General features: G+C 42.3%; 10 protein-coding genes across 13 annotated transcripts; 6 read left to right on the top strand and 4 right to left on the bottom strand.

Annotated features, from left to right (window-relative positions):
- Nucleotides 1-1,856: 1,856 nt before the first annotated feature.
- Nucleotides 1,857-12,771, bottom strand: LOC311001738 (phospholipid scramblase 2-like). Its single transcript, XM_083992860.1, has 8 exons — nt 12,592-12,771; nt 11,922-11,999; nt 7,347-7,627; nt 6,566-6,608; nt 6,199-6,419; nt 4,361-4,522; nt 2,095-2,256; nt 1,857-2,001 (listed from the first exon to the last, which is right to left on the bottom strand). Exons 2-8 carry the CDS (start codon nt 11,932-11,934, stop codon nt 1,942-1,944), a joined length of 942 nt encoding a protein of 313 aa, XP_083848986.1. The 5' UTR covers nt 11,935-11,999; nt 12,592-12,771; the 3' UTR covers nt 1,857-1,941.
- A 7,402-nt stretch (nt 12,772-20,173) lies between these two features.
- phf23b (PHD finger protein 23b) lies at nt 20,174-24,997 on the bottom strand. The gene is made up of 5 exons (XM_083993306.1): nt 24,384-24,997; nt 23,086-23,117; nt 22,874-22,966; nt 22,142-22,763; nt 20,174-21,962 (listed from the first exon to the last, which is right to left on the bottom strand). Exons 1-5 carry the CDS (start codon nt 24,409-24,411, stop codon nt 21,769-21,771), a joined length of 969 nt encoding a protein of 322 aa, XP_083849432.1. The 5' UTR covers nt 24,412-24,997; the 3' UTR covers nt 20,174-21,768.
- Nucleotides 24,998-25,163: 166 nt separating this feature from the next.
- Nucleotides 25,164-27,482, top strand: elp5 (elongator acetyltransferase complex subunit 5). The gene is made up of 8 exons (XM_083992348.1): nt 25,164-25,471; nt 25,563-25,623; nt 25,716-25,796; nt 26,128-26,339; nt 26,471-26,646; nt 26,728-26,820; nt 26,909-27,009; nt 27,130-27,482. The coding sequence occupies exons 1-8, from the start codon at nt 25,417-25,419 to the stop codon at nt 27,236-27,238; spliced, it is 888 nt and encodes a 295-aa protein (XP_083848474.1). The 5' UTR covers nt 25,164-25,416; the 3' UTR covers nt 27,239-27,482.
- A 1,457-nt stretch (nt 27,483-28,939) lies between these two features.
- LOC311001550 (CTD nuclear envelope phosphatase 1A) lies at nt 28,940-39,322 on the top strand. Its single transcript, XM_083992634.1, has 8 exons — nt 28,940-29,743; nt 32,716-32,782; nt 35,165-35,283; nt 35,379-35,450; nt 35,733-35,849; nt 36,066-36,177; nt 37,082-37,166; nt 38,035-39,322. Exons 1-8 carry the CDS (start codon nt 29,639-29,641, stop codon nt 38,093-38,095), a joined length of 738 nt encoding a protein of 245 aa, XP_083848760.1. The 5' UTR covers nt 28,940-29,638; the 3' UTR covers nt 38,096-39,322.
- Nucleotides 39,323-41,683: 2,361 nt separating this feature from the next.
- On the top strand, nt 41,684-44,768 carry gabarapb (GABA(A) receptor-associated protein b). The gene is made up of 4 exons (XM_083993213.1): nt 41,684-41,928; nt 43,280-43,358; nt 43,454-43,572; nt 43,741-44,768. Exons 1-4 carry the CDS (start codon nt 41,839-41,841, stop codon nt 43,819-43,821), a joined length of 369 nt encoding a protein of 122 aa, XP_083849339.1. The 5' UTR covers nt 41,684-41,838; the 3' UTR covers nt 43,822-44,768.
- Nucleotides 44,769-45,561: 793 nt separating this feature from the next.
- Nucleotides 45,562-50,119, top strand: gps2 (G protein pathway suppressor 2). Its single transcript, XM_083993283.1, has 11 exons — nt 45,562-45,712; nt 46,118-46,235; nt 46,515-46,624; nt 46,741-46,853; nt 46,948-47,027; nt 47,122-47,201; nt 47,311-47,482; nt 47,692-47,775; nt 48,564-48,640; nt 48,882-48,977; nt 49,294-50,119. The coding sequence occupies exons 2-11, from the start codon at nt 46,142-46,144 to the stop codon at nt 49,384-49,386; spliced, it is 999 nt and encodes a 332-aa protein (XP_083849409.1). The 5' UTR covers nt 45,562-45,712; nt 46,118-46,141; the 3' UTR covers nt 49,387-50,119.
- A 137-nt stretch (nt 50,120-50,256) lies between these two features.
- On the bottom strand, nt 50,257-59,331 carry LOC311001996 (eukaryotic translation initiation factor 5A-1). Of its 4 annotated transcripts, XM_083993185.1 has the most exons (6): nt 58,943-59,331; nt 56,067-56,239; nt 55,492-55,596; nt 53,989-54,120; nt 52,319-52,391; nt 50,257-51,214 (listed from the first exon to the last, which is right to left on the bottom strand). In XM_083993185.1, the coding sequence occupies exons 2-5, from the start codon at nt 56,232-56,234 to the stop codon at nt 52,329-52,331; spliced, it is 468 nt and encodes a 155-aa protein (XP_083849311.1). In that variant the 5' UTR covers nt 56,235-56,239; nt 58,943-59,331; the 3' UTR covers nt 50,257-51,214; nt 52,319-52,328. The 4 variants fall into 4 exon arrangements, with proteins under 4 accessions (XP_083849311.1, XP_083849313.1, XP_083849312.1 ...); XM_083993187.1 differs by lacking the exons at nt 50,257-51,214; nt 58,943-59,331 and adding an exon at nt 58,252-58,887 and having other exon boundaries at nt 51,237-52,391; nt 56,067-56,236; XM_083993186.1 differs by lacking the exon at nt 50,257-51,214 and having other exon boundaries at nt 51,238-52,391; nt 56,067-56,236.
- A 2,905-nt stretch (nt 59,332-62,236) lies between these two features.
- Nucleotides 62,237-67,409, top strand: LOC311002021 (Y-box-binding protein 2-A-like). The gene is made up of 10 exons (XM_083993219.1): nt 62,237-62,403; nt 63,450-63,513; nt 63,624-63,657; nt 63,735-63,824; nt 63,915-64,151; nt 65,168-65,256; nt 65,351-65,597; nt 66,078-66,209; nt 66,321-66,399; nt 66,776-67,409. Exons 1-9 carry the CDS (start codon nt 62,325-62,327, stop codon nt 66,357-66,359), a joined length of 1,011 nt encoding a protein of 336 aa, XP_083849345.1. The 5' UTR covers nt 62,237-62,324; the 3' UTR covers nt 66,360-66,399; nt 66,776-67,409.
- A 993-nt stretch (nt 67,410-68,402) lies between these two features.
- Nucleotides 68,403-78,333, bottom strand: LOC311001756 (solute carrier family 2, facilitated glucose transporter member 4-like). Its single transcript, XM_083992888.1, has 11 exons — nt 78,036-78,333; nt 76,025-76,120; nt 73,520-73,680; nt 71,817-71,941; nt 71,593-71,708; nt 71,275-71,437; nt 70,819-71,006; nt 70,162-70,266; nt 69,594-69,695; nt 69,296-69,499; nt 68,403-69,189 (listed from the first exon to the last, which is right to left on the bottom strand). The coding sequence occupies exons 1-11, from the start codon at nt 78,066-78,068 to the stop codon at nt 68,965-68,967; spliced, it is 1,518 nt and encodes a 505-aa protein (XP_083849014.1). The 5' UTR covers nt 78,069-78,333; the 3' UTR covers nt 68,403-68,964.
- Nucleotides 78,334-82,898: 4,565 nt separating this feature from the next.
- Nucleotides 82,899-89,403, top strand: LOC311001302 (cellular tumor antigen p53-like). Its single transcript, XM_083992345.1, has 11 exons — nt 82,899-83,059; nt 84,045-84,162; nt 84,252-84,333; nt 84,484-84,666; nt 86,103-86,277; nt 86,390-86,502; nt 86,809-86,918; nt 87,015-87,133; nt 87,221-87,312; nt 87,404-87,474; nt 88,144-89,403. The coding sequence occupies exons 2-11, from the start codon at nt 84,077-84,079 to the stop codon at nt 88,238-88,240; spliced, it is 1,128 nt and encodes a 375-aa protein (XP_083848471.1). The 5' UTR covers nt 82,899-83,059; nt 84,045-84,076; the 3' UTR covers nt 88,241-89,403.
- Nucleotides 89,404-105,373: the final 15,970 nt, after the last annotated feature.

Below are 105,373 nucleotides of genomic sequence, written 5' to 3'. Positions count from 1 at the left end.
CACTGACGACGGTTTGATATAACATTTGTTTTATTTTTCAGACTACAAGGTATGTTGTTGTTTTTTTTCTGTAAAAAAATTATTTAACAAACACAAGACACCGGAAGTTGTATGAAAATGATATAAAATGGTTTTGATAGAAACACAAGAAACAGATGTGCTGCCAGCTTAAAAAAGTTAGTAATTAAATGTATTTTACGTCCTATGGCCTCTTTCTTTTTTCTTCATGAGAGGTCAGACTGCACACATGCAGAGAGAATAACACATTCACTTACAGGCAGCGTCAACAGAGAGTGGATATGAGAGCACTAGTGGCAACGAAGCCTCATTGGAGGCACACCCATGTTGTTTCCCAAGCATGATTTAAAAAAAACGAAAAATGATATTCAAGAAGCTGCATCAAACAGCCACATATGCAAACATGAACCTGCAAAATGAGCTAAAAACGCTTCACATTCACATTCACATGCCCCCGGACACGCCACCGGTTTGGTTTTCCAGAGCAGATCAACACTCACTGACCTCAACTTTTCCTTTTTTTGTTTTGTTTTTAATTTCCACTGTTTCCTCAAAATGTCATTCAACTTAACCCTTAACCCACATTGTCTCCCTCTCTCTCTCTCCTTCCTGTCTTTGAACTGGCTCTGGTCCAACACAGTGGTGTCTGGAGAAACTGGAGGGCGAGGTTGGACCATGGCATCAGTCCCCATGGCTACAACTAAAAACACAAGAGAGGTTTTACCCTGCAGACCTTACTACAGATTTGTTAGCATATGTACAAAAGGGTTGAAGACACACAGGGTGCTTCTGGGGAGAGAAAGGCAGTATAGAGGTAGAGAAAGAGCACTTTGGTAAATACTGTTAGCACCTATGATTAACAGGCTTCAATAACTCTCCCATTAATTATCACAATAGCTGGTTAAATGTGGCTAATAATTAGGTTTCCTAGTGTTTTTTATATCCTTATTTTAGTTCGAATTACATGTGTTCCTATATTATGTTAATGAGAACATTAAAACTACAGTATGTGGCTGTACAGAGCTTTAAGCTAAATGTGTTAAAGTGAATGCTAATATGCTGTATGTTAACCAGGTGTAATATTCAAAACGTTAACCCTGTTTATTTAGCTTGCTTACATGCTAACATATCGCTTCACAAGGAGATACAGCTGAGGATAATGAGGTTTGTAATAAAGTTTGCATGCATTTGGTCACAAACGCAGGGAGAGAGCAAATCAAACTAAAGATGGTGCTAAATAAAAAGTGAAAGGATGAATGAAGTCATTAGGAGTGGTGGTTTTAAAGGGAACAGGACTGGATGGCACAACATTTCATAGACGGGGAGGGAAACCAACAGACACACACGGCTGGCCGCTAGCTTGGCTATATGTACAGCACTACGCACGTCAGCAGTCTTACACTTATATATATATATATACTTCATATACCATATTAATAATCGTTAAAATACAACATTGATATGAAATGTTAATGCCAGTGTAGTATAAAGCATATTCAAACAAGTGATATGGTGAAGTCCATCCATTCATTTCTGTGTAGGCACTGAAAAAGACTAGTAGATTGAGGGTGTAAGGTTGATTTTCTTTGGCAGAGGTCAACTTTCAGCCGGGAGTGCACATTTTAAAATAGACGACATGTCTACGGATTGGATGGAGTGTGAAGAGACCTGGCAACATGGCTGCCACTGTCAGGCACTGAATTAGATGTTTGTTTTTTTTAAAACTCCTTGACAGTCGTCTGGTTTCAAGAGTTCATTAGTGCAATATTGTTTTGAGTGCATATATAAAATGATCCTGGATTTGGCACCATATTGGCTGATTTCTGGTGATGGAGGGATTGTTTAAAGAAAAAAGAAAAGAAATGGAAAGTTCTTGCTCTCATGCTGTTGTTTTCCCATCGTTTTTTTTTTTTTTTTTTCCTGTTATGAAAACACAGTGCTGCGCTGGTTGGCCTCCCCGACCTTCTCGAAGAACATGAAATCCTGCAATGTGAGGACAAACAAGGAAAAGGGTCATTCAACAGGGTCCCACACATTAAAATCAGCAATCTCTCTATTATAAGATGAAGAACTCACAATGAGGAAGCAGGCTCCCATGAGCACAGCTTTCATCTTCACGTCCATGTCCAACGGGAACTGGATGCCAAAGTTGTCCGTGTCAGTGAAGACCTCTTTCAGGAGGCCGCTCCACTGCTTGCTGATGCGGCCGATGGACTGACCACCATCTTTCCCCTTCAGCTGCGGGGAGAAAACCAGTGCATGTTGTTGATACACTTCATGTCATGTCAAGTTAGCACAACATTGGTTTTCTACAGGAAAAAGCTGGAGACCCAGAATGAAGCGTTCCCAAAATATGCCAAACTTGGATTCATTTGGAAGTTGGATCTTTCATTTATAGAAACAGTTTGATATTGTAATACAATATAGTGAGGCGATAAGACTGAGAGTGACCCCCCCCTCCCATACCAATAGGATAAATATGAAGCTACAGATAGCAGGCAACTAGCTCAGCATTAAGATTAGATACCTGGCTCTGTGTTAAGGTCATGAATTCCACCTAAACACACCCATAAAGTTAACCTCCTAACATGTCAAGTCTTGTTTATGTAATCCGGTGGCGGTACACTGAGGCTGTCAGACAACTCGAGAATTAACCCTCCACATGAGCTCTCCACAAACTGTTGTTCCTACACTTTTCATTTTGCATAGATTAAAGGGATAGTTCAACATTTTGGCAAATTGGCCCATTGCCATAATCCCTATAGTTTTAAGAGTAGGTTTGTTACCTTTATTTGTCGGTGCAAGCTTTTTTTTAGAACGGCGGAGCAGAGCTGCTCAGAGCTACGCTACGGAGGCTCATGGGATTTCTTGGTTTCCCTCATCAAACTCATCAAATACACAATCCAACAACTCCAAAACGCTCTCGTGCACAAGTTATGACCTGCACATTCACCACACTATGAGATAATAACGGAACAAGACAGAGTCGTTTTAGAGGTAAATTCATGCAAAACAGCTGATGCGCATTCCCGTCGGGAGCAGTTTTCCGGCAAGCAGTCTCTGCATTTACCTCTAAAACAACTCTGTCTTGTTCCGTTATTATCTCATAGCGTGGTGAATGTGTGTAGCCGATGTCATATCTGGCCCTCTGCGTTGTGTTTCTCACGGCCTGCCCTAGGTGGAGTTCGATCCCACGACCTCCCGCACCGGAGGCGACGATGCTAACCTCTTCACCAAGAGGTTGACAACCACTTGGCGGGTTGGTTAGCACGTCTTTTATGGGTGGAGTGAGTGCACATCCGTTACATGTGCAGGTCACAACTTGTCCACCAGAGCATTTTGGAGTTGTTGGATTGTGTATTTGATGAGTTTGATGAGGGAAACCAAAAAATCCCATTAGCCTCCATAGCATAGCTCTGAGCAGCTTGCGGCTCTGCTCCGCCGTTCTAAAAATAGCTTGCACCGACAACTAAAGGTAACGAACCTACTCCTAAAACCATAGGGATTATGGCAATGGACCAATTTACCAAAATGTTGAACTATCCCTTTAATTTTAACCATGAAACAGATACAACAACCCATAAAAACATACACAAAGCAAAATACACATATCACATGTCTCAACCATGTGGATATATCAAGCTCTTACCTTACAATCAGATAAAATAAATTAACTAGACACAGAAATGAGCTCTCAGCTCATCACTGTTACACAGAAAGGGGAAGCCATGATCTGTGTCATGGTATTTCTTGGTTTCCCTCATCAAAAACACAATCCAACAACTCCAAAACGCTCTCGTGGACAAGTTGTGACCTGCACATTCACCACGCTATGAGCTAATAACACAACGTTACAAGACGGAGTCGTTCTCGAGGCAAATTCATGCAAAACCGCTGATGCACGTTCCCGTCGGGCACAGTTTTTTGACAAGCAGTCTCTGCATTTGCCGTTCTAAAAATAGCTTGCACTGACAAATCAAGGTAACGAACCTACTGCTATGACTATAGGGATTATGGCAATGGGCCAATTTGACAAAATGTTGAATTATCCCTTTAAGCAAAGAGGATGTGAGGTGTTAATTTATGAGCTAATGAGATACTGCAGACATGCACTCCACAAATGTAACACTGGTGTTTCAATCTGATGCAAGTTAAGTGTACCTTCCTGAATATCAAATCATTCCCTTGTGCCGGTTAAGATAATGCGTCCAATAATTGCTTCCATTCATGGTCAAAGAGCTGCAGTGTTTAGTGGATAATCTTTGTAACAGGACATTCTGGGACCAAAACCACGTGGCGGTTACCAAACCAAAGCTCAATTTCAAGCTGTCCCGGCTCCCACCTCAAAGTTGACGTCGCCACAGCAGTTGCAGGCGAAGCAGGGACCTTCCAGCTTCATCACCGTTTCCTTGTTCGCCCCCTGGATGGAAAAGCGCGGCACGAAAGGATGCCAGTCCTGTTTGATGTAGCCTACGGTGGTGCCGGGCGGTGCCTGGACCTCCATCTGTGGGTCACACACACACACACACACACACACACACACACACACACACACACACGGTTAGACACACAAGCTGACAGGACGCAAAATTAGAAAGCGATTCCTCACAGTTTTGAAAATCTGCCCTTCCTCTTGACCACGACAGTTCTAAATAAAACATCACAGGGCGACACGCGTGACAGCAGGAATGACAACTGGCACCACGTAACAAAAGTAACACATATCACATGGCTCCTGTCTGGTCGGCAAACAGAGCGCCGCAGTATGTCTGAATAGGAGCTTGGATCCCGGCCAATGGGAACGCTGCATGGCCGGTCGATGCCAATGATGTGATTAGAGAGGGAGAGAGCGAGGTCTCAGAGGTGCACGGATGGAGGGAGTCAAGGAGATAGTTTGAACAAAAGGGCCATTCATCGCCATAACAAACCCCGGCCTGAGCAGACTGGTGCACAAAGACAGTGATAGGCCATTCAGCAACTGACAGCAACACAAGGAAAAACAGGAGAGACAGACGACTCCAAACCTGAGCCGGTGAGAGCCGTGAGGCTGGACTGGTTTTAATACTAAGAGCCAATATTTCTCATTTCTAATAGTCTAAATGAAAGTGGGGTAATTCAACATACAATACCTAATAATATCACTTCCTTTTAGTGGTATCTAGTTAAAACTAACCCCAACCAGTAACTAGGACATGGTTCTTTCTGGTAACTTGATACAGAGGTAGTATTTGTAAGTAGAATCAATTAACTGTAGTATTTTATGACGATTAAACAAATGTAGAACATGGCGAAACATTATCACCTCCATCAAGAATATTATGCTTTTATTATGTTTGTCCAACTGTCAGTATTATGCAAAAAGTTCAAACCGATTTGCATCAAACTTGATGGATGGGCGAGACACAGGCAGCCCAGGATTTTTTTTTTTTTTTTAAATCCTAACCCTTATTTTCACCTCTTTTTCTAACCTATTTAATCATTTCCGTCCATTTTGAGGGAGATAATATTAAGGATTAGGATAAAATCTAAAGAAATAATATGAATCTTGATGTAAAAATGTCTTTAAATGGTGCAGTTCCAGGAAATAACCCAGATGTGGCGATAGAAAATGCTGAACTCCCTTTCCACAGAGTTATTAGCCGTATTAATAACAGTGCATATGACATCAGCAGCATCTAATAATGCTTACATGAGCGCTGCCATCAGTATGAAACTAATACAGTTACACAGCAGCAACAGGCATTGCAACACTGCAACGAGAACTGTGTGAACCATTGAATACAAAGACTGTTAACACCCGTATATTGTTGCAAAAGACAGTCAACTTCCATCTTAGACCACGAGACATGTGGAGTTGTTTGTTTGACCTTAGTGGAGTTCAGAGCTATTCTACTTATACTCATAAGCTGAATTTCCTTTTACAATCAAAGCATAACTTTGAATGCACCACTTCAACAAGTTGAATGGTTTATCCTCCTCAGACAATCGATTTGGTTAAATATTAACATCAATAATGCTAATATTTACCTTGACACACATTAAGCAAATGTCACAGCACTGATATGAGTGAGTAATCTGAATCGACTGTTGAACTGTTCACATACAGTGCAGTAAATCAATGTGAAATGAGTCTTAACCCCTAACGCGGTGACACACCCACACCCACGGACGCCGACCCACCTCTTGCAGGCAACAGGGACACCAGCAGGACACGCAGCGGAAAGGCCGTATGAGTCGGATGACCTCTCTGTCCATGTTGTCCTTGATCTTCATGTCGAAGCTGCGCAGCGAGCCGCAGCAGTTCCTGGTGCAGCAGTCGTTCTTCTCTTTGGCTTTGTAGATCTTTTGGCCCAGGCTGTTCTTTATCTCGTACTGGTTGTTGGTCTCGAACCCGATGAACGCTGGAGAGAAAGACAAGAGGGCAAAGGTCGGAAGTGGTACAACAGGACGGAGCTCATTTCATCGATATGAGCTGGTGGGCGCATCACCTGTTTATCACTGAGTGGCAACAGTAAATGTGACAGTGTGAATATGAGACGCGCCTCACCTTCTAGGAGCTCCACTTTCTGGTGAATCAGGATCTGGTCGATCTGAAACACACACACACACACAGCGGGAGGCAAAATGAAGAAGGACAATGGAAAATAACATTATGTTGGAGGAAATTCACTGTTCCTCTAAAAACAAGAGTAAAGCCGCAAACATGTAGGGAAAGCGCCCTCGCCTGCGATGCAAAGTATCTGAATTTTCATAACAAAAACTAAATAACCTGAATGTAGTTTCTGTGAAAAGTCAACAAGTGAAAGTTGAGAGGGTTTGAGTCTAGAGTTTCCTTTTATGCCTTACTCTCTGTTGTCTGATATTTGCACAGAGCTGAACATACTGACTGTGCACATCACTCCAGGTTATTTTGCTGTACAACAGCTCACGGCGTGTTACACTTCCTGAAACAGACACCTGTAGGCTACTTCGTAATGAATTTGACTTTATCTGTGCTGAAGTGCAATAAACACATAATGTAACCCAATTACAGCAGCAAAATAAAACACAGTTGTATGTGCACTTTTAAAATCTCACTTCAAACTAAGTTTCATGTGACACTGAGTCAATTGTGCTTTTGGCTTTTACACACCACTCCCTCTACTGTGGCTGAATCTCTGTCAAAGGCCGATGGTTTGGCTCATTATCACTGAGATCAATGGTCAGAAACAGAGTGGGAACAAATTCCTGAAACAAGGAGTGGAGCTCAGATAATCCGCCTTTAGCGTGACATCACTCATCTTGGGGCGTTTCTCAAACAAAGCTTGTTTTATTTCCACGGCCCGTACCTGTGTGAGGTACTCCAGCCCTGGCGGCACCCCGACAGCAACGCCGGCTGGAGCCCCGACCGGAGCGGGGGAGATCCCCCCCGGTGGGCCGCCGTACTCGGGCCCCGGCGCCGGGCCTGGCTGATACATGACCGGCGGAGGCTGGCTGTGGTCGTAGCCCATGTTGAAGCCCGCTGGAGGAGCGTGGGGGTCTCCATAGCCACCTTGGGGGACGGGATAAGGGGCCACAGATTGACCGCCATACTGAGGCATGGGGTAGGGCGCCTTGTTGTCTGGGTAACCTAGGAAACAAAGAGTTAGTCAGTACAAACATCCTCAACAGGTGAATTCAGTCAACTTTTATCCAACACTGTTTGAATCATTTGAAAAAGTCTTTGTCTTCTATTTGAGTCTCAAACTCAATGCACAACATCTTAAAGGGATAGTTCAACATTTTGGCAAATTGGCCCATTGTCATAATCCCCATAGTTTTAGCAGTAGGTTTGTTACCTTTAATTGTCAGTGCAAGCTTTTTTTAGAACGGCGGAGCAGAGCTGCTCAGAGCTACGGTAGGGAGGCTAATGGGATTTCTTGGTTTCCCTCATCAAACTCATCAAATACACAATCCCACAACTCCAAAATGCTCTGGTGGACAAGTTGTGACCTGCACATTCACCACGCTATGAGATAACAACGGAACAAGACAGAGTTGTTTTAGAGGTAAATTCATGCAAAACAGCTGATGCGCATTCCCGTCGGAAGCAGTTTTCCGACAAGCAGTCTCTGCATTTTCCTCGAAAACAACTCTGTCTTGTAACGTTCCGTTATTATTTCATAGCGTGGTGAATGTGCAGGTCACAACTTGTCCACCAGAGCATTTTGGAGTTGTTGGATTGTGTATTTGATGAGTTTGATGAGGGAAACCAAGAAATCCCATTAGCCTCCATAACGTAGCTCTGAGCAGCTCGCGGCTCTGCTCCGCCGTTCTAAAAATAGCTTGCACCAACAATTAAAGGTAACGAACCTACTCCTAAAACCATAGGGATTATGGCAATGGACCAATTTACCAAAATGTTGAACTATCCCTTTAATTTTAACCATGAAACAGATATAACAACCCATAAAAACATACACAAAGCAAAATACATATCACATGTCTCACGTGGATATATCAAGCTCTTACCTTACAATCAGATAAAATAAATTACGGTAACTAGAAACAGAAATGAGCTCTTAACTCATCGCTGTTACACAGAAAGGGGAAGCCATGATCTGTGCATGTTCCCATGATCTGCTCTGACTGTGCTCGTAATACATGTGTGTTTACTGTGGATGATCTGTATTTTGTCCCCGCTGGGACAGTAAAGCCAATTAGCTGCTTATCAGCAGAGCTGCAGTGGAGGCTGAACACACAGAGGAGAAGCAAGTAAACAGCTAATACCAGAGACGGACTTTGCTAATACTGGAAATACTGGACTGTGCCACTGAAGTAACTCTGCTACAGGGTCTCGGTGGGGGGCGGAGCCAATCTCAGCTAACACATGAGGCTACAGTACACCAAGGACACACACACACAAGCTCACACACTCAACACCTATGCGCACATCACAGTTGCCATTGACACTGGCACAGGGAGAACATGCAGACTCCACCCATACACTGTTATCTGTGTGAGACAAACTACAGCAGCCATTAAAGTTTTTAAGTGACAGTTTACAGCAGAGCTACTGATTAGGATTAATTAAAGACTTCAGTTTCAGTGGAAGCCGGGATCCTTTACACTGTCTCATTAAAAAAATAAACTGATAAACATCCTTGAAAAAAAGGCCACATTCTATCCAGATAATAAATAAATATATTATGAGAAAACACTAAAGTAACCACTGAGTGTTCACATATACTGGTAATGTAGAAAAGATCTCAGATGTCAGGCTGCAGGAAGTGGCTGTGATGGAGAGGTGCCTGTATGACGACGTCTGGGTTTAACGAGGAGGAATGCTGAATGTCATGTGGTCACTCGCAAACGGATGATGCAGAGTCACCACCACCACATTTCTCATAAAGAGGGCGCTGAGGACATTTCCTGGAGTTTCATACCAACGATCAGTCCTCTCTCTCTCTCCTGCATACAGCTGGTTTCCTGGCTTATCATTCAATACTTCCCGCTTTTTTATTTTATTTTAGCTGAGTGCAACAAAACACCTACAATTCTTTTGTTTCACAAAAAACGTATCCAGAGACAAGGAAGCTCAATATTTCATTTCATTTCATTTTCAAAAACAAACACATTTCATTGCCGTTTGCAGAGACATAACTACTGCAGAATGATAAGGACACTTGTCACAAATCTAATCCTGCTTTATAAATAATGTTGTACAGAAACAATTGGTTGATTAATTGACAGGTAAATAAGGGAAAGAAAACAATACATTATTTGTCAATCAGATCGCTAGGAAATATTCAAATATTCTCTGGTCCAGCCTTTCAAATGTGAACATATGATTGTAAATCTAATATTGAAGGGGTTTATGAACTAAAATCAAACAATTTCAAGATGTTAATCGGTCTCGGAGAAATTCATTCTACACATCAGCTCATCAAACCAACAGGCAACAGATTCAGACAGTAAATTTCACTTTTTACACAGATTACTTCACTTTTCACCACAGCTTTATCTCAACAACCTGTAACTCCATTATCATATCACTAGTTCCCAATAAAACTGAACTTGACCCTACATGTGATCGTTGCAGACAAGCTCCTGCTACACTACTGCACATGTTTTGGTCATGCCCTATGTTATACAGTTTTTGGCATTCTATCTTTGAGGCATTCTCCAGAATATGTGGGAAAACAGTGCACCCATCTCCTTTGATTTCACTATTTGGTGTGGCTCCGGTGGGTGCCGCTTTTTCTGGGAACCACCTAGGTATGATGGCCTTCTGCTCTTTGTTGGCCAGGAGACTTATCCTGTTTAAATGGAAAGATGCTCCCCCCCCAACGTATGGCCAATGGATAAGGGAAGTTATGAGTTATGTTCATTTAGAAAAAAATAGATATACTGTAAGAGGGACCACTAGAAAATTCTATGTCATTTGGCAGCCATTTATCTCCTTTGTGGAAGGCACGGCAGCTATTAACATATCTATGTAACCCAAATGTATGTTGTTGTTTGTTGTTTTTTCTTCTTCTTCATTTTCACTTCATTATAGTCTTCTTTTTTATTCACCTAGTCTGTGTATGTGTCAATCTGGATGTATTGAAATTTTCTTGGGTTCCAGTACAAGTGGGTGGGGGGCATGGGAAATTTGTTTGTTTGTTTGGACAGGAACTAATCTTGTTTGTTCCATGTGTGAATTGTATTTCTTGTATTTGTTATATTTGAAAAATAAAAAAGACCTTGATCAAAAAAAAAAACTGAACTTGTGTCTTTAAAGCACATGATGTGACCCTGTAACAACCTCATGTGTCGATTTGGTAACTGTGCTGATAATAAGATCCAGATCAGTGGAGCATGCTGGGATCAGATCTCTCACGGCTGAGTCATCTTTCTATACGTGCAGCTGTACGCCTGTGGTTGTCTTTAGGGTGGATGTAGGTACTTTCTGTGGGTGGTGGTGCTCATGTCATGGCTCGCGTCCTTCCATTTAACATCACTTGTTGCACATGTATACCAGTAAGTTCACCGCGTCCTTTATTCGTACAGTGTATTAGTGCTGAGTCACACCTTACAGAACTGGTTTTGGATCAGTTTGGCAGGACAGTCCAACAACACCACGAAACACATCACATGACACGTTAAAGGTCATTCAACTACCGGTATTTCATAGCGAAAGAGGCTTCCTGATTTAAATTCAGAGCAGACCTGGGTTCAGTTTCAAGGCCGAGTTAATGTAATAAAGTCGCAGGGATTACGGTTCGAAAGCAGCCAAACCCAGCTGCCACTTCTGCTTTTCATATGCGTTTAACAAAGAAAAAAAAAAAGGAGTAACACAAGTTTGCAGCTTGTCCTTGCTCCACCTCTTCACTGCATTCCTTTCTCTGACTTGTCAGGAAACAGAACAGAAACACAGACATCAACTCGCGTGTTTGCAAGGCAGACCACCGTCATGTGCAAACACTGTCGTGCGCACAAACACAACGACACCTTTCACCCCCTAAACCTGTTCCTTTCCATGCCGAGGGAGGAGGAGGCGGAGGAGGAGGAGGTCAGCGTGAGCTTGATCAGAATCAGAGACGGGGTTTTTTTGGAGCAAAATATTCCAGTAATTCCTTTCATTTCACCACCTCAGGGAGGATAAAATTTCAGGCCAGTGCAGGAATGTGGGGGCAGGACAAGGAGGTCATTCATTTACACAGTGACGTTAAGTGGACAATTTGTGATAGGAAAATCTGATGGGAAGTTTAGATGCAAGAGCCTGATCTTTTTTTTTTTCTTTCTTTTTTTTACAAAAGCTGGAAGAGCTCAGTTTTAGATCTGACATATGAAACCGCAGCTGCTAATTATTGTCACTTTTCTGTGTAAATAATAATAAAAACAAAAAAAAAGCATGAGTTTTTCAAAGCTTCTCAGTTGTGGAAAGGTTCGGTACTTACCGGGAGCTGACATGGTGAGGAGCTGGCCCGGAGTCTCTGAGTAAAACACAAACACACTTCCTGGTCCACTCCCAGGGTCTCCATGGGAAACAGGAGGAATAAAAGGGGAGAGGGTGGGGGAAAGGGTGGGGGAAAGGGTGGGAGGGAGGAGGAGGAGGCAGAAAGTGGCATTAACAAAGAGTCAAAGAGCAACAAACGCTTAACCTCATTCAGTCACACAATCATAGCTGACTGATCTCTGTCACCCTATAAACATGTAATGTTTGACCGGCTCTGAACAACAAGAGGGAGACTAAATATGGCTGTGGGAACAACATGTCTCTGCAGGGGTGGGATGTGTGTAGCCTATGTGTGTGTGTATGTGTGTGTGGAGTTGGTCATTAATTTTTCCACTGGCTCCCCCCACCCTCAGTGCCTCCTTGTGCTGGTCTCCACATTTACTTTCACTATACAGTTAGTAGAGAACTCTTGATTTCCGGTTTGGACCATATAAATGTATCCAAATCCACCTATAAAATAATCATATGTGGTACATTTAGACCCAGACTATAGCCCCCCCCCCCCCCCGTCCAGCTTTATCTCCGCCACTGCGTCTGCTCAAACCCTGATAAAACACACACGCTCCTCTGATCGTCTGAGAAACAGTGTGAAAGTGTGTCAGAGATCTCACCTCCTCAGAAGCTGCTGTCCTCTCTGTCCCGACCAGAAAGTGAAAGTATTAAAAAAGAAAAAAGAAAAACCCACAGTGGAAGGAAACTGAGACCACACGAGAGCCAAGGAGACGCTTTTCACTCGTCGTCCTCCCTTAACCTGTTCCTCTCCTCTCTTTCTGTGCTGTTGCTGCTGCTGCTGCCACTCCTCCCTCCCATCAGTTTCACTCTCTCCACCCCCTTTCCTCTCCACGCGCCACGCTCTAACCGTGACCACATCTGAACATCAGGACAATATCACCGTGTATCTGACGGACACAGGGAAATATTTTTGTTAAGGTTCATTGTTGCATGATGATAGCAGCTGCACACAGGAGGACTGACGATATGTAAATTATCATCGGTGCATGTGTCAGATTAGCACAAGTCTAATAAATCCAATATTTAAAAGAACCACTAGAGGGCGCCAGTATCTCAGTAACAGACATATTATATTATATTATATTATATTATATTATATTATATTATATTACATTACATTACATTACATTATATTATATTATATTAAGGTCGGTGATCAATATTTACATAATAAATAATAGACACTTAATAATAGACAAGCAATGAGTAAAAGTAGCTTGGAATCACATTATGGTGATTGGTGATGGTCATTTTTTTGTAAAACTCAATATTAGAACGTCTCTGGTAAAAAAAAGAAAAAAAAAAAAAAAAGAAGTGAGTTGGTGATGAGTCTTTTGTGATCAAATCAAATAAATCTTTATTTATAAAGCACTTTTCATACAAATTTGCAGCACAAAGTGCTATGACCTATGGCTGAGCATGGAGGAACCAGGTGAGGAGACACTATCACCCCGGGAGCTGATCCCCGCCCATGGCCACCAGGACGCTGCCATGGAGTCCATCCAGGCAGTTAGAGGAGCCCACACTGAGGCCATTAGGCCAGGGTGCAGACCCCCAACCCAACAGAGCTGCAGCAACCCACGAGGCAGTGCCAGTGTAGCCAGGGCCAATCACAGCCCCCAGTGCAGAAGGCCCCCACTGAGGAGATCTAAGAATGGCATTAAAACATTATTAGTATGGCATTAGGACCTAACGATAAAACATAAGTAGTCGAAGAAATGTTAGTTTAAAAAAAAGAGTATATTTTACACACACACACACACACACACACACACACACACACACACACACACACACACACACACACACACACACACACACACACACACACACACACACACACACACTCACTCCATTGTATTTTCTGTATACCAGTAACTTTGAACATCTCGTTCACTGAGCACCAGTTGTAACTCAACTCTGTATGCTAGAAGAGCAATAAATCAACATGTTATATTATGTTATGCTGATAGATTACTGATTAGGCCCAATACCAGTTATGTTGACTTGAATTGTTGATTTGAAATTCCATACTTTTTCCAGACTTCTCTGTAAAAACATTCAAATAATTTGTTACATTTGAGTATTTAGATGTTTATCATGTAAATAAATTATGCAATTAATCGTTTGTTTTCATTATTCTGAATTTGTGTGCCATTATGTAACCAAATATTTTCCAGGAGATTGTAGCTCGGTACAATAGCGCATACAAAATAATTAACCCAAATAACTTCAGATAAGACCAAACCCAGATAAGTATTAAGATAAATATATTTCCATACAATAGTTTCAATTTTCCATACTTTTCCAGACCTGGAAATGTGTAAAGTCCATGCTCCATTCCATACTCCATCAATTCCATACTTTTCCATACATTATACATACAACCCTGTGAGTCAAACATATTTATATATATAAAATATACTTCATATGTCACTACTTTAATCTGTTAGTGATCTGCTAATAAGAAAAATGTTGATACTGTAAATGTTAAAAATAAAAAAACAATCCAAGAGACTCAAGGTTGGGACATTATGTTTTTAAATCTACTGACCATAAAGCAGGCAGCTGGGTCTGAGTTTCACAGGATCTCAGATTAAAACTGAGGTGTGCACAGGGGAAAATTGGGCCTACATATCTGGCTGATAATTAGGAGATCACTACATTACCCCTGTTATATGAAACACAACAGTCACCGTTAATGTCATTAGTGACAACTGGTTTTCCTGTGATAACAAAAAAAAAAGTCAAAAGTCTACTACTGCTTTTTATCAACACTGACAATGTTCCCCTTTGTTCAGTCCATGTGTTGGTCAGTTCTAACAAAAAGTGCAAATGGATCAGTTCAATCTGACAAATATTTTCCTTGTTTATTGTTTATGTGTATTTTTTCCTGTTAATGTTTTCTGAGTGTGTTTGCAGGGAGCAGCTCTTCTGAGTCCAGGCTATATTTGGCACCTGATACTTATAGGGGACTGGACTGGGGCGGGGTATGGGGGAAGTCACTCAGCACACACACACGCACACACACACACACACACACACACACACACACACACACACACACACACACACACACACACACACACACACACGCACGACACATTAAGTTTAACAAACATGCATCTTAATTATAAGGCTAGTTACCATCATGTTTGAAAATGCATGTTTAATCTTTTTTGTAATATGCGACTAATATGAGGCTATGAAGTTTTAAATATAAAGTGTATTGCAAATAAAATGCATTATTAATTTAAAACTTCTTTTAAGTGTCCTTTTTTTAACCTGCTAATATTATAGGCCTACTTAGTCCAATGTGTACTCTTTTATGGGAAACATTTTACCGCATATTTATGTGCAACTTCACTTTCCAAGAAAAAAAAAAACCCAAATATCAATGTTTAAGCCTATATGATATAGATACAGAAAAAACTTGATACGTTTGATTATGCAATTATTTAATGGTGATGAAAAAAAGTGTGGTCAAGTGCAGAAAGACAAACACTTTGACATTATTGTTTTCTAGCAAAGACCTAGATGAAAAGATCAATAGCCTACAGTTTGGGCTAGAGATAGCAGTTGGTTAGCTTTACTTAGCACAAAGAAAACCAGTGCACCTTGCCAAAACAATTGTCCAGCACTTAATCTCACATAAACTCACAACTGTATTCTTTGGGATTAAACAAACTAGATATGAAAATGCTAATTGGTGATCTTTAGAGGTGGGCGTCGTCAGTAACCTTTGGAGAGAGCTAAGCTAGTTTTCCGGATTCGCTGTGAGATAAGATAGCTGGTGAATGGCTGTGGCTAGCTACATGTTATTTTTGATATGATAATAATATGATTTTCGCATTTAATTTGCAAAAGAAGGGGAAAAAAGGCATATTTCCTATTTTACATATATTTTTAAATGTATCACTATATTTTTAATGACACCTGAAAATGTGATATCAGTACGCTTTAAAGTAGCTACAGTGCCATTGAATTGACTTGCTGATGCTGATAATAACCCTAAACAAAAGCCCAAACCATAAACTAACCAGAACTAAACTAACTGATTTTGTCCAGTTTACGTCTTCAGGAGGACATTAGGTCCTGTATTGTCATGAGGGACAGAGCCACACACCCAGGCCGAGGCCCCTAATGATGCCTGTCCCTGATAAAGGAGGTAATCAGCGCAGCCTATCTGGCCTCTGCCCCTGCTGACATGCTGCCAGCCTTGCCTCGGTTTATTTATACATGCCTGATCTATCAGCGCTGGCTCTATGTTTGGTAGGCCTCAGTGTCCCAAAATAGAAATAATTAGGACAGGGCGGGAAAAGAGGAAAAGTGAAAACGTGTCTGAACGAGCATATGCTGAGTGGACCACCCCCAGCCCCCGGCCCCATCCTCTGCCACAATCTCTCCATCCATCCCTGCTACGCTGTCTCCTCTCTGTTTTGTTTTCTGAGGGGTGGAGAGAGTTGTGTGTGTGTGGTCTGAATTGGGTGGCTATCCGCCGGTGAAGTCAGGCGAAGCAAAGTGATCAAGTCCTCCAGTTTGCTGCACACACTGGGGACCTGATACTATCTCTAATCTCTGTGTGCTTTCCTTTGTGTCTTTTAAACCCAAACACACTGAAACGGCAGCACACATGAATACGTGAGTCATTGATTAATTGATTGTTTCTGGTTGTCAATTACATAACACACATACATGTGTTTATTAGATTACTAGTTTGGACGTTGTAACAGGACTAAGTTGATTTCTAATATGTTTGCCCCTCAAGTCTTGTTTCAAAACACATCTGCACATCTGATCCAAAATTATTATCATTACTATTAGTATTATTTATGATACAAATATGACTTGTTGTGATTGATATTGCTCTGCTGTATATTATGTTTTTCATGTTTTAATGTTGTTGATATTTAATTATTTATTGACCCTTGGTGCACCTTCTGTTTTTAACTTTTTTAATTGTTTTGCTGTTACAGGAGACTGCCAAATGAGATTCTGATGTATATGCTCTTATGCAATGACCATAAACAAATTAAACTAAAACTAAACTAAACTAGAAAATATGTGTATTGTGTAGCTATACTATATTATGTATAAACTTTCAATGTGTGTTTCAACAATTTTGTAGAAATGTCAGTATCTTATTTGGAGACAAAGTATCTCACTGCACAGAATAATGACAAATAACACGAGAAGCTGAATCATCAAATGGCATTTTCACTCATTAATACTCAATTAATAGACAACATTTTCTAAATATTATGACAATTTGTTGTTGAGTTACAAAATGTGACTAAAATAAAAGAAATCAACAAATATGCAAAACATCCCTGTCAACGTTACCGAGTATTATTTGAGATTCAGTTTTTATGCAAAAGATGAACCAAATTCTTTAAAATTAAAGTAGATTATGCATTTTATATGTAATTTTGCTGACGCTTACGTCTTTACATTTATCAGCATTAGTATCATTGTCATCATAATGTTGATTTCTGTCCTATCACTCACAGACCAGCTTCAATAACTCCTACGTGGGGACATAAAAGACATGTTTATGGTTACGTACTCTAGCTGCAGTCAGCCTGGGGGTGTAATGTGTTGCCCCGGGGCAAGTCAACATCCTCGACAAAGGCCTTATCCTGCTCCAATCTCTCCTCGTTGGACTGCGAGGAAAGTGGAGGAGGGCGTTGTTGTTGGGACGGTGTGTATGTGCATATGTATGTTCGTGTGTCAAGGCATGTTGTCAGCACTCCAGATCTCCTCAGAGCGGCTTCAGAGGTTGGAAAGTCATGATGACAGCGAGGCGGCAGATGTAATTGGCATTGCTGGACTCACACAAACACACACACACACACACACACACACACACACACACACACACACACACACACACACACACACACACACACACACACACACACACACACACACACAGTAGCCTAAACAGCCCCCCCTTGGTGCCAGTCCCACGATATAAACCCACCCTAGATGCATGGCTACAAATACCCTGCAGACTGGCCAAGCAGCTCAGAAGACGCAGCGCTGAAACCAAGAGCCCTGAGGTCCAGAACTGCACCGAGAAACCAGAAGATTCAAGGTGAGAAGACGTCGCTGTTGTTATGTTTGTGTTGTTTCTTCATTGTGAGTCAGAGATGTATGTGACTTTGTCTGTTTTATCCTGCTCAGATGCTTTGCTCCAGATGTTTGCTACCCATCTTGGCTCTGTACCTGCTGCTGGAGGAGCTATCTGCTGCTGTGCTGCCAAGCAGGTTCAGAAACAAAAGGGTGAGCTTTTGTCTCATTTTTGATTAATCCTCATCAAATTACTTCATCAAATAATCCTGTGAAGTTTATTTCTCTTTTATTAATGATGATGATGATTTATCGTCCTGCAGGAACTCAGCTGGTTGGACCAGGAGCTGTTCTCCCGTCTGCCTGAGCGCTCAGAGCGAGGGGACCTGTCCGTGGGCGATGCAGGAGACGTGGACGGTCGTCGTCCTCACTCTGAGACCTTCCTCACTGCAACTGACCAACACCTGTCTCTGCAGCGCCAGCGCCAGAACCAGAACCAGTACCAGTACCAACGCAAGGCCAATGAGAAGAGGTGAGGACAATCAACAATCTCACTTTGGGAGGAAGTTTTGTAGTCACATGTCATGAAATGAACACAGAAATAAAGCTTCTCTTAATTAAATACAACTTTTAAATACTTTGTAATTGCTTCAAATAAACCATCATTGAAATAAATGTAAATTAAAACTCTATAGTGACAAATCCTGTAATGCAAATATCAATTTTTTTGATTTTGCTGATAGTTACACCTATGATGATGATCTGAAGATGCTTAGGTTGTTGTTACACTGCAAAAACTCAAAATCTTACCAAGAATATTTTTCTTATTTCTAGTCAAAACAAATCTCAATATACTTAAAATAAGACTCACCACATAAAAAAGTAGCTTGTTTTTAAGACACTTTTTACTTCTTTCAAGCATATTTTCACTTGGAATAAGTAGGAAAATCTGATAGTGGATCAAGTTTTTCTTTCTTATTACAAGCACAAAAACTTGCTTTCACTGGCAGATTTTTCTACTTATTTCAAGTGAAAATACGTTTGAAACAAATGAAAATGATCTAAAAACAAGTTCATTTTTAGGTGATGAGTCTTATTTTAAGTGAAAAGAGTTTAGTTTTGACTAGAAATTAGACATTTTGACAAGAAATACGACAAATATTCCTTGAAAGATTTGGGGTTTTTGCAGTGTAATTGGTATATTTTTCTTATTTTAAATGTTCATGTACTTAAAAGTGTGTATCTGGAATATGTAGCCAATGTATTTTCAGAATTCAGAATTAAGAAATTAATTCAGAGTTTTGGACTGAGCCTCTGTTTTCTCTTTGTCGTGTCTACAGGAGGAAGGTCGCTCCCCTCGACCCCATCGGCGGCTTTCAAATGTCAAGTTTCCGAACCCGAAAGGTGAGTATCAAGAGAAAAAAAAAAAGAAGCCTCTACACATTGAGACAAATTGTAGCCCATACATGTCATTTAACAGTCCTACTCTGTACCTTATTATTGGAACAATTGACACTTATGTCACTTGTTTCCTAAACAAATCAGCCATGTAAATGCTACAATCTGTACCCAACCCACGCTCACTCTATTTCCCTCTCTCAATTCTTAGATGACATCCAATTTCACATAATTTGCATAAACAATTTCCAACTTGCACAGCTTGTCCAGGTTTCCCATGACACTTGGAGCCATTTCTAGAGTCACTCATATAAACTACAACAATGGTTTATCATTAATTATTCACAGAGACCTTGTTCTTGTGTAATAGTGAATGAAGAGCTGATGGTGTTGATGTTCTGTTACAGGACGAGCCCGACATCGACTGGGAAGGATTCACAAACTGAGGAGAAAGTCCCAGCAGCTGAGCTTGTTCTCACATTTTCTCAAAAGCCAATTCATGTGTGATCTTTGTTATTTGTGCCGTATTTATTCGTTAATTAACTCCTATTTAACTTGCTGCCATACTAACAAGTGAGATGCCTGTTGACCATCTCCCTCTACTGGTAGAAGACACAAACATGACAAACACTTTGCTGTGTGCTCATACCTTAATAAAATGTGATGAAATAACAGTTCTCAATAAAAAAAAATATTTTAAGAAAATATCACTTGTATGTTCCCAAAGACTTTTATTTTTCAAGCTACAATTAAAGAAAACAATATCAGACTGCAGAAAATATAGATTTTGCTTGGGTATTTTCTCTCTTCACTTTCACATATGTACAGTTGTCAAAGAACAGGATATGTACACAGAATAGATGTTGTAGAGAGAGTGCAACTGCTACTGGAGACTTACCAAGACTCTCCCACCAACGAAAGAAAAGCACATGGTAAAACCAAACAACATAAACAAATGCCACAAACCTACGCGGCGTCAACTTATTTTCTGTACAACTACAACTTTGTTCTCGATGTGAGACAATCTTATGTCCATTCTCTGACGCGGGTGCATCTCTAAACCCGCTTCTCAGAAAGCTAAGAAATAAACAATTATGTGAAATAGAAAAAAAAAAACAAATATTTTACAACCATTCATAAACAAGCCTCGGAGCCACTTTTTGACGTCGTGAAGCGCTGGCTGCCAAACCATTCCGTCGTACAGCAACGTAACCCCGCCCCCTCCCCGGCCCTCAGACGATGAGTTTTTTTTCCATTAAAACAAGAGAAAAACAATAACCACACATGAAACAAAAACATCAAAATTGAACAGCTTTCAATGTAAATGTTGTTCATGGTACATGGCTATCAATGATTGATTAACAGCCAGACAGGGAGAAACATTAAGCGCTCGGTCATGAATGTACACAGCTACATGCCAACTACAGATTTATTCAGCTGTAGCTCATCATGTTCCCACAGTATCATCCACATACGTAGTGGAAATGATAGTGGGGTTTATATTTTTTTAAAAAGTGCACTGCTGAAAGAATTGTCTGTGTGCAATTTGAAATTTAGCAATTTAGACACAATTGCAGTTGCTAAATAATACGTTTGGCTGATTCTATAAATTCAAAGATCACTTATTCTAAAAAGGAGTGAGATCTCTACAATTTGTCGTTCAGTGGTCGCCACTGAAGAAAAGAAGAAAAAAAAAAAAGCAAACTGAAGAGTAAACTGCCAAAATACGATGGAAAATAAAATGAGCTGCCCACCTAGCATTGACATACTTCCAAACGAATATTAGGAGTGACATTTTCCATTTCTTAAGGTATACATTTTTGTCAATGTGTAAAACTTTCATTGATTTAGAGCCAAGATTAAAAAAAGGCTTTCCCAACTGAAAATGATACTCCTTGAGACACAAAAGGAAATTCACTGATTTGTCGGTATCCTCAAGAAATAACTTACAAGTCAAAAATGCACCTTCAGTGAATATTCGAACAAATGTAAAAATGTGCAGATCGCCAGCACAGTGTATAAGAATAAAGCCAATTAATGAAGGAATTAATTAGTAACAAAGAAATGATTCTCCGCTGTCCTTTTGTCCAGTTCTTCACAATAGCCAAAGGGAAGGAAAAAAAAAATGGTGAGGGATAAATAAGAATGGTTGTGATTGTCAAAAGAAATCCTACAAACTGACAATACAGTTGCCATCCAGGTGATAATTTAGGCTGTTTTGGCTGTAGGCATCAAAGAAAAGAAGTGTCAGAGAGGACAGCAAACAGAGGGAGGGTGCTCCTCGTCCCCCTCCGCCCTCGTCGTGTCTAGGGGTCTTTTTTGTGTCCCGACCGCCGCAAGTCCCTGCACTTGTGGCAGTAAAAGATGTCGGGAACGTTGGACTTCTTGATCTTCGCACACGACAAGTGCACCCATATGCCGCACTGGTTGCACTCGATCATCGGCCGTCCCGCGAATGGCTTCCCACAGTAACAGGTGATCAAGTCCCACGAATCGTCCCCTGTGATGATGAAACACGGAGAACTCAGTTAATAAGCCATAGCTGGGGTGGGGCTAATACACACAAACACGATTGATTCACAAGAAATTACGTTAAAAGGGGTTTGGGGTTATGTTTCATTATTATAATTAATACTATTAAAAATGAAAGGCATATCATAAGAAGTCACATTTACATACCTGACTCGACCATGATGTCTTCATCTGCGATCCAGGTCTCACCCTCACTGGAGCTCATCTCTGCTTCCCTGAGGGACTCGTCCGGCTGCATCTTCCCCAGGCCCTGCAGGCTCGTGTTGGAGCCCCCGTGCACCGTCAGCTCCTCTCTGACCGGTCGTACCTCTGGATGTGTGTGCCGCGCCTCTGAGTCTGTCTCGCTTTGAGCGGTCGAACTCTTGAGCTTCTTCGCTTTCGGCTGTTTGGTGGAGTTTTTGCTGCGCTTGATGCGGGCTCTTTTCTCGCCCTCGCTGCTGCCGCTGTCCACTGCCGTCATGGCAGAGCCCAGCGATAGCTTTTTCAGTTTTTTGTCCTTTTTGCGCTCTGCCTTAGTGCTGGCCTGGCTCTCGTACAGGGAGTCTTTAAGGCGCATCTTGTCCAGCAGAGTGCTATCAGAGTGCATGCGGCGAATATTTTTGCCCTTATTTGCCCGAGCTTTGCGGACAAACGTGTGGATGGTGTGGATGTCGGAGCTCCCGTCCGCCCAGGTGTTGCCCATGGAGCTGCTGCTGCCTCCACCACCTCCGTCTGCTGACAACCCTGAACTGTGTGCAGAGCTGGATGATGTTGGGGACCATGAGCTCTCCTACAAGACAAAGGAAAACATCCTTTAAGTATTTTCTCAAAACTTTAGCATCATAGGAAGAAAAAAACAACTGCCTTTTCATTTCCACAATGGTTTTCAAATCTGCTTACCTCTTTTGAGCTTGGGATGTAACCAGCGTACGCCAGGACAAAACTGCAGAACTTGTTGAAGTCCTCAACAGTCCTCTTTTTCCTCTCTGGGGGCTGCAGATAACAGACTATTGTTAAAAAGGCGAATCTAATCTTGACAAAGCACCAATAATAGCAGAAAGCTACTGATGTAACTCCTCACAGTGTTTTAAAGAAACATGACTGTAACTCACCAGAGGTTCCGTTTTGCACGTCAACAGCGAATCTGATGAAGGGAAAGAAAAAAAAAGTTGCTGTAAGTTACAACGTGAATCCGTCTTTATTCAACAGCCAAAACACACAGGAGGCACCTATAGGGTATATACAGTATACAGGACACACAGAGCATAGAGGTACCATTACACACGAGTGGGCTAATGTTAGCATTAGGGTGCTAACAGGACCGAGTAACCAAACAAAGATAGTTGGTGACACAATGTTGGGCTCATTTAAAATCAGTGTTTGTTTAGATAACCATCAGACTTTACCAGTATCAGTTTGGAGGGGAAACTAGAAAAGCTGTCATCTGGTGTTTCTGCCAATAAAACCGCAACCGGTGTCATTCGATCACTGTGTGAACTTTACACACATAAAGTCTGAATATTTCGGCATCGAGCCATAAATAATTGTTAACCGATTCCATGCGAGGCTTGTTTTTAAAAAGAAGAAAGAAAAAAAACAATTGATTCACTAAAATAGATCCTGAAGTGGTCAGATAATGTCGGCTGCCAAGCTTTTTTAACTTGAGATGTAGTTGGAGCTGCTGGCTGGATGCTACATGCTAACGTTAGCTGACAACACGTTATTCCATCGCAGCGACGGTGGCAAATACGGTTTGAGCTGGTTTTAACGATTGTAATGTCCAAGAAACAAGTGAAATAACAACTGTACACTGCATACATGTGCCTATTTCCAATTATTGTGAGAGTTATCCGATGCTAGCGGTGCTGGCTTTTCTTGAAACTGAAGTGGGAGGCTCGGTGGCTATGCTAGTTTGTTAGCAAGTGTGTAACGTTCAATCGGCCGTGTTTAAGGTTCAACTACTGTTCAAAATGTTTATTTTCTTGCCTGACAAAAGCACTGTTTGAAGTTTAAACGGTGTTTCAGCGAAGTGGTTTGGTAAAATTAGCAATTCAGCTATTAGCGTTGAGCTAGGTGGATCGGCGCCTTAACTAACTAAACCATCAGGCTAATTTCTCAACTGTGCAGTCCAGATTAACAACTACCACCGACCTAAACGTGACAATAAAGAATCAATATTGACTTTAACGTAACTTCCATGACATTATAACGACAAAACACAAGTTTGTCAAGAGCAAAAGCGTGTTATTAATACAGCATACGCAACCAGACGTAACGTTAACGTTAGCCATAACTTGCATTAGGTAATCAGATTTAATGTCAGTAAAAAAAATGCGACAACCCGATTTTAACAGTGAAACAAACCACAACACCACAAGGAGACGTTTAACGTTTAACTGCTGAAACATACCTTGGTGCTCAGACATTATGTCAAGCATTGTCGCCTCACCGACAAGGCCTCGATCCAGCACACTGGAGCAGCAGCAGGCGAGCTAGCCGGAGAAGAGCGGCCGTCGCGCTGTGCTTTCCCCCCCGGCGTGGCTGCACCTTACCGCCGGCCAACTTTAGCAGCGGTAACCCAAGGGCGCGCAACACTGAAGAAGACCTCCTTAGCAAAAAAAAAAAGAAAAAAGCCCGTCCTCGGTGGGGTCCAAGTTGTGGTATCCCCCCTTTGCTTTGCTGGGGGGGTCCGCTAACGTTAACGCACCAGAAGCAGACCGCCTCCGGCCACACTAACGTTATTAGCCCGACAAAATACTAATACCTCTGTCGTTTAACGCGCTGCACTTAAAGCTCCGTTTTCTTCGCCACTGCATTTATATAACAATCGGTATTGAAAAATGGCAGAACTGTGAGGTTTCCCTGGAGAGAAAAAAAAACATGGGTGGTAGTTAATGTAGGTCCATAGTGGGAAGTTTTCCGTTTCTTCGCTGTCCGCCGCATACAAAACGACTGGAGTTTTGACTTTATTCCGCACGGTCTTCTTCTCCTCCGTGCGCGGCAGAAGAAGCCTCTTGATGCTGGCAGCGCAGTGGTTCTCCCGGGGCATGCTGGGTAACGTAGTTTATCGTTCGAGCCGTTCGCCTCGACGCAAGCACGGGATCTCCCAACCGCCGCACTGCATTTCCCACATCTCACACGTCACAACGTCCACGGGAATTCTGGGATATGAAGTTTTTAGACGTTTCTACTGGAAACATGCTACCCAGCTAAAAAAAAAAAAAATGCCGGACTCGTGAAAGCTTTTTTCCCTCTTAAATACAACTTGCCGCGACTTTTAGCGTTTGTCATCCAATATTTTAAGATATGACGTTTTTCTGACGTTTGACCACACAGTTTTCTGATTTTTCCTCATGTCTTTCGCGTTTCAATAGGCGGCGAATCAACAGCATGCTAACTAGCTAAAGCTACCTGTACTTCATATAGTATATTTATATAGTGCCATGTTGCCTGAATTACTGCAGGGCTCTGATGGTGGAGGGGTTCTCATAATACAAGGTAAGTGCCTTTGTATGCCTTATATTATCGTGAACATTAACTGAGTCGAAGGAATAATAGCATAAAGTCCTGTCATTTATATTTATGATAGATTCTGCGAGTTGTTCTGGTCGAGACCTCCTGAAGAGCTTCATTAATGCTGCACTGCTCAGGTATTTACAAGTGGTTATGCTGACAGATCAGTTATGTCTGTACTGCTGTCAGTGTGACATAGTAAACTAATGGAGTTGATCTGTGTATTCAGGGAGGAATCTGTCCATGTCCTCGGCTTTGAGGTCAGTGAGGAGGAGCTGAGAGATGGACTGAAAGGATCTACCACTCAGAGGTAACTCACATCACCAATTGATCAATTGCCAACTACTCTGATATTGGTGAATTGGTGCAAAATACAAAGGATTCACAGGCTCAACTTTCCCAATGTGTTCTTCTGTTTTATACTGTGTCTTTGAGAGCTAACTTGCTTTGGATTTTCGACTGTTCTTCAATCCAAACAAGCAAGATTTTCAAACGCAACATGTTGAATTGTTTAAATATGTGTGACATTTTGCTTATTCCATTGATCAGTAATAATAGTTTGCATCACCCCCTTTTTATAGCACGGTCTATTTAACCTTTAATCAAACTGACAATTAATAAACTATGTCTGTTTCTTTCAGGCTACACTTTCACGATGCCTTCACTGACCCTCTCGGCTGGACCGATCACCCAGCTTTCACAGTTCAACAGTTCAAGTTTGAGGAACTTGCACATCTGGTCAAGCAAACGTCACAGCCCAAACCAGCTACTCTGATCATTGACTCCCTCTCCTGGATTTTGAGACATGTCAGTCCTGCTGCTGTTTGTAAAACTCTTCAGCAACTTAAAAAAGGTGATACATTATCAAACTGCAACATCTTATTGTTGAATTATCATAGTTGATTGATTTTTTGAATTAAGTGAAACTGTAAGAATACGAGGTAACTGCACTGTTGACGTTTTTATTTCCTGTGTTTTCATTAGGGGGAGCTGTGAGAGCTATTATTGGTCTGCTCCATGCAGATATGCATCAGAGAGGTACTGTGGGAAGTATTTGTCATTTGGCTTCTTCAGTCATCACTGTGGCACCTGGATTGAAGGGGGATGAAGCAGTGGCAAAAATAACCAAGCGCTCAAAATCTGGGAAAGTCACCCAAGATGTAAGTTATGTTTCCCTTGTGATGACTATTTTATTCCTACAGTGCTAAAAATGATTGATAGCTTTATTTTTTTGTGCTTAGGAGGAGATTTTTAACATCAAAGAGGATTTCACAGTCATAATACAAAGTAAGACCGGCTATGGGGGCCCCAAACAGTCGGACTCAGAACAGGAGGTGAAATATAGCACATTTCTTGTTTCCAATCAAAAGAATATTGAAAGAGCGCAGACTAAATTTTGTTTTGATTTGTATGTTTCTGTAGATGGATCCAACAGCTAACTTGACCTTCAACCTGCGCTTGTCCAACACGGAGCGTGAAGCCAAGGAGAAACTTGCACTTCCCTTTGTCTTCAGCAAAGAGAAGTGAGAAACTTTTCCACAGTTGTTATATATTGTTTTATATACGTATATACATACACATACTTTTTTCACATTTTCTTTTTCCAAATAATAAAAAAAATACTGTCGTCTTTACATCTGCAGGAAAACGGCTCTGCTCCACTCAGGCCCAGGTTCCGGACGAATTTTGTACGAGCCCGATGCCAACGATGACTACGACCAGGAGGATCCAGATGACGATCTGGACGTGTAGGGTGAGGGGATGAAACCCAGCCACGGCCTCGAAGATCCACATTTCATGTCCTCTTTGTTACTGAGGGCACTTGTTTTCTGCAGTGCAGCTTCACAGCCTTACGACCACCTCCTCAAACTCTGAAGATATAATATAATACTTAAGATTTCTGTGTGAAATCTGTATTATGTTTATTAAAAAAAGCTTTTTTTCCCCTATTCTTATTGATCATGTTTAATTTCAAATGTTTTTTTTATTATATGAATAAAATTATATTATTGAAATATAAGTTTGCGTTAGTTGTGCTTTTTATAAAAATGATTGCTGTGCATGTAATGGATAATTTGTGAGTGAGTGACTTAACACAATCTTGTTTATTGCAGGAGATGCCAGTTTGTGGGTTGTGAGGGGCTACAACATGGTTAAGGGGAAAAGAAAGAAAAACATACATCTCTGTTACACAAAATCATGTGTGTTTCATACTCATCTGTGGAGCTCTTTCTCCTTTTTCAGAGCCTCTAATAATTTTACAGTACAAGCGACACATTCTGAGATGGAAGAAATATGGCTCACAGCTGTTCATACCAAGGCCATAAAATGGCCATGAGGGTCACAAGTAGCTTGACTCTTTGCCAAACATTATCACTACAGTAAATTCAGACCTCTTTTCACTTGTGTTATTAATATAAATTCAGTTTTTTAATTTTGTTTAACATTTATGATTCCTTAAAGGTTGTTTTAACAGAGCCTGATTAACGCCCCAGGTCTATTTGTACCAGCTTGTTCGTGTTATTTGCATGTGAGTGTCAGAGGAGATTGTTCATTAGTTTGAAGTTATTATTTAGGTGTGGTAAACTTTTCCTGTGACCGGGACTGCTGGCAAGTCCATGAGTCTACTGACAGTAAAACACTGTCCCTGCCAAATTTTGTAATACACAATGTGAAATGTGTTTACCCACGCCTAGTGATTTTTTTCCCCATGTTTTATTGTTTTACAAGTTTCAATCTGAGGGATAATGAGGTTTATTGACTCCAATTAAGCCACTGTGAAATGAGAGCAAAACCTCATGTACACACATACATGTCATATTAGAAATAAAGAGAGTGGCTCTTGTGCAGTTCAAAAAAGTTTTTTTTTTTTTTTTTAAACTTAATATATTTGTCCCCCCCCCCCCCCCCCCTTATTAAACACAGATCAATACATGAATAATGACATACTTGATTATATCCATTACCTTACCGTACCTTACTTTGAAAGAAAAGTCACACCTTTGTCAACTCAAGTAGGCTACCAGAAGATTATTTTTGATGGATTATAAAACACAGCCATATCAGTCATATAAGAGCTATTATGATAAAACAAGAACAAATAAATAAATAATTAAATAAATCAAATCAAATCAATACAATCGGTTTAGGATAGGTTAAAAGCTGCTATAAATTCGTGGAGTTTATTTGCATGGGGATTATTTATTTGTTTCAGACATTGTTGTAACAAGGAGAGTTCATTTTTAAGAGAGAGAGGGGGGGTTATTGACATTGTAGATGTAATATTTCATAATTATGATGAGATTATTTACTAAAAAAAAATTCAAAAAATTGTAAAATAGCTGTTTATTGGTGCAGACTGCCACCTTCGCGCGTCCACGTCTGTTTGTTTTCTTTCCACGTGGGCGTGCATGCGCGCCACCTTCAGGGGTTTCTCTCCTCTTCTCTCTCCCGGAAGTGACGGCAGGGCGGCGATGGCGGCTCGCAGTTTCATTCCGGATTTCCACTGGACTACAAACTGATTTTTAACCGGTCCGCTCGCGTTAGACTTTGGAGAACTTTTAACGAGGCCGTCTCCCATCGGACGCCACACGGTCGAGAAGCAGCGAGGAAGCGGTGCTCGACAGCGGGGCGGCCCCACAGCTTTTTCGGGGGGTAATTTTTAGTCCAAAGGTTCAAGGTGGTTTTACCCTGTCGAGCTAGCGGCAGCTCGGCGGCTAACACGGCTAGCTCGGCAACTAGCTGCGTGCTAAAGGTCCACACAGCAGCAGCAGCAGCAGCAGCTTCTTCTCTTTTTGACCACGTCCACGTTTTTTTCTCTCTCTCTGTGTGTGTGTGTCTTTCACAGTGACGATGCCAGTGCAGCCTATTTAATGCTAATTGAGCCACAAGTGTGCAGAGCGAGGTACTCACACACGTTTGCTTTTGGCCTCTCGTTCATTTCATTTGAATCGCTAGTTGTGTGTGTTTGGCTATAAAAGACGGATTTTGACCCACTAGCAAGAAGAAGCAGGTTGTGTCAGTAAGTAGTCACCCCCCCCTACAAACAACCACAACAAGTCGGGGATAGAGAGAGAGAGAGAGAAAGAGTGGGGGAAAAAAGGTTGAAGTTGAGTTGCTGCTGTGTGTGTGGGTCTTTGCGTGCTCGTCAACATGCTGAAGACCCGGCAGTGTTTACTTGGCATCCGCACTTTTCTCGGCGTGACGTCCAGAATATGGGGCTTCATCATGTACATCCTCAGGAAGCACCTACGGACGGTGAGAAGGGTTTTTTTTTTTTTTTGTTAAAGGTGTTTGGGAGTTTGTTGTGTGAGCAAAGTCACGGTTTTTGTTGCCTTTCACTTCCTTACAGGTACATTATTATCCATGGGGATGCTCAGCTGCAGCTCCAGGTTTCCTGTCTTAATTTTGTTGCAACCCATCATGAGGATTTTTTTTATTTTGCCAAATAATCCGTGGATTACGCGCCTGTCTGAGTGGTTCAAACCTCTCCCTTTAGCTCAACAACACCAGTGCTAAATTTATGGCTGTAACTTCTGTCAAAAAATATGACCAGAGGCAAAATCATATTGAGCAAGTCACACACACACCCTGCTTGTACAGAAAGTGCAACTGCAACTAATGATAGCTTTACTTTTTTATTATGTGTTGAGTTCTTTCTTTTTAATTAGTAAACCAACATCTATTCCAGAAAATGGGTCAGTCACAGTTTTCTTTGAGATCAATGAGCAATCTTTAAATCGTACATTTTCTCATAACAACAACCCAAACTAATATATATTCAGTTCAGCAAATCCCCACTTTTCTAACCTGTGTCAAACTGAATAACTTCAAAGTTGTTGCAGATCAATTTCTTGGTGAAGTTATCAATCAGATTTGTTTTTTTCTTCAGTTTTTAAATAATGCATGTGTCTGTTGTCATGTGATGAGGCGGCGTGAACTGAACGCTTCAATGCAAAGTGAGAAAACCTCCTCCATCCAGTTGCTAAATTCGAGGATCGAGCCTGCAGGTCACCTTCAATAGCTCGCGAATGCCTCCACAATAAACATGGCATTTAAGGTGACAGAAGTCGCCTTGTCTGTAACTTAGACACACACACAGGTGTCGTCGAGTTGTTAATAGACGACGTGCGCGCGCGTGTGTGGTGTAACATGAGTGGACTTCGACTCCCAGGTCTGTATCAAGCCTACCAAGCTTGGAGGAGTGCCTCTTGTGTTGTAACCATCATCTCTCTGTTTTCGAGGTTCGTCTGCAGTTTATTGTGCGGCGGTGCAACACTTGCGGTGTTGTCAACAGGCCCTGAGAGAGAGTGAGTCGTCCAGTCCATGTTATGGCTGAAGGGAGAGGGATTATGTCGGCACAGGGAGCGCACTGTTCCCTTTCTCTCCCTCTGTTTCTCTCATTCTCACTCACAGTTTAGCTCTGTTGTTTACAGCCTGTGATGCACTGGAACAATGTCACGATCCAGGGAAGCGCTTATGTAGCCAGCATTGTAATGTAGGTGACCCTATAGATGGAAAAATTAAGTAAACCACAGCAGGTCGGTGGTTAAGGACCACATTTATTGACCCGGCCATTTCAATACCTCTTAAACAAAGTTATTAATACCGATTTTAAGTGCCCACCTCAGTTATTTCTGTTCTCACGTAGGGTGCAACATGTTTTCTCTTTCTTTCTCTGTGAGCTGACCACACTGTGGAAAGTGGCTTGATCCAAAAATTTGGATCAATAAAAGCTCTATTGGATTATGAATATTAGGCCCAGGTCATAATCCTTAGCACGCCGCCACTATGTGTAAACGGATGACGAGAAGGTTTATTAATCTAACCAACAACAATGTTGCGTAACGGTTCTGGCTATTATCTATCGCACGATACTGTAACAACGTGTGGTGCAAGGCCTCCACCAATCAGCAAGACACAAAACCCCCAAACTTAAGTAATTGATAAGTAGAACTGAAATGAGAAGTTGGTGCTTTCAGCTTTCAACTTCAACTTTCATAGTCGGCCTTTAAAGTCTGTTAGAGCTGCTGGTTTCCTTCACACTCTGTTGCAGTGGAACTAATATATTTGTGTTCTGCTCTTTTCGTTTGCCAAAATAATCCATACGTCATTTCATAACAAAGAAAAATCTAGTTTCAGCCATAGTTCGTAGTTAATTTGGAGTCAAGTATTAAGTGTAAGTGCCAATATCCTGGTTTCAGCTCTGCAAATGAAAGGGCTAAATGTTCTAGCTGCTTTTCTCCGCTGCCTTATTATAGATCGAAGTTTGTTTTTGGCTCTTGGTCAAGAGAGCAAAAATAATTGAAGCACGAGTTTTGTTTAGTTGTCCAGGGGCGAAGCGCACAGTCTGAGTCTAGCAGGCCCGGGGGTCCAGATGGACGCTCTTGGAGGTGCGAGGACCTGTGCGTCGTGGCCGCCGTCCCCCCGCGGTGCCCGGCAGCTGCCGCCACCGACAAGGCTTCCCCTCCGGCCGGCTCTGCCAGGGCAGCAGTGGGAGGGAGCACAGAGGGAGGCCCTGTCCCAGTGTCCCAGGCTTAGGTACCAAGCAGTCAAAGTCACCCTGCAAGTCTTCCTCTCTATGTCTGCCCCCATGCTCCGGTGACACCCACCGACAGCTGGGGGTGGGTGGGGGGGATAAAAATAGCCCTGTGAAGAAAAGTGCAGAGCCCCTGGGCTAGAGTGGCACTGGAAAGGATCCTCTCTGTCGTCAGATCTGACCAGTGCACAGCAAAGAAGTCAGAGAGGAGGAGCTGCAGGGTGGACACGCCGCCGGCCTCGGCTTCAACCCTGATGGCAAGAAAAAAGAAGAAAGCTGGTGCCCCAAGAATGTAATTGTCTCAAAATGAAGACTTCACTGTTTAAAGAGCTGCATGGAGACATTAGCCTTTCATCTGGTCCAAATCAAGCAAAGCACAACTGTGTTTCTTTTTTTAAAGCCCCTTTCTCCAATGCCTTTAAGGATTCCCAAAACACTAATACTGGCCCGTCTGTGTGAAATCGCAAAGAGGCCGTTGCCTTAGAAATGAAGACAAACAGTTTGACAAACAGTAGCGAATAAGGTTTGGAGGTTTCATTGCATTTAGTTCACACTTGTCACCTTAAAGACCAAACAGTATGTTCTGTGTGGTTTTGCTTCACCGTGTTGGAAACTGTTTGTTGTTTTAACAGTGTGACGCTATTAAGCATTGTCTGATTGTCTGTGCCTCGTTTGCTTTGTTCATTTGCAGATAATCCAGTATCAGACGGTGCGATACGACACTTTGCCTCTGTCACCCATCTCCAGAAACAGACTCAGTGAGTACACAATTGTTTTCATGAGACAACTGCTCTGCTTAATTGTCGGGGCCTACGTGAACGAGATGCAAACGTAGTTGGAAGAGGATGGTAGATGCTGCTCTTCCTTAATGCCTGCTTTCACCTCAGCACATGTTGGTTATCTATTAGACGTGCGTGAAGGGGAGACAATATCCCAACATGTTAGGAATGTGGAAATTTAAGTAGAAGATGAACCGGTTTGTCGAGGAAGACACATATACATGCAAAAAAAGATCATTATCATGGTAAAAAGACACACTTTGAGCAGGGTGACCCCTTTTCTCAGGACCGTCCTTTCCTCAAATAGAAAAAAATCACAAGTTCACACAGACTCCATATAAGGGAAACCTGACAAGCAGTTGACAGAGTGTCATGTCCGTGGGTTATCCTCCGCTAATATGTTTGTCCAAGTGGATCTCATGGCAAGATGCCAACCATGAAGTTGGCCTGTATTTTCTTTCTCAATTGTTTCAGTGAACCTGTTGTTCTGCATTGGGCAGCTATTGTGTGTGTGTGCTTGTGACTTTAGAAGAGCATAAGGACAGTAAAGGGTGGTTTTGCATTCAAGGCTTTTAGGTGAAGTTTGTAAGCACAGCAGCACAGTGAGATAACGTTCTTGCACCATCAAAACTGAAAACCACAAGAAGCCGTATACCTGAATTTCACTCCGACAGCAAATGCATTATGAATGAAATATCAGTGGCTCCTAAACCACCACAAATTAATAACAATGCTTCATATTTAACAAGGTAGAACAAAACAATGAGGTTGCAGTGTAAGCATTTTATAATTGAATGTAAGTTATTATTAAATAGATCGTTTACCAAACCTTTTACGCAAAGAAGCACCATCAAGCATAGTGTTTCTTCAGATAAGTAACTAAAATCAAGAGGCTGCCTAACTTGTCAGTTTACTATGGAAACAACAAAAGGATTGTGGTACATTGACTAAACAGACTTGATGCTAACAATGATGAGACATGGAAGTGGAGAGGAAATGCAAATGTTAAAGGTAGCACTTAATGCTGGTGTGTGTGCACTCTGAATAGACTTCCTTATGTCTGTGGAGACACAAGGAAGAGTGTAGAGTGCTCATTCAAAGGCACACTCTTGGCTTTAGAGGGAGGATTGTTTTTCCACTTGTGCCTCTTTAAAACTCACCCCAGAGACTTCTTCTGGACACTCAGGTCCAGTCAGCACCGAATGAGTGATTCCTTTGTCTTCATTCATTTGTACATAGCCGGGATAGATGACATTGTTAGCAGCACCAGAGCACATCAGAGGAGAGCTTTTTATAGCCAGAATAAAGAAAGGTCACCACACACAGGGATGTATTTTATTTTAATAATTGGAAGTAAAGGGATACTTCACCCAAAATCGACAATTCACCAATTTTCTACTCTCCGTCATGCCAAGGAAGGGTTCGTAGAACTTGCGGAGTCATCAAAGCGCTTTTGGAGTTCCAGGGGGGGTCCGGCTGGCAACGGATTTTCATATAATGGCGGCGGATTGTGCTCACTTTTGAATCGTCCAAAACACACCATGAAACAAAACATCCAAATACCTCCATACTGCTCTTCCATACTGACCCAAGTGTCCTGAAGCCATGACATGAAAAAGTTGTTGGGAAAAATGTATTTGATCTCTGTTTTTAGCCTTGTTGTAGCAGTAGCTCCCAGTGGCTCTGTTGATATTTGTGCGCATGCGCGAGATTTGCTGCGAGATGTTCTTCCGTGTTTACATCATACATCCAATGGTTTACAAAGACAAACGAACATCTCGGCTTCAGGACACTTGGGTCAGTACAGACGAGCAGTATGGAGGTATTTGGATGTTTCATAGTGTGTGTTTTGGACGATTCAAAAGTGAGCTCTATCCGCCGCCATTATATGAAAATCCGTTGCCAGCCGGACCCCCCCCTGGAACTCCAAAAGCGTTTTGATAATCTGAAAGTTCTCCAAACCCTTCCTTGGCATGACGATGAGTAGAAAAATTGTGAATTATCGATTTTGGGTGAAGTATCCCTTTAAGTCTTAAAACAAAGAAGTTGGTTAAACACCTTCAACAGTTGGCTGTTTGTGGATTCCTGACACATAGAAGCTGAAAGGAGAAAAATAACTTTCACTACAAAGCATTTCCTCTAAATGCTTTGGAAAACTTACATCAAAGAGTGAGGTAAGAGGGACATCCAGTTACTGACCTGCTGTGTGTATGTGTGTGCGCAGTTTTATGACAGTTGATGTAAGCGAGTCGTGTGATTTCCTGCGTCTCCTCAGCGTTGTCATTAACCTGGTTTCTTGTGTGAATGGAAGTGCTCTGAATACAGACGTACACACTGCGACTGTTGTGTCTGATAACACAGATGCAGTAAAGAGGAAGATTCTGGTTCTGGACCTGGACGAGACGCTGATCCATTCGCATCATGACGGGGTCCTTAGACCCACAGTGCGACCTGGCACGCCGCCAGACTTTATCCTCAAAGTACGGGCTTCAACACACACACACACGCACATGTTTTAACCATCCAGGTGTAAACTCAGGCTGTGTCTAAGTGAAGCGTTTCCTCTCTCCTGCAGGTCGTCATCGATAGGCACCCAGTCAGATTCTTCGTACATAAAAGGCCACACGTCGACTTCTTTTTGGAAGTGGTGAGTATCGGTGGTTGTCGGTGTCACTGTCCACGTTTGAATCCCAGATTATCTTGTTAAAGTAAATCACACTGAAGCATCGCAGCTCGTGTTTTTCTCAGGTTTACCTTTTATCCAGTCCATCATCCTTTCCCAGCATCCTCCATTGTGCTGCACTCTGTCACCACCTGACGTCATCTACCTATATTTGTTTTGGATTACGATCCTTCGTGATTTACGAAGCGTGACTACATAACTTGTACTTACACAATTGTGTGCATTATACTCTTTGTGTGTACACAGGTGAGCCAGTGGTACGAGCTGGTGGTTTTCACAGCCAGTATGGAGATCTACGGCTCAGCGGTGGCAGACAAGCTGGACAACAACAGGAACATCCTGAAACGCAGATACTACAGACAGGTACCACTCCAAACTACATTTACATAGCATATACTATAGCTGGTACATACCTCGCCCATGTGTTTGTATGTATGTACTGCTGCTGTAACCCTGTGAATTTCCCCATCGTGGGATAAATAAAGGCATACTTTACTTTTACTTTAGGCCTTTTGAAATGTTTCCAAGTGGTTCTCCCTTTTTCATGACATATTGACTTTGTCTTGTGTCTTTTTCCAGCATTGTACATTGGATCTAGGTAGTTATATTAAAGACCTGTCTGTAGTACACGATGACCTGTCCAGTATTGTCATCCTGGACAACTCGCCTGGTGCTTATCGTAGCCATCCAGGTAAGACTCGAAGCCTCATGCAGTCACCCACACCCCCTGTACATCACTCTTCTTTTTAAAAATTTTTTTAATTTGATTTATTTATTATTTTTATGTGGATTCAGCATTTTCTTTTTCTTTTTTTTTTAAGTGCAAAGAAAAAACAGATGTTTAAATCCTGGGGTACAGTCAGTGCCACTGCTTTGAAAAGGTCTAGTTGTTCAATGACTTTAGGAGACGATAAATAAAGTTTGGGTATTATCAGTCACATAGAGTTTTAACAGTTTGAGTTAATTGAGTTCTGCATTTATATCTTTTATTTTCAAATAAACAAAAAGAACAATCATGCTTCATTTATCAATAGCGTTTATTAAAGTGAGTAATCTCACTACGTGGCTAACCCTAACCAATTTTTGGGCTGGTATCGAAATGTTTGTGGTGAAAGTGGCATTTACACAGTGGTAATAAAAGTTAAAAGTGGCACACATACAGAAAAGTCAGTAAAGTTAAGATACAAAGAAATATCTATCTTCAGTTTGGTTGCGTCAGTTATAATTGTAGGTCATAGCAGACCAAGTAAGACTGCAGACTGCATCTGAAGCTGACTCGTGTTACATCTGTCAGAAGCTCCACGGTCTGTTGCAGTGTATATTCAAGCTCTGGATGTTCTGCGCCGTACATTCATCTTCGACAAAATTAAAAACGAGGCGTCGTCCTACACACGTCGACCTTGTGATGAGCCGGGAACAGGACAAATAACTGAGCCATTTTTTCCTCACTACAAGGCTTGTATTGTAGATGCTGTAACAGTGCATTAAAGCTGCCACCCCTCTAACACTCAGTGACCTCTTTTAACAGAGCAGCATAAAATCACACCCATGTCTTTTTCTCTGACACGACTGACTGGCTGTCTTCTACCCTCCAGACAATGCAATACCCATCAAGTCCTGGTTCAGCGACCCTAGTGACACAGCACTTCTTAACTTGCTGCCTATGCTGGATGCACTAAGGTAAAATGCATAATAAAGTTGGCATGAAAGCAAATAGACAGGGCAAACACTCAGAGTCATGTCTTACTTCACGTCCACCAGCAGCTCTCTGTGATAATTACAGAGGCGCACAGTCATGGCTGCAGCTAAGTGACACATTACTTTACTTTAATTGGTTTAAACACATTAACGGCTGTCAAAATATAGGTTGGTAACAGTAACACTGAATGCATGCAACATCACATTGACGTTAGTCTCACTTTGGCTTTCACCAAACTTAAAAAACAGCTTCTAACCAACGCTCTTACTCTATACTAACACACTGTATTTAATGTATTTCATGCACACACTAAAATGTTTAAACTGTTATGTGGTGTAACTAGAGCTGCAGTAACTGAACCCTGAGTCTCTTCAGTGTTGGTCAGTTTGTTCAAAACCAAAACTCGTTGACCCCGTCTGGGCCACACTGCAGTCTGGCACACTGCGACTTTGTGCAGCTAGACTGATTAGCTGTTGTTTGTTGTGAAATCACAGCAGTTTATTTTCTCCAACAGCATAGTGTTTAATAATTTGATTGAACAATGGTCAAAGGAGATGCAGTGTGTTCATTAGAGAGCTTTAGAGTTATTAACAGGCATCATTTATCACTTCAGAGGGTCAGACTAGCTCATTTAGCCTTTTCCCAGTCCTAATGCTAAGCTCAGCCCGACACCTCTGACTCCACTGCTGCACTCAAAGCACAGAGGTGAAACCGAGTCTCAATTTTCTCATCTCACTGTCAGTGAAAATAAATTAGCATATCACCTGAAATTTCAACCTGTTTCTTTAACGGTTGAGCTCACAGCCGACAGTTTCAGATTGCTGACTCGTGCACCTCTCTCTCTCTCAGGTTCACTGCTGATGTCCGCTCCGTCCTCAGTCGAAACCTCCACCAGCACCGGCTCTGGTGATTGGCTGAAATGAGAGGGGCGGGACTTGTCGACCAGCCTCTTCCTCTCCGCCGGCTTCCTTCCTGCCCTCCGTTCCCAAACAGACGACCCACCAGCCCTCTCTGAGCCTCTCAGACGTGTGTCCTGAGGAGACGAGGGTTGGGGCGACCGCCTATCACGGGATGAACAGTATGGGATCACTAGAGCCCACAAACTACTGGGGAGGGAGGGGGAGTCAGCTTGTTTCTTTTTTTTTTCTTCTTCTTCTTCTTGATTCTTTATTTGTATTTTTTTTTTTTTCCAAAACAAAACGGAGCCTCTCTGCCTTATCGCTCCTGATACTGACTGTGTACGTATGGAGGTGAGCTTGTGTACGTGAGTCGGAGTATGCTTGCTGAGTTCGTTAGTCCTTTTTAAACTTTTTTGAAGATTGGGAGGGGGGGAAAGAGAGGGATCAGCAAAGCAACAAAGACAATTCTACATTATTAATTCTTCTTCCTCCCCCATCACCACCACCAGACGTTGCACTTGAGCAAACAACTCATCCATCTACTGTCTTAACCTCTCGGATCATCCGAGAGCAGGAAAATAGAAAACCGCCCCTTTTTGCATCGACCTCATGCCCAAACGGTGATTCATTGATTCCTTCCCCCCAACAAGAACGGATCAACTTACATGATGTAATTGATGAACTTTTGCTTGGAAACATACCATCCACAGGCATTTTTTTCTGGACAAATAGCCGAGCAGTCTGAGATTTTTATTTTTCATTTTTCAGCCATAACCATCACTCTCTCCACAAAGCTCCTCGTGGGACTTGGGATTAAGACGTGACTGAAAAGTTGTGAGAAAAAAAGATGGCTTGTAACGATATGTGGACTGCCGTGCCGCCTTTCCATATCTGATTGTTTCTCTGTGACCATACTATATGATAATATGACTTCTGCATACCATGACATTTCGCTCTTCCCCTTTACCATTTGATGCCATCCTGATTTCATCTAATAGGAATTGCACTTAATTTTTTTCCCCCTTCTGTTTTTGTTGCAGTTGGTTTTGTATTTGATTCAAATTTGCAGCCTTTCCCCTTTTCTGTTTTTACCCGCTCCCCTAATGTATGGGTTCAACTATTAGACCCTCCGTCTTTAAATGCCTTCTGAACAATGTCAGTCTTGTTAAGGCTCACAGCGGCTTCTTATTGGCTCTGTCTCCAGGTCTGTGTTACTAATAAAACACTTGTCAGTATCGGCCAGTCACTATCCAGCTCGTTTTTTTTTTTAACGTAACATTTTGCAGCTCGTCTGCTGACTAATGTCACTGGGGAGAGAAATCAGGAGCCCAAATCAGTCTCTTTGCTTTTGCTGATAATCTGCTGCCATCATGTGGTGTAACAGGGAACTGCACTGGTCCACTCAGGATTACTACGCTGCTCAAGAGACGATATATTCAGGGTTTTCCTAAGGAGAAACCCCTTCAACACCAAAGTTAGAGATTACGGTTTATTACCTTCTTCCTCTCTCCATCTCAGTCACAGCACACAAGTAACACCCGATCAGAGTAGGGTACTTGACAATGACATTGGTGGTTTTCACCTGCTGATCAGTCACAGCTCTGACAAACATAAACACGTATTTGTAGAAATATTCTCATTTTAGGTGTTAGTTTTCGTCATACTAGTGCAGGCACTCTTGTTGTCTATTGGCACACTGGTATGTGTTGTCTGTTGTTTCCCCACACCTCTACTTCCTCCTTGTGATGTGTAGTAAATCTTCAAGCGTGAAACAGTGGAAAATTCATCTGTCAGTGTTTACAGTAACCTACCTGCACAAATATCGTAACCCGTGTTGTTCCTGATACAGATTTTTTTTTCCTCTTTCACATCCAATTGCAGCTGAAGTTCATCACTCTGAGATTTAACATGTAGAGTTTCCTGGTGGAAACTTGCGCCTACGTAGGTAAAAAATATATCCCTCCTTTCACAAAGACATCATCTTAGGTTTGGGGGAATGAGAGAGAGAGCAGCTGAGTCTTCCTCAGTTGTGGGAAGAGGCAGGTTGTCCTTTCCTGGATTTTGATAAGGCAGGACTGAACCGCAGCTGCGCACTAGCGGTCTGTGGTGGATGAGGGAGATGCTACTTCTGTGGAAGAAATAATTTGACGGGGAGGAAGAATGGCTCAGTCCAGGCACAACATATTGACCAGGCCTGGGTGGAGGCGGCAGTAGAACATGGACACAGCAAAAAAACAACAACTGCAATCCATTTTTTAATGCTCCGTCATCAAATATTGACATTGGCAGTCATACCAAGTGACTCAGCACATTGCATCCTGTTTTAAAGCAGAGTATAACTTACTATCTTAAAGTAGAGGTGATCCGAAGGGTTCAAATTGATCAAATCAACGATGGGCTGGATCCAGTACATTTATAAAAACCAACGGTGTCTGGTTTCACATTCGAAGCTTCGTGCTTTGTCTAAAGAGGAATGTGAAGACAGGAGGGACTTTTTTTTCAGATTCATCTCCATGATGTAACTCAACACAGAACAGCCCATCATGAGACTGTGAAGCGCATAGGGAGAGATGTCACATGGATAAAAGCAGAGTGAGTCACAGCGGTGGATCAGTTGCGCAACAATACACAGGTTACCAACCTGTTATATGAAATAGATAATAAAGGACTATTTCATTTCACATATTTGACTAAATCATTTAAACCACTGCTCATCTACCCTCAGGACAAACAAGCACTTTTGAGTTAAAATTAGGTACATGATATTTGGTCAGGCAGTAGCTATAAACCAGCATGGTAGTCACTTTTAAAAACCAGTGTAGTTAGATAGATACCACTGAGGCTGTATTTAAAATGCTTCTGTAAGTTATTATTATTATTTGAGGGTTTTCTGCTTCTTTAAAAGAGAGGGAGTTCACACAGAGCTGTAGATCAAAATTGTTTTGATTTAAAGAGAATATTGTACAAGTACAAGATTGTATTACTGCCCATTGACACATGAGGGTATTTTCTTTATTTCTTTATTATTATTAATTGTGTACTTAAATTGGGTGAAGGGGTGGAGGAAGGATCATTAACCAAGCAGGAAGTTGCGAAAACTCCGAGGCAAATTAGTCATCATTAGCCTACAGTGTGCTCCGGATAATTAGTGAATAGACAGTAACTTGAACTGTCCCATTTTATTTTTTTTTATGTTTTTAATAACCTGCTTAATATCCGTGGACTCAGATTATTACCAGCACTCGACTGCAAAGCCACGACAACAGCTACTACCGCATGTTTTTCCAGCCCTCCTCTCTGGCTGCTAACTGCTGGGCCTCGGTCATATGACAAGGACAGATGCCTCATCACTGCCCTGCCTTACGTATCTGCGCGCAGCGGTTGATCAAAATAAAGTAGTCCCACAGAAGAAAAAAACGCTACATGAATTTTGAACCTCTTGAAAATGTGTACATTTGTAGAAATAGTTTTTACATGTATAAATGCAGATTATCACCACAGAATCATTGTTAATATGATCCAGGGTGGCGATCTATGCGCCCCGCGAACTGGCCTCCCCCCTACGTCATGTTGTTATTGTAACCTTCCGCCGCAGTCGCACTAGGAAAACAGCTGTGGCGAGCTAACGTTAGTTAGCAGCATCGTTTGTTTTTGTCGTGTGTGTGTGTCAGCGATTTGGGCCGCTCCTTGCGCAAAAACAGCTATCTTTTCAACCCCAGAGTGACCGACTTGTCGTCTGTCATCTCTCTCAACGATGAAGTTCCAGTACAAAGAAGAGCACCCCTTTGAGAAAAGGCGGTCTGAAGGCGAGAAAATAAGGAAGAAGTATCCGGACAGGGTCCCAGTGAGTAGCTAACGTTAGCATCTGTTAGCTCTGTTGCTAAGATTAAGCTTTCGCAACCCTGGCTTTTTTTTCAAAGATACATTCATTGTAATAATGTTCACACTTAAAATATAACCATATTTATGTAGGTCTGTTTTCAGTTTCACGTAGTTTTCTTCCTCCGTGGTAGATAGATTGCCACGTTAGAAACGGTAAAGGTTACTCAACAACAGTGTCGGCCGCAGTGAACAGGCCAGCAGCAGGTGAAAGCTCCGGGTAATCCTTCCGTATGTTTTAAATTTAGACTTAATACTACGAAACCACAAACAGGTCATGTTAGTAACAATCTAATATAAGTCTTCTCCTGTTATTAAGACTGTGACAGAAAGCGAAAGTGTGTTGGGAGTGATTCCTGTTTGATCTGGAGGCTCCTGGGTGTAGTTGAGGTGTTGGGATGTATGCTGAGACGATAAGAGCAGTGCACCTTAAAATAGTTGGTGTCAACAAACAGGACACTTGTTTACGTCGCGCTGGGTCTTGTAGATGGATTGTAAACTCCACAACCTTTAACCCCTTTTTGTTCACTTAAACTGACCCAACCAGACTGTCCGGGTCCAAACTGTCAGCAAAAAAATAAATATGCTTTGTGCTGCCTGTAATGACACTACAATGGCAGTGTAGTTTTACTGCCTCCAAGCTGTTATCGCTAATGGATTGAGGGGAAAACGTCATGTATGACTTGAACCAACGATTTTTCTATTGATTGATCTGCCATTTATTAATCAAGTCATTTGGTTCATCTAATGACGTGGTATAGGGGAAAACAAAACAGTGCAGTTTGGCTGGACCAGTGTTGACTTCCTCAAATGCAGTTTTACAGGTGATAAATTATTTAGAGGAACACAATCAGAAAACATTCAAATTTGAGAAGCTGAAACCAATGGTTGACTAAAATGTGTTTTTAATGAATATCATCTTCACTAGTTAATTATTTAAGCTCCAAAATGATGTGTTACTGCTAGATGTGTGGGGGTAGGAACTATTTAACAAGTGCAGTGAAGAGGGGAGCCTAAAAGAGTAAAAATATTCAACATGTAAAATAATGTGTGTCTATATTTATTGGTTTATTTCTGACTAACTATAGATTAGTGAAGGGGTGTTTTTCATAGTACATGTTATATATGGGTTAAATATAATTCAATGCTCACTTCAGTGATCATTTCTCAGATCCTCTTTCTGAGAAAGGTGAAACATATCATTTAAAGTAGTTCTGACAAACACTCTTTTGTCAGGGGAAAATGCACTACGCTCATATGCTGAGGACATTTTGTGCAGTAGTTTTTTTTTTATATTGACTCGTTCCTTTTTTTAGGTAATCGTGGAGAAAGCCCCAAAAGCCAGAATAGGAGACCTGGACAAGAAGAAATACCTTGTCCCCTCCGACCTGACAGGTAAACACAGAAAATTGGACAAAGATGCATTAATATCTTATAGTTGCATTTTAAAAAACATTCTTGTCTCTCTCTCTTTTTTTTTTTTTTTTTAGTGGGCCAGTTTTACTTCCTCATCCGGAAAAGAATCCACTTGCGAGCTGAGGATGCTCTCTTCTTCTTTGTAAACAACGTCATTCCACCCACCTCAGCTACCATGGGACTGTTGTACCAGGTGAGAGTCTTACTCACTTCCCACCTCACTGACCAGCTTTTTAGACCGTGTCTTTTATCAGTGTCGCATTCCCGTTTGCTTCTAGCTTTAGAGTCGGCTTCCCTTTACATTTTTAATATCATACTAATGTCTTTACCCCCCCCCCCCCTTCCCTCTCCTCTTTCTCAGGAGCATCATGAAGAGGACTTTTTCCTCTACATTGCCTACAGTGATGAGAGTGTGTATGGGAACAGCCAAAGGGAAATCTGATCCCACTACCATCCCCCCTCCAACCACTACCCACCTTTCTGAGACCTCCACCATTCATTCATTTGAATATTAAATCCAGCTCAGCAGCCTAGAGTTCCCAGAGTAAATATGTCAAACGCACTTTCACTACCCATTCATTACCCTTCTCCCACCCATTTATGTCTTTATTATTCTGCAGTCTGAATTGTATTTGCCTCCACTTTTTTTTCAATAACAACTTGGGTTACGTGGTCTCATGGCCAGTTATTTTTCTAGTCTCATAATTGATCATCTTTAACTGAAAAAACTGAGAAAGAATAATCAAATAACATTAGAGCTAGGCCGTTACTATAGTTATTCTTGGGTTAAGGGAAGAAAGGCCAAGTATGAGTTCAAATCGGCTCTTATGGGCTAAGAAGATAGTTATAGGTTGTAGGTTATAGGTCTCCTTTTGCTGACTTGCAGGAGGACAAAGTGTGTTTTGAGTTTAAGGTAGTGTTGTGAAGTTATAGCATCCATCGGCTAAGGACAGATTATGTCTGGCAGAGTAAAGGATAACTGTTTTGCAGCAGTTCTTCTCCTTTAAAAAAAAAAAAAAAAAACTCGAGTGGCTAGGTTAATTTTTAAAAACCCACCAGTCACTGAAGTCTTTGAATGACAGTGTGCTGCCCTGCATCCGACCCCAGCAAGAGGTTTAATAGAATTCAGACTAAACAATCATCCTCTGCTTTCAGTGGTAAGACTATTCTGTTGACTGCTACTATGATTATTGTTGTTATTATTGTTAATTTTAGATGGCTTAATTTCTAAAGGTATTGTAAAGCTGAGTGCAATTTTCTCTTTTTTTTTAAGTTTGTCTTCTTTTTTTTAAGAAAAAAAAAATTAAGATTTGAACTCTGTATACAGCTGCATTACTGGCTCTTTCTCTCCACTCATGACCATACATGATAAAATGTGATGAAAAGCTATCCAAGTTTCTTGTCTTTATTGAATATCTTCCTTACAGCATTGCAGATGTCTTTTTGTTGTTGCTTGTGGGAGGCTCATCTTTAACAAAATGTTGTGGTATTAACTGTAAACTGAGGATACTCCCATTTATTACAAAAGTGAGTGCAAAGTTCATCATCTTGTATCATCCTGATGGCTGTGACACATCACCACGAGGCCAGGACCGGCCCTTTCTCCTGTATTTGCATGAGTTTCCTTATCATATCAGCTACTGTGGCTGCTCAAATCGCGTGTGGCTTTCCATGGTGTGTTTCTTGTGGGAGCTGGTTTGACATAACAAGAGGATCCATTTTTTATGCCGTCCTATTTTAAGAATTTGATAAACGGGAAAAGGGAGTCCAACAATAAAGGTGGAGGATTCAGGCCTGAGAAATAACACTATCCACATCAGTACATTGGAGTCATTTATGATGTATTTTTAGATTTAACCAATAGAGTTATAAGATCCAACATGCGAATATCTAGATTTAATTTATTTTTTAAAGCTTTTTCTGTGTAAGAAAATGGTGGCACATCTTTGGCATAACATCAGCCTTCACGTGCTGTGTCTGAATGGGCTCTTTCAACGTGCTGCACTTACTATAAGCGTGTGGTAGTAAAAGGGGAAATTGGAGGGCTGTGTTTTCTTATTAAGACAGGCGGGGCTGACCCTTTTCTGCCCAAATAAGGAATAAACTGCAATTCCCAGAATGCAATTTGTTTTGACGCAAGTTGGACGTAACGACGTCGTTGTTCTTGGCACCGGAAGTGAAACCGTCGATCACCCGGGCTGAGAATCTCCCTCTCTGTTTATATTTTGTTGAGAAGTTTTGGTTTTATGTTGCTTGGCACACAGCCCCGAGGCCTCTTTATATAAACCGCGAGACGGTTCTGTTCTTATTAAACGACCCACAAAACGACAAAAGTAAGATTTAATGTTCTTCCTCAGTCCGACACGTTAAAAAACAACGTTAGAGTCAGATGCTGTAAAATGCGCAGCGCTACCGCTAGCAGTGACTAGCCAGCTAACGTTTAGGTTTGCTCTCTGGCGCGTTGAAAAATAAAATTGTTGCAGCTAATGTTTAATGTCAAAGCTTTGCATGACTTTATTTTAAACTTATACTATTTCCATCATTGGTGAACCTGTGTTATAATAAACTGTCAGTTCACAGGAGCTGAAGCTAACAGTGCTAACTTAGCAGGCAGCAGCGAGGCCCGCAGCATTTTAACACCTGGGCTGTGTTTAGTGTCCATGATGGGATGTAGGCAATGTCTTTAAATGCACAGTGTCTGTATTTTTTTAAAATTGTAATTTGCTGTCGGTCACCAGCTGGCCCCTCCACTGCCTGTCACCATGCCCGCCCTGTTGGAGAGACCCAAGCTGTCCAATGCGATGGCCAGAGCCCTCCACAAACACATCATGAGGGAGCGGGAGCGAAAGAGACAAGGTGTGTGAATGTGTGAGAGAGGGACACACACCCACAGACAGAGAGAGACTGTCTTTAACTACCTGCACATAGGTTACCTTGTAAAATGTGAAGAATAACACTAAACCAGATATAATAATGAGCAGATATTGTGTAATATGTAATGTTGTCGTTATCTGTTAGTGTGCAACACAACAGTGAATAAAAACAAAACTCAAGCTTCATAAACACAGCCTGTATTCAGTCGGGGATTTGTAAACTTATGCCTGCCACTGACGCAAATGCATGTTGATTGTTCAGAGGAGGAAGAGGTGGACAAAATGATGGAGCAGAAGATGAAGGAGGAGGAAGAGAGGAAAAGGACAAAAGAAATAGAGGAGAGGATGTCCTTGGAGGAAACCAAAGAACAGGTTGGAAAAGTTATTTCCTTGCAGTCTGTGCTTCTATTTCTCCTCCATTTTACCTTGGATTTGACATAATATATGGTCTAATATCTGGCAACCCCATCCCCCAATCTAAACCTCAGGTAATGAAGATGGGAGAGAAACTTCAAGGACTCCAAGAAGAGAAACACCAGCTCTTTCTACAGCTCAAGAAAGTTCTTCACGAAGAGGAAAAGAGACGGAGAAAGGAGCAAAGGTACATTTCATTTAAAATACAATCACTAAGCCCAGGACTTTATTGAAGTGTTCCTTGTATTTAATCTCATTTGTGTTCCCTTTGTCTTGTCTAGTGATATCACAACACTGACGTCAGCCAGCTACCAGCCCAGTCTGCCCATGCACGCAGGGCAGCACCTCCTCAGCATTCAAGGTGAGAACTGTTATGGATCTATACGCTGCCTGACCATGTCATCGTCTTTCTGTGTCAGTATCAGTCAGCTGATCCGTCACTTTCCCTCTCTCAGGCAGTCCTGTCAGTCACAATCGACCCGGTGCGCTGCTCGGTGAGCGGAGCAAACAGCTGTTCCCTGCTACCGTGATTCCAGTAAGTTACCTCGTATGTAAACGTCTCAATTCAGGAACACGTGAGAATGACAAAAAAGAAAAATGTAGACACCAGAAAGTCTCATCTCCTCCTCCTCCTCCTCTTTCAGGCTCGTCACTATCAGACGCCAGGCTTCAGCTCGGGCTCAGCGGAGCACGGGCAGTTCAGCGGGGGCCAGGGGGTCCATGAGCCCTACGGGGTGGCTCAGGCCCAGCACCCCTCCACCTACGCCCCTGGACCGTCTGTGCCTGTCAGCTTTGCGAGCAGCTCTCAGATCAGAGGTACACAAGGAGAAAACATGTTCAATGAAATAAACAAACTCCACCAGTTAAACACATAAAATCCTGATAAAATAACGTGATTTGACACACAGTATTTTAATTTTCGATGCGAGATCCTAATACTGTATTAATCAGGCTCGTATCATCTGTAGTGTTTGCTGTGATACACTCTGAGACAGAGATAAAGAGTTACTTTTCTTCTCCTTCAGGTGCGTCTGCGTTTCAGGCCATGCAGTATCTCCCCCACCAACAGCCCGGTTACCCCGTTCACAGTCACTTCACCTCCCAGCCCGGTCAGTTCCTGTCATGTCCTGCCATTCGTTCTATGCATTTTCAGGGTTCCCACTTGTCCTGGAAAACCGTTGACCAATTTTCAAGTCATGGAAAATACCTGTCAAATGTCAAATGTCCTGAAAAAGATTGAGTTGTCCTGTAAATGTATTTATCTCACTGTGACATCAGCTACTAGAGCTCGATATGACCTTTCCAGATCCCACCAGGGATTTCTTTTCCAAAAAGTGTGAGAAAACTATAGACTTTGAGAGTTGATGAGTGTTTCCAGTATTGGACCGCATGTTTGCGGCGTTCTATGAAATTTGTCATAATTTGTCATTGTTTCTAAGAATGTAGAGATTAAGATGTAAGAGATTACATTTTACAATTATTTCATAAATTAGAGCCATAGACTGTACACCTTTTACATCAAAATAATGGGGTTGAGAGCGGAATAAACATAAAAAAAACTGGTTAAATGTACAAAATAGAGTACAACTGTCGAAAAAATGACTTCTCCAAAGCATGAACGGGACGGGGGATGTATTAGTGTATGTATGGTGTGATAACATGTCTGTCAGACTCCACTGTTTGGGACAAATAAAGACACTTTGACTTTGACTTTGACTGTAGCAGCTGAAAATGTCCTGGAAAATCATTTCAAGAAAGAGTGGGAACCCTGATTTCACCGTTTTGTTACAGACTTCTCCTAACTAGTAGTTGTAGTCAACTGCAGATACAGTAAATACTGTGGAGTAACTTGTGAGTGACGTATGTGTGTGTATGTGTGTGTGTGTGTCTCCTGCAGGATACATGCCTGGAGCAGGAATACCCCTTCAGAAGCAGCTGGAACATGCCAACCAACAGTCAGGCTTTACTGACGCTGTAAGACCATTTCACATGTAGAAACTTTCGCTGAAGGACAATAAACATGAATTTAAACTGAATACAGAGTTTACTGATGGAGAGAGTTTTGATTGTCGACACCAAATGAGAGTTTATCTGTTGAAAAGCTGTTGATTGCATTCTGAAATAAAACAATAAAACTGCGTGAACCCAGTGGTACTGTCATGGTAATTGAAACAGAGTCTGATAATGAGAGTCTTTGTCTTTGTGTTGCATGCAGGGTGCTTTGAGGCCTATGCATCCACCAACCATGCACCCCTCCGCTCCTGGACTGCTGCCTACCCCCTCCATGGCGGTCCAGATTCCCACTGCAAAGGTGAACACCCAGGATGCACTCTGTTCTTTACACAAACCCCTTTTTTTCGGCTGATCCGCATCACTTCCCCTTTAATTCTCAGCATTTAACCTTTGGTATTTAATCAGTGTCCATCCCAGAAGTTTGTTTTGCGCTTATTATGTTAGAAATCCTTCATTACCTGAATAATTTACCATGTTCAAAGTCCAGAGAACCAATTTGCTTTTCACAAAACACTGTCTACGTTACCACCATGTGTTTCTCATCACCATGCACACTGCCTCCGCTACATTTTCTCTGTTTTTTTCATCATGTTTCTCCATGTTTCCATCTCCAGGCCCCGTTCCAGAGCTCTCCCCAGGGCGCTCCTCGCCACAGCTTCCTCCCCCACAGCCAGAGCGGCCAGAGGTTCTACCACCACGGCAAGTAACTTACAGTCCCAGCCGCCTTCCCTCTCGACTCTGGAGAGCCTGTCGGACGAGTAATGGATCGGCCCCTTCAACAAAAGCTATTATGGTTTGATTATGCCATATGATTTTTTTTTTTTTTTTTGTACAGTATCTGATTTTTAAGTTGTGTTTTGACTTTGTTAATGAGCGATCAACAGTCGTCATGTTCATGTGCTTCTGAAAACATGCATCTTTGATTTTTACGCAACTTCAAAATATGTTTTGTTATAAAACAGCAAATTATTTTACATACACTGTAAAACCATTCTGGAGGTGCTTTAGAGTACTAAAATGTTAATATCTTGTAAAAAAAAAAAAAAAAAAAACATAAAAAAAACAGACCGCATGAATCAGAGCTTGTTCTTTGTATACTAACATCTCATGGTGACAACACATCGAGTGTCTCTGCAAAGACTTAACTCACAAAAAGTAGCAAAAAAAACAGACTAGAAGAAAATTAACAGCACTTAGAGTAAAAGATTAAGATTGAATCAACGTGTTTCTGCGAAGGTCACACAAACACTGATGAACACTACTGTAACGGAGACACGTTGGTTCGACTGAGGCTCTACTGCAGCGTGTTGCTGACTTCTGGATGATCACATTAGACCCATCAGGGTTGGTTACCCAAAAAAAATCAAGAAATCAATATGGTCACGGTCCTGAAACGATTATGGAGGATTACACCAGTGTTTCCGGCGTCGTCCTCCAAAGCATAAATCAAGTTCAAGTCAGTTCTGTTTTCAAGCTTTTATGTTGCAAAAATAAAACGATAAGCCAACGCCACGTCCAACAGTTTGTGTCATCTTTATTTTTTTAGTTTTTTTCCTTTTTTTTTTTTTTTTGCTTGGCCATGGAGAGACATTCTGCACAGTTTGGACTTGCCGTTATGAACACAAAGTAAGGATACCAAACTGCCACAACTTGCCCGCCTCCTGAGCCATCACTCAAAAGTTTGACAGCGTGTCAAATACAGTAGTACTCTGGCCCATTAGTCTGCGTGAAGGCCTGGTCTGAGGGTCTCTGCAAAGAGGGGGTGTAGTGGTGGTGGTGGTGGGGAGGGGGTTAATAAGAAGCAAATGAAGTGAAGAAATCGAGATTTTGTATGTTCTGGGTGGGAGCAGGGTTTTGTTTCTCTTTGACACTTTCCAAACCATGAGACAAAAAGAAACTGAACCAGGGATGTGCCATGTTGGTAACCTTTTGTTGAACAGACAAAGTTTGAGGTGATAAAATAAACATCAGAAGGACTGGCTCGTTCAGATCGACCGCTGAAAAGACACGTGCCGCACGGAGAAGACCGAACCTGCTCGTGTGCTCGGTCCTGTACGACACACACACACACACACATATACTGAACAAGCCTGAACAGAACAATGCAGATCTAGAGTTGAAGCCCTTGTTATAACAGGGAAACATGAATATACATATATTTATATATTATATAAAAAAAACAGCTGTGACAACATCACCACTTTTCTCTTTTCTGACTGTAGGTAGCTACTGAATGTTTGTGTGTCGACCTACTCAGTTCTAAGTGAGAGACCTTGCTCTTTTTTTACATCTCTTTGTCTGGCCTTAGATTTATCACGTGTGAACGTACATTGGGGATTTATTTTTTAAACAAATGAGGTTCCAATTATTTATTAAAGTCCATCTCTAATTGAACCCAAAGGAAGGTCAGAAAACAAGAGAGAGAGAGAGAGTATGAAAAACAAAGACAAAAAAAGAAAGAAAAAAAGAGGGAGAATAGCATTGACGAGGCAATATCCCCTCCTTTTCCCCAGGTCCAGTGCATCTCGTTTGCCCCTGAAACAGAATTACAAAAGAGGAAGAAAGGAATGAGAAGAAAAGAGGAAAGAAAAGTCAGGAACAAGAAGAGACAGAGGATACTTGAGAAAAAAACGAAAGACAATAATTTAATGAGGCAATGAGTACTATAAGTGGCCTCTGCGGAGGAAGCATTGCACAAACACCAGCTTTAAACGTATATGTTGTCGTGGACACTTTATTCTACAGCCCGCGGTCTGCAGGTTGAGGGAGTGCAGGTAAAGAGATTGCATATAACAGGTTGACCCAACAGTTACAACAACACTACAAAGCTGTGTCTTATTAGAAGGATGTACAGGAAGCAACTGGCTATATCAGGCTGTAAAATGAAGTGCAACCCACAGGAGGAGGGGAAAACAAACAAAAAAAAATACAACAGAGCCCCCAAAATACAATGTGAACTTTTAAGCTTTAGTTTATATCCGAAAGTGCTACGGAAAATGATACACATGCTCGTAATAGTGTTAACATGAAAGAAAGAGAACATTACGGGGCAGGCAAATCCGCAGTGAGACACCGCTCAGTAACCGTCGCTCCATAACATGCCTCAAATTTTCATTCAATTAGTGACATTTCCTCAATAATTAATCTTTAAACTTCAGCTAATCACCAATATCTCCAGTTTAAACAAATATATACAGGTAAAACAGAATTAAGAGCAATGCAGGAGTATTGGAAAAAACATGGTGCAGCTCATACGCTTCATTGTAACATTTTAAAACGGAGTGTCCTCTCTCTCTCTCTTCGTCTATAATACCAAAGGTAAAATCTAAACATCCCGACTCTTGCCCCCCCCTCCGCCCCCCTTTCTGCTCCACTGACGAACAATAAACTGTACATGATGTCACACGCACACTCGCACTGGCATGGCACATGCTGGTGGCTCGTGGTGTAACATCCAAACACACACATACACACTCACACACACACACGTATATAATTTTACATCGGACACACACGCAGGCACACACACACACTCGCACGCCCACACACACTCCTCTTCAGGCAGGCTTGGGTCAGGCTGTAGATGGGGGAGGGTGAGAGGACAGCTACATGACCAAGCAGCTGTGGCTCTGTATTTACCTGCAGTGGCTTATTTACCGCAGGCTTTGATGCCAATCGCAGCTTCTTCCTCCATCGCATTTAGAACGGTGATCTGTAAGAGCAGAGAGGAGTCGGGACAAAGTCGCTCTGTTAACGTTAATTTGTTTTATAGAGACAGTTTCATTTTCTGGCTTTGACAATACAAGATGAAGTGTTTTTCAACCTTGGGGTCGGGACCCCATGTGGGGTCGCCTGGAATTCAAATAGGGTCGCCTGAAATGTCGAGTAATTGTTAAAAAGAAATTACTGATACAAACATTTTTTAAACTATTAATTGTTATAATTAAAAACACCACACACAATCTTAGAAAACTGTATTCTATACTTTCAAAATCAAGTTCAAATAAAATACAGCATATAGAAATATCTGAGCTGGCGCGTCTTGATTGATGGCCGCAGTCACGTGATTGCGGGGTCGCCAGAAATTTGTGACGTCAAAATGGGGTCACAAGCTAAAAAAGGTTGGGAGTCACTGTTGTAAGACCTCATCTGTGCAGCGACGACTTCAGAGGAGACTGTAGTGACTCGCTATCGGAAAATGACGAGGGGACGCGACGGTGCTAGCTTGTTAGCATCAGTGTTGGGCACGTTACTTAATAGTAATAAGTTATAGCTACTAGTTACTTTCCCCCAACTGAATTACTACATTATAAAAGTAAGTAATTACCAAGAAAAGTAACTATTGAGTTACTTTTTTTAAATAAAATGCTCAAATTACTTGGATTCACCCCCCTCTAACCCCCTAGCCATAATCGTAACCTCCCGTTTATCTGGAACTGACTCAGCTTTTTTCCGACTTGCTGAAAAAAATGTGTATATAACATACACTGTAACAGATCATATATTATTTTGTGACGGGACTTCTTGAGTCAAGTAACAGCGAGTAACGGCGTTTTATTGTCAGTAACGGTAACGGTGTTGTAATGGGGGAAACAATAACTTTTTTGATTACTCGTTACTGTAAAAAGTAGCGCCGTGTGAACGAGACAATTGGCGTTTGTCTTGGCAACTGAAGGAAGTAAATATGACGGGCTGGTAAGTAAACAACTATGTAGCCATGGTCATGCCTGACTGCACCTGAACAGTTGTCTGACTCACTCTGACATACCTGACGTCAAAATACCTTGTCCCAAATCTAAAAGATGTGCGAGACAGACTTTTAGAGAAAGGGTGAATGGATTATTGGTTTTCGTGGTGTTAAATATGACTGTTTATTGTTTCATCTTAATCATATTAGGGACACACAATAACTATCAGTACAGATAATTATCGTCCTGGACAATAACTATCAACAAAACACACAGATAATTAAAATTTTTGCCGATTACTAGAGCCAATTATAATTAGCCAACATTGCCTTAATTTCACTCATTATCTGTTGATTTGAAACAATAAGTGTTGATTTTTGAGAGAGTCATAACTGTTCTTGTTTTTGTTGTGATTACAGTAGTGATGTCGGTCATATTATTTTGTTAAGTTAGAGGCAGAGCTATAATGTTAAATTCATTTTATCTCACTACATCTTCCTTCCTTAACCTCAGGTGTGGATATAAACTTTGACAATTACAGACAATTTCAATCAATACGAGATACAATAATTGTTAGCAGGTAGAAAATGGATGTTGTTAGAATGAGGTGAAGGTACTGACCAGGATCTCCTCTCCGGCGTCGTGCTTGCTCTCTATCTCTCTGCCCAGGTCGCCCTCGGGAATCTTCAGGTCCTCTCTCACCTCCCCGCTGTCCTGGAGCAGGGACAGGTAGCCATCTTGGATCCCGATGAGCTGGGAGGACGCAAGGGACAGGAGCATGAGACAGGGAAACTCAGGAGGAGTCACAACAACACAAACATTTCAGATGAACGATATCTATGACGTTTACTGTGCTGCTGTGACTGTGTGGACTTGGAGGTCGAAACACTTCCTGATCTAGAGGACAGCAGACATGAACTTCCGGTCATGAAGGTGTTTCACCTCCGCTGGAAATCCTGCACCGTTTGCTGTTTAGTGTGGCGAGCTGTGACTGATCCACAGCACACAGCGTGTTTTAATCAAACCGGTTTGATCAGCTGTCGCCACCTGTTGTTGAATATCAGGTGATCTGCACAAGGTGTGTGATGAACATGAACTGGACTGTGCTTACACCTATTTCTAAAAATATTAGTATCATTTTCAAGAGATTTTAAGAGATGAAATGACAAAATACACTTCTGTTCGTTATAATGTGACTTATGTGCTTTAAAACAAACAACATCGGTGAATCACTGATTTTTAACATTTGTGTGAGGACAGCTTTTGTCATGATATGTCAAACTGCTTCTTCTTCCGCTGTCTTTTTTACTAGTAACAATCACCTGCTCTGTTTCCTTTGGAGACGAGGATCATTTAGCTCCTGAACCACTGACGCTCAGGGAATCCAAACCGGGAGAAGCTCACTCACGGTAATGGTGATGAAGACAACAACTCCCATGATCCCCTGCTGCTTCACAACATCACCTGACCCTGTCTTTTGTTACAGTTCTGATTGAGAAAGACTGCATAGCTGCAATTAAGACACCGACAGAGCTTCGATCTGTGAGTGAACACGATGCTAACACACCAACACCTCCTAACTCGAGACGCTGTAAAAAACAAAACAAAAAAAAAACACTTTACACATAGTCATTTGTGGTCGTTTGATAGCACCAGTCGCCAGTTGCGTCTTTGTGTGTTGACGTCCACAAAGCTCGTCTCTCTGAAGAAACTCTTTGTCAGGCCAAAACCACGGGGCTTTTTTCCAAATAAGCATCCGACTGCAACGTCTCATTAAGGAGGCAAATCTTATTTACTAACATTACAGCGATATCAAAACCGTCACTATCATTTCCCCCCTAATCACAAATAATGGAGTCCTCATAATAAACTCAGGCAGCCCCAGTTTTCTGTCATACGAACACTCCCAAAGCATGAAAAACCTGTTACAGTGTGTCACTCATCTGCTGTTTTTTTTTCTATATGCGTTGATCTGGAGTAAAGCCTTGAGAAAATAAATGTCACAGATAAGCAGACTTTATGGAAAAAAATGTTCCCAGTGCTAATATGGAGCAAACTTTATGTAACGCTGTTTTAACTAGACGTTAAGTAACAAGTCAATCAAGTTATCCTCTGTCCTCTCACCTGGTAGTCCATTCTCTTGATGTTGGGGACGTCCATGTTGTGGGTGGAGGGACAAATATCTTCATACTTCTTACCAGAGAAGATGTCAATACCAACCAAGTGCACCTGCATGAGTAAAAGAAAAAAACACGACGAGGTGGGAAAAAAAGTATATATTTCAGAAAAGGAAAAAGAAATGCTACCAACCAGTATCACTGAAACAGTTGCTGTGTAGGGTAGTTTTTGAACTTTATATCTTTTTTTTTTTTCAAATAGTAAAAATCTTGCTTTTGTTATTGCACAGACAAATGTCCATTAATGTGCATTAATATTAATGAGTGAGATAAGTGGAAAGATGGTGCTGCCTCACAGGTGAACCTGTGGGGAATAGTCTTTCAAAACAACATTACCTCTTCAGTTTACAATGACGCCATGATGGGGGGGAAAAAAACACTGCAGTTTACATTTCAGTTATTTGTCCGTGTTGAGCAATAAAACACAGGAGAAACTGTCTATTAAGGTTCTTCACTGCAGTTTGGACATCGTCGTCCGCCGTGTCCCTGGCTGCACTCTTTATTTATTTATTAGCTCATCACCTTAGCGTGTCCGTGCTTGCCGGTCTTGGAGGTGGACATCTCGACGATCTTGCAGGGTCGACCTTTCAGCACAACAAAGCCGTTTTTGCGCAGGGCAGAGCACTGCATGGGGTAGGTGGCGGATGCCCCAGCATCTCCGGTCTGGAAATCCAGGTCTGCATCTGCCATACCTGCTGCGGAGGCCGGCACACAGGACACAGCACATGTTCATATACTGGACGCAGTTTACAGTTTTTATACTATAAAGGCTTAGAAAGAAGCCAGAGGTTTTGTAATCTTTGTGATGATAACTGTCTTCCACATTAAGAGTACAAGTTTTAGTTTTAGAGAAAAATATCTGCCAAAGTTTTATGTAAATCGCCCAACTATGTTTAAACTAATTTTATTACAACAATCTGATAAACTAAAAGTTATTATAAGTTAGAAGCCTTTTTGAACAGCATCCTTCCTTTGTTTAAGTGATATTTTTGTTTTTCCCAATTGTTAGAGTTATTATTTGGTCGTGAGTTAAATAAAAGTGTAGTGAAGTTATTGTTAGAGCTTAAAGCTTTATCGATCGTGCAGGATGACAGAGGGCCAGATACGGTCAAGGATTTAGATCATTTTATTATGAGTTAAATTATTTCTGATTAGGACTGGGTGTTTCTGTGCTAGTGTCAATATAATTTCTTTGTTTCTCTGATAATACTTTTTTTTTTTTTTTTTTTTAATAATAATAACCTAAGTAGTGCAGTTTTTCCTTCAAAACCTTCTTATCATTCAACAAAAAAGCCAGTGTTGCAAAACTGTTAAAGTGGTCTTTGCACATTAATAAAAAAAATACAGCATAAAACAATAAATACGTATATGATTAAAGAACAAACTGGGACTACAAATCTGGCTGTGTGTTTATAAAGATTTCCGTGACAGTTTTAATTCTGTGCTAGAGTGCCAATTTCTAGATATGGGATTTCTCACTCTACTGCAGTGGTTCCCAACCTTTTTTGGCTCGTGACCCCATTTTGACATCACAAATTTCTGGCGACCTCGTGATCACGTGCAGTCACGTGATTGTGGCCGTCAATCAAGACGTCCCAGCAAGATATTTTTATATGCTGCATTTTATTTGAACTCGAAGTGAAAGTATTGTGTGTGGTGTTTTTAAAAGAATAATTAGTTAGACGATATATAATAATATAATATAATATTGTTATCAGTAATTACTAGACATTTCAGGTGACCCCATTTGAATTCCAGGCGACCCCACGTGGGGTCCCGACCCCAAGGTTGAAAAACACTGCTCTACTGTATCCCTTGTGATAAGTTGTTATCACTATCAGGTGACCAGAGTTGACCAGCGCTGATATAACTCAACTCTGAAGTCAGACCCAAACACACTACTACAGTGGCAACACACTGGATGTGTGTAATGGGATTTATAGATCACAGAGTAAGAAGTATTTAGTTACAGTCCACAGTGAGACACAAAGCAGCCTGTGCTGCCCTGTGGATATCTGTCAAGTGTGTCAGCAGAGGAAATATGGAAATGTGACAGTTGGCTGTGGATGGGGATTGAACTTTTTTGGAGAGGGTGCAGAGGAAATGACACTTTGGTTCATTCAATGCAGTCGAGCGGGGGTCAGCAGAGATACTGACCACATACAGAGCTAAATAAAGCAGCTGAAACATGGCACCTGTCGGCTCCACAACAATCAGACTGGGAAAGATAAACATAACAATAATCATAGCTGCAGACGAGCTGTGTAGCTGCGGTTTTGAAGTGTCTGCACCGGAGCCAAACTGTGCTTCACTAAACTTTTGTCCCGGTGCTGCAGCCCGGCCACCTGCCACGAGTACAAAGAGACTGACAGAGGAGTTTTACGACTAATCCTCAATATTCAAAAAGACATTAAACGCAAAGCACAGATGCATAACAACTTTATGGGAGTTGCTGCTCAGTCTGGGCGGATGGTCACCGGGCAAAACGTTAAACCAAGGGGCCGCTAATCCGCCCTCAGGACCCATAAATCAAATATTCAAGCCGGGCCTGACTTATCTAACAGCCTCCGGTGTCCTCATTTAGCCCGGACCAGAGGGGTTAAACAAACATGGGGAGCCAGGCGCTTCCAGTCCAGGTCACACCCCGCGGGGGCCGGTGAGTTGGACGGTGTATGTCCGCAGTGGTGGTGGAAAGCAGCACACGGACCTGACTGCGGCCTAGTGCGTAGCCTGCACGGCGTGCCACGGCCCCGTCGTCGGTAACGTGTACGGTCGGTGTCCCCGCATCCATGCGCACTGACTTGACTTGACTGCGCTCAGGCCGAGGCCCTGCTAGAGCTCCCGTAGACCCACTTCCACCCTCCGTAGTGTCACCGAGCACCTCTGTATGAACGACCCCGGCTGCTGTAACCCCCCTGCCCCGGCCTCCGGTGATATAACAGGCGGGCATGTATTGAATTTTTTCGGCCCGCTGGAGTACAGTAATGACTAAGCTAATACTCGTCATGGCTACGACGCGCACTCAGCGCATTGATGAAACAATATCGGTGATGAGGTTAGAGCCAGGGGCGTGCACGTGAAAACACAAAAAAAAAACTCAACTGCAGCCACTTTATGTAGATTTTTTTTTTCTTTTTTTTCTCCAAACTTAGGGTATACAGTCAGCTGTTTTTTGTTGTTTTCCGTTTAAGCTAAACCAAGTGGGACCGGAGTTCCCGGTTAGGATGTGATAAGTTAGCCGGTGGTCCTCCAGCCAAACACACCGCTGGTACTTCATTGGGGGCGTTTAAAGGGGGGATATATCATAATAGAGCTTCAGACAGACATGTGCATAGGATAACTCGTCTGCTCAGGCGCAAACACGCCCCGTCTATTGGATGTTTTGATAAGGAACTTACCCTGGTGATAATAGCGCTCCTGTCTGTGTTACTTATCAGCCTTTCTCCCTGTTGTTCCACCTCCTCCTCTGTATCCGTGCTGTCTAGTCCGGGCTCTGTTTCCTCCTCTGCAGCTCGTTTGTGATGTCGCTCTCCCTTTTTTTCTTCTTTTTCTTTTTTTATATATTAGCTGCCAGCTATCTCTTTATTCCTCCTTCGTTCCGGGCGTTTCCACTCTGCTCCCTTCGCCCTCCCCTGGTTTGTTGTTATCCGGATCACTGCTGACCTCGTCCAGAGGTTCGCGGCCGCTGAAGTCACCCGCCCGGGCCGAGGAGAATCAGAGCCCTGGTCCCCGCTGTGTGTGCGTACTGTCGGTCGCCTGCTCTCCACCTTCTCGGTCGCTCCCTCATCCAGCTCCTCACCACTGTCACAACATTGAAAATTACCTACACGTGGGACTTCCTGTTAGAACTGTCACAATAAAATTCCAAACTCAATTGAAGGCGTTAGTACAATTTTGTCATGACAGCCTTTTAGGCGTTTTGTCGGATGTCATCATTATTAGTCAAACAATAGGCTATAGTTTGGTGAAGTCAAAAATCAGTCAAGGTCCACTTATCAGCGTTCAAACCGCATCTAATGATTTCAATTAGTGGAAAATCCCCTCTTACAGTTGTCATGTGACTATCTTACAGTCAATTACATACACTCCAGGTAAATGTAGACGTTAAACTGTTTTCCAGGATGAATGATGTATAATGTGTAATGTGTCACGACATAGGCTACAATGTGTTCTAGAATGTAGCTGTTACATTGTATTTGATAATTCGACACAATGTAACTGCATTGTTTCACAACTGTTGCATTCCAGAATGCATCATACAATGTAACTATTTTGCAGTGTGTTCTAGAATACTGACTTTTTTGTGTTATTTTTTTTAAGGTTATTGAGGAAAATATGTGTCGTTTTGACACACAGTATAAATAAAACTATTGTCAGTGATATCTGAACATTGAAGAAATCTGACGTACCCATTCTTTTTTTCACCAATTGAAGGCATATTTTTGCCTGCCGGGTGTGCTTCGAAGTAGGTATGGTATAATGCCGTTAAGTGCATCATTGGTGCCAATAAATTTTTGACTGATGTTTCACAAGAGACCTTACATTTTTGCTGAGAAGAGTGCTGTTTATGGACCATGGCTATATTGACATTTTAATTTAGACAGCTCTTCATTTTTGTTCAAGTGGAGGGGGAATAAAAGATGTCAAAACAGGATAGAATGTGTAGGCCTACTTTTTATATAAACATCTGTGTCATTGATTATCATTATTATAGCCTACCAAAATATATAAAATACTTGGGGTAGTTTATTTTCTTTCTTTTTTTCAGTAACACCTTTACACTGAAAATGAGACTGCAACCTTTCCGGTCTACGCGTGGCTAATTTAAACGAGCTTGATGCGTCTCTCATCCAAATGCCAATGAAACAAACCGCGGCAAATTGGTACGTTCTGCGCATGCGCAGCAGTTTCATTATTGTGCAGCGTTCAAGACTCAGTCCTTTCTGTAGATTTATATAGGTTTATTTACTTACTGTATAGAAACGCCACTGCACGTGCGTGTAAGACACCACCATATCTTTACAGATATTTTCAAAGGTTTCTAATATGATATAGACATTGCTTAAAACTGTGGTAATTATTAGTAAAAAATAAATAAAAAAGTCTTAATACATAATACTACATACATTTGTCACCATAATCCATAATCAATTTACTGTCATTTAAAGGGAGACATATCAGGTTTAACATGTTCATATTGTATATAGACACCTTAGTTTGAATAATAAAAAAGTGGTAAAACAAATTTTTCAGCATAAACCAATGTGTGGCATGTAGCTAAACCTTGTGCAGTAGGCTACATGCAGATCCCAGTGGCTTTACTTATATATTGTAGTACAACATTTCTTATCCAGGTGCAGCATGTTGAAGATAACGTTGTGTTTACTAAACCTTAACCTAACTAAAAACCCAACTATTTCCTTTTATAATTTACCCAGCATCTTTGAAAACATTCTTAACCCACCATGTCGTTTCTGTCATCCTGTAAGTGTGCTCCTCTGGTAGCTGTAATTCCCTCAGTTGCTGATCATTTCTTACTTCTAATTAGTCTTTTTTTTTTTCCGTCCAGAGACCTATGGCTGCTCAGCAAATGGTTTGATTGAACTTGGCAGTTCTTAGAGCTGCTAGGTTAAATTTAGTGCTGTGAAACTGGAGTCCTGTGACCTATGTGCTGAGGGCTGCAGTTAAAGGCATAGTTAACCCCAAAATGAAAATTCAGTCATAGCTTTCTTAATCCCATGTCACCTTAAACATTCAATGAAGTTCATGTATTAATGACCTTCAAACCCACTGTGAGCTTGTCCCCAGAGCACAGTCATGGACTTCAACAGCTATTTATTTACAGATACATATTTTTTTTAAATATCATAATAAACTGTCCTCAGACAGCAACCCATCAAATTTGGATGTTAGTTCTAGCATGAACTATTTCTTCATTGCACAGCAGCAGAAAAGTAGAGCTGGACTGAGGAGTGGACATAAGTTTCTGATCAATACCGTCTGTAATTTTACAGGACAATTCCACAGTTGCTACTGCATTTAGTTGATCTTCAGAGTGTACAGAGGTGATATAGAAGCTGGGCCTAAATGTGATGTCTGTGTTTTACAATGTTGTTAACCATAGTAGTGCTGTATTGTGGCGAAAACGTGGGGAACACGCCTTAGAATGGGCACTATATAATGTAATAGTCAGGTTTTATTTTGAAATATGGATGGATGGATGGATGGATGGATGGATGGATGGATGGATGGATGGATAGATAGATAGATAGATAGATAGATAGATAGATAGATAGATAGATAGATAGATAGATAGATAGATAGATAGATAGATAGATAGATAGACATCAAATTTACTTATATATTTTAAATATAGCTACATTTTAACCAATGCCATTGTCAAGGTATTGGATTTTTATGGCTGGTTATAGGGTGAAGTTAAAGCTTGAGAGGCAGTAATCCTGCTGCCAATAGCATATTTACACTCATAAAATGATCCATGAACTATGAGCAATATAAAGAAAACACTTGTCATCATAAAATCAGGCTCCTCTCACTTACCTGTTGTCCACCTGTCAATTTTTCCCTCCCAATTTCCGACCGCGCCCAGCCAATCACGCTGCAGCTAGGGTGTCTCGTGCAAACCAATGAGGGCGCGGCTTCTGTCCGGCAGGCCGAGGGGATGTCGGGATAAAAACTTAGCCGTGAGGCGTAGAGAGGTTTGGGAAGAGCAGGAGGGAGGGGACAGAGGAGTGAAAGTGTAGTAACCCGACAGCGAGCATGACCGACGCCGAGGCGCAGAGCGCTCCACCATCGGCACCGGTGGAAGACAAACCACAGCCGGAGAGGAAAGTCATAGGTGGGTAGCCTAACGTACTACACGAGCTGCTCCTGGTCCGTACTTGAATGTTTAGTCGTCAGTGAAAGTTTTTTTTTATTTTTTAAACCACCATCTTTAGTCTGATTTCATGTGCGCCTTTTATGATATGAGTGGGATGAAGTGATTATGTTGTTGTCGCTTCAAGTTTGTTGCCATTTTTGTTTCACTAACGTAAAAATCAGCAGTTTTATGTGTCAAACTAGTTAAGATATCTAATGTGTCAACAACAGTAACGGCATGGCAGCCTTAAAGCTATGTCGACAAATAACTGTCAATATCACCTCTTCCTTTGACACCGTGTTGTGTTACGTTTCTGGATGAACACGTGTTCTCAGCTTTACACACGGGGTTCGTGTGGTGCAACTGTTTCTGTCGGTGAGATGAAACCAGTGCTGTGGCGATTTATTTGCGAGATTTGTTTAATTTGCAGCGTAACTCATGAGCGCGTCACCAGGACATGGCAACTTTTTAAACGTTTTCTTTACGTGTTTTCGTGCGTTGACGTCAAATGGCTTCTTTTACTCGATCGTACTTTCTTCTGTAAGTCAGAAGAAACGGAGTAAAGGTGCATCCCCCTGTTTTTGAACTGTCTGTTAACGGTGGGCAACACTTGACCTAAATTTCCTCTTTATCAGCTGTCGCGCGCTCCAAGTAGGACGCGCGCGCGCCCCCCCTCACAGGTGCAAATCATTGTAGTGAAAACAAACGAGCCAATTAAATGCCTTCAAGTGGATTTTCAGAGAGAGCCGCTTGTCCACGAGAGGAAGAGGCACCTCTGTTGATTTTGGTGACGAGCTTTTGACCATTTTTAAAAACTGGTGACTAGAAAACCGTCTAACTTTGTTTAGTAGCCCTTCCTCGTGACCTAGTGCAGACCAAGTTTCAAAGTTTTTTTTTCACCGTTAATGATTGACCCTCATTGCTCTCATTTCTTCTTAGCAAGGTTGCCATTGATAACGGTATAGTCTTTGACTGGCTGTATATGCGAGATATTATATCTAATCCTGTGCTGTCTGCTGTTGCAGCCACCTTGGTCCAGGGCACAGTGAAATGGTTCAATGTGCGTAATGGATATGGCTTCATAAACAGGTACTGTTTCCTTTCACTTAGTTTAGGTCATCTGTATAACTTAAGTGTTCTAGTCTGCAAATTAAATACTTTAAAGAGCCAGGTTTACTGATGGTATTTCTTTTTCTCAGGAATGATACCAAAGAAGATGTTTTTGTTCATCAGGTAAGATCAAAGAATTGTAGATAATTATATTATATAGATGTATGACATCTTTTTTCACGCTTATTCTATCTCCTAAGACTGCCATCAAGAAAAACAACCCGAGGAAATTCCTCCGCAGCGTGGGAGACGGTGAAGTTGTAGAGTTTGATGTGATTGAAGCCACTAAGGTAAGAAATGTGGAGGCCCATTTTGAAGTTGTGTAAATATCAGCTGAACCTCCTCCATATTCACCCTACCCTGGTTTTGGTGTCCCTCAGGGCTCAGAGGCAGCCAACGTGACCGGCCCAGGTGGCGTGCCGGTCAAAGGGAGCCGCTACGCACCCAACAAACGCCGCTTCCGTCGACGGTTATACCCCCGCAGCCCTCGGCCTGGTGACCAGGGCAGACCAGCAGATGGCCAAGCCGTGGAGGGCGAGGGATCAGGGGAGAGTGACGGAACAAGACCCCAGCAGCGCCGTCGCAGGCCCCCCAGACCACGGCCAGAGGCACAAGATGTAAGCCGAGGGATGACTGCAGGACGAGGCTGCAGAGTTGACATTATTTTTAAGTTGTTTTTCAGCCTTGAAGGGATAGTTCAACATTTTGGCAAATTGGCCCATTGCCATAATCCCTATAGTCATAGCAGTAGGTTTGTTACCTTTAATTGTCAGTGCAAGCTATTTTTAGAACGGCGGAGCAGAGCCGTGAGCTGCTCAGAGCTACGCTATGGAGGCTAATGGGATTTCTTAGTTTCCCTCATCAAACACACAATCCAACAACTCCAAAACGCTGTGGTGGACAAGTTGTGACCTGCACATTCACCACGCTATGAGATAATAACGGAACGTTACGAGACAGCGTTGGTTTCGAGGCAAATGCAGAGACTGCTTGCTGAAAAACAGCTCCCAACGGGAACGCGCATCAGCGGTTTTGCATGAATTTACTTCTAAAACAACTTTGTCTTGTAATGTTCTGTTATTATCTCATAGCGTGGTGAATGTGCAGGTCACAACTTGTCCATGAGAGCGTTTTGGAGTTGTTGGATTGTGTGTTTGATGAGGGAAACCAAGAAATCCCATGAGCCTCTGTAGCGTAGCTCTGAGCAGCTTGCGGCTCTGCTCCGCCATTCTAAAAATAGCTTGCACTGACAATGGGCTCTTTGCACAGCTCCACTACTTCCTGAACTTAATGCTGCTCCTTCATTTCCTGTCTTACATTATTGGACAACCTGATTAATCCAGGTGTGTCTGACCATTGTGACTCCTCAGACACACCTGGATTAATCAGTTTGTCCAATAATGTAAGACAGGAAATGAAGGAGCAGCATTAAGTTCAGGAAGTAGTGGAGCTGTGCAAAGAGCCCATTAAAGGGAACAAACCTACTGCTAAGACTGTAGGGATTATGGCAATGGGCCAATTTGCCAAAATGTTGAACTATCCTTTTTAAAGAAGTTGATGGCGCAGTGGGGACGGGATATAAATACAAACTTTAATATTGCTTACTTAATATTGGTTACTTGATCTGTGTCAGGGTGAGCCTGGAGAGCAGAAGAATGGCGTAGCAGAGGGCGACCAAACGCAGCGACCGCAACGGCGCAGGTTCTGGCGTCCATACCGCAGGTGACGAGACTTGATCTGTTTAAATAACTTCCACTTCTGGTGTCTAGGATTATCTAAACCGATTCATTAATCCCTCTGTCTTGGGGATTCGCAGACCGTTCCGGCCTCGCCCGCATCCTGATCAGGCTGCGGACGACCAGCAGGCAGCCGCTGCAGGAGACGGCCAGGAGCAGGAGCAGGAGCAGGAGCAGGAGAGGGCGGGAGAGGAGGGCGAGACGAAGCAGACGGAGGCCTCAGAGGGCCCACAGACCAACGGAGAAGCGGCCGAGGGCCAAGGCCAGAAACAACGGCGCCAATCTAGACGCCGAAGACAAAGGACCTCGGAGTCGTCTGCCTCAAAAGTGAGTTTGATTTGTTAATGGTTGGTACACTACGTCCAGTGCTCTGTGAGAGGCAGATAAATATTGAGGCCATTTCCCAAAAGGCTAAAAGAATCCATGGTTTTGGAGCCGTTGGTGTTATCTTGTAATTTTCCTGCACTTAACCATGAAACGGGATGTGACATCAGGAAACACAGAGGTATTTGTGGATGACAGCGGTCTGTAAGAGTAGTGTAGCACCATGCACTTTGTTTGTTCAATATTCATGGGCCACCACTAGAGGCAGTGACAGTACAAGGTACATCCATGTATTTGCAGTGTCATTGTTTTGAGTGTTGAAGTTTTGTTTAACATTTATCCACTTTTTTTTCTCAAATATCAAAGAAAAATCTGCCTGGACCGTCAAAGGAATCCTTACATTCATGAATTGGACAGTTAAACAGGAATATTATTTTAACCGTTCTACGCCTGACATGATTGATCTGCTTGTGTTCGTTGCAGAATGATACAGAGAAATCTGCATCAGAGCCTGGTACCCCACCTCACAATTCAAAACCAGCTGACCAGAAATCTGCGTCAAAATCACCTAAGGTTTCCCCTAAAGCCACTGCGAAGGCACCCAAATCACCAGAGGTAAGGTGTTAACACTAATATTTGCCTGTGTGTTTTCCTTTTCGTCTGTACTCTGGTATCACTCGTGTGTTTTGATGACACAAATATCCAAAACTGTCTGTCCCCCCGCAGCCGGCAGCTGCCACGACAGTCCCAGCCCCAACAGAGTGACGTCAAGAGGAGAGGACAGTCACGTGACCCTTGGCAAGAGGTGGGAGCCACATTAATGTGGTGCAACCCTGGGTCAGGCGGGGTGGGAGACATGAGGGTGTAGGGTTGCACTTGTTGCGCACCACGTCCCACATTGGCTGTCTCACAGAGGGCAGGATGACGGACATTAACGGGCTGTTGAGTGAAGATGAGGCTTTAAAGCAGAAGGATTTTATGTGGATCTTTGTTTGATGCAGGGAACGTTTGTTTGGGGGTTTTTTTTGCTCAAACTCTGGGAACCTCAATTTCAGATTAATATAATCCTAGTTTCAGAGTCAGGCATCTCTTTGTGTTTGATGTCTTACCTTTTTACTGTCTTTCTTTCAATCCCTGTGTCTCCTGTGTGTTTGTTTTCATTTTCTGTTTTTTCCTCGTAGGTCCTAGGGTTGGAGGACTGGACCTATTTCAGAACACATGCACTGCTCTCCCCTCCCTGCACTCCCCCATCCTCCAACCCACCTTGTCTCGCTGTCATCCCCTCAGGCCCCTCCCCCCCATCTTGTCTTGTGTTGTGCTGTCTAGACACTGACGTGTGGAGAGGGACAGGGAAGGGGAGAAATGGGATAGATGTGGGTGGTGGGTGCATGTTTAGAAATTAAAAATACATCTTGAAAGGGAAAAAAATGGGTAAGAATGGACAATTTGCTTGGTAGCCCAGTTATTCCAACCCCCCTTTAAAAACAAAATTTTCTTTAATTGACCTGATGGGACACATCAAGTAGTTTTGAGGAACCAGCCTTGATTTTTATTTTAACTTCTTAATTTGGTTGAAGAGGGGATAACCAAGCAGGTGTGAGGTTGGTGGTGCAATATGGGAGTCAGTTTAGTTCTGTTACCACCTCAATCGATTCTTAAAACATACTACTCCCTTTATCGTCCTCAGTTGAGGAAAGATTGAAAAGAAACTTTATTTCTTTTGTTTTACTTATTTGTGCATGCTTTTCTTTGAGGGGATTATGTGCAATGTCAATACTTTGAATGCTAATGAATAAATCATGTTTGCAAATCTCAGGATCCAGTCCTTATTTGTTGTCTAGGTTGCAGGTGAACGGATCGGAAACTAACAAACTATTTAGTAATTTGTTAGTTTGTTGCACCCATTCATAAATGTAGTAACATTAACAGTACTTGCATCCTTTAGTCACAACATGACCATGGCATCAATATTGTCTGTACAAATTACAGGCCCTCTCTGAAAAATCCCATTACTCATTTTCTTCAGAAGGTACTGATTACACATCATGAAAAGAAGAGCAAACGGTACACATGACAGATGCAGGAAAAATACACAAACATGGTGCTTGTGAGATACAAAATTGATCAAGAAGATCTCTTTACAGGCAGCCCTTTTTTAAATTGCACTTCTTGCTCTAGTCTAAATCAGGCATATGTTTATAAAACCAACACATGTGCATAAAGAATCAAAACCTTTAGACCCTCACACCCGTAAAACTGTATCAACAACCAAACAACACACTATATACACATGAAGTACTAAAATATATTGATCTTTTAAAAGTAGCATTTCAACAGGTTGTGCAATGAGTTGCTCATGATCAGAAATATACAAAGTGTTGGCTCTTTTGCCTTTACTTAACCTGGGAATGCACCTCACCATTGAAACCCCAGTTTGGCACTGAAGACCATTTCTTTCTCCAAAATATTGTCTGGGTTCATTTGTGGGTCACTGTGTACAGTTGGCATGCTATCATTAGAGCTAGGGCTGGGTAGCCTTTGAAGTTTGTCTATAATTCTCTTTGTCTTATAAGTACTACAATTGTATTTATTTTAGATACTTTGAGGAATATAAAAATGCTTTTCTACAAACCATTTTTTCATTTATAAAAGAAGCCAAACATCTCAACACAACACATGAACATCTAAAGATAATGGACTAGAAAAATCCTGCATATGTAGGATTTAAACCTTGTTCCTTTCATTTCAGTTTCAAACCATTTAGACCTACTAATCATTTTGTTACTTATAAATCAGGACATGATCCTGATGTATTTTGCTAATGATTGAAATCGGAGCCCAGTGTCTTATGCATACTCCAATGCCGCGTTCCCAGCCTCAGTACCACATATGCAGGCATACTCAAACTGTGGCTGTATACCCAGGTTGCTTTTTGTTGTTCTTAACCTAACTCTAAAAACTTTGGCTGTCTTTGTAGATAAAGTGCAGGAAATCCTCCTCTTTCTCCACCTCTGAGAATATTGCAACTGAGTGCATTAGCATTGCATAAAATCCTACCACACTGGTAGTCAATGCTCCAACAGTCCAGACACCTTCTCCTCATGTGCATCGTCGTATTCCTTGAAACCACAACTGTCAGCTCTTAATCTATAAGTTTGTAGCCTGTGTCAAGGCAGAACTCTTAACTACTAACCTTGTATTGCTGTGGTGCCAGCAAAGGACAATTCAACAAACACCCAAAACACTGCTTCGGCACCACAGTTGGTATGAATATAGATAGACCTCAATATACATGTCAATAATATTTGGCGTCAGGCCCATGTACACAGTTCAGCCCAGGTGCTCAGTTCTCTCAACAAGCAGGGACTCTTCAGTTCATACTTTCTTCCCCCAAGTAGTCCAGTTCAGTGCTTGGCTTATCCAAGTCCATGTCCATGTCCATATCCATCATTCCTCCCGGCGAATGTTGGAGGAAGTTTGCTGAAATCTGGTCGAAGGTCTTGCCCCGTGTCTCTGGCACTCGGAAGAATGTATAGATGAGGAAGAAGAGGAGAAGTACTGCGAAGATCAGGAAGACGTATGGCCCAGCGAGTTCCTGGAGAAGGACGGAAAGGAAATCCAGATGAAGTAACATCATTAGTGGGGTCGTTTGACCATTGTTATGGAAATCTATATCATCTGTTCAAGGTGAAAATACTCACAGCGACATATTGGAAACCCATGCCGATGATGAAGTTGGCGGTCCAGTTGGAGCAGCCGGCTACGGCCATAGCAGCCGGCCTTGGACCCTGAGAGAACAGCTCAGCTACGAAGAACCAGGGGATTGGTCCTGGACCCACCTCAAAGAAGGCGACAAACCCGAAGATTGACAGCATGCTGATGTAGCTCATCCAAGGGACGCTGTCCTGTGAGCGGAAGAGGTCGAAGGTTTAGAGATCTGTGGAGACTGGGGATGATGGGGTGAAAGAAGCTGCAACACAACATTATTTAAATACTGACCAGTAAGGCAAGAGCAATGGTCATGATGACGGCACAGATGCACATTCCTCCCAGTCCGAGCATGTGGAGTGTCCGGCGACCCATCCTCTCCACTAGGAAGAGCTGTTGAGAAGAGGAAACGGAGGAAGAGGGCCACCCAACAATGGATGAACAATCAGAGCATCATCAAAGTTATTACAGCAGATTAAAGTTGAGGACACCAGTGTTTCATAACAAGCTGTTGCAACCTTGGACCAAAGACATGTGGATGGTGGTGGGGCTAAAAAATCACATTCCTTGACCCATTTAATGACTTTGAAACATCTTGACTTGCCAAACCAAACTTCTGGCGTCAGGAATGTTTGGGAGGTGGGTGCAGGAAAAAACAGTGGCCTGCCTCTGTTATCTTATTTACCCTTTGATAACCATGTTAAACAGTAATAGACCCACTTCGGTACATGGCGGCATTGTGACGTTGGTGGTACTAAATTCAAAACAGACTTAACACTTTGAGGTAAATTCTTGTGTAAGAAAGAGGCAGCACATCAAAAAAGGAAAGGGGTGAAGGCACATTGGTGTGATTACTAACCGAGACCACAGTGAAGGCACAGTTTACCACTCCAGCTCCTATGGTGGCATAAACCGGACTCTGGACTCCTGCCTTCATGAAGATACTGGTGGAGTAGTAGAAAATCTGGCAGAGGGGCAAACAGGGTTGGGTTAAGTCAATATTATTCTACACTGATTCCTGTTTTTTTCAAAGATTTTTTCTTTTAGGGACCTTAAAGAGGAACTCTGCAGGAATTTTAGCTCAACTCTGTTACATTTTTTACCTTAATTAAACAGCTTTGGAGTAATTGTGATGGTTAAATCAATGACTTGTAACTTGTTCCAGGGAGAATGGAGGCTCTCTGCCTTCCACCTAGCATCTTTTGGCTGAAAACCAACCTTGTAAGAGCTCTGGTCTTGGCGGCACCTTAACACAAACGCACCCCATAACCCGTAATCTCTTGTTTATGACGGATAAGACTACACAAATATACACATGGAACATCGTATATGATAAATAACGTTATCCACCGCTCTATCGATTGACTTCTCGCCGGCTTTGTTGTAAACAAATGCACATGGCTGAGAGGAGGGTTAGCAGAGGAAAAGTGACCGGACTTGCATAGTTCCCCTTTGAATGGCAGAAAATAAAGTAATTTTCTGGTTGTGGATCAGTCGTTCAATCAACCCGACTCACTGCGTTGACGCCAGAGAGCTGCTGGGAGAGCTGCAGCAGGATGGAGATAGTGATGGGCTGACGGTACAGTGGAGAACGAAAGAGCTCCAGGATGGACACCTTCCTCTCCATGTCCATCCTCCTCTTCTCCTCCTTCATCTCTGCCAGCATGTCGCCCACCTCCTGCCGGCCCGTTAACCTCCTCAGGCCTGCACAAAGGAGACATGCAAGGGGTCAGAACTGAAAACTGTTTTGAGTTTTAGACGTTCTGTACGAGGACTTGGAGGTCCAACTTAAGTTCCTACATATAGACAGCCAGTTGTTCTGTTGTATTTTGACCCCAAAGGGTTACATAAGGTGATCCAACAGTACTTATGTAAGCTGATAAGGTAAGTGATGAGCTAGAGTAGTCAAGTCCAACCATTGTTGTAAACATAAAGCTTACTGTATTTCAAGATATGACCAAGTCCTGCTCACCGCTCTTGGCGTGGTGCTCCTGGCAGCGGACGATGTAGAGGAATCTGGGGCTCTCGGGGCAAAAGGGAAGAAGTGCCATCTGAAGTACAGTTGGCACGACGGTTAAACCCAACAGGACAGGCCACAGCTCCTCACTGCCCAGTAATGACTCCAAACCGAGAACCTGGACATGGAAGAGGAACGAGATGGGAGGGCTTCGGAAGAGTTTCAAGACTAGATTTGAAAGTTAACTCAGATTTACATTTCATGAAACATGCAAAGTGAAAGGTCACTGTATTACAACATCTGTACCACCAACATCATGGTGTGCCATTGTACCTGTGCAATGAGGATGCCAGTGACTATGGCCAGTTGGTGCAGTGTGCCCAGAGCCCCTCTCAGACTCGTAGGAGCAATTTCACCCACATACATTGGTGTCAAGCCTGATGCCAAACCTGCAGGGACAGAGAAGGTGGATGGCAGGGATGACAGACTTGTTTAATAAACTCAATTTTTTTATTCATCAGATAAAACATGAAGTTTAGAAGCAGCAGACTGCTCACCACAGAAGGCACCAATGACGAAACGTCCGAAGATCATCATTTCAAAGGAGCGACACAGCTTGGCCAAGCCCATCATACTTCCACCAATGAAGGCGAGCATGTTGTTTATGAGCATGGCTTTCCTCCTGGGAAGAACACAGTCATGTAGTATGTGAGAAATATGCTGATGTTAATATATCCTGATTCTGAATTTGACCCGTGTCCGTTATCAAGATACCAATCCGACTTGATTCAGCACCATGAAATGTCCATAAGTCAGAGTGAGCATTACATGTTGTTGTTTTTTTATGTTGTTTCAAAGATATTTAATAGTAAATTGCATCTACAGATTGGATTTTTTTCTGATCAAAGTCACAATGTTTGCTCAGGAAATGTCTTATACAACAATTAAAAGACACTTCAGCACTATGATGATGAACATTATGACTGTACTGGCTATAATCTTTGATTGACAGGAGGAATACAGTTAGTTTACCACTTTGAGAGACTTCACTGGACATCATTGTCCTTTAATTGTTGTCTGTCATGGAGACATGTTAGCCTCTAGAGGGCAGTGTTGCACTAAACACTGTCGGCTGCAGTTGGTCACTTGAAGCCTGACTGGAATTACTTAATAGTTATTCTGTTTCTTACATAAGCTGGATCATGCAGAAGGGGCAGGTGGCATTGGTGTAAGAGACGTCAGTCAGTCTGAACATGACTGTGAAACAGCACTTTCAGTTTGGCATCAATCCACTTTTGGAAGATATTTTTAGATCCTGATCATTTCAAGTCATGAGAGTTGTGCAGAACAATGGCAAGAGAGACCTTTAAACAACCGCCCCTGCTCCTCATCCCAGACATGTTTGAAGGCTCAGAGTCTATAATGTTTAAGTGCTTGCTGTCTTCATTCTCAGTGTATGTGAACTGGAGGCGTCAAGTTTCCACATATCACTCATGTAAGTGACGACCTGGACCACGGTCGTGATCTATACGGTAAAACACGATGTACTCTTTAAGAAGACCGACGTGTTCACCGGAGATTGAGTTTCATCTAAAGCACTTTGACCTGTTTGAGGTCAAAGCAGCTTCCACCGTCTTCACTATCCCTGCTTCTTCTACTTTTTTTTTTTAAGACCTTGTCCTGAGTGTACCCAGGCCGTGTGCCATCACCACACCCCTCCTGACCCAGCGCTGCCAGCTCTGTGTTAAGATCTCCTTTCAGTCAGTGGAAGATGTGGGCTCCCGTCCAGTTTGCATCCCAGCTCCTGTTACAGCGGGAAACTGGGTCGAGGAGGAACATCCTGGGCAGAGTTCCCCCTTTGAATGACTGAAACTGGATGTTAAGATCCATTTTGGATCCATGCAGAGGTTGGAAATAGATACTCACACAGATAGCTGCTGAATTATCTCACTTTGTTTTACTGGCCAAGATAAACCAGACTCAGGATGAAGTCTGTAAATTGGCTTGTGCGTATATGATACAGTGCCAGTGGCAATTTAGATTTTGTTTTAGCTCATGGTGCAAGGTTGAATGAAGTTGGAAGTGTTTCTGATTATGAATGTCTTAAAGAGTATGCATATTTTTGATGATTCCCTGTGTCATTCAACATGGTGGACTTTTTCATCAGCTTGAGTTCATGTAACAGGATGCAGGAAAAACATAATCTTATACAAGACAGACTGAAGTCAGAGAGTTAGAGTGTGACCTCCTGTTTCCTCACCTGCCCAACCACTCGGAGACGAAACCCACGCAGGAGGAGGAGAGCATGCCCCCGATGGAGAAGATGGCAACTGACAGGGACCAGAGGGAGGTGAGTGTCCCTGAGGGGATGGGCACCCCATACCGGTGCACCCATGTAGCGTTGTAGTCCGCCTCAATGATCTGTTGGGTGGAGCACAAAGGTGGCAAAATAAATATGTAATTGAATAGCCTACTGAGAAATTTCCAGGAACAGGAAGAGATTATTGTACAACAATTTGCATAAAAACAAAGTAAATGAAGGTTTGACATTTGGAGCATGAAGGTAACTTGTGTGTGGGGGCGCCTTGCAGGGTTTGTTACAGTCCTTTAATCTTTCTGCTGCGTCCAGCTCTGTTTTATTTTCTAAACACAACCACACTCCTTTTTGTTAATGCTTAAAGAGATAGTTCAACATTTTGGCAAATTGGCCCATTGCCATAATCCCTATAGTCATAGCAGTAGGTTCGGTGCAAGCTATTTTTAGAACGGCGGAGCAGAGCCGCGAGCTGCTCAGAGCTACGCTACGGAGACTAATGGGATTTCTTGGTTTCCCTCGTCTAACTCATCAAATACACAATCCAACAACTCCAAAGCGCTCTCGTGGACAAGTTGTGACCTGCACATTCACCACGCTATGAGATAATGGGAAACCAAGAAATCCCATTAGCCTCCGTAGTATAGCTCTGAGCTCCACTGTTCTAAAAATAGCTTGCACCGACAATTAAAGGTAACGAACCTACTCCTAAAACTATAGGGATTATGGCAATGGGCCAATTTGCCAAAATGTTGAACTATCTCTTTAATGTAATATACCTACTCAAGGTTTTTAAATCATAGCCTTTAAATGTGCAGTGTTAATGTAAAATGCCTTCAAGGAGCCAAAATAATTAATTAACTGCTAATTAAACTTTTTTGTAATCAGAGAAAGATCACCTGCTGCCCACACACATAGAAACACATGAGCAGGACCAAGACGCACAATTCATAATCTGCTGGTAACAGGCAATAAATCATGGGTTTATACCCAGATTGAATTTCCTGTACAGTAAAGCAATTTATTCTGTATATTAAAAGCAACCAATAAAAACCTGTGTTGAAATGCAGCACGCACACACACACACACATTAAGACATGGCCGCCCTCACTTCTATTCTGGTTTTGGTGTCTCCGTGAACTCGTCAGCTGACTCGAGTCTGTAGTTGGAGGGAGGAGGGGTGGGTGTGGGGGGAGGGGTCAAGGTAAGACAGATTCATCTGCAGATGCCTGAATACCAGCAGCCGTGTCAGAAGCAGTTCACCTGACTTGGCCCGAGTACACTCATCTCTCTGGAGCGAGACCCTCATAGATCAAATACACAGACGGTGACAAGTGTATTTGAAGGCACCATTTGTAGAAAAGGCGCCCAGTGGCAGAAAGACAATCATTTAAAGGGACACACCAACTTTTTTTTTTCGTGTCTTGCCTCACTCCCGAGTCCATGACAAGCAGATAGACACCATCTTTTCGACTGTGCGTGCAGTAACAGGGGAGAGCCCGTATTAGCTTAGCGGAAGTGTCTAGGTAATGTTATCCTGACTCCACCTAAAGTCAGACACTCTTCAGCAACTCTAAACGGACCGAAACTCTCCGGTAAGGCATCTTGAGCGGTCAAATGCCGGTAACGGGACGAGATCGGTCAAAACAGAGGGTTCAAGCAAAGACGGTTTATTTTGGTTCAAGCTAGCTACATCGAGGGTAGGTTAGCTTCCTATTTCAAAGTAAAATCACTTCTGTATGTAAAGGGCAACAGGTGTTTTACTTTGTGAGAGTAACCGGAAGTGTGCTGGTCACAACGGCTAGCTTGAGTAGCGCTGAATTCGTCCGAACAAAATTGTAAACAGCTGGTATTTAGACAAATTAATGACACACTGCTGATCTAAACGGCTACTTTCTTGCCTAAAAATGTTTGAAATGTCGATAAAATGATATATTTACAGAGTTTCGAGCTAAAATGAAATCAGCTTCTGACTGCTGATTTCGGCTCGGGTAGGAGGCAGGCTAACACTACCTATGCACTTCCAGCGTTTGAGCTAAGCTAATTAGCAGTGTGCCAGCTCTGCTCGTATCTCCCTTGTTACTGCACGCACAGTCGAAAGGATGGTGTCTATCTGGTGGTCATGGACTCGGGACTGAGGCAAGACATGAAAAAAAAAATGTTGGTGTATCCCTTTAAGACCCCTTTCTCTTTGTCATGGTTGTGTTGACACAGTGAGGATGCAACCCACAGCTCTCACAGTCGTCCTGCATTTATCTCCTCCACAGTGTCACATGCCTCAGGGCAGCATGGAAGGATGTTGTGGCGTCAGACGCACCCACACTTGTAAAATCCGGGAATAATATTGACACCTGGTGAAATGTCACCATATGTCGCTCACTTCTGTCAACACCGTTTCTTTCCTCAATCTGTAACGACACTTTGCTCTGGAATGATCTTGAGCGTTTTTACCTTCTGAGGTGCATTGATGACACCAATGTTGTATCCAAACTCCAGCGATCCCAGTACGGCGGTGAAGACCGAGAGAGCAAGGGTTCCAGTCACTGTCTGGAATAGAAACACACACAAATGAACACATTTAAAGACGTAAGTATAAGTAAGACGTAAGTATTTAATTGCAGTCTTATTTTCAGAATGGTGAGTAACACTGCAAGCAAAAGATAATAATGTAAAATAATAAGGGAGCTTAAGTGGACAACTGGGGTTGGTTTCCATGCACACACACACACACACACACACACACACACACACACACACACACACACACACACACACACACACACACACACACACACACACACACACACACACACACTGCCCTGCTCCACTAACATCTACTATATATAACTGTGATGCTGATGAGAGACAATCTCTTTGCTGCTGTCCATGACTTCACAGGCTACTTTACTGTTGATGCCTGAACTTTAGCTCCCCCCACCTCTAGTTTCCCATCAGGCCACAGGCACCTGTCTCCACGGTGACAGATGAGACGACCTTGGGGATAGGAAGTCTGATTAAATCTCAAAGAGCAATTTCATAATCGGGCAGATTAGTTACCCATCAGTTAGACACGAAAGACTTTTGTTGGTCAAACAAAGAGAAATACACTCTAATCACTGTGACAGCAGCTTTCTGAAAGGCTGATATTTTAATGATGAGAGTTACCTGACAACAACAGTGTGACGTGACTCAAAAGAAACATTTTTTAAAGTTTAGTGCTAGTTTAAAGTGAGTTAAATTCACCATCCCATCACTTTGCACTCTTTTCTGCTTTCCCCTGGTGGATCATTTAACAAAGCTGCTGCGGGTAAGTGTGCGTCTGTTACACTGTGTCTTGACCTTGCTGTGTTGAGTCTGTAGATAAGTGCTGTTTAGTATTCATGAACCAAAACAAAAGGGTATGTGTTTCCCTGTGTACACGTGTCCTTGCAGAAAAGGTAAAAAGAAAGACATTAGAAGAAGTCAGTTATACTCTAATACACAGTGTTTCATTAAAACTCCCTCACAGCTAAATGTGCAGTTTACTCATTGACTTTTCACATATCAGGGCATGAATCTATGTGTCTGCCTTTACCTGCCTGTGGCTCTAATGGAAGTCCACATGTAACATGTTATCATACAAACTTCAAGGTTGGACTTTCCGGGATCAAGTGTTTTGTTTAACATTAAATCTTCTGAGCTCAAGCCCAATTCCATTGGTGTTAACTCAGTCTGTGTTACCATTCATCTGCCATGAATAATAGACTCCAAAATAACTGTTCAAAGGAGAGAAGAAGCCGCTCCGAATCAGAAGAATAACATTTAATAAGCCGAGAGCATCCATCTGACCTAGTAATAACTTGTCAGAGAGTTGGAGAGGGAACATAACACAACACAGGCTTTGTTTATGAGGGTGTTAAGGTGGAACCAGTCAAACTAGATGCCCTTTAAAAAAGAAAGCCCACAATACTGAGCTCTGACCTGTAAACTGAGATATTTGACTGGTCAAGGTCATTCCCAGAACTAAATAAGGGCCAGAGCCTTGTCAGGGTTGATGTTAGTTTTTCTTCCTGCTGAAAATGACTCTGATGGCTTTTTTGGCCTACATATTAGTTGTTGCAATAATCCTATAGACTCATAGATGCACCATTATGTACAAAATCGGGCATTGGTAACGTATAACCTGTTTCACAATTTTCACAACATTTTAAAGCGCGTCAGTTGATTTTACATTTGGGCATTTTATTAAGTTTTTTTGACCGGCCAGCCAACAAGGTTTTGTGAATTTATTGCATCGTGCGAGATAAATTGCAATTTGGCGCAGCAAGGCCAGTCAGATCACGCACAGTTTTTATGCACAGCGTTGATAAACCCGTGCGTAAAACCTCTCCAAAAGAAATTACGCACGGGGTATGATAACTGTTTTTCGTGCAGTGCACATCACTTACGTATAAACTGTGGAAAGCGCACTGAATAAACTTACATTCCCTCCGAGTTGCTGAAACCCGGCCGGCATGGCTTCAGCTGCTCCAGACACCCGGCGGCAGTTAGAGACAGATGCGCTGGTGCCAAAATGGAGACACGTGAAACTCCGCCAGCAGGACAACAAGCCCCGACTGAAAGCTCGAGCCCCACAACGCCAGAAAAAAAAACGGCAGGAAAAAGTAGAATCCTCAAAAAATAGAAAAAAAAAGTAGAAGCTCACAATCAACCTGCTGCGTCCTGTCCGGCGGGGTGTCCTCTCTTCTTGTGTTGTGTCCGTCCAGCTGGGATAGAGTGACACTCGCGCACCCACGTGCACGCCTCTCTCCGTATCCAGAGGGGAGGGTGGAGACAGGAGGTGAAGAGAAGGAGGGGGGAGGGCCTGGGGGGTTGCTGCTTAAGAGAGGGCCCCTGTGGACCCGTGAGTGACAGAGGACGCTCTCCTGACCTTAACTACCATTGGCTGAAGATGCAGAGCATGTGTGCGCTACAGGAAGAAGACCAGCGGCAGTCTGGTGGGGTCTTATAGACAAGGTGGTCTGGCTTTTATTATGGTGCTCAGGACATGAGATGTGATTACATTTGAAGATTCCTGTTTGAGTCAACAATCATTTATCAATATCTGGATGGATCTCAGGGGCTTTGTTGAGGGCCAAATTTGGTCTGAGGGCCCAGTTTTATGATCCATGTTACATAATGTGGACTTGCCTTTTAAAGAATTACAAACTCCATGAGGATGATTTGATTTGCAAACCTGAACGCAGATACAACTTCATGCACCAAGATATGATGCACAGATTCTAGTTTTTCTCCATCTTAAAGGGATAGTTCAACATTTTGGCAAATCCCTATAGTTTTAGTTTGTTACCTTTAATTGTCGGTGCAAGCTATTTTTAGATCGGCGGAACAGAGCCGCGAGCTGCTCAGAGCTACGCTACGGAGGCTGATGGGATTTCAACTCCAAAACACTCTTGTGGACAAGTTGTGACCTGCACATTCACCACGCTAGGGGCAGTCTCTGCATTTGCCATGAAAACAATAGTGTTTTGGAGTTGTTGGATTGTGTATTTGCTGAGTTTGATGAGAGAAACCAAGAAATCCCATCAGCCTCCGTAGCGTAGCTCTGAGCAGCTCGCGGCTCTGCTCCGCCGTTCTAAAAATAGTTTGCACCGACAATTAAAGGTAACGTACCTACTGCTATGACTATAGGGATTATGGTAATGGGCCAATTTGCCAAAATATTGAACTATCCCTTTAATGTGCAGGATCTGCAATTAGAGTCTATATGTTCACACAGGTCCTGGACCTCAGACGAACCCAAGCCAGAGTCCAGGCAGCCATGACTCAACATTTCTCCAGAGGGGCTCGTCTTTTGCCACCCTGATTACCATTGTCTCTGTTCCTATAACCACCATAAATCCCTTTCTATTTCAGATCGCATGCCAAAGAGGTCACACACCACAGCTCACCCCGCTTTCCACACACACACACACACACACACACACACACACACACACACACACACACACACACACACACACACACACACACACACACACACACACACACACACACACACACACACACACACACACACACACACCCTCCCCCCTCTGTTGCACACAACAAAGCTTAATCCTGTTCCAGCAGGGAACAGGTGGTGGACCCTAAATTTGGGCCGTGCCACCTGAGTTACTAGCGTAGGTGTGGTTTGGGAGAGTTTAGGGGTGGGGGGCCAGGAGTGACGGTGTGTGTCCGAGGCGGGGATTAGGGGGTGTGTTGTGGGAGGGTAGCGCAGTGGGCGGGAGGAAGATTACATATCTGCCAAAGAGCTCAGTGGAAAAATATCTGCTCTACATCTCTCAATAAAAAAGATCCAAGCCCGGCCCTCGCAGACACACACCCCCACCCACACCCACATCCACACCCACCCACCTCACGCCACTCGCTCCTCGCCACCTTCGCCTGTTCCCTTTTCCGTTTGCTGCCCTCATACGCACGTTGAGAAAGAGTCAGGGAGGGGGGGGCTGAACCTGACACCCCTCGTCCAAAGCCAGGGCCCCCCGAGCACAGTCATGTGTGCGTGTGTGACTCTGACTAAATGCAGAGAAACATTACACCATCAGAACAGTGGTGTAGGTGTAGAGCCCCGACCAGCATAGTTTAAGGGTTCATGTACGCAAAGAGGAACAGACGGAGATAATATCACATTTCCATAAAGGTTTCACATTGATTCATACAGAGAGAGCCAAGAGCAATGATATAATTACAAACACAGAGATAGGATGAAAACACACATACACAGCACGAACTGTCACCTGTGTTGTCCCCAAACTGGAACCTACTGCATGTTTTACTGTTATCTTAAACAAGAAGTCACACCCAAACACCATGCACTTCAAAAACTCAAAATCTTTCCAAGAATATTTGTCTTATTTCTTGTCAAAATGTCTCATTTCTAGTCAAAACTATAATCTCTTTCCACTTAAAATAAGACTCATTGCTTAAAAATGTACTTGTTTTTAGATATTTTCACTTGTTTCAAACAAAATTTCACTTTAAATAAGTAGAATAATCTGCCAGTGAATTTTTTTTGTAATTAGAAAGAAAAACTTGCTCCACTATCAAAATGTTCTATATTTCAAGTGAAAATATGCTTGAAAGAGGTAAAAAGTGTCTAAAAACAAGCTACTTTTTATGTGATGAGTCTTATTTTAAGCATAATGAGATTTGTTTTGACTAGAAATAAGAAATATATTCTTAGTAAGATTTAGAGTTTTTGCAGTGTGCAACTGCCCTTTATTGCTCACCCAAGTGATGTAGCAAAGGAACCTGTGTAAATACTATTCCTCCTTGTCATGACCTATATGTGTGTGTGTGGGTTTGTGTTTGTGTCCGTGCGTGTGTGTGTGGCCGGAGAGGTCAGCTGGTTCAGGATCACGCCACAGTAAATGGAGTCGCGTGATGGACGCCAGGTGTTGCACTGTGCGGTCAACGTCAGCACGAGAGAGGCGACAACATTTGGGGTATTTATACGGTCAAGCACCTATGAGTCAGGCAGCAGCAGCATCGCCGAGGGTTATGAGTGCTCTGTGTGCATATAATCTGTCACATCACATGCTGTGTTTGGAAAAAGTTTCTAATTTCAAAAAGAGGTGGATTAAATTTGACTGAATAGGATGAGATCAACTACAGACGACCGACTTTGACAGTTCAAAAAGTGTGTGGGATATATAACCAAATAATATGTCTTTATTACAATAAATATAAAAAAAATATCATATGCAGAAAAAAAAGAAGATTAAATCAATAATCTGTGCTGGCCTTAAACAATGGAAAGGGCAACTATACCGGTCCATGCACTGGCTTCTAAATATAACCACCAGCCAACAAATCACATATACATCTGACTGCCACATACATACAGTCGACTGAAGTGTGTCCAAAAGACACACACATGCAGCCTCTTGCACACTACAGGAAAATATTAGATTTCACACAGCATCAGATTCACTGAACCATCTGCACCAACATTTGAATTATGCGAGTGCTCTTTTCTCTGTCTGGTTGGTCCCGTCCTGGTTTATCACTATTGTATCTATATGCAGTGCGTGCCACTCAGGATCAAGTTCACAGTGGACCCGTTGGCACCACACATGTACGTTCGCTCAAAGGTCAAACGACCACGAAGCCCCCAGAGTGGCACCAGTAACCGCCGTGCGCCCTGAGAGGAGGATGAGAGGCAACATTCAGCACGTAGTCTTCAGATGTGACTTCAGAGCCCGGTGCAGGATGAGACGGTGTGGCACGAGTCCGAGTCTTGTCAGTGAAGTGCACTCCTCTGAGTTTCTCTGCAGCTCTCAACCCAGTGGCACAGAAGTGTATCTTATCAGCAGAGGGGCGTTTGAAGGGTGTGAGTTGACGTCATCCGGCCTGGAGCAGATTATGAAATCATGTTGCAGAGTTAAAAGTGGGAAATCAGCAGGTTTGAACTCAAAATTGTGGTTTTAAAACAGAATTCTGTGCATAATGTAAATAAAGGGAGGTGTCCAGGCCCACGCAGGAGGAAATACATCTCTCACGGCCCTCGAGTGAGACACTGACCCTGCCTGACTGAGGGTTGAGGCCTCAGGGTCGACCTTTGACTTTACTGGAAGGAGACAGAAGCAGAGGCAAAAAGTATGTCAGCAGTCAAAGAATAAATGTTACATCACAATGATACACATCAGTATTGTCAGACAAAAAAACTCTTAGAGGGACAAACTGAAATTGCCAAGTGTTGCATGTGATATTCTCCAGTTTCCCACAAGTTTTCATCCATTTCTCAACCCTCTCCTGTAATTCACATGTCGTCATGTTGCCTTCAAGTCCTGATCGAAAGAATGTATCCCAATGCATATGGGTATAAAATATAGGCTCCATATAATCGTATATTTGAAAAACTGTAACAAATCAAAATTGGAAATGAGCTTAACTTAAAAGTTGATTTAACGTAAATTTTAGCATCTAACTGCAGCCATTAGAAAAGTTCATGCACACTCAGTAAAACAATAAACTATGTAGAAATAATCATTTTTTTATAGGCAGTAAATTGTAAAGAAGCATAATGGTATCCATTAAAATGAAGCATACGATGCCAAATTTTGTGTTGTCATATGGACACTTTCCAAAATTGTTTATTAGCCTACGTTATTAATAAAAAAAAAGTTGACCTACATTAGTACCTAGAGTTGTGACATTTCCGATGATTTGAACGCAGCACAAGATTTCGAAGTGTTGCGTCTGCGCGCATCGTGTCTGTGATTGGACGCCGGGCGGTGTTTTAAAGCTCTGCCCCGCCCCTCCCCCGCCCCCCATCTATCTCTTTCAGTGGGATTCCCCAGCGAAGTCGACAGCAACGTGGTCCGCTTCAATCAATAATATTTTGGCTTTTTCGACAGTCGTTCGAGTTTCGCGTCCTCGCCTCAACCCCCCCCTCCTCCTCCGTCCGGCGATTCACCGGTGTTGGGCAGCGGGAATAACGAGGTAGGTACGCCGAGTGTCCGAGCGCCTCGCACGGTTAACGCGAACAGCGGTGTCCGTTGGGTAAAGTTCTGTAGCAGTTAGCAAACATTCCAAAACGTTGTGCTAACGTAATTAGCCAGGGAAGCTAACGCAAAGCTAGCTAAGCCCAAAACAAAAAGAGACTATTATGTGCTGCACCCGCTTCACACAACCGGGTGGTAATTGTAAAATTAGCACTAAAATCATGAGTTAAGTTGGAAGTGAAGTTATTTAAATACAGTATTGGTGAAAAACGCCGACTCGGTGGCCTAGTTTTTGTCGAACCTGCTGCTCGACAAAATGGACGAAAGGCTAAACGCTAACAGATTGAATGGGGGTTAGTGTTGTTTACTTTCTGGTCAACTTTGTTGTTTACGCCTCAAATTTTAAACTTTTAAGAATTATAACTAGATGTTAACATAATATGAGATGTATAAGGTTTTAGTTTTAAAGTTAATTTGCAGCTCTTGGAGCCGAGGGCCTACCTTTATTTTCATTCGAGGCAACTTGCATTTCCTGTGTAGCAGCAACTTTCACTTTGGTAGTCCTGCCAAGAATAAAAGTTATTTTGTAAGTTTTTAACCCGCCAAGATACAGAGTTGGAAAACACAGTATATTTTGATAATTAAGTATCTGTGGGATTAAAATTAATTTCTCAGGTTGTATTCTTTTAATATGGGGATTTGCTGCTTTTCCTGAGAGCTCATTTTCTATCCAGTAGGCCAACAATTAAAAAAAAAATTGAAATATTTAACTTTGGGCTCTTGCAAATGTTTACTTAATGGTTCATGTCATGTTGCAGCCTAAATAAGTATTCAATTACGTTAACTCAAATGTCTGACAAAATACTTAAACGGGTGCAACTTGTTAAATGAGGTGATGGATATACATCTCAGATTTAATCTAGTTTCTACATACCCTCGCCAATTTCTTACTTCCTGTTTATCTTCACATTTCCTCTGTGTAGCTCTTCCTCATTGCTCCTGGCCTGGAAGAGCTATGGAAGAGCAAAGCTTTGACGGCCTCCACCTGAGCCAAGGCCTCCCGCTTAGCCAGGACTCATTCAGGGAGCTCTGGGAGAGTGTGTAAGTTACATTTTAACACTGGACAAACTTTTTTTAAATGATTAGTTTTCTCATGAAAAGTTGACTAATTTGCTTGTTTTTGTCGGCAGGGTCACCCCATCAATATCCTCCATCCCAGCGGCAGCAGATGGGATTCAGGAGTGGAGGCCTGATGGGCCAATAAACATGCTGGTAAACTCACATACCTGTGCCTTTGTTCTGTAACAATAAACTGAGGAAAGCTTTTATTTTTTTAGCTAATATTCAGATGACGGTAACTTAGTCTGTAAATATCTAAGTCTGGAGAGAGACTGGCACTCACTCATTTTTGTCCTTTTGCAGCTTCTCCCCGAGCAGGTTTTATCCGAGGGTTTTGATGAAAACCTCTTTGAGTTACCCCTGGAGACGAGAGATAGTGTGCCTCCCCCGGCGTCCACCGTCCCGGTCACCACTGACTATCCGGGAGAGTTTGGCTTCCAGCTGCGATTCCAGAAATCTGGAACAGCGAAATCGGTGACCTCCACAGTAAGTAATAGTTAAAGTTTAGAAACCATAGGTTTCATTTTTATTTAAAACCAACCATTCAATGTGCTACACAGTTTTTAAACTGATACATGTGCCAGATTACCTGACACAGGCTCATATCTGTTAGTTATCAGATTTGCACTGAATCTCTTTTCTTTGGCTTTTCACACTATGTACATTGTTGATTTTATGTGCACTTTATCTGGGGTGGACAGTCTATTTATTTATTTATTTATTTATTTATTTATTTATTTATTTATTAATTATGTTTTATTGTGTCTTTTATCTTTAGTATTTTGTCTTTTTATTATGTTTTATGGTTTTTATTTTACTGTACAGCACTTTGGAAACCTTTTTGTTGATTTAAAATCGTGCTTTATTAATAAAATTGATAAATGGATTGGATCTAAATAGTAGATCAAGAGTGTGTAGTTGAACAGCTCTCGCAGCAAATTGTCCTGCAACCAAACATGGCAGCGAGTGGAGGTCTGTTGTCTGGGCCCCTCGCCTGAGACAAAGGGGATTTCAACAGCTGCTCGGTATTGAGGCGCCAGTCACTGTTAAACCTAGTTTCCTACTATCTATATTTTTTTCACACGGAAACTGTTAATTTTTGATAATCTTTTCTCCAAGTTAATTTAAGTTAACTTTTTTATCTGATTTAAAAATGTTGACCCTTGTGACTTGGAGGTATAGTGAATTCACAGGCTGATTCCTGAAATTGCTCTCACCTAGAAAGTTATTGAAGAAAAAAAAAGAGTAAAACTTCTTTTTTTTTTTTTTTAAATCAATAGTGAAATGAAATATCTTACCTTTTTCAACTCCATCAAAAAAATCCATTCCTTCGTTTCTCCCGTGTTGCCATTCATGTGGAATCGTATTCATTGTGACGATTCGCTAAATTTGAAGAGCAAGAGTCAGTCGCTGCTCTTGAGGAGCCAATGGTATTCAAGTCTCCACGGTGACTCATGTAGCAGCTCAACCTGATTGGACAGATAAGTTTAGAGTTAGGGTGGTCCGCACTGAAACTCCCACCCCTCCCTGCGACTTGCGCTCTGGTCTGTGTGAGCGCAGCAGTCTGGTGGTAAAATCCAGCTCTGACATGACGGGGCATGTTCCTGCACTGTCTTCCTCCAGCACTGAAATGGTTAAACAAGGACGAAGGAAGGTAATATTGTTTTTTAGTAAGATCAATTCAGACTCACTGATGTGGAGGAGTTAACATGTTGTTTCTTTTGGAGCTTTTGGAGTAGATAGAGAAGTTATCAAACTTAAGACCGTGTTTTAGTCTCAACACTTTGTCTTTTCCTCTGTGGCAGATTTCAGACCAGTTGTTTTTTTTTGTTTGTTTTTTTTACCTCATGTTCTCACAGCTCTGCCTCTCCTCATGTGCTCAGACAGTAAGGTGTGTTGCTTTCTCCCTGTGTTTTCCTCAGTTCTCCGAGATCCTTAACAAGCTGTATTGCCAGCTTTCTAAAACCACGCCGGTCGAGGTGTTGGTCAGCAAAGAGCCACCACACGGGGCCGTCCTCAGGGCTACGGCCATTTATAAGAAGACGGAGCATGTGGCCGACGTGGTCCGAAGATGCCCCCACCATCAAAATACTGACAGTAAGGAAGCATATTTGATTGATTTCCTGGCATATGCAGTGGGAAAAAAAATATTGTGCACGTTTTAAAGAAAAGGTCATTTGAATTTACTAAAACCTTTTTTTCCTTTCAGCTGCTGACCATCGCAGTCATCTGATCCGAGTGGAGGGAAATCAGAGGGCTCAGTATTTTGAGGACACGCACACAAAGAGACAGAGTGTCACCGTCCCGTACGAGACGCCGCAGGTACGTCCGCCTCAATCGATGTGTCTGAAGGGGAACATGTCTACACTAGTGTCCACAACACTCACATTTTAGTTTCCTGTGATGTGGCTGTTTAAGCATTTCACTGTGTGAGTGTAGGATCTTTGAAATGGCTCCAGTGCTGACAGAAAAAACTGCATGAAAACATTTCTCTACATAATACACTGTTCAGACGTCTTCTTTTATTGCGAATATGTCTGTAGGTAAACTGAATTTTCCACCATGACAGTTTAAACCCGAGCCATCTGTGAATAAATGATGATTTTTATGATGATTTTCCTGTTTCAGCTGGGCTCGGAGATGACTACTATCCTCGTGAGCTACATGTGTAACAGCTCATGCATGGGAGGGATGAACAGGAGGCCTATTCTGACCATCCTGACTCTGGAGTCACAGGAGTAAGTGTTGCTTCTGTTCATCAGGATGTGTTCCGGTCTCTGTGTGAGTGTGTATTGATTTTCTTTCTGTTCTGTTACTGTTCATCTCCGTCCCAGGGGGCTGGTGTTGGGCAGGAGGTGCTTCGAGGTGCGTGTCTGCGCCTGTCCGGGCAGGGACCGCAAAACCGAAGAAGAAAACAGCGCCAAGAGCGGCACCAAGCAAACTAAAAAACGAAGTACGTTATTCATCTCTCATTACATCGATCTTCTGTCTTCCACTCTTGCTTTCCGTTTCCCCGCTCACCTCTCTTTGGTTTGCTTAGAGAGCACCCCGGCCCCTGAAGTCCCCACTCTGAAGAGGACCAAGTCGGGCTCCAGCGCCGAGGAGGAAGACAAGGAGATGTTTGTTCTACACGTGAGTAAAGATGCTCGCCATCGACAGAGCTAGGTTGCTTCACAAGGTTTTCCATGCTGTGAGGAATTGACTCCTGTGATCTCTGCTGCAGGTCCGTGGTCGTGAGCGATACGAGATGCTGAAGAAAATAAATGACGGACTTGAAGCGCTCGACAAAGAGACGTGAGAAATAAATCCACTTGTTTGGTTTTTTGTCAAATTCCTCGGCCACTAGTAGGGATGTCACGATTACTTGTTTTCACAATTAATCATGGTATTAAACGCCACAATTAATTGATCGTAAAGATTCCTAAATACCGTTACTTTCACAAAAATTTGATGTTGGAACCTTATTTGCAGATGTGGCGCCCAAATAAAGGTAAATGCTCAGGTCCATACAGGTCCATTTAATTTAACGTAACATTGAATTGGTAGGAATTTAAATGTTAGCGTGTCATTTTTAATTAAAAAATAAAAGCAAAACAAAACAAAAAACGATTAAAATCAACGCAAACATTTGGTATAGATGACAATTTATGACCTGAATATTTCAAACATTTCCCCTGGGGATTAATCATTGGTCATATATTAATAGGTAGTTGAAATATTTTGTGTAAACAATGATTAATGTAATTACATTTTGACTATATTTGATTTTACACATTCATAGTGTTGTGAAATTAATTAGTGCATAATAATCTTGATAATCGTAATACCGTGATTATTTCTCTGATAATAATCGTACCAAGAAAATTTATAATCGTGACATCCCTAGCCACTAGAGGTCACTGTGTGTAACGCTGAAACATGGCGTGTTTACTCTCTCTTACTCGCCTCCTGCTCTCTCCGCAGTAAAAGCAAGTCTAAGGTCGCTGTGAAACAGGAAGTGCCTCTGCCCTCCAGCGGCAAGCGTGTCCTGCAGAGAGGAGAGCGCAGCGACAGCGACTGAGCGGCCACGAGAACGAACGTCATCTCTTTACTCCCTCCAAGCTGTCACGTTTACTCCAGGTTTTTTTTTACTCGCCATTGGAACCTGAATCACCTCCGGCCTCGCCTCTCTTCACTCGAGCTGATAACATTTTACTGCGTGACCGTTTGCTGTACTGTACCGTACAGTGTCTTGCTGTTCATCACATATGCAAATGAATAAAGGAGAGCAACTCGTACTGTAAGCAGGTGCTGCCTCCTCCTCACTGCTCTCATTGCATTAGTAGGTCTCATGAAGAGGCCGTGGGACCTCCGTCTTTGTATGACTATAGGACCAGGATGTCGGGGAGGGAAAAATTGGGGAGGGTTCAGATCAGTGTTAATTTTCGCAGGGGTTTTTTAAAAATGTATGTGTTTTTTTTATGTTTGTCAGAATATTGATTATGATTAAAGTTTTGTTAAAAAAAAAATTTAAAGGTTACACAATTGTGTCAGTTAGAGGAAAGCAAAGGATCATACTCCTTAACACAAGTCACTGCCATTTTTGACAAACTGCAGAGTCGCCCTTGTGAAACTTGAATCAGTGTTTACCTCCAATGATTTTGCTGTATTACTGCAGCACAGCCCGACTCGCACGTACTGCAGCAGATTACAACATGTATTATTTCTTCCAAGTGTGTTTTATTTTCCCTAATCGGAAACCAAATGGATGCAAGTAATTTTTAAAAACATTCAAACACACACATTTCTCTGTAGTGGCACTTTTTTTTGGTCAAGGCAAGTAAGATTGAACACTAGACTTGGGGCTGGCTGGATCACCCCAGAGTTACTGGTAACTTTTCCCTGCATAACTAATGAAAAAAGAAAAAGTGACGAGTTGAGTTTTGGGCCTTCGTTGACAGACCATCCGATTTGTCGTATAGCCAGCAGCGCTTCAGTTGATGTGACCAATCACTGTTGATAATAAAAACCACTTACTGTTTTTTCACTGCCATCAAAGCTGATATAAGGCATTTTCTTTGTTTTTATTTCTGGACCATCATAGATTATTTTGGGACGTTAGTTTTTATATAAAAGGTTTTCTATATTTTTCATTGTTATTTTTTCATGGCTTTTTTTGTACTAATTTGATTTGTCAAGCAAAGCTTTAAACATAAATAAAACGTTGAATGTCATACAGTTGTATCTGGTCTCTTGTAAATGTGTCTGGTGTGTGTGTGTGTCTGTCCTCTCCCAGGTTATTACACTTTATTCCTTATGTTACTCATTTCTGTTGTTTTGCATGTTGGATTCAAAACCAGCATCATCTAATGATACCTGGAGTTGAATGGAGCTTTGTGTTGCGATTCAAATCTTCTGTTTACCTATTGATTTTCCATGTAGGTGGAACAGAGGTATGAGAATGTGTGGGTGTGTGTTTGTCTTGATGCGGTCCATATATCTTCTAAGGAAAGATAATTTCCTTCCATGTTCAGAGAGTCAGAGGACGCATCTATAGCTCAGGTGAGACAGCAGCAACCATTCCGCCTTCAATTTCTTTGAACAGTTTTAAAATTGTTTTGGATGTGTGTTGTGTTTTGTCTACTGTTTTTATCTATTACTTTGCAGCAGCTGTTGTTTGGTGACGTTATCTGAGGATCCACTGGGCGCCAACATGAGGAGGTTAACTCATGTGGATAAAGTTTGTATTCTGCTGTCATGGGGTGAGTATTATTACTCTAAGTCGTCTACTTAGTAAATCCACAGGGCTAGAGTTGAATGCTAAAAACAATGACTGGCACTGATTTTACTTTGATTATGAATCTATTGAAAGTTGTCATCTTTTACACGGAGCCCAGTGTTAGATTTAATGTTGAATTTTTCTTCTAATCAAAGCTAGTTGGGTTTCAACCACATTAAATGGAGGAAAGCTGCATTTGAGCAGCGGTACATAATCTACCAAATATCTAAATTATTGATTAATAATTCTGTGCAGTTACATTGCAATAAAGGGGAGAACAAAAATAGAAAAAAAAGTCACCTCCTGGAATTAACTAAGATAATAATTATGAGCCTCCGATTGGATAATTACTGCATGGATGATTATGTTTCAGCTGGCAACAACTTATTTAATGTGAACTGATGCAGTCTCATTTCTTAGAAGACGCATCCTATGGTCGTGGAAAAGGTGTTCATCTGTTTCAGAAGGGTCAAATTATTGACATCAAGCAAATAAAACATCTAAGGAGATTGCTGAGACTAAAATTGGGTTAAGAACTGTCCAACGCATTATTAAAAACTGGAAGGAGATAGGGCAACCATCATCTTCAAGGAAGAAATGTGGTCCAATGTGACCACAGAGTCCAGACTTCACCCCAATGACAATCTTTGAAAAATTAAAAAAAAAAACTCTGGACAGAAATAAATGTTGTGACATTGCAGAAGCTTATCAAAACAATGCCACAGCAAATGCGTGCCGTAAAGAAAGATAAAGGCGGTCCAACGAAATATTTGTCTTTTTTTTTTGGGACGGGCAGTGCATTTAATGTAACTGACTTGGTACAGTGAGTCCAACCTGTAAAGAAGAGTCCATATGGGTGTGGTCTGATGATCTGTGTAGGATTATCAGTGTGCTTATCCTTACAATCTTAAAAATAGAAGTGATAACATTTATTTTAATCTGAATGTATTTTTTAATGCGTGAAAGATATGTTTTTGCCTGTGACTTCTGAAAACGTACCTTTTGTATTTCAGCCAGGTTAGTCTAAAGTTCTGTTTCATGGATAATGGTAGAAATGTAATCTGATATTGATTTGATTAGAGGAGAAAAACTGAGATGATTATAACTCAAAGTGTGTGTGTTTTATCTGGTGGGATGGATGGATATTGGGTCGAACTGTGAGACCTCTGTCTGTTTTGTGTCCAGCAGTGCTCATGTTGATGTACGGCGCAGCAGAGAATGATTACCGGTACTTCTACCCAAAAACTTTAAACCTGAACCTGACCTGGAACCAGGCCAGGAATCACTGCCAGGTACGGCATGAAGCTAATGCACAAAAAAGAATGTGTAAATATACTTTAACCCTTGATGATGTATTTCCTTAACAACCTAAAGAAGCATTTTGGAAAATATTCTTTGGTTTCTTTCTTGCAGAGAACAAGGAACTATACCTCCCTGAGGTCTATGTGGCTTTTTATAAAAGCATAAATATTATATATGATGATGATGAAATTATTTATTCAGTCATATCAAATAATAGCTACAAACATTATCAACAAGGTAATGACTGAAAAGGCACGGGCAGAAGCATAATGCTTATATTAATGACTGTCCTACATACCAAATTAGGCTACCCAGCATTCTCACAATATAAAAAGCAAACATAAAGATAAAACTAGAAAATTTCCTCTGGGAAAAATTCGTAAACTGTTGAGAAAAGTAATAGCACACCGATCCCGATCAAGACGCACGTTTTGATATATAATTTGTCCTACAACTCTTTGAGTTGGACTAGGACTAGTAGCGAATCGAAAAACGTCCGGAAGATGAAAAATAATTGGAAAAAATCCACACAATAACAGTAGTGCCCAGTGCGCTTGCCCCGTGGCCCTAATTAAACCAGAAAAAGACCGGAACCAACAAAGTTAACAGTATTTAAATATATAGTAGTAAAGAAATTGTTAGATATCTCAGAGAAGAAACATTTTTCAATTAACATAAAGATTGTAAACTGGTGGAAAGAGCTAGTCCACCTCAGAGAAGTCATCGAAGTCTTTAGGATACAACCCAACATGAATGCTTTATAAAGTTTAATACTAGACAGTTTTTCTACCTGTTTGTTGCACCATGAACCATCTGAACCTGTGATCCAGTGTTAGATTGGATCAATATTTGTTGAAAAAAATGGTTCTGTCTGTGTCCTTTGTATGCCTCATCAGGTCTGTTTCAAAGACCTGGTCACTGTGACTCCCAGCAACATCCGATGGATCGCCAGCAATCTCTCCACCACCGCCTGGATCGGCCTCCGCAAGAACTTCTACACTAACTCGAACTTCACCACCAACTTCTACTCCACCACCGACTTCAACTCCACCACCGACTTAAACTCCACCACCGACTTCAACTCCACCACTAACACCAACTTCACCACCAACTTCAACTCCACCACCGACTTAAACTCCACCACCGACTTCAACTCCACCACTAACACCAACTTCAACTCCACCACTAACACCAACTTCACCACCAACTTCAACTCCACCACTGACCTCAACTCCACCACTGACTTCAACTCCACCACCAACTTCAACTCCACCACTAACTCCAACTTCACTAACTCCAACTTCACCACTGACCTCAACTCCACCACTGACTTCTACTGGACCACGTGGGCCAACGGGGATCCTCTCACCTTCCAGAACTGGTACCCTGGTTGGCCTGTTTTCAAGTCGCCCTTCCCAAGAAGAGACTGCTGCAGCTGCTCCTGCACCTGCCCAGCAACCGCAGGACCGACGACGCCGAGCTCCACCAGATACACAAGCTTTACAACCTCAAGCGTGACGAACTTTAGTGTGCAAGTGACCGATAACTTCAGTACCACTGAACAACCTGTGCGAAATGTGACTGGACTCCCGACCGATCCCACTCACCAACCCGGGACAAATGTGACAGGACTCAGGACCGATCCCACTCACCAACCCGTGACAAATGTGACAGGACTCAGGACCGATCCCACTCACCAACCCGGGACAAATGTGACAGGACTTCCGACCGATCCCACTCACCAAGCTGTGACAAATGTGACTGGACTCAGGACCTATCCCACTCACCAAGCTGTGACAAATGTGACAGGACTTCCGACCGATCCCACTCACCAAGCTGTGACAAATGTGACTGGACTACCGACCGATCCCACTCACCAACCCGGGACAAATGTGACTGAACTACCGACCGATCCTACTCACCAACCCGGGACAAATGTGACTGGACTACCGACCGATCCCACTCACCAAGCTGTGACAAATGTGACAGGACTTCCGACCGATCCCACTCACCAAGCTGTGACAAATGTGACTGGACTACCGACCGATCCCACTCACCAAGCTGTGACAAATGTGACAGGACTTCCGACCGATCCCACTCACCAAGCTGTGACAAATGTGACTGGACTCAGGACCGATCCCACTCACCAAGCTGTGACAAATGTGACAGGACTTCCGACCGATCCCACTCACCAAGCTGTGACAAATGTGACTGGACTCAGGACCGATCCCACTCACCAAGCTGTGACAAATGTGACAGGACTTCCGACCGATCCCACTCACCAACCCGGGACAAATGTGACTGAACTACCGACCGATCCCACTCACCAACCCGGGACAAATGTGACAGGACTCAGGACCGATCCCACTCACCAACCCGTGACAAATGTCACTCGACTACCGACCCATCCAACTCACCAAGCTGTGCGAAATGTGGCTGGACTACCGACCGATCCCACTCACCAAGCTGTGACAAATGTGACAGGACTTCCGACCGATCCCACTCACCAACCCGGGACAAATGTGACTGGACTACCGACCGATCCCACTCACCAACCCGTGACAAATGTGACTCGACTACCGACCGATCCCACTCACCAAGCTGTGACAAATGTGACTGGACTTCCGACCGATCCCACTCACCAAGCTGTGACAAATGTGGCTGGACTTCCGACCGATCCCACTCACCAACCCGTGACAAATGTGACAGGACTCAGGACCGATCCCACTCACCAACCCGGGACAAATGTGACTGGACTCTCGACCGATCCCACTCACCAAGCTGTGACAAATGTGACTGGACTACCGACCGATCCCACTCACCCAGCTGTGACAAATGTGACTGGACTACCGACCGATCCCACTCACCAACCCGTGACAAATGTGACTGGACTACCGACCGATCCCACTCACCCAGCTGTGACAAATGTGACTGGACTACCGACCGATCCCACTCACCAACCCGGGACAAATGTGACTCGACTACCGACCGATCCCACTCACCAACCCGGGACAAATGTGACTGGACTACCGACCGATCCCACTCACCAACCCGTGACAAATGTGACTGGACTACCGACCGATCCCACTCACCAACCCGGGACAAATGTGACTGGACTACCGACCGATCCCACTCACCAACCCATGACAAATGTGACTGGACTACCAACCGATACCACTTTCCAACCCGTGACGGACGAAGAGGAAATCTTTGGCGAATGTGTCCGATCACCAATGCTGTTGCCGGACGTCCCAGACCCAGATGAGCTCTACATTGAAGACTCTTGCGTGGCCATGCTGATGTTTGGAGCTTGGGTTGAGAAGGACTGCTCGGACCTCCTGCCCTTTATCTGTTATGAAGGTAGGATTTAAAGTCCCCGTGTTGTCATCACAGACTGTAAATAAAAACTAACATGAAAAGGCTCTTCTCAAATCAGATATAATATATAATTCTCCCAGTAGGAGTTTCTTGCTCAGGATGAGTGGTTCCCAACCTTTGCCAACTCGTCGGACACCTCAGTTTTTCTTTCTTGTTTGATGAAGGAGAAATCACTTGTCCATTCATCATCTGTGTCCTGCCTCTTTCCTTTTCGTCCCTGCTGCTGCTAGCCAGTTCTTCATTTCCATGTGACTTATATATTAGATGTACGTAATCTTTTAGCTTTGAAAAAGAGTTAAAATTGTTGTTAATTATGCACCTTCGCAATACGTTGCGGTTTTGGAACCACAGCTCTTAATTTACAGTCCACTGGTCTGCCAGTCTTTGTAATATATAAATACATTTTACATGAATTTGCATTGACCTCATGCCTCCATAAACACATTTTATTATCCCATTATCACTTGTTTATTTAGTGATACCACACACATTAACAGACAGAAAATAAAAGAATATACAAGAGATCTTCATTGAGTATGAGGAATCGTTATGTTTTATCTTCTGCATCCAAAACAAGAGAAGTGTAACATCTACTATGAAACTGTGTTTTCATTTCTCTGGATGTCTCAGGTTTTCTTCCTTTTAACTATTACCGTCTCATTTCTGATCACAGAACACTTTGTTTGCAAAGCCACCGTGAGTAACGTGACGTCCACCAGTGCCGACCTGACGTGGCCGGCTGGGCCTGGAGATATCGACCATTACCGCGTGGAGGTGGTCACAGGAGGCAGCCCAGTCCAGATTGAGAATTCTACCGTTACGACCTCTAACTATAACCTTTCTAACCTGACAGCGGGTGCCCAATACTCAGTCTGGGTCGTCCCTGTGAAATGTGGGCGAGAGCTCGACACAGAGGAGGTCACCTTCCACACGAGTGAGTAACACCTGACTGCATCAAGATTACAAACACAGAACATCACCATATCAATCATAATTTTACACCATAAGGTATTAAAGGATTGAATAAATAAGAAACCAGGCAAATACAAAAGCAAAATAATTCACATCTTCTGTACTTACTTCACAAATAAAATGTATAGCCATTTTATAATATAACTCAGTATTTCACATTAAAGCAGAAGTAAGCGGAATATGTGTGTTAATATAAGTCTTAAATAGTTATATCTTCCGACGGCAATCACTTATATAGAGTGTTTGGTCCGAAACACGGGTCTCTCAGTCACTCTGCTCTGCTCTGAGCCGAGGAGAAAACTTTCCTTGTATCCTACAACCTTTATCCAATGAGGAGAGAGAACGACATGAAGGGCTGTGTGTGCAGCCAAGGGATGCGCGTGAATGTGGTAACGTAGGGACGAGGACCAATAGATCCATGACGAGGGCGGGGGCTGCTAACTCCATCGGCTGACAAGAACGACCGGATCGCTTACTTCTGCTTTAAGTGCCTCATTAACCTCCAAACCAATCATCATAAATAATCTGCCAGTGTTTCTTAGGAAATCAACCGTATTTCTTTTTTAAAGTTCCTGGGATTTTTTATTATTATTATTATTATTTGTTTTTATTTATATACAATTCTCTCCTTTTTTTCAGTCCCTAACAAAGTGGAAAACCTCACTGTGGTCAACGTGAGTGAAACATCTGTATTCCTGAGCTGGGACGAACCACCAGCTGGATATGTGGAGTCGTATCTCATTAAGGTTCAAGATAACGATGACGTCACCAGTCTGACGGTGGGCAAAGAGGTCGATGGTCTGACGTCTGGAAGATCTTATATGTTCAGTGTGTTTTCAGCGGTCCCCTCCCAATGGAGCGAGGAGTCCAACATCACAACAATTACAAGTCAGTTTATGTCACTAAACATCTTTACAGCAGTTCTCATGTGAAGCTCCAGTGAGGCCTGTGAGGTTAGATATAGTGCTGTAGTTTTTGCTGTGGTGTTCATCAGTTCTTCTCTGTGTGACAGAGCCTGGTAGAGTGACCAACCTGAACGTGTCGGACAACACCCCAACCTCACTGCTGCTCACCTTCGACCCACCTGAGGGAAATGCTACGGGTTTCGTGGTGGTGGCCGTGAATGACAATGACGTGTACGTGTTTGTAGATACATACAGTTATTAGACTCTTATTGTTGTTTGATCACGTGACTGATCCAGTTTCTTAAAACCATGTTCCACCATGTACCAGTTTGAGTAAAGTGTGACTGTTTCTTGCCCTGACAGCCAGTTGGGTGCAGAGGAGCTGGTGATGAACACAACTCAACCTCGACAGAAAATGAACATAACGGATCTGCCGATGGGCACCAGGGTGACACTCAAAGTGGCAGCTGAGGCTGATGGCCACCGGGGAAAAAACGTCACCATCAGCGCCTACACCGGTAACTCTTTGCACCACACAAAAAGTTATTGTGCTGCGTTCACTGCCACTCATCTGACTCTGTGCCTCTTCACGTAGCTCCTGGGAAGATTTCAAATCTGCAGTTGGAGACGACATCCCACTCCCTCACCGCCACCTGGAATCGTTCTGCCACTAACTACTCCTCCTTCATCATCCAGCTCCTGCTGAACGACATAAAAGAGAAGGAAAATACAACAGGAAAGGGAGAATACAGCGTTCACTTTGAAGACCTGAAGACAGCAGCCAAGTACAAGGTGGTGGTCTACAGTGTCTTGGAAAACATCAGAGGAGACCCAGTTGAAAACTTCATGTTCACCAGTGAGTCACTCTGGTCGCATTTCATCCATTAATGTGGTAAAATGTACAATTAAGATTTGGCAACACCCATATTTACTGGTTTTATATCATTTTAGTGATAGATATTTCAACTTTTTTTCTCCAAATGAGAGGAACAATCTGATCCCAGGTGCTGCCTTTCCTTATGACAGTCATTGTTATTCATAATGAAAGTCCAACTGCCAGACGCATCACTGTCTCATTTCTTTTCTCTCCTCAGAGCCGGACTCGCCGACTGATCTCAGAATCATTTCCGAGAAAACCAACAAAACTCACGTCACCTTTGGGTGGACGGCCCCCAAGAATATCGAAAACGCCACGTACCTGGTCAGAGCCAATTCCAGCTTCTGGGGGGACTACAAGTCCGATTGTGTGAAGAACGAAACCAGCTACACGTTCAATGACTTGAAATCAGGGACCAAGTACTTGTTCGAGGTGCAGACGGTGGCCAATCACAGCCTGAGTCAGGCGGTAAACAAAACATACGTCACAGGTGAGGTCGTAAATCACAACCCTGAATGTGAATGTTCCTGAAGCTGCGTAGTTTCAGTTTGTTGAAAAAACACGGCAGAGACTAAACTCTTGTCGGTGCCTTCAGGGGAAACTCAAATGTCTGAGGTTGGAGAATCAGATGTTAGGTGGTTATCAGAGACAGTGATCAGGATATTTATAATTTTTCTTATTGATCTGCTGATAGATACACAACAGGACAGATACTGGATGATGATAATGATGTTTTCACATCTGTCATTTAAAATACTGAAGATACCACTCATTATGAAAGTCAATAGTGAAAACAGGACGTTATGTGATGGATTAAGACAAACAAGGCAGGAGGACGACCTGTGGTCCACTTGAACACATCCCAAAACACGCTCCTTTACAGCTCTAATCTTTCAGAACAAAGAGTGTAAATCGGCATCTTACCTTCGTTATAGTTGAGTTAATTGATAAAGTTATGTTATTTGGAATCATAGTTAAATAAAAGCACTGGTACTCTTTTGCCACACTGAATGAGGTATCAAACTGTTTTCTGTGTAGTACTTAATGTGGAGGCAAAAAAACTTGCCCTCTGGCGAGGAATAAGAAACAAAAGAGGCCTAACGAGATTTTGAGAATTTATTACAACCCTCTGTCAAACAACCAGTAAACAGTGATCATCAAAATAAAGACAGTCTTACTACACGGCTTAATAGGGTGCAGCCTCTCTCAACCACAAAGGTCTCAAGAGATAATAAATTAATATAAAAATAATAAAAATAACAATATGAATTACGTTATTATGGGTAATCCCCAAAGGTAAATTCATTTGTCTGGCAGCTCATCTATCATTTGGCAAGAATTAAAAAGCCTGCAGGCTGATGGTACAGAGGATCTTTTTAAAAGTTCCTGGGATTTTTTATTATTATTATTACCGGTATTTATTTTTATTTTATATTTGTATATTTTATTTATATACTATTCTCTCCTTTTTTTCAGTCCCTAACAAAGTGGAAAACCTCACTGTGGTCAACGTGAGTGAAACATCTGTATTCCTGAGCTGGGTCGAACCAGCTGGATATGTGGAGTCGTATCTCATTAAGGTTCAAGATAACGAAGACGTCACCAGTCTGACGGTGGGCAAAGAGGTCGACGGTCTGACGTCTGGAACATCTTATATATTCAGTGTGTTCTCAGAGGTCCCCTCCAAACAGAGCGAGGAGTCCAACATCACAACAATTACAAGTCAGTTTATTACACTAAACATCTTTACATCAGTTCTCATGTGAAGCTCCAGTGAGGCCTGTGAGGTTGGATGTAGTGCTGTAGTTTTTGCTGTGGTGTTCATCAGTTCTTCTCTGTGTGACAGAGCCTGGTAGAGTGACCAACCTGAACGTGTCTGACAACACCCCAACCTCACTGCTGCTCACCTTCGACCCACCTGAGGGAAATGCTACGGGTTTCGTGGTGGTGGCCGTGAATGACAGTGATGTGTACGTACTTACAGTTAGAGTCTTATTGTTGATGGCCAGCGATGACGTTGGACCTACAGTCTCTAAGCAACATTACTGCACAAAGACACACAGACTCTTAACTATGTTTCATTATGAAGCATCATAACTTGTACAGACCACAGTGGATGATTTAACCATAACACAGAGGTAACAGTAACACAAACAGGTCCCAGGAAAAAAAACCAAATAACTGGAACCTCCCTCTGAATAATAACGTTTTCCTTAGATGAAGAGTTTCCACCACTTCCATCAGCCACTGTTTCAGTTTCTTTCTTTTTTATAAATCAATAGAATAATACTCTCATCAAACCAAAAGTTGAATTAATTAACTAAATCACTTCATTTGGAGGTAAAAGCTCTGGGATGAAAACAACACTGGCACCTGATCTTACTGTTTCTTGCCCTGACAGCCCGTTGCGTGTGAAGGAGCTGGTGATGAACACAACTCAACCTCGACAGAAAGTGAACATTACGGATCTGCCGATGGGCACCAGGGTGACACTCAAGGTGGCAGCGAAGGCTGTTAGTCGCCGGGGAAAAAACGTCACCATCAGCGACTACACTGGTAGCTTTTTGCACCACACAAAAAGTTATCGTGCTGCGTTCACTGCCACTCATCTGACTCTGTGCCTCTTCACGTAGCTCCTGGGAAGATTTCAAATCTGCAGTTGGAGACGACATCCCACTCCCTCAACGCCACCTGGAAATCTCCTGCCACTAACTACTCCTCCTTCATCATCCAGCTCCTGCTGAACGACATAAAAGAGAAGGAAAATATGACAGGAAAGGGAGAATACAGCGTTCACTTTGAAGACCTGAAGACAGCAGCCAAGTACAAGGTGGTGGTCTACAGTGTCTTGGAAAACATCAGAGGAGACCCAGTGGAAAACTCCACGTTCACCAGTGAGTCACTCTGGTCGCATTTCATCCATTAATGTGGTAAAAGTTATAATTAAGATTTGGCAACACCCATATTTACTGGTTTTATATTGTTTTAGTGATAGATAATTCAACTTTTTTTCTCCAAATGAGAAGAACAATCTGATCCCAGGTGCTGCCTTTCCTTATGACAGTCATTATTTGTTATTCATAATGAAAAGTCCAGCTGCCAGACGCATCACTGTCTCATTTTTTTTCTCTCCTCAGAGCCAGGCTCGCCGACTGATCCCATAATAATTGTAAACAACAAAACTCACGTCACCTTTGGGTGGACGGCCCCCAAGAATATCGAAAACGCCACGTACCTGGTCAGCGCCAATTCCAGCTTCTGGGGGGACTACAAGTCCGATTATGTGGAGGACAAAACCAGCTACACGTTCAATGACTTGAAATCAGGGACCAAGTACTTGTTCGAGGTGCAGACGGTGGCCAATCACAGCTTGAGTCAGGCGATAAACAAAACATGTGTCACAGGTGAGGTCGTAACTCGTAACCCTGAATGTGAATGTTCCTGAAGCTGTGTAGTTTCAGTTTGTTGAAAAAAAAACCTGGAAGAGACTTAAACTCTTGTTGGTGCCTTCAGCGGAAACTCAAACGTCTGAGGTTGGAGAATCAGTAAACAGAGATGATCAAAATAAAGAGTCTTACTACTCGGCTGAATAGGGTGCAGCCTCTCTCAACCACAAAGGTCTTGAGAGGTAATAAATTCATAACCTTTATTTAAACTCAGAGATATATTGAGGAGTAACCTCATTTACAATATAGCCGAGATGAAACACAAAACATATAAGAACAGAAGACAAGACATTTGAAACATACAAAAACATAACAGAATACCAGAATTTAAAGGTGACTATGGTAAATTGAAACATAGTTAAAAGCATGAGCAGTTAGAGGTAAAATAAGATGTAGTTATGGTTTTAAATTGTCCCATTGATAAAAGTGAGGTAAGTTTCAAATGATTTTGCAGAGTGTTCCAGGTTGTAGGTGCACAGTAAGAGAAGCTGGTCTTTCGGGAACCTGCAGTGTGAGCCAGTCTTTTGAGCGTGTACGGTAATTTAATGGACATTGTTTAACTTCTCTTGTTATCTGTTCACGAAAATCGATTATTTTGTTCAGTATGTTTTTCATTAATCAGTAATCACCCCCATCAACAAACTGAAGTGTTCCGGTAAGCTCTGAATTGGTAGTGGTAAAACGTGGGGCAGGTAAACAATACGACATCGCCATGACAACATATTGTCACATGTATTGTTTTGCCTCGTGCTGACGGACCACTTGTTTACATAGAGGCTTGTTTATGCCCTTACGTGCAGCGGCTGTCTGCCGTCTGCCCAATTTCACGTGAATGCAGCATGAAAAATACAATTGAGTTGCTTGCGATATACAACCGCAACGCTAGATGGGAGTAAGTCCTACACAATGTACCTTCTAATAAAAATAACAATTTGAAATACTTTATTAATCCCAAGGTAAATTCATTTGTCTGGCAGCTCATCTATCATTTGGCAAGAATTAAAAAGCCTGATGGCTGAAGGTACAAAGGATCTTCTGTATCTCTCCGTCCATCCCTCTCAGCCATTTTTTTGTCCATCGGGGTGTGCAGCACCACATTATGCAATAATATAAAAAATGTTCACCTCATGATGTAATAATGTTGCATTTTGTAATAAGTTGTTACGTAACGCACCAAATTATTGTGTTTTCTGCAGAAAAAAGTGCAACGCCCGCATTTTGCAATAACTGATGCAATATGTGACAACCAATGACAAAATAGTTTATTACACACTGCATTCAAGAATTTTATTACATAATGTGGTGCTATCATGAGGCCTCGTCCATCTTCAGTGTGAATCCATCAGGGTAACATGATTGAAGTCTCCTGAACAGCAGGACATCCTCCAGACCTGCTCAGTTTTCAGTGAAAGAAGCTCCTCTCCTGAACAAACTCATCTACCCACACAACAAGTATCCATTAGTATAATAAGTAACAATAAGTAATACAATTAAACAAATGAATTTGAAATAAACTAAACTAAACTGCACCAGTTTGTCTGAGCCAAACCAAACAGAAATCAGTCTTAGTCTTTAGGGAATGTGGACGATATTTGATTCATAGATTATCATGCAACACAAAGTGCTTTCCAAAGTGATACACACCCTATCCCTCCCACCCCCAACACTCACATACAGCATGAAAGTAAATATGGAATATTTAAAAGTGTCTGACTTCCTCTTCACACATCTGTTTGTTCCTCAGTTGCAAACAAGAAGGAGATCAGCCTGTCCATGTTGTGTTCCTCCTCTCTGTCTCTCCACTGTGACAACGACACCACCAAGGCCTCTGTCCTTGAAGCGGTACGTTATTCATCCTGTGGACCAGACTATCACAGCAGCAGCCTGTGGTATCTACATGTGTTTTATAGATCCACTCATTCATCACACGTTTGTTCCCTAACCCTAACCCTTCTTATTTCTGTGTTTTGTGTTGCAGCTTCATAAACGTCTCGAGCATGTGTTGGGGGACGCAGTTGACTGGTCCCTGGAGAGTTCAAAGAGTGAAAATGATGAACCTTAATTTTTTTAAGTCACATTTGAATTGGTTATGGGTTTTGTTGTTTTTGTTTTGTGGCAAACCAGAAATTATAATCAGTTTTTGTGGTATTTTATCAGAATATAATTATCTAATTTAGTCTCAGTCACAGTTCATAATATCTGCTCATTTGAAGTCTTTTATATTAAGAAATTGAATGATCAAGAATAATATATACATAAAACTATATCATACACTTTCATTTTTGTTGCTTTCCTGTTTTCTTAAATTTTTCTTAAAATATTCCGCTTACTTCTGCTTTAAGTGATAACAAACTTTTGTTTTTGTATGTTTTGGTCAAGACGCCTTTAACTTCATTCAAATTCCAATAAAAGTAATTTTTTGTCCATGTGTCTCAGTGCACTGTGATGTTTTCTGATGGGATGATCGTCGTGAGAGTGTGACCGTCCAGTGGGGTGAACAGAGGGTACAGCTTCCCCCTGAAGGTCCTGGTGAAGGTGTAGATGTGTGGCGTTGTTTCTGCGTCTCTTAAATGTAAATGTAAATGTGACTGGTGTGTGTGTCTGTCCTCTCCCATGTTATTTCACTTTTCCTTATGTCACTCATATTTGTGTTAGTTTGCATGTTGGATGCAAATCCAACATCGTCTAATGGTGTTTATCTACCTGGAGCTGACTGGAGCTCTGTGTTGCGATTCAAATGTGCTTTTTATTAACTGTTGTTGATCTGCCATGTAGGTGGAACAGAAGTATGTGTGAGTGTTTGTGTTAATATGATCACATGGAAAGATCATTTCCTCCCATGTTCAGAGAGTCAGAGGACACATCTATAGCTCAGGTGAGACAGCAGCAACCATCCCACCTTCAATTTTATAACAGTTTTAAAATCGTTTTGGATGTGTGTTGTGTTTTTTCTACTGTTTTTATCTATTACTTTGCAGCAGCTGTTGTTTGGTGACGTTATCTGAGGATCCACTGGACGCCAACATGAGGAGGTTAACTCATTTGGATAAAGCGTGTATTCTACTGTCATGGGGTGAGTATTATTACTAGTTGGATTACAACCACATCAAATAGAGAAAAGCTACAAACCCTTGCATTCAAGTAGTACATAATAAACTAAATATAAAAATTATTGATTAGTAAAAATCTGCAGCTCTGTTACGCTGCAGTAAAGTGGAGAAGAAAAATGGAAAAACACATTAGGAGTCCAGCAGAAACTATTTAATGTAACTGACTTCGTACATGAGTCCAACCTGTAAAGAAGAGTCCATATGGGTGTGGTCTGAGGATCTGTGTAGGATTATCAGTGTGCTTATCCTTACAATCTTAAAAATAGAAGTAATAACGAATATTTTAATCTGAATGTATTTTATGATATATAGATACGTTTTGGCCTGTGACTTCTGAAAACGTACCTTTTGTATTTCAGCCTGGTTAGTCGTTCTTTTTGTCGGATAATGGTAGAGATGTAATCTGATATTGATTTGATTAGAGGAGAAAAAACTAAGATGATTATGCCTCAAAGTGTGTGCATAGATTCATATTTTGTCTGGTGGGATGAATGTATATCAGCTTGAACTGTGAGACCTCTGTCTGTTTTCTGTCCAGCAGTGCTCATGTTGATGTATGGCGCAGCAGGGAATGATTACTTCTACCCAAAAACTTTGAACCTGAACCTGACCTGGGACCAGGCCAGGAATCACTGCCAGGTACGGCATGAAGCTAATGCACAAAAAATAGAGGCTAAAACATAGGACAGAATGTGTAAATATACTTTAACCCTTGATGATGTATTTCCATAACAACTTAAAGAAGCATTTTGGAAAATATTCTTTGGTTGCTTTCTTGCACAGAACAAGGAACCTCTCTGAGGTCTATATGGCTTTTTATAAAAGCACAAGTTTAGCATAAAGATTGGACACTGGTGGAAAAAGCAAGTTCACCCGTCGTCTGTGCTAAATGTCAGAGAAGTCATCAATGTTTAGTACTAGACATGTTTTTCGACCTGTTTGTTACACCTGAGGAAAATAAATAAACCATCCATACCTGTGATCCAGTGTTACATTGGAATAATATTCGTTGGAAAAAAAAATCTTCATATGGTTCTGTCGGTGTCCTTTGTATGCCTCATCAGGTCTGTTTCAAAGACCTGGTCACTGTGACTCCCAGCAACATCCACTGGATCGCCAGCAATCTCTCCACCACCGCCTGGATCGGCCTCCGCAAGAACTTCTACACTAACTCCAACTTCACCACTAACCTCAACTCCACCACTGACTTCAACTCCACCACTAACTCCAACTTCACTAACTCCAACTTCACCACTAACTCCAACTCCACCACTGACCTCAACTTCACCACTGACTTCTACTGGACCACGTGGGCCAACGGGGATCCTCTCACCTTCCAGAACTGGTACCCTGGTTGGCCTGTGTTCAAGTCGCCCTTCCCAAGAAGAGACTGCTGCAGCTGCTCCTGCACCTGCCCAGCAACCGCAGGACTGACGACGCCGAGC

The sequence above is a fragment of the Trachurus trachurus genome, assembly GCF_905171665.1.
Source record: "Trachurus trachurus genome assembly, chromosome: 18".
Classification (NCBI taxonomy): Eukaryota; Metazoa; Chordata; class Actinopteri; order Carangiformes; family Carangidae; genus Trachurus; species Trachurus trachurus.
This window is presented reverse-complemented; position numbering and strand designations above follow the sequence as displayed.

What these genes read in the sequence shown, in the direction of transcription:
- LOC311002021 (XM_083993219.1), top strand. Translation starts at nt 62,325, where the DNA reads ATGACCGACGCCGAGGCGCAGAGCGCTCCACCATCGGCACCGGTGGAA. An exon ending in ATGTGATTGAAGCCACTAAG is followed by an intron (nt 63,825 to 63,914) that starts GTAAGAAATGTG and finishes GGTGTCCCTCAG; the next exon opens with GGCTCAGAGGCAGCCAACGT. An exon ending in CGGAGTCGTCTGCCTCAAAA is followed by an intron (nt 65,598 to 66,077) that starts GTGAGTTTGATT and finishes TGTTCGTTGCAG; the next exon opens with AATGATACAGAGAAATCTGC.
- LOC311001738 (XM_083992860.1), bottom strand. An exon ending in GTCCCTGTTGCCTGCAAGAG is followed by an intron (nt 4,523 to 6,198) that starts GTGGGTCGGCGT and finishes TGTGACCCACAG; the next exon opens with ATGGAGGTCCAGGCACCGCC. An exon ending in GTGGCGACGTCAACTTTGAG is followed by an intron (nt 2,257 to 4,360) that starts GTGGGAGCCGGG and finishes TTCTCCCCGCAG; the next exon opens with CTGAAGGGGAAAGATGGTGG.
- LOC311001756 (XM_083992888.1), bottom strand. Translation starts at nt 78,068, where the DNA reads ATGCCGGCCGGGTTTCAGCAACTCGGAGGGAAT. An exon ending in GGAGCACCACGCCAAGAGCG is followed by an intron (nt 71,007 to 71,274) that starts GTGAGCAGGACT and finishes TCCTTTGTGCAG; the next exon opens with GCCTGAGGAGGTTAACGGGC. An exon ending in CCATTGCTCTTGCCTTACTG is followed by an intron (nt 69,500 to 69,593) that starts GTCAGTATTTAA and finishes TTCCGCTCACAG; the next exon opens with GACAGCGTCCCTTGGATGAG.
- LOC311001302 (XM_083992345.1), top strand. Translation starts at nt 84,077, where the DNA reads ATGGAAGAGCAAAGCTTTGACGGCCTCCACCTGAGCCAAGGCCTCCCG. An exon ending in AGGGAGCTCTGGGAGAGTGT is followed by an intron (nt 84,163 to 84,251) that starts GTAAGTTACATT and finishes TTTTGTCGGCAG; the next exon opens with GGTCACCCCATCAATATCCT. An exon ending in ATGGGCCAATAAACATGCTG is followed by an intron (nt 84,334 to 84,483) that starts GTAAACTCACAT and finishes GTCCTTTTGCAG; the next exon opens with CTTCTCCCCGAGCAGGTTTT.
- LOC311001996 (XM_083993185.1), bottom strand. Translation starts at nt 56,234, where the DNA reads ATGGCAGATGCAGACCTGGATTTCCAGACCGGAGATGCTGGGGCATCC. An exon ending in GCAAGCACGGACACGCTAAG is followed by an intron (nt 55,597 to 56,066) that starts GTGATGAGCTAA and finishes TTACTCATGCAG; the next exon opens with GTGCACTTGGTTGGTATTGA. An exon ending in TCAAGAGAATGGACTACCAG is followed by an intron (nt 54,121 to 55,491) that starts GTGAGAGGACAG and finishes GCGTCCTCCCAG; the next exon opens with CTCATCGGGATCCAAGATGG.
- elp5 (XM_083992348.1), top strand. Translation starts at nt 25,417, where the DNA reads ATGTTGCCTGAATTACTGCAGGGCTCTGATGGTGGAGGGGTTCTCATA. An exon ending in AGGGGTTCTCATAATACAAG is followed by an intron (nt 25,472 to 25,562) that starts GTAAGTGCCTTT and finishes TATTTATGATAG; the next exon opens with ATTCTGCGAGTTGTTCTGGT. An exon ending in AGTCGGACTCAGAACAGGAG is followed by an intron (nt 26,821 to 26,908) that starts GTGAAATATAGC and finishes ATGTTTCTGTAG; the next exon opens with ATGGATCCAACAGCTAACTT.
- LOC311001550 (XM_083992634.1), top strand. Translation starts at nt 29,639, where the DNA reads ATGCTGAAGACCCGGCAGTGTTTACTTGGCATCCGCACTTTTCTCGGC. An exon ending in TCGACTTCTTTTTGGAAGTG is followed by an intron (nt 35,451 to 35,732) that starts GTGAGTATCGGT and finishes GTGTGTACACAG; the next exon opens with GTGAGCCAGTGGTACGAGCT. An exon ending in AACGCAGATACTACAGACAG is followed by an intron (nt 35,850 to 36,065) that starts GTACCACTCCAA and finishes GTCTTTTTCCAG; the next exon opens with CATTGTACATTGGATCTAGG.
- gabarapb (XM_083993213.1), top strand. Translation starts at nt 41,839, where the DNA reads ATGAAGTTCCAGTACAAAGAAGAGCACCCCTTTGAGAAAAGGCGGTCT. An exon ending in AGTATCCGGACAGGGTCCCA is followed by an intron (nt 41,929 to 43,279) that starts GTGAGTAGCTAA and finishes TCCTTTTTTTAG; the next exon opens with GTAATCGTGGAGAAAGCCCC. An exon ending in CCATGGGACTGTTGTACCAG is followed by an intron (nt 43,573 to 43,740) that starts GTGAGAGTCTTA and finishes CCTCTTTCTCAG; the next exon opens with GAGCATCATGAAGAGGACTT.
- gps2 (XM_083993283.1), top strand. Translation starts at nt 46,142, where the DNA reads ATGCCCGCCCTGTTGGAGAGACCCAAGCTGTCCAATGCGATGGCCAGA. An exon ending in GCGGGAGCGAAAGAGACAAG is followed by an intron (nt 46,236 to 46,514) that starts GTGTGTGAATGT and finishes TTGATTGTTCAG; the next exon opens with AGGAGGAAGAGGTGGACAAA. An exon ending in AGTCAGGCTTTACTGACGCT is followed by an intron (nt 48,641 to 48,881) that starts GTAAGACCATTT and finishes TGTTGCATGCAG; the next exon opens with GGTGCTTTGAGGCCTATGCA.
- phf23b (XM_083993306.1), bottom strand. Translation starts at nt 24,411, where the DNA reads ATGCTTGACATAATGTCTGAGCACCAAG. An exon ending in CGTGCAAAACGGAACCTCTG is followed by an intron (nt 22,967 to 23,085) that starts GTGAGTTACAGT and finishes TGTTATCTGCAG; the next exon opens with CCCCCAGAGAGGAAAAAGAG. An exon ending in ACATCCCAAGCTCAAAAGAG is followed by an intron (nt 22,764 to 22,873) that starts GTAAGCAGATTT and finishes TTTGTCTTGTAG; the next exon opens with GAGAGCTCATGGTCCCCAAC.